Below are 129,662 nucleotides of genomic sequence, written 5' to 3' on the forward strand. Positions count from 1 at the left end.
GGACTGAGTGAGGAATTATGTGGTTAGAGGCTTGAAGGCCTCCTGTTTTCTTCTTTTTTTACACCACCATGATTGGGTAGGGGGGCCTTTTTCTTCTCCCTGATCTAAGAAGAGCAGAGAGCCGCCTCCTATTGCCTTTCCTTCCTTTCCTCTTCCTTCTCTCCCTCCCTTCCCTCCTACTCAGCCTCTCCTGTTTCTTTTTTCCTCTTGCTCCTTTTCTTACCCCCCTTCACTTCTATCTATCTCCCACTCTCTCACCCTCTTCCATTTTCTCTCTCCCCCTTCAGCCTCTTCCCCGCCTTTCCTCACCCTCCCCTCTGAGCCTGTCTGTCCAACCTTCCTGCCTCCCCATCCCTTCCCCCTCTCCACTTCCGTCGCTCACTCTGTCCTCTCTGCTTTCCTATCATCTCTCTCCTCACACTCCTTCTACCCTCACTCACTCCCCCACCCTGCCTCTCACTCTCCCTCCTCCTTCTCCCTGCTCCCTCACCCACCACCACCTCATCCTCTCACACTCGCCCTCCCCCTTCCCTGATTTCTCTCGCTCCTTCTGTCCCTCCCCTTCCTCCCTTCCTACCCCCACCCCCCCACTCCCCTTCTCCCACTGCAGACATATTGTAGAGGCTGCTGCTGACTCAATAGGAGGCGCCATTCTGTGATGGTATTGCGAGGCAGGGAGGAGAAAAAAGGGGGCAGGCAGAATATAGGGAGGCTTACATAATGGAATTCCTCTCTAGCGCCATCTACAAGTAATGGGCGGAAACAGGATAGAGACACATAGAGGGGAAGTGGGCAGGGGTGTGTGAGGCTTGCACTCCCTTTTGCTCAGTTTCCACTGTAAGACCAATGTGAGGCAAGTAGAACTGTGGGGCTGCTGGGCGGATTGACAGAAAGGTCTCCTCACTGGACCAACAGATGGTAGAATCCACAGCCCCAATCAACTTGAGTTTTCTAGAAGGGGAAATAAGCGGAGGTGTTCACAGGAATTGTTTGGGAATGTGCTGTTTATTGTCGCTGAGCTGCCTTCATGCCGTTGTACATCAGTGACCTTTGACCTCAGTAGTTTGGAGCTTTGATTTGAGTAGATGCATCAGACTGTTTGGTAAATACATTAACAACACTTGTGTCCTTTGGCTGACTCACTTTATTGATAAGTGATATTGATAATAACAGCTGGGAGGATCTGTGTGCTTCTGTCTTTGCATTAGCAATGACACTTCTAACTCGTTGAGCTCTGGCTCGCCTGGTGGAAGTTGTATCCTGGCATCCATGTGCATTCTTGTGCAAATGAATGAGATAAAGCAGGAACCCTGTTATGAAAAATCCCACAACTCGATGTCATAAGCTCTGCAGGGTAACATTTACATTTTGTTATTCTGGGGTCTGAAAAGGTTTTCTGGAAACATGTTTGCATCACCCTATTAACCTCTGTGAGAGAATAAAAGCTTTGCTGCTAGCTATTTCTGACAGAACTTGGTGGCATGTGTCAACGTAGAGAAAGCCCAAGTGTGAGTTATGGAAAAAAAAAAAAAAAATCATTACAGCCGAATTCCATTTACCTGCTCCAGTTGTGTGGTTCTTGTATTGTTTGCCCTGACCTACTGGGGCATTTTAATAAAGCAGAGCTATTGCTCAGAGTGTTGCTAACACCTCATGTGTTTTCTGCCCTGTCAAGATGAGTGTCCTCTGTGGAAACTGCCTTTGTAATTAAGACAGGGGTTAGTCTTAACTGAGTGACGAACATGCAGAACTTCCACAGTAAAAGTGAATCTTTTTAAGGACGCAGTTTTAGTTGGGTCGTTGAATTGTAGTGTCTTGCAGATGAGTCCATACAGTCACAATAAATCATATGAACATCTGCACAAAACTTTGCAGTCACAACTCGTTTCCATGTCTCAGTAAAGTGATAATAAAGTCAAAATACAAAAAAAAGACATCACTTTAATAGTTGAAAGCTGTGTTCTTCGTGTCTGAAAAGAAGTTTTGAACCCACAATCTTTTTTAGGATTTATGAAAGGCAGGTAACATCATGTAAACTGTGCATTTCAGTAAACTGTGCATTTCAGCTAACTGTTTATTCCCTGACCTTTTGGCTTCAGTTACGAGACACCTGTCCAAAATCTGCCCTGCACCTGTTGATAGCATGGATGTGTTTGTGTTTTCTGTTCAGGCAGGCAGAATGTTCCAGCTCCCCGTCAATAACCTGGGCAGTCTGCGGAAAGCAAGGAAAAATGTCAAAAAGGTCCTCGGAGACATTGGCCTGGAGTTCTGTAGAGATCACCTAGAGGTGAGTGTGCAGGCTTTGGTGTTTTTTACAGTTACGCATGCAGCATCTATGTAGATAATTTCTTAAAGTATTAACTGGATTCTTAAAATAGTATTTGAAATATTATGATGGTAAGATTAGTTTTTTTTTTTTTTTTTGACATGTCATTTCATTTAGGAGAAAGATGATCCTCGTCATTAAAAAAAAAAAACAGTGCAGTGGTCAGAAAAACATCTCAAACTCCACATGCCTCAATCAGTATGTTAAAGTTCATAACACTACAACTAGGAAAAGATTGAGAAAGCCATGAGACAGTCTCTTCTCTCTAAAGCAAATGCCTCACAACAGCTGTCTAGCACGGTGGTGGAGGGTTGATGATTTTGGCTTTTTTGCAACAATAGGATGTGGGCATCTTTCAGTCCCTTAGTCAGCCTTCAACTCCTCAATATACACCAACGTATTCTAGAGTCAAATCTGAGGCCTTCTGTCCAACTGTTAAAGCTAGGCAAAAACTGTGTCATGATTCCTAGCAGAGCAGGAAATCTACAGCAGAATGACTTAAAAATAATAGAATCAAGGTTCTGCAATGGCCCACTCAAAGTCTCGAACTTAACTCAGTTTGAAATGCAGCAGTGTGACTTTTAAGAGAGCTGTGCATAAATGAATACCCACTAACTTCAGTGAATTGAAGCAACAGTGTAAAGAAGGGTGGGCCAAAATTCTTCTACAAATATGTAAAGGACTGAAAAAGTCACAATGAAAACAATAAATAAAAGTGTGTGCAAACGATATCAAAAGCATCACCAACTGAGTTCTTTAGACACAGTTTGCAGTTACGTCACTAACTGCTGCATACAGCTTGTAAGTTTAGGTGTAGGAAGCATAAAAAACCTGCAAACTGTTGACCCTTGATTTTTTTTTTTTTTTGTTTACTTTGTTTGTTAGTTCCCCCTCTAGCTACTGATGCAATGCTGAGCAAGCTTTTTTCAGTCTGTACTGGACTAACATTGGGTCCAAATATCTGATTGGTAGATGATGATGAGAGACCTTAAAGTAAGTGTTTTTCAGATCACTGTAAAAGGGTGCAGTCACAGGTGTGAGTTACTTAAAATAAAATGGAAAACTCAAATCCTTCATCTAGTTAGTGTCTGATTGACATGCAAGAAGGCAAGAAGGCTTCTTCATATATACGTATGTTTCATTCTTTGTCTTGTGACAGATTCAAGTATTGTTCTGCTGAGTGATTGAATCTTTTCACTTATTTATGTTAAATTCTTTGTTTGCTAGGACTATAAAGACTTCACTCCTCCTGAGGTGTATATAAAGCACACTAGCTGGGAGGATGTCTGTATGTGGGAACCATCGCATACCAAAGCCCAGGTGTGTGACATGTAATCGCAACTTCTTTTGCACATATTGTAATACATTACTGCGATTTTTTTTTTTTCTCATTTTAAACACGTGTATAATATATAATTATAATGATTTGTTTAAATCACAAAAACAACCTTTTTTTTTTTTTTGTTGTTGTTGTTGTTTTTGTCTCCTACCATCTCTCTCTCCAGGACTACCGCTCAAAACCTTTCTGCTGTTCTGGCTGCCTCTTCTCATCCAAGTACTTCTCTGCGTACAAAAGCCATTTCCGCAATGTACACAGCGAGGACTTTGAAAACAATATTCTGCTCAACTGCCCCTACTGCACTTACAATGGCAACAAAAAGACTCTGGAAACACACATTAAACTTTTCCACATGCCCAATAACACTGTGCGGCAGGGCCCCGGTGGTATGGCGGGAGCTGGTGGGATCATGATGAAGGACGGGCTGCTGAAGAGAAGCGGGGACAGTGTGGAACAGGCGGTGTACTACTGCAAAAAGTGCACCTACAGGGACCCTTTGTACAATGTAGTGCGAAAGCACATCTATCGGGAACACTTTCAGCAGGTGGCCCAGCCCTACATTGTGAAACCAGGAGACAAGGCTAATGCTCACAACGGTGGCACAGACGGTACTAACACGAACAACGTGAGCAGCAACCAGATTCACTGCAAGAAGTGTCTGTTTGTTCCACGGACCTATGAGGCACTAGTCCAACATGTCATTGAGGACCACGAGAGGATTGGTTACCAGGTCACTGCAATGATTGGACACACCAGCGTGATCGTCCCCCGTCCCAAACCCATCATCATGATGCCCCCAAAAACCCAAGGAGACAAAACCATCATTGGGATGGGCCCTAAAGGTGCAGTAATGGCTTCTACCAGGTCTCCTAGCTCACAGCAGCTGGGTCGACTTGTCATGGCATCAAAGACTGGTTTCAACTCTCAGAGTCTTCTGTCGGGATTGAAACACGATGCTATAGGATTAAAGGCTGGTACCACGCAGCCGTTCTCTATTGGCAGCCAGCAAGTTCGAGTTACTTTGCCCGGTAACGCCCAAGTTTCTGTGCCACAGCAGTCACACGCAGCAAAGCAGCTTATTTCTGGTGGCAGCCTACGGAGCCCAGTTATGCTCGGTGCTTCTTCCTCACTCAAATCAAACCCTCTTGGTTCACGTGTTCAAGCAGCAGCTACTACTGTAGCCTCTGTTACGGCTAAGAAAGGTGGCTCATCTGTCCTTGGCACATCCTATACCCAGAAGTGGAAAATCTGCACCATCTGCAATGAGCTCTTCCCGGAGAATGTGTACAGTTCTCATTTTGAGAAGGAACACAAAGCAGAGAAGGTGCCTGCTGTGGCCAACTACATCATGAAAATTCACAATTTCACCAGCAAGTGTCTCTACTGTAACCGCTATCTCCCCAGTGACACATTGTTAAACCACATGTTGATCCACGGTCTGTCTTGTCCACACTGCCGTGCAACCTTCAATGACGTTGAGAAGATGGTGGCCCACATGCGGCTGTCACACCCAGATGAGAGAGTTGGCCCACGCACAGACTCTCCTCTGACTTTTGACCTCACTTTGCAGCAGGGTAATCCCAAAAACGTTCAGTTGATTGTTACTACATACAACATGAGAGATGCCCCTGAGGAGTCAGTGGCATTTCATGCTCAAAATAGCTCCTCTGTATCATCAGCCTTGTCTGCCTCGCTAATATCAGGTAAGAGGTTAATGCCTCAGCACCCACCCAAAACACCTTCAGGGGCTGCTGACAGTGTACCAGCAAAGATTGCCCCACAGGCATCTGTACCATACAAGAGGGATGTGGGCAAGACTTTATGTCCTCTTTGCTTCTCTATCCTTAAAGGCCCAATCTCAGACTCACTGGCCCACCATCTGAGAGAGAGGCATCAGGTCATACAAACAGTTCACCCAGTAGAAAAGAAACTGACTTACAAGTGTATTCACTGCTTGGGAGTTTATACAAGTAACATGACTGCCTCCACTATCACACTACATTTGGTGCACTGTCGAGGTGTAGGGAAGTCCCAGAATGGGCAAGATAGCCGGGCAGCCCATTCTTCTCGGGTCAGTCCGGCTCAGAGCAGTGCCCTCAAACGGGCCAGCTTTGATAGCTCTGAGGCTAGTGCACCAAAACGAAGGAGGCCAGGACCGCCTGGGGAAAGGGCCCACCCCAGGGATATCAATGGTCCGTCCGGATTTGTAGAAAACCCGGATGAACCTGTTGTCCTGGCACTTGACCCCAAAGGACACGAAAACCTGTCATACGAATCCAAGAAGGCATTTCTAACGCAGTATTTCAGTCGAGCACCATATCCTACACAAAGGGAGGTGGAGAAGCTGGCAGCCAGCCTGTGGCTGTGGAAGTCTGACATCGCTAGCCACTTTGTCAACACAAGGAGGAAGTGCGTACAGGAATGTGAAACCCAGGGCGCCAGCGTGTTGCTTGGGTTCAGTATGCATGAGCTCAGCAAAGTTAGCCACGAGCTGGCGTTCGGTCAGGATGGCGTGTGCGAGGGCAGACGTGGCAAACGGCGGACATCTAGGATGCATATGGGACTATCGGAGCAGGCTCTGCAGAGACACAGGGAGCTTATAGCTGCTAATGGTGGCATAGCTCCACTACCAAAAAGAAAGCCAGCTGCGAATGTGGAAGATACTAAAGCAAAGCCATCTGCCCCAAATCCCAACAGTGCCAGCAAAGACCAACCCAAGACAATCAACAGCACCTTACCACAGAAAATGCCTCTAGACCTCTCCGAACCTATAGCTATCGACTCTGACAGTGATGAGGAAGAGCAGCAGGAGGATAACAAGGAAGCAGAGGGAGAGGTACATCTCCATGGTAACCAGCAGCTTACTGGAGCTAAGGAAAGAATGGAGCCAAGGACAAGGGCCAAGATTGTTTCAGATCTAGATGATCTCTCAGACGACGACGATGATGACGACGATGAGGATGACGACGATGAAGATGAAGGGGTGCACGTCGAGAATGGTTTTGGACCCACAGAGGGCTCAGGAAGACAGAGTGCTAAAGCAAGAGACACTCTACCCATCATCATTCCCAAGTTTGTCCCATCATCAGCAAGAAGCAGGAGAGACGCAGCCCAGCTGGGCAAGCAGCAGGTGTGACTGATAAAAAATCAAAAGACTCGCACACTCAAGAGAGGCACTTAAGATTTGATCGCCTCGCCTGAACTGAAGGACACTGCACAGCAACACTAGGCATCTGTGAAGGAGGGAGCGACGAGGGAACTCGAACACAAGCCATCCAATGACTTCTAAGGGCAGCAGCTAGGACTCATGTAAAGATTTGTGAACAAAGTTTAAATGTTGTTTTTTTTGTTTTGTTTTTCCCCCCAGAGCAGGGGAGGGAAGGTGTAAAGATACTGATGTTACACCAAACAAAGTTTTTTGCCTTCTATATACTTTAGTACATTGGGGTGGAGTCCTAACGGTGATGTAGCCATTGAGCTTGGCTTAAAATACTGAGATGTTTTGAGGTCAGGCTTTGAAGCTGACTAACTAATCCATCATTTTTCATGTAGTTCTCCTCAGATAGGTAGTGTAAATTTGTACAGTCTTTTAGACATGTTTGGACACATGATGCTGTACATGTACTCTTAAATATTTGCTATTACCTGTGTGTAAGGTAGCCTCATATGTTCTACATTGGTATGCTTAACATACAATAGGTGTTGCTTTGGTGGCTGGTATTTTCTGGTATGTTTATTTTTTAACCAAAACTAGTTTCTTTGCAAAATAATATATCTATAAATAAACGAACAGTTTTTTTTTGTTTGGATTTTAGATATTATTTTAATTTTTAATGAATTCTTTTGTGGAATGATAGTGGAAAGCAGCATTTCAGCCACTTTTTGCAGCCTCTTGCTCCTTATCCCTGACTGTACTGTACTTGCCTTCTATTTTCACAATTTTCACTCGATGTTTTGCTCCCCCTTCAAGACTGGACAGTAATCAGCAAACTGACATCCACAATAGTGAAAGCATTTTTTTTTCCAAAAAAGATATTGTGTTTTATATGTGTTCTTTGAATTGTGTGTATTTGTTTTCATTTTCCACTTTAGCATTTATGAACAATAAAGTGCTGTAATTGTGCTTCTCAGACAGTCAAAGCGACACTGGTTTCTTTTTTTCACATACTCGAGACTTTGAAGCTTTGAATGCATTTCTTCTTAAAAGGGATTTATTAAGCTTTATTTTCTGCCATATAATCTGACTGATGTAGAATTTTTAAGACCGATACCAGTATTTGTTACCAGTGGATATATCATTTTTCTTTAAGACAAATAATGTATCAAGTCTTACTGCATTGCATTTGTGTTATTTAGGAGTCCTTACCAAGGTACAAAATAATCTTGTGACAAGAAGGATTGTTGTGTTCCAAATATGTGTTACCAATGGAGAATTTGCAGAATGCCCTCTGCTGGACAAATTATGCAGTCACTAATAACATGGGTGAAGGGTGTTTCTCCCATCTTTATTTTTTTTCTCTTTTAATTCTTATTTATTGGTCGATTTAAATGACACACTGGCACATGGCTAATATCAGCACGGCTGATGTATCAGTCAGGCTCTAAAATATACTGTTACAGTGGTGGAGCCTCATATTTAACATATTATTTAACAAATAATTGAGTCAGTGAGGCACAAGTGATCCCTGTGTTTCAGTATTTTTTTTTCTGCTCTTGGCTTAGTATGATGTCAGAGAGGATCTACCTGCTGTTCAAAGCTTTTGTTTTACAGGGGGCTTAAAGGGAGGAGATCCTAAGAGGTTGCATCAGTGCCTGCTATAACATAAGTAAGGCTTGTTTGAAACGGAAACTACTCCATGAATGAAAGTATGACGCTTCAATTCCTGTCTGATTTCTTAAAACTGACACAGGTGCTTCTTCCCGTGTGCTGTACTCTGCAATGTTTAGTGAGTTAGGGGGAAGAACTGGAGACATCTTATTTTACACAAGTGTCTGAACTTCCTTTGACAAATAGTTGGTATTTAACTCTTGTAGCGGTCAAATCTTTGATTAAAAAAGGTGCTGTAGATGGACCATTCTCAATACTAGCTAAAGGTCTGATGGTTAATGATGGATAAAATACTCTTAATGGTGCATTGATGGCTGTTTAGAAAAGCTGCTATGGTTTTCCAGGTGGGAGCAGAACCCAACAGGTTTAGCTGAGATCAATCTGAATGGCCACCGGATCATTAGAGATATAGAAAATTGTTCATTTTGTTTTCTTTTACCACTTCAGCCTGTCCATAAATGCAGTCTGGAAAAAAAATAGCTGCCAGTTCCCGCAGTAAAACTGTAAGCTGGCATAAGTATCACTCTATTCACTTGTACAGGCCACAAGCCACATATTACTCACTACTGAAATATATTGACCACACTGTACCAGGATTTAGGTCTCATTAAGAAATGTGAACTTGTGGTACATTTATAACACACCAACATTTATGTACATTGCTCTATTGCTCTTTGGGTCGCTGTAACTTAATCAGATTTTCAATTGATTTGATTATGTTGTTATAATTCAGTGTTCTTCAAGGAAACTCCGGGTCATGACCACCTACTTAAACGTGGTTGCAGACAAAGCATACCTACTCAGCAGGGCACTCTGCCCCAAAATCGTTCGGAGCCAGAGGCTCTGTGTCTATGCCTCAGTGGGCCAGAGCAGCTTTGGTGTGAACATGCTCAATAAATATACCAGTTTCCAGATGATTTTGGAGAAGCACACGTACATATCACCTATGGTTGTGAGTTTCCTGATAAAGTAAGGTAACAGCAGACAATATATTCAGGCAGCTAAAGAAAAAATTTCTTATTACACTAGCACAAAATATGACTGCCATGTTTTTATCCATTTCAAAATGTGTGGGTTACTGTCATGTGCTGACATCCTCTACATTAAGTTATCTAAAATAAATAAAGTGTGCAAGCTCCAGTGATGACAGTGAGACATCTGTCCACATAAACTGGATCTTATTTCAAAACATTTATCCAGTAAATATTTCTTCAGTCAGATCTTAAATATCTTGGTATATCCATTATCTTAATGAGGTTTGCATTCTGCTGTAATTTGAGAAAACAGTGGGGGAATGTCATCCTAAAATAAAATCTTGTGGAAGAAACAGATTTATCCTCTGCTTAGCATAAAGGGTGAGCACCTTGAAGTTAAGACAGGCTTTTTTTCTGGTGTGTTGCCAGAAATAGTTCCAGGAATATCCAGCATTGCTTGGTAACCATAAAATAATAATACAAGAAAAAAAATCACCAATTTCGCCTGACAGAACCAGAGCTTTTTCTCTGGTGTCGTAGGTGCAGTCAAACAATGATGTCATCAGTATATTGTTGATTATAAAAACAAAACTGGAGCAGTTAGTGGTGTCATATCAAAGGATTTAACTGTGTTTTGATGGTAGGGTGACCCGGGGTGACGCCTCGTCACACAACTTAAGGGTTTTGAATGTTCACCACTGGAAGAAAAAGATGAAACACAGCTCTCCATGTGAGGTGTTTGACAGCTACAATATACCTGTGTGCTCAGGCCGTACCAAGTACATCCAGTCTGCATGTTACCATTAACTTGTTGTGGAAAAGCACTGGGAGCATTGCATTATTAACCCTCTGCACATTGGATGAGAGTTCTTCTGCCAAAGTAGGAATCAATCAGATGGGACTTAGTTAAATGTAGTGGGTCACAGTGCTCTACCAGTGCAGGCAAACTGAGGGAGATCAGATACATATATTCCCCCTCCCAAGTATTTCATTAAAATCCTATCCTTGCTGCCCTGGGATGAGGAATCTAAAATGGAGGGAAATTACCCCAGTGCAAGAGGGAGAGAGAGACAAGACTCTCCTTGGCTGGCTAGTCAGTGTTGCTATGCTGTTGTAAGGAGTGAGGGAGAGGGAGGGAAGGAGAGGTGGTGGTGGGTTGGGGGGGTCTGAAGGAGAGAGTAGAGAGAGAGGCCTGGCAGACTGTGGGGGAGGCGGAGGCCTCATCTGCAGTGCTGTGTGCAGAAGGAGCGTTTAACAGCCTTTCAGAGGGGGGAAGGGGAGGGGAAGGGAGGCGAGAGGGAGAAGAAGGGAATGGAAGGGGTGGGTGAAGGAGCTGGGGGGAGGGGATGTGAAGAAGAAAAAGAGAGTCACAGAGGGAGGAGAGGAAGGGCGAGGGTGGTGGAGAAGTGGGAAGTAGAAACAGGGTAGGAAGTACTGGGGGGGTGGGGGGGGGGGGTGGTAGCAAGACAAGGTTTTGCTGGTGGTGGTGGCGGTGTAGTGACTGGCGCCCCCTACAGCTGGAAGAGAAAGAGAGGGAGACCCTGTCTCTCTCCTCCAGCTGTCAGACACAAAGAGGTACTGGCTTCTGAGACAAAAAGAGCCCATCTACTTAACAGGAGGAAGGCTAATTGGCTGAACTGGCCACAGGTCAGTGGAACATTTTGCTCCTACCTGACCTGCTGCCCACATCCACCTGAGCCGTGAGAGCATGAGAGACAGGAGAGAGAAGGAGGGAAAGGTGGGACAGGTTAGAGGTGGTGAGGTGAGGAGCAGAGGAGAAGGAACACGTGGGCAGGTTGGACTATAATAATAACTGCGATGAAGTTGTTAATGGCGCACTCTGTGGGAAACCTGCAGGAGCCAGCATGAGATTCCTGACAATGAAAACAACATAGAAAAAGAAAAAGAGGTGGGCTGCTAAATAATAGCAAAATATGTGAATATGCCAGTGGAAGTGATGCTCGTGATGTCGTGGGTGCAAGGTTTCATCTCGTTCATCCTCTGAATATTGCATGTCGCTAGAGGTCATCTGGAGCAAGGTGCCACACAAACTGGGACAATAACACCAGCAGATACAGAAAGAGAAAGAGAGAGAGGAGGCGGTGGAGTTGTGTGGATGGGAGGGGGGGCAGGCTCAAGAAAGGCCTTGCAGACTGCGGGGGAGACAAGAGGCCTCTTCTGCAGTGCTGGGTGATGGAGGCAGGGATGCGGGTGGGGGCTGGGGGGAGGACTGTGGGGTGTGAGAGACACAGAGAGATGCTTGCAGACTTGGCCCACGACTAGCGCCTCCTGCAGTCAGAACAGTTGTGCTACACCCACACACACACACACACACACACACACACACACACACACACACACACACACACGTGTACTGTAAGAGATTCAGGGAAAGAATACAGTGAAGTTATTGAGTAAGCAATAAGAAAACAAATCAGACGAAAGCTTCCTGTTAATGAGGGAGAGAGGTCATCTACGCTGAGGCTGAGATCCGGAGTGATACGGATACAGGTGGCAAAAGAACAGCGAGTCAGCTTATATCTCATCTTGTCTTCCACATTTTCTCTCTTCTACGGTGGCCCTGAAAGGTCAAAGGTACTCTAACTAGCTGTGGTAAACAGCTAATAGCGTGCATCTACAGGAAAATATCAATGGTGCAATTAAAACAGATTATTTTGCGTCATCTTCTCCCTCCCAACACTTCTTCTGTAATCCTTCACGTGTTTCACCTCCATAGCTTTTCCATCATGTTAAAATCACTTCCGTTGTGTTTTGCATACTTTTGTGGTGTTTTTCTGTTTGCCAGTGTGTTTCATCCCTGTCACAGCTACAGTACTTTCCCCTGTTGCGTCCCCTTGTGTCTTGTCCCTTTAAATCAGATATGTCAAAAGCACTTCACATACAGCCCACTTTGATCTTAAATGGACTGAACCAGAGACACTTCCCTTTCTGTTAGTGGAAATACTTTTAACTACGCATTTAACACCAATTAATAAAGTAAAAATCCAACAGTACTTCTCAGTTTTTTCTACACAATAAAGAAATGTTGCTGTAGTAAATGAAAGAAATATTTTAGCAAAAATAAACGTTTAAAATCACGTTTCTCATTGCTCAAACTCCTGGAATATCAAAAGAGAACATTTTTGTTAATTCACAGTCTCTTTGTTTTTCTACTGTGGACACATTGTAAAAAACTGAAATTTATATAGTCCATCACGGTGTCGTATGAATGGCTGTGGGGAGGTCCTTACTGAAATCTATGCAGTCTTTCACATATGCCAAATCTATCAAGTGGGACATAATGGGGTCCTTCCCAGGCCGATTCTGGCCCATGGGCCTCATGTTTGACACCCCTGCTTCAAACAAACCTTTTGATAATAAAAGTTCACCATCATTTTTTCCCCCCATGGAGTTACTCTGTCTCCTTTTGGGTTCTCTTTTAATCTTATGAATAGTACTTTACAAAGCCTGCACCACCGAAGGCCCAAGGATATTTAATCATTAGTTATGTATTACTTTAAGGATTTATAGAAGGCTGAAGAGGTGAAAAATCTATATCACAAAAAATGAGAAAACAGAAATCTTTTTTTCCTCACACCTTTAATCACCTGTAACAAACTGAAGTTGATGCTCTATGACATCACAGTTGTTTGTATAAAGAGAGTGAAGAAAAATGTGCAAAACAGTGATTGTTTTTTTCTTCATGATTTCACCTCTGCCCAATGATAATGGTTATCAACAGTCCACAGTGGGCATATCAGGATTTTACATGACTCGTAGACACAAAGCAATCATAAATTCCATTCCCACTCAGAGTAAATGAATCCAAACTGTTCCTATATTAAGGAAGAAGGAATTTTCCTGGAGTGTTGGGCAGATTATTGCAGTGTATTGCAAACAGCCTCCAATTTGCCTGTCAAAACATGAATGAAACTTTGCAGGATGTTGCATGAATGCGGCTGCAGAAACTCAGCGGATGACATCATCATCTCCCCTGAGAGAGGGAGAGAGAATCAGAGAAACCCAGCAGGCTGAGGGTCTACTGCTCTGCGGTGGCGTGTGCACTGAAGAGACTGAGAATGCCCTTGCTCGTCTGTGGGCCTCCTGCACAGTAAGACTTAAGTGGAGGAGCGGTGAGGAGCTTTTCTGCTCAGCGACAATGAGGCAGCTGCTGGCGCTGCTCGGCGGTGTAAAAAGGATGTCGGCTGCATCGCATGGCACATGTAGGTGCACGGGAGGGAGATGGTCTTTTGGGAGGTCTGACACAAAGATCTGTACACAGCTGGCAGGGGAGGAGAGGGGTGATAAATAGGGCAACAGTCTACTGCTGAGTGTCTAGGGATTGAATTTTCTTAGCAAATGGGCAAGAAAATGCCTCCTTTTTTTAATTGTAAAGATGACATTGATTTCTTTGTTTGGTAACCAACAGTAAAAAGGTCAGAGGTCACAGCTTCCGGTCCTTATAGCAAGCAGCAGCAGAGTACAAAAAAGGGACAGGGTTGGAAATCAGTAGGTCAGCTCAGGTTTGGAGAAAAAGTTAAGATAGGAACGTGAGCAGAGGATAGAAAGTGGTTATATGAAACAATAAAAGCTGAACATGGAGCTGCCAGGCATGAGGAGAAGAGGAAGAGCTCAGAGTAAAGGAGGATATGGAGAGAGTTGGTGTGACAGAGGATGACGCTAGGGGTCAGGGTGAGATGGAAACAAATAATCTGCTGTGGAAAACCCTAAAGGGATCGTCTGATCGAAGAAGAAAAAGAAGCCTGTCAACGTTACTATTAGCTGTATGAATGTTTTTTAACATCTTTTTTCTACAACTACTCAGTAGTAGGCCAATCGCTTGGTAATTTGCCTTTGTATTTATGAACCTGTGGAACTCAAAACTAAAAAAAAAAAAAAGATTAATCATTAAATTACATTAAGAAAGGCCATTTAAAAATTAGGTTTAAATGAAAATTAAATTAAATGGAAAAGTTTGTCAAGAGTTTGGGCTAGACCGCAGAGATATACCACAGTTAACATACTGCCACAGCAGGCGAAGAGCTTGTTCCTAGTAGCAGGTTGTAATCCATTGTTTGCATCCTTAAGAGTGATCCTGTGGTGCCTTTGAAGAGTCAGATCTTTTTTTGTTGATGGCATTATGTACTGTAGATGATAACATATTAAAAGTCTTCACAATTTTACATTGAGGAGCATTATTCTGAAACTGTTTCACAGTTTGTACAATTTTTGTTTGTTTGTTTGATGAACCTGTGCCCAGCTTCAATTTGAGTTGTTCTTTTCATTGATGTTAATGATAATGTTAATGATAAGCTGATAATGGAACATCTTGTTAGCTCAAGATTATATGTTTTCTGTTCTATTATGAATTAAATCTGAAATTATTACTGTAAATCAATGTGTTCTGTTTTATTTACATTTTTAACTATTAATTTTAACTAAACATTAACTAAATAAATAGCTCAATAAGGTAAAATGAATCCAAACCAAAACAAATACAATAAAATAAAAATAAGCCCAGTACTGTGCAAAAGTTCTGAGCCACCCCTCATTTCTCCACTTGTTTAGAAAGCCAGAAATAGCAGTATTGACTCTACTGAAGCGTCAAAACCTCACAAACAACTGTATGTGTCAAATATGATACTCTAGGCATCAAAGGCATTACAAGATGAAATAACAGATTCTCTGTTATGGGTTGCAATGTAGAGAGTTATTGCACAAGGTATAGAAACTTTCCTGTGTCTGTCCTTGTTGCAGTCAGTCAGTTAGAGAAAGTGCAGCACTAACTGTCCAGTAATAGGTGCAGAGGTTGGCCAGGATTGTCCATTATGGACAGTTTGTTCGCTGACTGCCTCTGCACCATACCTGTCCAGTTTGCAGAAATAAACAGTGGCTGAAATACACGTTGATTTTTTTTTTTTTTTTTTTTTATTCTTTACAGTTAACAGTAAATTCTGAATTGCTTTTCTCTTTGTTTAGCAGTAATTTAACTGATCTCTTTTTGGTTTGACCCTTTTAGCAGGTCAGAGCTAAAACCATAACAGGGAGTGATTCCCTGGTTGCTCATTCCTCCTGATCTCCAACAATAAAGTCAATCAGCAGGTGTATGATGGATCAGGCGGTGAAACTCCTGCTGTCCTCCTCTCTGTCCCAACACGTACACGGGTTGTCCTGTCCTCTCCTAGCCTGCAGATGTCGCTGTTGAGACTACTTTCCAAAAAACAGAGAAATATTATTTATAATAAATTAAATATTTAGTATTCCTCTTGTCTCTTCAAAGATAGCAGAATAGTAACTTCCTGCACCTTGTTACACCTTGTGTTACATCATTTACTGTTTATTGGCTAAAAAACAAGATATTTTGACCTAATAGCTATGCTAATATCAGCTAATATGATATGACAATATAACAGGTAAGAATGCTTTCTACTTCTTGTCAGTAATCTTGTTCTTACCAATAGCAACAACAACAAAAAAAGAAGGAAAGAAAAAAAGTACCTGACATCATATTTGTCTGTGGGTAGTTGTATTTATGCAGGATTTTGATTGTCTTTAAAAATATATTTTCACCTATAAGAGAAAATGTTTTGTGTGACTTGCAAAACAGTCAGGAGTGTAGCACAACCCTGGGCTCTGGTCTTCATAGGCCCTTTATTTTAATTCATATTCAGTCATGCATCTCTCTCTTTCTCTTTTTTAAACAAATAATTGAGCATGTACAACAATCTGTAATGGTCCTTAACATAGCCAGAAGTGAACTTTTTACTGGCATGAACTGCAGGACTGACAACCCACATACAGACATATAGAGGCAGACTGTAATAATTAAAGTAAGCCTTTGTTATGGCTGATAAAATTCCACTGGGAAAATAAACTAACACAAAACACAGATGGGAGGTGAACAGACACACAAGGGCTGAGGAGAAGACAGCGGTGTTTATGTGCGAAACTTATGAAAGGGTAATCAGGGAATTGGAGCTGCAGGGTAGCAGGACACAGGTGAAAATAATCATAGACAATAAGATAGGGGGCAGGAAGTCAAATTAAACACAAAACACTAAAGTTAAGCAACTATAAAAAAAACAAAAAAACAAAACAGGGTTATACAGATACATGACAAAACTTAGAGGGAACTGACAGGAGGGTGAGACAGGGAACAATGAGGGGAAAATGCAAACTGGAACTAACACTTAAAAGCTCTGCATAAATAAAAATCGAGGAATAACCTTTTTTTTTTTTTTTAAATGAATCAGTTATTTTTAGATGTTCATTCTTTGATTCTCAAAGTCCAAGAAAGTCAGGGACCGTGACATCTACAATATGCTCAGAAGTGAGAAGACTTCTCTCCACATTTGTCATCAGATTGAAGTCTACAATAACTTTACTCTCCTCATTCTCTTCATCACCCTCAGGGTAACCTCCATTATGTTCTCTCTCTCTTTTCACTTCCATCATCCTCTATCACATCTTCTTGTTACACAGACAGACCCTCTACAAGAAGGAAGCACACAGGACTGTTATTAGTCTCGTAACCTGCTTATAGCTTCATCCTGTTTTCAATCTTTTTGGTGCTAAAACATCAGAGGTCAAACCAGGCCATCAGAACACATGGAGCCACACAGTACTTCAGTAATACAGTGTGACTCAGTGGCTAGGAATACATTTAAATAACCTAAATGGTCTCTTTGAGACCCAAGACACAGCACAGCACTATTTCAAGGTGGTAGGAAGGAGATAGGAACTTAAATATAACCACTTGTTACAACCAAAGTTTGCAGAAGAGCATCTATGAATGCACAACACATTGGACCTTTCTGGACTATTGCAGCAGAAGACAACAAACTCATGTCAGCTAAGAACAGGTAATGGAGGCTACAGTTTGCATGTTTTCATTGTTAAAAAACAAACATTATCTGGTCTAATGAACCATGATTTCTGGTGAAAGGTTCAGATGATAGGATCACAAATGTGGTGTAAATGACATGAAAGCATGGATCCATCGTGCTGTGGATCAGTGGTTCAGTCTGCTAACTGTAGTGGTGTAATAGTGTGTGGGCTTTTTTCTTGGTGCACTTTAGGCCCCTTAGCTCCAACTGATCATTGTTTAAATACCACAGCCTCCCTGAGGGTTGTTGATGACCATCCCTTTACGACCACAGTGTACCAATCTTCTGATGACTGGTTCCAGAAGGATAGTGGTCCACATCACAAAGTTTAAGTCATGTCAAACTCGCTTGTTGAACCTGGCAGGGAGTTCACTGTACTCAAATGGCCTTGGCAGTCACCAGTTCCCAGTCCAATAGACTACATTAAACTGGGATGTGCTGAGTTTAATGTGGACCAATATCTCTGAGGAATGTTTCTGGACCTTTTTGAACCAAAGACACAAAGAATTAAGGCAAAATGAGGCTGCAGCACTACTAACAAGATATACAGACAGTGTGGAAGTAAAACTTAGGTAGCTGCTCTCTGTTGTGTGGGAATATGTATATGGTTAAACCTATGATGGGTCCAATGAGGTTACAAGTGTGCAAAAGAAGAAAACCCATGTTTCAATCATTTTGATTTACAATTTTTTGTTGTTTTTAGTGGAACACCATCTGTACTGAAAAGCACATGACTGTATCAACATAAGCTACCCTGTATTTGCCTTCTGTTTTCCAGTCATGTGAAGAATCCTTTACCTGCATGAAGCAGGATATTATACAGAAGGAGGAACTCCAACTATTTCTTACACACATAAGCCTTGAAAAAAAATGTTGTGTTTTGTGTCTTTCAGAGGAAGATAAATCATTGCTGCTTTTTCCACTTAGTCAAATATGTGTATATTTCAGCTTCAAATCGAGACATTTGTAATTTTTAAAACAAGGACATGCATCTCCCTTCGCAGTCTCTGTCTCCCTCTAGTGTCTACATGTAATATAGGAGCAAATGTCGAGATGCAAGTTTGTTATATGCTTAGTACAACTGTGCAAGTTATCATTTGTTTAATTTTCTGAACTAAAGTGAGTGCTTTTAGCTGAAAGCAGAGGAGCAGAGGGAGGCATTTTTTCTTGTTATTTGGTCAAGTACATATGACTTCTAAGGTTGTTGTTGCTTTTTTGTTTGTTTGTTTTTTTGAAAGAGAGAAGGATTTTAGGATTTTATTCATAGTGAAAATGTTACTCTGTAAAGTAACTTTAAAGGAATATTTTAGTCGTTTTCACTCACTGATAATAATCCTGCTAAGATTCCTTTTGCTGTATTCAGCTAAAATAGTTCTTTATCTGTTTATACAATAAATTCCAAAAGTTACAGAATGCCAGTTTCACTTTCAATTAAATAATTATTTCTAATACGTTTTTATGTCTTATGTAAAAAAGGGAGATGGCATTGCGTGATAATAGATGTCCTTCTCCAAAGATGAATGTTGTAAAATGTAAAAACTATGCTTTGTCTTGGAAACAATAATAAAGCATCACTAAGCCATGTAATAACGTCAGATGGGCTGTTTATACATTGTAAATTAATATGTCTACAACAACAAAACCTTGTAGACATTTATTATGATGGAATTTTTGGTCTGGGTCAAAACGGACCCGTAACATACCCGGCATCGAGTTTGAAAGGGTTAAGTATCTGCATTTACCGGGCAGGTAGCCAGCAGCTGCAGCAGGTACATATTGCTTTTGGCCATAAGATGTCACTATAAAATTAAAACAATCACAAGATGTAGCCAGTGCAGGAACTACAGTTTATTTTTTGTACCCATACAAATTTTGCATACGCAGGTAACACTTCATTCAACTATCATAAAATCTCTGTTACACACTATCTATTAGTTTTTACCGGGTACAGTATAACTGTTTAAATGATTAATGCAAACGATTTTAATTTAGGGTTTTTAGAGATATGGTCATCATTACGTTAATAGAGTGAGAAAGTGCAACATCAGTGCTTCAGTTAACATGATGGCCAAAAAAACACTTAAAATGGGTATTTTATTTATGAATGACATTAAAAACAAAAAAATGAGGCATTACTGTTCATTATTGTCTGAGCTATTTGGAGCATGGTTGGCACACCGTGCCAGGACAGAGTGGGCTATTCCTGGTGAGGTGGAAGGTGCTCTTATTTTGAAGCCACAGAGTATTATAGAAACCATGCCTTTTATTTTGAAGTTCCGTATCTCCGGCTCTCCGGGCACGGGCAGGGAGAGAGAGTCGCAGGCAGAGGTAAGCCAGAGACGGTACGGTGTGGGGCTGTAGCTACGGTGTCAGCGGCAAGTATGAGAGGAGACAAGTTTACGAGCTGAAGCTGGCTGATTGACAGCCTCTGTCGCATTTTGTGGAGGGACCACTCATACCGGCGGACGTCGAGAAGTCGCGGTGTAGCCTGTGCGACTAAAAAACCCCACAACTAAAACATTAAAAACAACTGGTGGACACACGGGGTTTGTGGATAGACGTTGGCAGCGGCGGCGGCAGGAGCAGGGAGAGAGTGTGAGTGCTTTGGCGGCGTTCCCGCTGCTAGAGAAACATGAACAAAAACCACCGAGTGCCGAGCAGCCGTTCTCTGAATGCAGTGGAGGTGAAGAGCAAGGTGGGTACGGACACTTATTTGTCAGGTATCCTTCCAGTGTTTGTACTCCAGACAACCTTCGTCCTCATTAAATCCACTCTTGCTAATTTAGCCTGCTAAAGAGGCTTGATAGCGGGTTATTATGAAGCAAGGCTTATAAACTTTAAGAGGAGCTAACAGTTTTGGTTTTTTTCCACTGTGACCACCCGAGAATTTTGTTACAATTCTTAAAACTTTATTGGTAACCGTGGTGTAGTTTTTGGTCGTTTTACGTCTAAAGGCTAGCTAGTTTGTGGCAAGGTGGAGGGTTTTTGTCAGCTGACTGCGCAGTGAGCCAGTGTCACCTGTCACAGCCTTCTCCGCCGTACTCTCCTGCTCGTTTACCGAGTACTGACTTCAAGTTTGACCCAACTCTTTAACTTAATCAAATCTGCGTGAAAAGTTTACTCAAATTACCAAAAGTTTATGTCAAATTACCTCGGTTAAAGGTGATAGTCGTTGCCTGTCGTGTTATTTTCCTGCGGTTACAGGTGTCACACGGCCTGCGTCAGGCTCGTGGCTCCATCCGCGCCCTGCTGAGGCTTGACCACACATAAGTGTAATGAATAATGACTATATTGTTCTAGAAGTTTTTACACGCGTCGACACAAGCTGTCAAATATTATCAGCTACAGCACTAATTTTGCCTCCCTACAGTAGTGCAATAGCTATTGTTATTATTTACTCAGCTATCCCGGGTTATTTAAATTCTTTTGACCCTTAAGAGTTAAGATTGTCTTCTTTATGTCCCCAACCACTTATTAAATTAACTCTGCTTTGCACTGATGCATAAAATAACCGATTAAGCTGGGAGATCATCTTTTGTCAGCGCTGAGCAACAGTAACCACAACAGCTGGTACCTCTCACTAACGCTACCAATGAGGCATTGTGCTCTGTCTCAGCTACAGAGCTGCCTAAAGATTAGGCGTCCAGAGCCATTGATCCAGTCAGTCCACAGGCTTAAACGGGTAAACCAGCAACATGTTTGTGGGGATTGTACATATGCTGAAAGCACACTGTCTTTGTAATAGCTGCATGATAAATATTCTGTGAGGTAGCTTGATAAAAGCTTTATCTGCAAACCTAGAGATACACAAAACACATGAATAATTTACCACACGTGGTGTGCTTTGGCTTACGCATCAGTACAAAGTAGGCTTATCAGGCACTGTTTCATACCCTGGTTTCGGCCATACGTCACACCTGTGTGTGTATTTGTGTGTTCATTTGCAATCACATGTGAACGCCTTTCTGCCCCATCCCAGTTTGGTGCAGAGTTTCGTCGGTTCTCTCTGGAACGGTCCAAGCCAGGCCGCTTCGATGAGTTCTACGGTCTCCTGCAGCACGTGCATCGCATCCCCAACGTGGAGCTGTTGGTGGGCTACGCTGACGTGCACGGTGACCTGCTGCCCATCAACAATGACGACAATTACCACAAGGCCATCTCCACAGCTAACCCTCTACTCAGGCTGTTCCTCCAGAGGAAAGGTATGCACAGAGGAAGTGTTTGGACAAAGTGTCCCAAGTTTTCATTTGTTTGCTTGGTTACATCTGCTTTGCATTGGAAATGCAAATACAGTCATTAGCATTGAAAAGCACAGCTTAGAAATATGTGATAGGCTATTGACTATAGCTGTGACAGAGTTATAAAAACTTAAGTGTCACTTTACATTTTTAGTTTTTTTCTTTTTCAGTTTTTAGGCTACTTGTTGTATGTTGCCATGTTCAGCTAAACACACTACTAAACCGCTGGCCTCTATTTTTTTCCTTATTGATTTATAGTTAACTAAGGTTAGGGGCCTTTTCAATTCAATTCAATTCAATTTTATTTATATAGCGCCAAATCACAACAAAAGTCGAGTGGAAGAATGCACTTGAAATGAGGAGCTGAGCAAAACAACAAGAGTAGACGAATGGAGTTCACTTTGAGTTTGTCCAGTAGACTGTTCTGTATTGCAGCTTGGTAGCTGCATGGCAATTGTTTTTTACGTGTCTGACTGTTTTGGAAATACGGGTTTCAAGTATTTCGAGCAGTGTTTCTGTAAACACTGCTGCTGCAGTTTCTAACTTCCTTTGCTGGCTCTGGTGTAATCATTGCCAATATTTCTGCCATAATTGCTCTGCTTTTGCAGTTCCCCTTGTAGATAAGTTTTTTATCTTTTAGCTAATAAGGGAAGAAGTTGTGGTTGCTCTATATTTATGCTCTCAAGTATGGCTTACCTTTATTTCATGTGTATGATTACTGCAGGTCTTACTATATCAACCTTGGTGTCTGATATTGGCATATTGTCAATTAACATGGCATTTATTGATGTCAGTGGTCAACATTAATATGTTCTGTCTCCAAGATTTCACACGAGCTAAGTGATTGTGTTACAAAAAGCTGAAAGGGTCAGGGTATTTTTTGTTATCATGGAGTAAATGAGGTATAAGCAAGAGCAAAAGTAAAGTAAATAGATTTGAAAACAAAATGCTGCTGTTGGCCCATAGATTCACAATCAGTGTATCCATAGTGATTACATAAACATGTTTCTGTCAGAGTATGCGTACAAAGGTTTAACCTCTCCTTTGATTTTGGAGTGTATTCCTAATCACTAAGTTGCTAAATGTGACCTGTTGAATGTGAGGAGGACCACAGGGTCTGCCTGTGCCTGTTGTGTTTAAGCCTGTGCCATATGACCCTATAGAAGCTAAGCCACTTTGTCAGAAGAAGATTAGTGGGGTCAGTGTGTATCGCTGCATGGGACTGTGTTTCAATTACATGCTCCAGACACTAGCCCCACACTGGGCTCACTGCTGCTCACATGAAAAACGCATGAAAACACCGCCTCGGCAGGCATCCCAGCCAGAACAAAAACAGAAGACAGACGCATTAATGCAGCCATAACCCCCTGCAGACCCCCTGACCTGAAACCCTGGTTTCCCTCCTGATTTGTCAGCAGGGAAACCCCCTTACTTTACCGTTAAGCACCAGTTGGTCTGAACATAAAAAGCTGTGCATTGTGTGGAAGCAGCAAATTCGCAGCTTATAGATAATTTATTAAATCATATATCTGCAGGCACTGGATCTCAACTCTGATGATGGCTCTATAACAGGTTAATGGCTTGTCCATGTTGGGGCCAATGCGGAAGCTTTTTAACACTCAGTGCTTCTTTATCTGGAAAGCTTCTTACATCTTTTAGAACCCCGATCTTTTTGAAATGAGATGTCTTGTGTTCCATTTTGGATAAATAGTATTACTGAACTTAAACTAATGATCTTGTTACCATATCTGCATGTGACCCAACAGCCAAATGAAAAATCTTCATATGAACAGGTAGTTATAAATAGCATAAGGATCATGAGGTCATGATCCCTACCACAGTGTTTAGTTGTGTTTGTGTTTAGTGTACCTCACTGCATTAGTTCAGAAGTTTAGCAGTCCAGTCATCAGTTCAGTTCGAATGCTATTAGACTTCTGTGTCCTTTAAGACTGCAACTGAGTAATTATGTAAATGTCTCAGTCAGATGTGATGTGATTGGTCATTATTGCATAAGAGCAAGGCTTCAGACAAAGTAGCAGTGGGGGCCAAATTATGTTCCAACTAGGCTGGTGTGGAATAGTGCAGTGAAATCCTGCTGAACTTGGACTGGGAAAGAAAACTTGGAGCTAAAAAAACAAAAAACTGCCCACAAACTCCATATTCAGTGATTTGGATGATTTGTGTGTTTATTTTAAAAGTGTGTCTAGTCTGTGCACTGTAGAGCTCATGCGTATAATGAGGGTTATTTTTGGCACTGAATTTTATTTGTCTCAGAGACTAAATCTAGGCTGTGTATACCCTAGGCTGGGCGCTTTAGGTTTCATCCACTCGTCGGCGTGCAGATGGTTCGATGGATACTAGGCTGCAACTGTATGTTGTTGTCTGGTTGTTAAATAATGCCTACATTGTTGTTTTTCTGCCTCTGTGCTATTCAGCCATTAATGTCTTATTGTTCACTGCTGAGAAATGGCTGAAATGTTTGTGCCTCTGTTTTTGACTACTGGTCATTTTTGAAATCGCTTCAACGCACAACAAATACAACCCAGCAGCACTGGGTATTCCCTGACACCCTCCACCCCCACCCATCCATCTGTGAACAATGTGTTGATGACTGTTGGGCTGGCAGTGAGTTGTCCACTGTTTACTGGTTGTCATGGCACCCCTAAAGAGGCCTGCTCATAGGTGGATTAATGCTGCAAAGCATGCTGGGAGCATGATTGCTAGCATTTGCAAAGACTGTCTTTGTTGAGGTTTTTTGACAACTTCACTTGTTATTAATATATCTCATGCAGTTGTAACTACTTAGAGGTGTGTCTCTCTCTCAGAGACTATGTATAAATGATAATGGGTAAAGTTGGGTTGAAGTGAGTGAGTTAGTGATTAATGCTATTAGTTGTTCTCATGTAAGCAATTTTTGTCTTGGTTGCTGACAAAGTGCAGCTTTTGGTTTCATTTAGGCTTTTTGTAGCATGTGCAGCCATGTAGGATGGTGCACTGTTCTGCTGGAGGAGACAGCTGCCATCAAGGAGTGTTGCTGCTATAAACAGGTGTGCCTGGTATGCACAATAATTAGATGAGTTGTATGTGCGAAATTAACAGTTTTATGAATGCCAGATTTCCCAGCAGAAACATTACACTCCAACCAGATAATCAACAAGATAATCAGCCTGTTTCACGTCACCTCTTAGTGGTTTTAATTCAGTGTGTAGCCTAGCCTGTACTACATTATTAACCTAATACCACCACTCTTATAAAGTAGTTAAACAAATTGTGCACTGATGTAGGTGTATTCGCAGTAAGACCGTTTTAGCCAGTACATCTGCCTGGATGCCTCATTATTGTAGCTCTGTTTTACATTTTCAGAAGCCCCAGGATGTTTCAGTCTTGAACTGCTCCAGTTTATAGTTGGGTTGCAACTTGCTCAACAAAATGATGTGCTATTTCAGTGGTTTTGTTGGCCTGTGTATATTGAGTTAGCATTAATATTAAATACTTCTTTTCAGGGAAACAGGAAAATGAGACACACGTTCAGCCTTGTGTTTAATTGTCTTTAAACATGGCTGACAGAAGAAGTTCTCCCTCAGTTTGACAACGTGTTTGTCTGTATCAGTCATCCAGAACGCCCTTTGTGCTTGTATGCACACAACTTTCAGAGTGTCCAGGTCGTCATCCATGTAGCAGTAGCAGCTTTCAGGCAATCCCAGGGTGTGTGTTTGTTCAGTGATGTTGCTCACTGCTCTCACAGTTTCAGCTCCTAACTCTTATCCATTAACGTAAAGGGGAAAGGTATAGGGAGGGACAGAAACGACTGTATTTGTGTTTCCCAGCAGGGATTGCCTTTTAATTAGTAACCAGTGAATGAGTCACCCAGCCAGAGATGGAATATGTTCAGTGTGAAAGTACACCTAGCCTGCAAATCATGCAAAGTCTCTGAATATGATAAGAACTTGAACCTGAATCTGCTCGGCACTGACAGGGAGTGATAATGAAAGTGCACTGAGACAGACATGGAGTGGGAATATGACATTCACAGAAGAAGAAGGGTGAGATAGACTAAGCATAGGATTTCAGATTAAGTAAGGACACCACAACTAAAGAGATGCACTTTTACTGTGTGTTTGAATAGAAAGGATATGCTGAAGAGAGATATGGTGGCAGGTGTGAAGGATGCCATTTCCCTGAGGAGCTCTTTCTGTAAAAATAACAGAAATTAGCCACCCTTTATCTGGATGTGAGGTTTTCTACAGTGCAGGATGTATTCCCCAGGATGCTGTTTGTGATGAGTGAGGGGATGATGAATTTGTAGATCTTAAGGAAGAATGTGTGGAGGAGGAGCAGAACTTGAGCTTAATAAGAGATTGGAGGATGAAAGAGAGAGGGACAGTAAACAGTACTAAAGAGGGAGTAATGTATAAGGCTTTGTTTGGGCAATGCATGTAATTAGAGGTGTGGGGAGACGAGAGGGAGTAGAGTTAGTGCGATCGGAATGCAACAAGAGGTAGCAAGAGAGGGAATAAGTGAGTGAGGGAAGAGGATAGCGGGAATAGTATTAGTGAGGGAGGAATGTAGAGTGAGGCCCACGCTGGGGAGGGTGGGCGAGAGAGAAAGAAATGGAGAGGAAGAAGAGAGGAAGATTGAACGGAGGGGGGTTTGGTGGAATGTGGCCAGCTTCTGATCACGTCTGCTTGCTAGATTAGACAGGACAGCAGGCAAGGCTGGACCCTCAGCTCCACAGCTCAGCTCAGTCAACAAGGTAGACAGAGGAAGAGCAGAGAAAGGATAAGGAGATCAAATAAAAGTAAGCAGGGACATGGAGGACAGAAATGAGAGAGGTGAGCCAGATCCCTGCTCGGTCTCTCTTTTGAAACCTGACTGAATGAGACTCTATGCAGGCTGCAAGCAGATGGATGAAGAGCAGTGGTGACAGTGGGAGGCCAGGCTCTGTTATATAGAGGCTGTCAGAATTCTCAGCTTAGGGTTGGTTAAGGAAGATGAATGAATAAATGAATGGGTAGAAGGAGGGAAGGAAATGTGTTGACTGCATGAGAAATATGAAGAAGGGAGAAGCCGCACATTCAATTAGGAGAAGGAGTTGGATGACGGGGAGGGTGAGGGTTGGGCAGTTGGGAAAAGTGGACTGTTTACTGTTACAAACCACGAAGAGTAAACTGATATGGAGAGGTTACAACTGAACTATACTAGTCGGAGAAAAGATCAGGGAAATACGCACACTGCGTTATGAGATATGATTAAACTTTGTCGGCTTGGCACATTTTAGAAGTACGTGATGATATGTTGTAGTTGTTCTCATGAGTTGAAACAGAGAAACTTCGGACACGCATGTTTGTTTCTGGTTTTCAAATAATTTACACAAAGAGAGAGCAGTTATTTTTGTTATAATGTGAATACCATGGATGTACTATGAAATGTTGTTTTCCACTCAGTGTCAAGATAATTTCCCGGATAATTTATGATCTTTAGACTTTAGAGTTTTCACTTGCAAGCAGAAAGATGTGCTTTCTCGATTTTTAATTAAGCCATGTGTCCCCCTGGGCTTGAAACTATAGAGATATTGATCTGAAGCGTGATAACCAATATGCTTATCTGTGATCATTATTATTATTATTTAAAATCTCACCACTGTAGCATATTTACCCTGGCTATGTTCTGACATGCAGCTCCCAAAAGCTGTTGCCTAACCACCTTCACCGTTTGTATTTTTTCTTTCTTTCTTTCTTTCTTTCTTGCTTTCTTGCTTTCTTGCTTTCTTGCTTTTTAACAGAGTTATATGGAAGTGTTGATATTATAGGATAGGTATGAGTCTATCCTAAAATAACACTTGAATGACTATAACATATATATAATGGAAGATTACATGTAATTTTTTCCCTGCACATGCTGACTGTAATCAGATCCCTTTGTAACATGATTCCAGCACAAACAGTATTTCCCACAGATTGTCTTTGAAAGGAGGTAGACTCACTTTTTTAAATGAGTTGTGAAATCATTCCATTTTTAAGTTTCTCTTTTAAGTAAATAGTCGCTAGATAACACTTTGTGAAACAACGAGCAGTGCAATCATCTGCTTCTCCAGTGAGTCTCTGACAAGCAAATTCCAAATCTCCACGTTTTGTCCTTGAAATGGTTTGTACTTTGTCACAGCATAGATTTTTGGCTTGTCATAGTAGAGAAAGTCAAATCATGACTAAAATTATTTGTGATTGGTCCCTTATTTTCATTTGAGCCAACATAAACAGTCCCCAGACTCACTTGTATTTTTCCTACAGTGAGATCTAAAACTGTCATCTGTAGAAAAAAGTCCCGTTTGAGGCCCTTATCTAATTTGATTCTAAGAATATATCCTGTTTATATGTTTATATATCCGGAACAGTCCGGACCTCCTCCACCCCCACACCGCCTCCACCGCCGGTGGGGGAGGCGGCAGTGTCGGCCAGGACCGTATCCCAGCTGCCAGCTTCTCGATATGACGCTCAGTCTGGTCCTGCTTTTCTTCCCGCCCGCGACGTGACACCACCGCCTGCTCCTGTTGTGTGGCCGCGAGTTCAGCCACCATTCGGGCCAGCGCCTTCCCTGGCTGACCCAGTCCTGGGTCTGCCCTTTCTATGTTTCGGCACCACTGTAACAATCACACGGCAGACATATCCATAGTTTCATGCTTTTCAGTGTCTTGCTTTTATTATCACTCACGGTTGCTTGTTTACACACTGGCTGTAGCTTTTTAGCTCACAACCACACACTCCAACAACAACAATAACCAGACCTTTTATGCTGGCGAGGCACGTTTGCAGATGCCGTGCAGGTATGTCCATCGCCCCTGCAGCAGCACCATGGCCCGCCACAGAGACAAAGAAGGACTCAAGCTGAGAGATGGGCCACAGTGACTAAGAGACATGTTGAGTAAGGGTAACAGGAATAACATCTGGAGGACAAGGTCAGGAGGTATTACAGGAAAGAGAGAGGCATCTGTGTCAGCACAAAATAAATTGATGGAATTGCTGAATGCTGCAGGGACAAGACCGAAGCATGCATACATGCATACTGAGAGTGTGTGAGCTGGCAAATAAAGTGTGTTAATTCTGCATTAAACCTATTAGCAAGCTGTAGTTGTTGTACAGGGTGGGCCATTTATATGGATACACCGTAATAACATGGGAATGGTTGGTGATATTAAAGTCCTGTTTGTGGCAGATTAGTATATGTGAGGGGGAAAACTCCTCAAGATGGGTGGTGACCATGGTGGCCATTTAGAAGTTGGCCATCTTGGATACAACTTTTGTTTTTTCAATAGGAAGAGGGCCATGTGACACATCAAACTTATTGGTAATGTCACAAGAAAAACAATGGTGTGCTTGGTTTCAATGTAACTTTATTCTTTCATGAGTTATTTACAAGTTTCTGACCACTTATAAAATGTGTTCAATGTGCTACCCATTGTGTTGGATTGTCAATGCAACCCTCTTCTCCCACTCTTCACACACTGATAGCAACACCGCAGGAGAAATGCCAGCACAGGCATCCAGTATCCGTAGTTTCAGGTGCTGCACATCTCGTATCTTCACACCATAGACAATTGCCTTCAGATGACCCCAAAGATAAAAGTCTAAGGGGGTCAGATCGGGAGACCTTGGGGGCCATTCAACTGGCTCACGATGACCAATCCACTTTCCAGGAAACTGTTCATCTAGGAATGCTCGGACCTGGCACCCATAACGTGGTGGTGCACCATCTTGCTGGAAAAATTCAGGGAACGTGCCAGCTTCAGTGCATAAAGAGGGAAACACATCATCATGTAGCAATTTCAAATATCCAGTGGCCTTGAGGTTTCCATTGATGAAGAATGGACCCACTATCGTTGTACCCCATCTACCACACCAAACCATCACTTTTGTTGTTCCAACAGTCTTGGAGGGATCCATCCAATGTGGGTCAGTGTCAGACCAATAGCGGTGGCTTTGTTTGTTAACGTCACCATTCACATAGAAGTTTGCCTCATCACTGAACAAAATCTTCTGCGTGAACTGAGGGTCCTGTTCCAATTTTTGTTTTGCCCATTCTGCAAATTCTGTGCACCGATCTTGGTCATCCTCGTTGACATGCTGCAGTAGCTGGAGTTTGTAAGGGTGCCATTTGTGAGTAGCTAATATCCGCCGAAGGGATGTTCGACTAATGCCACTCTCCAGTGACATGCGGTGAGTGCTACGCTGTGGGCTCTTGCTGAATGAAGCTAGGACAGCCACTGATGTTTCTTCATTAGTGACAGTTTTCTCGCGTCCACATTTTGGCAAATCCAACACTGAACCAGTTTCACGAAACTTAGCAAGCAGTTTGCTAGCTGTAGCATGGGAGATGGGTGGTCTCGTAGAGTGTCTTGCATTGAAATCTGCTGCAATGACCCGGTTACTGCGTTCACCAGATATCAACACAATTTCGATCCGCTCCTCACATGTTAACCTCTTCGACATGTCAATGGCTGTGAACAAAGAGAAACTTGTAAATAACTCATGAAAGAATAAAGTTACATTGAAACCAAGCACACAATTGTTTTTCTTGTGACATTACCAATAAGTTTGATGTGTCACATGGCCCTCTTCCTATTAAAAAAACAAAAGTTGTATCCAAGATGGCCGACTTCTAAATGGCCACCATGGTCACCACCCATCTTTAGGAGTTTGCCCCCTCACATATACTAATGTGCCACAAACAGGACTTTAATATCACCAACCATTCCCATGTTATTACGGTGTATCCATATAAATGGCCCACCCTGTACATTGCTTCATTACAGCTGATTCCCCCTCCAGTTTTGGTCTTTTTGATAAATGGCTGCTGTCAAGACAGGGTAATAAAGCAGGGCTGATGTGTGTAATGGAGAATTCATGACAGATCATATGAAAAGGCTTAGGAGCAGGCTAATGTTCATGACCGGAGTCTTTTAAATAATGGATCTAATAAGCAATTACTCAAATTGACAGCTCAATTCTACATGAAGACTTCCTTTGCTCAAGCTCGCCTCATACCTCTACAAGTCTGCACAGCCTCCCTCCTTCCATTTTTTTCTCCTTCCCTATCAGCAGAATTAAGGCACTTTTTATCTGAGCTGTGCCAGGAAGGTATGCTCACCACACCAGGAATAGCAACCCTCTGGGAATTTACTCCTTTGAAAGTATTTTTTTTATCACCTCCTGTCCTCTTTGTGTTTTTTCTTCTTTTTTTCTGCATTTTGTGTCTCTCCTTCCTGCTTCTTTTTTCTGTTTTTGGCACCATCCCTGTTTTTTCTCATCTGTCCAAGTTCACACTGACACACATATCACGTACTCCCCCTCTCCTCCCCCTCTCCTCCCCCTCTCTTGTATCGTTCTGTGTCGGGAACAACGCAGCACCAGCTGTGTGGTGAACATCCAGGCTTGTCATCAACAAACCTGACTGTTTCCAGAACACCACAACCTTCATCTGCTCGTCTTTTTCTTTGCGCTGTTCTTACTCCTATCCTTGAGACATGCCATACGTTTTATATGGAGGGCTGGCTTGATGGACAGCACTTGTTAAACAGTTTTACTCTCATCTGAACCACTGATGAGTGCACAACTATCCTTTTAAAAGAATATAAACATAGAGCCAAAAGTGTTGGCTACAGTAACTGGACTGATGATGGCAGCTCTCGTAGCTCCTTCCTGATCTTGTTCTTCCACCAGAACATGGTATCAGGTTTCCCTGACGCTGCACCTGGGACAACTAATACAAGGAAGTAATGGATTTAATGTCACTGTTGTAGCAGGGAAAGCCTCTTGTCCTCCAATAATGCTGGATAATCATAAGTATAGTCACTACTGACCAGGTCAGCATCATTAGAATAAATGCAGTAATGCTTTACTAAAGACATTAATGTCCATAGAAAAAGGTGCAGCTCAACAGATGCACAGATGCATAATTGTGTAATATAGCCTATTGTTTTTCATCTGTTAGAGTCTATAATAACAATAATAATAATGAAGCTGGAAATTCTGGTGTGAGCGGCTATGGCATGTTGTGATTGCCCACACATATCACTTCTTCTGTGCGAGTAATACGGTCAATTTGAGAGTACAAAGGTGGAGCATGATAGATCCAGGGCATTTAAAAGTAGAGTGCTGAAGGCAATGATGCATTTGACCTGTGCGTGCCATTTGAAATGAGTGACCTCCTCTCCTTAGGCAGAGATGTCATAGTTCTTTCAGTGTCAGGATGAAATGCATTCGTTGTTCACCCTGTGCGTGCTTGTGTGCGTTAGTTACATGCTACGGAGAGGGGTGACTGAGCATCACTGCATGTGTCCTCACTTGTGGCTATGTGCTGCTGGGTTGTCATTTTCTCCTCCACTGCTTCGCTTCCTTTGCTCCTCACTAACTCCATTCAGAGTGTGGGAAATCAAAGCAGCCACTGCATATTTGAAATACCTAACCTGTTCAGAGCCATGCCAAGTGTGGGGATAGTGATTATGCTTTCTATTCAGAATTTGTGAATCATATCTCAAATATGAGCGCTGATACCAGTTAAACTTCATGATTACTGAGCAAGGAATAAAGCTAGGATAGCACCGGTTTGAAATTCTGGACTGAAACTTGCCATACATTTCTAGTTTTGAGCCAGGGGAAGCAAAGAAGCTAGTAAAGAGCTGTTTTAAAATCTTGAACTTGTCTATTTATTGTTTTTTGTTTTTGTTTTTTTTAACCATGTGTGATGAACCCAACTGTTACCTTATGTTATGGAGAGAAGCAAAAAGGACTTGGGAGAACATTAAAAGAAACATTTTGATAGCTTAGCGTTAGGGACTCAGTGATGACTTAACTGGAAGTCGACAAGCCTTCACAAAGCTTTGATCTGATATTTTTCATAATGGAACCATAAGCAGCTATAACTGACATCTTCCAAACATTTTCCCAGTATGGTTAGTGTTGGAGTCTGTCTGTGTAGTTCTTTGGCTGAGAATAGGAGGTTGTGGGAAACCAACCAGTGCAGAGGCTACAGAAGCCCATTTACACACAACATCTTCCAAAATCTAATGGTGCAGCTCAGTGGCCATAATGTTAAGTGGAATGCTGATTGGTTTAAATGGCTGGCTTGAACAGAAGGTGGAGTTTACCACAAAAATGAAGAGTTCACTTCACTGACTTGTGTCCTCTCTGCCTACTGGACCACCAAATCACAAACATCAGAGTAGCTCACATTACTGGTTGTTCCATGTATTTGTCACACGGCCACAGATGACAGCACAAAGCTGCGTATGTTGATGTGGGTCTGTATGGCTTTGTGTTGCACTATAATGCAAGGACCTCAACTTGATGCAAAAAAGAGTGTAATGCCTAGAATATCCTCGTAGTTGAAAGATCATTCAGTAAAAAGCTAATATTTCTAGAGCATGACTAATATCGAAGATTTTTAAGCTCCATTATGATATCTGACGATTTAAAAATCACCAAAATCCAATATGTCAGCCAATGTTTTTTTTCCCCCCTTCTTCTTTCAAACATACCACAAAATTCCAAAACAAATTTCACTAACATTTTTTGTGTTTACGTTTTTAAGCCATATTAAGATAATATGAGGAGTTGCAATAGAGGGTGGCTCAAGAGGTGGGCAGGTCTACTTATCCGTGGCTCCTCCAACATCCATGCTGAAATGTCTTTGGGCAAAGTACTGAACCCTGAGTTGTCCCTGATGAATCCGTCAGAGCATTTGAACGTTAAGTTAAAGGTGCTTAGTGTTGTATGAATGCGTGTGAATAGATGAAATTTGAAATCTAAGGCTCAAATCAAGAACCCAAATATTCAAAGTTTTGACTGCCAAATCATCTTTTCTCATCATTTTAAAAATACATACCCGTGGTATGTGAAGACTGAAAACTTGATCAACTTGGCAATGAATATACTAGCATGTGTTTCTCATTCCTGGCTGCACTGATTTATTGCCAATGTGTCCATAAATTTTAGGAGTTTAAACAGCAGCCTTGTGATAAATATCTTCAGAAATCTGAACATTATAAAATATTTCTGTTTCCTGCCCTTATAGTCTACCTCCAATGGTTTAATCATTAGCCAAATCAGTCACATACCTCTACGCACTGGACCACTGTCAAGCTCAAAGTGTTTACCGAGGACTGAGGGAATAAAAGTGATGTATGCTCAACATATGCAAACACACTCAACAGCAAACACAGAACTACCCTTCTGAATTTCTTAAACAAAGGAAGGAGTGGAGAACTTTGGGATATGGGCGACAGACCCAAAATAGACCCAAACCCTTTGAAGCAGCTGTTCTAGATGTTGTCCTTCTTTAGGTATGCTCGGGTCCAGGTTGTCTGGCAATAAAGTCATTACTGGACTAAATATTTAACCATACACTATTCCCAAGCTCTGTGGTGAGTTGTTCTGGGCTAGCCAGTTGTAATTGTCGCTCATGCGAATTATTATTATTTAAATTATTTCAACGGACATAAATATGATAACGCATTAGATTTTGAGTTTTAATATACACCATATAACCCACATTATATGTATATACATAACATAATTTATTTTTTCAAAAAGTGTGGACATTTTGTAAAAAATGATTATTATGTTGACGTTATATCAGTATCTATGAGCTTATTTCCGAAGAATGCTCATTACCAGCTTTTTTTTCTTGAGCTCACAGTTCAAAACTATTCTTATATTTCTTATATGAGGGGAGTTATTATTTCATGTCAGTGGGAGCCTTAAAACATCAAACCCATCTGAGCCTAAACAGTAACACAGGAAATCACACACAGTATTTTTTTTAATACTATTTAATAGTATTTTTTAATACTAATATCTGTACTTCTACTTAAGTACAGAATCTCTGTACTTTTGCCACCTCCGGTGACCTGATAATTTTAAAACTTGCCCATGTTTATTATAAACATCCACCTAATTGCTCGATTGAACAGTCTAAAACATGTTTTACCAAATCCTGATTTCTTATTTTTTTCCATATTTGTCACAAGGTTCTGATCATGAAACTTTCATGAAACTTAATTTTTTTTTATATTAGATAGAGAACCTAAATAATACAAAATATGTTTTTTAAATGATGATTTAATTTTCATTTAAGTCCACAGGTTCTATTTAAGTGATTTCTTGATACAGCAGGTCTGGCAGTAATCAGGCCTGGATCTGGCTAGTGAAATTGGTGGATAAGCTTTCCAAAAATATAGTTAATGACAGGTAATTCATCATTTAATAAAAGGGCTGAAATTACTTCTTTCACACAGGGCCATGAAGGTTTGGATAAAAACAAAATAGGACCTCCTTTTACCCCCCATTACCTTATATATTATTGGTTTAGCAATACTCTATTGAAATTTGTTTTGATACCATCCATGTGGGATCAAGAAGTTTGTTCTTTTCAGTATTAAATTAGACTAATCTGGGAGTTTTACTCTAAAAATAAAAAGAACAATATAAGATCGTTTCTGTAAACTTGAAATGCTGTGTAGTATATTGTCTTGCCTGTGGTGCCTGCTTGTGTTTTTGCAGATTCTTGCATATGTTGCATACTGGTGATCTCAGAAAGTGGTATGAGTGTTCACCATTTGATACCAAAATAGCGTTTCTTAGTTGTTCTGAGGGCCTGTGAGTGGCCCCGAGGGACCGCCATATTCTTTTTACTCAAATATAACTCTATTGTCAGGTCTGGTCCTTTCATATGGTGCAGATGGAGAGATGGTTTAGATGAAAAGAAGTCTAGAAAGAGTGAAATGAGATGTGGAGCTGCGCATGACTGCACTGCAAGAACAACCTCTGTGTCGGCTGTGCAGGGACGTGCATGTATGCGCATGTGCAAGTGTTTCAAAACATCCATCTGTGCACTATTTGCATATTGCTCTTTGGAACAACAACCTAGCACGCATGATGAAATGTGTTTTAGCATTTACCTAGTTCTTAGAAGAAAGCTGTATTTCTTCTTCATGTGGAAATGAGCCATAAGATCAAGCCTGGCAAAGATATAGTAAAAGTGTATACACTAACTCTTGCCTCATGGGAACTGAAACATAAGACAGCCACTCTTTCTCGGGACAGTCGATCCTTTGTTTTGGCTTTCGGGATGGAGAGGGGAGTGGTGGGGTGTGTACCTGTCAGAACCTGAGAAGCTGAATCCTTATCAGACACCCGAGTGGATTTTTTCCCAGATTACTCAAATACATGCTCAGAGGGAGAAACAAACTGTGAGGGGAGAGGTATTCAGTGTAAGACTGACAGTTTTTTTCCCTTTTTTTTCTTTTCTTTTATTAATAGCGCTCTTTTATCTAAAAGCAGAGTTTACAAAGTGCTGTCAAAACAGAAAAAAATTATTAATTTGGAAAAGGTGGGCAAGTTAAAGACTCATTCAAAATAGAGGTGATAAAAATATCATCAGAAACAGACAAAAATAGGGACTGGAGGAGAGGCGAAAGAAGAGTATGAAAGATGTTAATGTTTAGCTTCTTGTATACTGGTTAACTATTAGAGAGCCAAGGGTCATATTTTTCCCTCCGTTACCTTGGCCAGCCTTGGGCCTTGTTGTAATGCCACCCATGTCGGGACTTTTACGAAAAGGCAAGCATAAATAGTGCCATTAATGTTATTGTTTGTATTGTTTTTATTTTAAAAAAATATAGCCTAAAATATTTTTTTGCCATCTTTTGCTCCCCCAAAATGGTACTGAATATTTTACTGGTTATCTAGTTTGAAATTATAGTATTGTTAAAAAAAACCCTACTCCACAGATGCCAAACTCATTTTACATAGAGGGTCACATACAACCCACTTTGATCTTAAGTGGGCCAGACCAAAGAAATTCTCCTTTTAGTCTGTCACAAAGTTTAACCATGCATTTAACTACCCATTGTAAAAAAACAAAAACAAAACAACTCACAACAACAAAAAAAACAACCCTGAAATTTCTATTTCTTAATTGTTTTCTGTTATATAATATATTATTTACTTTTTAATTACTTTGGTGATTCTGGCCCCTGGGTCTTGTATTTAGCATCCGTGCCCTACTCATTCCTGGTTGTGAAATTTAAAAGTGATAACTTACCAAATTGTATCAAAAGAGAAAACTATTTAATCTAGAGCTTGTCTAACATGCTAGTCTCCCATCAGTGTCCTTTCATAATTCCTAAATATGCAACCTAACAAAAATTTGCCTACTTGCACTTTTAAAGTTCGCTAATTAAGATGTAATATTTTTTACATTTATTTTTTGAACTTTGGTATGGATTGGATGGAGTCCAGGAAGTCACCACAGCAAGTAATCCATAGTGTAGCACCCCATACAAATGTGTACTACAACTTTAAGTCCCCAGCCTTTGTTCTAAACTCACTGTGCATCATTTAGGGCCTAGCCTACTGCAGTGCACTGACAGGGTCATGGCTGCTATGACTCCTAAAGCATCTTTATCATAGCAGGGGTGTGTGCATAATGAAATTAATGCATCCATTAATATTATAATTATGATTTAGAATTGCATATTCTCTTTGCAAATTAATACAATAATTATTACATTACTATGAAAATTAAATTTCTTCCCTCCAGTGGTGATAACAGCATAACTGAATGTGATGCTTTGTTGTATGCCTGTACTCTTCTTTGCCCATTTTAATAAGGGCACTCTATTTATTTATTTATTTATTTTCAATGAAGATGCATATCCAAGGCTGAGAAAACAGATGCATGTTGACGATCTGATACCAAGAATATGCCAATTAAAATCTTGTGTATAATATATTTTATCTACTCAGTTTATGAGATTGTATGCAGCATAAGTAAGCACATTTGTGGGTGGCTGTGTGTCAGAGAGAGCTGATGGGAGTTGACTTGAGGTAGCTGGTGTGCCATTTTGCATCAGTACAACCTGAGGGGAGCTATAGGGATCAGTGTCTTGTGTATGTTTAGTACAGACGCCCTGCAGGTATGCCTCAGGCTGAGAGCAAATCATTATTCATTCTTCTAAACTGCATGATGCAACACTGTGTCAGCTTGAATAACAATTTGATGTGTAATGAGCCTAGTGTGGTATTACTGAAAAAATTAACCAGCTTTTATTAACATCCTCTCTGTTTCTCTGTTCCTCTTCTATTTCTCTCCTTCCTGTCTTCTACTTAACAGAGGAAGCTGATCATGGAACATTTGGTACCGATTCCCTGACCAGGAAGAAGAACACTGTGCTTTCTGCGGTTCTTCTGCGGCCTGATCACAACAAGAAAAAACCTCCAGTGATCATCAGCCTCCCTAAAGACTTCCGGCCTGTATCGTCCATCATCGACGTCGACATCCTCCCGGAGACGCACCGACGTGTTCGTCTGTACAAGCACGGCCAGGAAAAACCACTGGGTTTCTACATCCGCGATGGTTCCAGTGTACGAGTCACCCCACAGGGCTTGGAGAAAGTCCCAGGAATATTCATCTCTCGCTTGGTGCCAGGCGGGCTTGCGGAGAGCACCGGCCTACTGGCGGTTAATGACGAAGTGCTGGAAGTGAATGGTATCGAGGTTGCTGGGAAGTCGCTGGATCAGGTGACAGACATGATGATCGCCAACAGCCACAATCTCATCATCACCGTAAAGCCTGCCAACCAGCGGAACAATATCATTCGTAGTGGAGTAGGCGGAGGAGGGGGTGCAGCATCTGGTAGTTCAGGACGCTCATCAGACAGCGGCGCCAGCTACTATGGCTACTCGTCACACAGTGCTGCAGCCTCCATACCACCACACATCATCCAGAACTTCCCCGTCGGGGAGTTGGAGAGCGATGAAGATGAAGAGGACTTGGTAATCGAGGCAGGAGGCGAGGCTGAGCCAATCAGACATGTGGCCTCCAACCACAGCATGAGCTCACTGCCTCGTTACGAACCACACCTCAACCTCCGCACCGCCACCACTTCCACCTTCTCCATTAACACCAATGGAACCCTGCCCACCAGCGGCAGCAGTAGTTCCCTAAGCAACATCAAGGCTACAACGCCGTCCCCAGACAGAGCTATGGAGAGGGGGAGTTTGGAGGAGGACGGTACTGTTATAACGCTGTAGACTGGACATTTTACACACTACACACTGGAGACCAGAGAAATAAACACTCTTGTACTTTAACACACATGGAGGGTTGATGGAAAAATCAAAGAAAACCCAGGAACGTACAGTTCCATCTAACAGTGACTAAACCTGAGAAGCACAAACATACGTCTGCGTATTACATCTCGACCTACTAAATTTGTCCTTTCACATCAAACACTACACCCCCATACTTTGCTCTTCTGAATGCCAATGACCACATATTTGTGCCATAGCAGTGACAGCCCCCATTTCTGGTTCTGCAGCCACAAAAACAACAACAGAAAACCCCCCTGAAAGTGTCCACTGTTTCTGTTTATTCTAAACGCACCTGTTTTTAATCCCATAACTGTTATTCCGCCGAACTTCCTTTAGCGGGCAGAGATAGGAAGCCCATCCTCACATATTTCCTCTTTTTAAGTCATGCTAACAAGCTAATATCACCCGTAAAGCAAAAACACTGTTTTTTCTTTTTGTCTTGTCACTCTGCAGCATGCTATGATCGCCTGCCTTCTCCCAGGTAACAACAGCATGAGTGCAGAATTTTCCCTCACAAGGCACAGCAAACAACTAGATGCTGAGCTCTGGAAAATAAATAAATAAATAAATAAATAAATAAATGAATAAATAAATAAATAAAAATATATATATATATATATATATATATATATATATATATATATATATATTTTTTTTTTTTTTTTTTTTTTTTTTTTTATTTTATTTTTTTTTTGGGAGGAGAATCCCATATAGAAGAAGTATTTTTTTTCTTTGTGCTGGCTCAGATGGCATTAAACACTGCTGTCTACTTGATGTGACAATGACTGATAATGAAAGATTGGCAGTTTTGATAAATATTTGCACATCTTGTCCTTGGGCTTTTCCTATCTTGTCTTTATTATTATTATTATTATTATTATTATTATTATTAATACCTGGATCCCACATGTGACAGTGCTGTTTTTTATTTGACCAGTTGGAAGTTGTTGGACTTGGAAATCCTCTAGTTAATTTCCCTGTTGTATTTCATTCATATTGAACTTTTCCTTATCACAACAAGGGCTATTTCCCCTGCTGCATGTATACAGAGGAAACAATGTGAATGGGATTTTTAATTTAGTTTGCAATAGTGTTCCCCTCTTCCTTCTTTTTGGACCATAACTCAGTACATCTAATCTCAGTGCCGTCTCATTGCAACATGTCTTGCTTTTCATTGTATTATTATTGAATTCAGTTAATCACTTCAGATAATGTAACTTAACAACTGTATTTACAGTGGCCACTAAATATCGACTTTTGGCCTAAATGGGACCAGAATATGTCGACTGTAACATGGTAAATGGTAAATGGCCTGTATTTTGTATAGCGCTTTTCTAGTCCTTAAGGACCCCAAAGCGCTTTACACAACCAGTCATCCACCCATTCACACACACATTCACACACTGGTGATGGCAAGCAACATTGTAGCCACAGCCACCCTGGGGCGCACTGACAGAGGCTGACATGAAGGAGTGGGTTAAAATGAATGGCTCACATAGTCAGAAGTGAAAAACTTCCTTGTTCCAAAGTACTCCCTGGTAGGACTGAGTCACGGTGAAACAAACACACACGCAAGGCAAAAGCTGATTCACTCTCTGTATTTGATAAAGGTGAGGCAGGGCTGGCTTGTGTACGGAATATCTTGGCCCTGACCTGCATTTTTGTGGTTTCAGTAGGATGATTTCTTGTCTGTAATGAACGTCCGTTTACTTTGATTTTTTTCTACCATTCAGTTTCAAGAAGTAACTCTCACAGTTCCTGTTCATAAAGCAGATCCACAACATTTATTGAAAGCACACTATAGATCCACCATTACCATTACAAGCTGCTGCCTCCCTGAAGTGAGAGCAGATGGTCTATTATTTCTTTCATTGATTTTTTTTTCCTGTTAAAAGTTTTAACCCTGACTTTAGCATGGATTTTATCTCACCCACAATATCATGGCTGGCACACACTGCACTTCCAGTGAAACACCACTGCACTAATGTTTATCATTTATAGCTCTGTTTATTGTTTATTACACAGTGAATCATTGACTAGAAACCTTCACACAGGTTGTGTATAACCACTCACTTGTTTATTGTAACTTATATGTGTAAGGTACTGTGTTTTGGGCCTTTTTATGGTACAGCACATGCTGGTGGGACTTGTCTTCTTTCATTCCCGATCTTAAAGCACAGCGATGAGTCGTACTTTGGATGGAAAGCTTTTAGAAGTCACTGTTAATTTATTTCCTCTACCTTTACCACAGGACACTGGGATTGTAACCACAGCAACATTTTTATTTATTCTCTAATCAGATGTCGGCATATTTTTCTTTCTTTGTACACATTTTATGACTTTATTTTTATAACTGATATATTGTTTATCTGTGATTGTTGTTTTTGGTCATAAATCTCACGGTACAGTAGATTTTTATTGTCCATTAGAGATGATTTCAGTTGGTGATTTTACGGTTCTGGCTGAAGCAACAGGAGAGTCTGTGCAAGACATGACACCATTATTGTTTTTTGGTTTTTTTTCATACTGTGAATTATGATTTCTGTGGAAGAAAAACATGTATTAAAGCAACCTTGAAACAGGCTAAATGTTTTACTCTGTCAGAAATTTTTTAAGTGATCGAGCAATGATTGTTGCTTGCCAGATAAATTCTATGTTTTAGACTTGTAATGAAGATTGTCTGTCAGTATTTTCATATTGATGCTTTTATTTATCTATATATATACCTGTAACTGCTGATTGGAAGAACTGGATAAAATATAAAATAAACTAATATGTAGCAATAGTCAGTGGTTGGATTTTGTTGCAGCCTAAATCATGGTTATGGAAGCTGGGGGTCTGTCTACAAATAAAAACTGTTACAACTGACTGAATTTTTAACCAATTTGCAAGCAGGACTTATTAAAAATTCAGTTGATGTTACATCCTGCTTGGTTCTTGTTCCCTCCTGTGCCGCTCCAATTAAAAAAAAAATCATGGAGATGCCACTGACCTGCTTTTCAGGTAGTATGTGCGGTAGATGAACTGAGTAGCATTCATATAAATACTTTGTAGAGTTTGGGCGCCATCTGCAGGATATTCCAGGACGTGAGCGAGCTTAATATTCAACATGAAAATGAGTATTTTAACTTAAGTTACAGAACTCGAAGTCTTTGAAAACGGAATGTTTATAATTTATTATGTCGGATTCGAACAATATATCGTTTTTTTCCATTGGTATAACTCTATTTAACTAGGTTTGAGCGATTACCTGATGTGCTGTTGTCAAAATCCACACAGCTGAGAATCACGTGATGTGACGTGACGTGTACCCAGCATGGCGGCGCTGAGTTGAGGTAGCACCTCTACTGAACGGACTGTGATAGCCTGGTTTTCGTTAGCTTTTCCTTGTCACCTGCTAATTCGCAGGACCAGGCCGAAGATGACGGCCTGAGAGAGGAGCGGCAACAAGATCGAGAGATGCAACAACACCGGCTACCGCAGCAGCAGCAGCAGTACTCGCAGTCGAAGGCAGAAAACAGCAAAACCAAGAGCATGTTTCTGTCCAGGGCGCTGGAGAAAATCCTCTCGGATAAGGAGGTGAAGAGGAGCCAGCACAGCCAGCTGCGTAAAGCCTGTCAGGTGGCGCTCGGTAAGCGGGTTTGTTATGAACATTGGCTCGCCGAGCCTTATGTTTCTGTCGCGTTTCATTGAAACATCTCGCTCTGAGGTCTGCCTTTATGGTAGAGATACCCAGTTAGCTAGCGTTAGCAACTGAATGGCCTTTATCGCTTGTTTGGTTCCCCGTTGATGTTTACAGACAGATAATTATGTGTTGACACCATTCTCACTCTCAGTTATAACCTTTGTTATGTTGATATCCGGCCACAGCCGCATTCTAAACGGACATCGGCAGGGTAACATGCTAACGCAGCTAACTGACGTTAGCTAGTTGTAGCTAGGTTAGCTAGTTAAACAGACCAATCCCTGTGTTGTACGTAGCACTGTCAACTAGCCAGACAGCCTGGTCCGGCTCTACACGCACACACGCTACCTAACTCCAGGATATTCTGACGTTCGTTCTTTTCCATTCAACCCAGTCACAGATAGTGTTGCACACGCCGAGCTGTTTACTTCATTACGGCATTGCTGTGTGCATTTCAGCTCAGACTGCTCTGCCTGTTTGTGTGACAGTCAGCGAGCAGTGTCTTATTGGACCTAAAGACATTAAAAGCTGCCCGGAGTGTGGTGTTGCTTTCTAAGGTGCTTGTCTCTGTCGTTTTTTTTTTTTTTTTGTTAGGTCATTGAGAAATTGGGGAAACAACTTGTGCCACAATATTAGGGTGCAGGCAGTTTAAGGACGTGTTTGAGTGGTGGTTGGCGAGGCGGGGCTGCTCCGTGTGCTCTCTGTCCGTGTTTGACTCTCATATGTGGCACTTGAACACAACACGTGTTCCCTCAACGCCTCACGGCAGTGTTTAGTGTGTACCCGATATTCAGTCAATGTGGCCTTAGGCAAGTCTCATGAATACCTCAGTTTTTTTCCCCTCACTGCCACAAATACCTTGTTCAGAAAGCTAAGCTGTCTTGCATTAGTTTATACAGTACTGTGCAAAAGTCTCGAGCCACCCCTCATTTCTTTATGTTTTGCATGGGATAAGGGTGCAGCAATTTATTTAAACTTACACAAACACAAATAAAAACTACAGGATACAAGGTGGAAACAGTTTGTGCAACTCTCATGAGCTTAAAAGTAACTATTTGCTGTGACCATCTTTATTTTTCCACGCTCTCTCAACTCTCTTAGACGAGCTTTCTTGGCATTTCTCTGAGCAGTCTTTGGGAATAGTTGTCCAGGTTTCGTGAAGCGTATTCCTAAGCTCTTCTTTGGCTGTTGGCTGCCTTTTGATTTCTTCTCTGTCAAGATCATCCCACATTCCGAAAATAATGTTGAGGTCGGGTTTTGTGGAGGCCAGTCTGTGACTGATAGTGTTCCATTGTTTGTTTTTCTGTCCCGATATGGGTAATTTGGCAGCCTTTTCGACTTAAACCAATTCTAATGAGGCTTCAGCAAACAGTAGGTGGATTAACTGAAGGGCTGGGGTCAGGTGTATCTCTCAGGTCTTGTGTCAGGCCTGTGCTGCAATTTCTCATTTTCTTAAGGACATTATTGTCAGATACTGTTTGTTTTTTAGCCCTCCCACTCCTTCTTTTGTCCTCTGCTTGTCAACTTTCCTCAAATCCTTTAAGGACACAATGCACAACATGGTGAAATATGCAAAGTTTTTGGGTTATAGTTCTGTGGGAATTCCATTGTTGGTGCAATAATTCTTTGTTATGTCTGTCAAACTGTGGTGTCATTGGCATTTTTCATAGATTCCTCTAAAGAAATGAAAACAAATTGTGTTTTTGGTCCAATTTAAAACCGCTTCTTTGCTAAGTTGTCATGTGTAGACAAAAAGCTTCATCCCTTGAGTTAGGTGCCTTCTTATGCTTGAATAAGTCACTGGTCAGTGTTAAGTGTCATAACAAACAAAGGGTTCAGTGGTGGCTCAAAACGTTTGCACGGTACTGTATTTAATGATGAACTAGGTATGCTGAAAGAGACGATCGTTGTCAGCAGCAGCCATGTGACTAAAAAAGCGTGTGAGTATTATTCATACCTTTTTATATATTTATGTGTAGTACTAATTTATATACTTTGGAGGAATGAACTGACCTCACATCACATTCTTACTGTGTGAAAAGGAAGGAGAATCATATGTTTTTGTCACCATTTAAAGTATATTAGTCTAGAATAGTGATTATGACATTTGTAGTGAGTTTTGCACATACTAATTTCCTGTGTGTAGCATATAATGCTGCTACTACAATTTATGCTCAACTTAGTAACCCCTGGATCAAGAGTCACACTTATGTGCTGTGGCACGCAGCAGTGTGGCCGGTGTGCTGCAGAGCGTCCAGACCTCAGTAACATTTAATCTCCTGTGCTTTCCTCTAACAGATGAAATCAAGGAAGAATTGGAGAAACAAAAGTGAGTATTCCTAAATACAAAGCTTTCTTTTTATCTGAAAGTTTTTTTTCCTTCTTCTTGGTATTTTCGGTAAGAACTTGAAGTAAGGATTGCTTCTGAATTTCATTGTGATTTGACTGCAATAGTAGGACTGCTTGTAAACAATGTATTTAAAATATCTATTCCTTATGGTAAAACGGCAACATATCAAATGTTAAAAGATGACATTTTATTGAAAGAAATATGGGAAGTGACCAGTTGTTTTCCAGTTTTTGCTTGGTGCAGACTTTCAGCTCCTCAGTTGTTCAGGATTAATCCAACTGCACTCCATAATTTTGAAAAATAACCTCCACATTTGATTGATCAGATCACAGGATGGTTTACTACTTTGTCCTGTTTGTCTCAAAGTAGCTCAGCCAACATTTTTGTTTTACTTTCTGGAAAAGCCTGCAGCCGTGTTCATTTTCAAAAAGAGTCCATGTTGTGATTTCCACTGCAGGATTTCTGACCTACAAGGTCACAGCAATTTAATATTGTTGCAAACAGACTTCTTTGGATTCTTTGAATCTGTTGTTAATATTTTGCACTATAGACGAGAAAATCCATTAAGACATGTTTACTTTAATTTAGCAGTAAATACGGTGAGCATTGGATCTCCCTCTGTATTTACTTTTAAATGAATCAGCCTTTGTGGGATCCTGTCTTTATACCTAATCAGTTTACTTATTGCAATTAACACAATTACTCCATCAGGGAAGTTTTTTTTTCTAAAGATCTGTGGAACTTGTCCAGTCTTTTAATGGCTCCGTCTCAGTTTATTGAAACATATTGCTGTTGTTGTCCCAAGGGTGTGTTGGGACAACAAATAAAATCCTTGTTGTGTGTTTGATATGATGTCTTTTTGCAGCTTTTTTTTTTTAATATAGAGTTTGAATGATTTAGAAATCATTGCATTCTGTTTTTATTTAGATTATGGGATAGTGTTTGCAATGCAATGTGCCTTCTGCCGTAGACGAGCCGCCTGTTCGACTGAATGTCGTTGTGCTGTGAGAGTTCTGGACTATGATAATAGGACTGCAGAATAAGAGATTTGACATAACATTTGAATTATTCACATAATCTGTGTCATTATCATGAAGTTGAGGATCTCCAGCTTGCACAGCTTACACGCTATACATTGCGTGTATAGAAATCTGCTCTTGATGCAGCTTTGCCAGTTTTCTCAGCTGTTTGCTTTCCTTTCCTTCCTCCAGGGATGGTACCGTGGTCCCGCCCAGAGCCAACTACATCGAGGCTGATAAATATGTGCTGCCTTTTGAGTTGGCGTGTCAGTCTAAGTCCCCCCGGATAGTTAGCACCTCTTTGGATTGTCTGCAGGTTAAAGTTCACTCTCTCTTGCACACTCACACACACAAACACCTGTCACTCTCACTCTTCTTGTGCTTATGCATGCAGTAAGTAAAACACAGCAAGTTTTTTTTAATGATTATATAACCCAACTGGATGTTGCAAGGTAAAATCTTGATACACCTGTCTGACATTTACGCAGAACAATGGCTCTGCATTCCACGCACACATGCCATCCTGTGCATGTGTGCGGAGATGGTATGGTAAATGCCTGTATTTGTATAGCGCTTTTACTAGTTCCTAAGGACCCCAAAGCGCTTTACACAACCAGTCATCCACTGGTGATGGCAAGCTATACTGGGGGGCACTGACAGAGGCGAGGCTGCCGGACACTGGTGCCACTGGTGCCACTGGCGCCACCAGGCCCTCTGACCACCACCAGTAGGCAACGGGTGAAGTGTCTCGCCCAAGGACACAACGACCGAGACTGTCCGAGCCGGGGATCGAACCGGCAACAAGGCGAACTCCCAACTCTTGAGCCACAATCGGAAATGGAGATTTTCATAGTAGCTACACTTGTATTGTTGTGCCAGCTGTAACGTGTGAAGTACATTTACTCTGCTTTTGTGGAACAAAGGTACTGACTTACAACAGCCTAAGCAAGCAAACACAGACTTCCTTTCTTTTTTTTTTTAAACTTGTTATGTGCTCTGAGTTATTGAGGTGCTAACATCATGTGAGTTATTTGGGCTCATGGCTGTGTCCAAAATATGACCCTTCACTTGTACACTGCTCGTACATACTCAGGTTTACTGCTTAGTGATCAGTAAAGAACAACTGTTTGTTTGTTACACAGATTCTTAATTGCAACATTCAAATTAAATTGTGGACAGTAACGTGTAGATATAGAACTGTTTAATGAACACAGACAGATTTTGAGAGAGAAAAGCATTTTGCTAGATAAACTGGTACTTTATTGATCCCAGGGGAAATTCCAGATTCTCCACAGCTCACATTTGACACAGGATCTCTGATCTATATTTATATATAGTTTAGAGCTCAGTGTGTGTAGATCTCTTTCAGTTGTAAACATTCATAGCTTCAGTCAATTTCAAATGTATTTGGAGCGTTACTGAGGAAAGGATAAACAGACCTGGGTTGATGTCTGTTCATCCGTCCATATACCAGTGGTTTGTATAAAGAGATGGCTACATAAAGGTCCATATAGGGATCGAACTGTTCAATTCATGATAAATTAATGGTTAAATGAGAGATGGATAGATGGATATGTCTGCATTACAGAGCCACACGCTATATCTACCTATTGGCAACCTAATTGATGGGGTAACGTAGTTTTGGTGTTTTTGGTATTTAGAAAAAAAAGACAGTGAGGAGGAAAAAAGTAGATTTTGAAAACAAATAATTATCATTTCTAGCACAACTGCACTTGCTGCTTGCATAATAAATGATTCAATCAGTTTGTGAATATTTTAATCATTTAGCAAAAGAAAAACTACATTCGTTTGTGCCCCGCTCTCAGGATAACTCAAGTCTGAATATTTTTAAATTCCACAATTTTTTTTTTTTTTAAATTGTCTTTTGTTCAGTTTTGGTCAAAAGTTCCAAATATAACTTTTCATTTATATTTGCATACTATTTCAATGAGTCCTTGCACCCATTTCCCAGTGAGGGGTGGCTCAAGACTTTTGGACAACACTGTATCCAAAAGGGGAATAACACTACCTCTAGCTCTACACCCTGCCACCCTGACCCACACACACTCTCTCTCGCCACTGCAGAAGCTGATTGCTTACGGCCACATCACAGGCAACGCTCCGGACAGCAGAACTCCTGGGAAGAGGCTGATCGACCGACTGGTGGAAACCATCTGCAACTGCTTCCAGGGACCACAAACCGATGAGGGAGTCCAGCTACAGATCATCAAGGTATACCCAGTGCTTCACCTCACATCTGGCAGCCTTCAGATCATCCAGCTGTCGTTGATGTTGTTTACTAACATGTCAGAGCCCAGACCGCCAAGCTCAAAGGCTTACTTCTCTATGCTGTGTCTCTAATGTGAGTTAGGAGTAAGAGAGGATTGGTTATTGAGGTAAAACTGCAGACACATTTGTGTCTTCATCATTTCAGGATCAAAGAAAAGGCAAAGATGAGTAGAATACCTGCTGTTCCAAGTTTCCCCTAGATTATTTAAACACTGTCAGATGTCTATCATTATATTTTTTAAACTTGTGTATTAGGACCGTTGTTATAGGAAAGATGATGTCAGCTCACCCGTGATATGTCACACATCATTTTATATTTTCTCATCTTTCTTAATATTTGCGTTTTAGATGGTAGGTTATCATTGCTGCTGCTTGTTGAGGTTCCGCCCACCTCCTGAAATAAACATCCTGGTTGGTCATAAAGGACAAAGTCTACTGTAAGAAGGAATCTGTTTTCACTGTTGACAAAAGGTTTATAGGACAGATTATCAGCATCTGTTTGATTGCATAAACTGTAGAAGGAGCCTTGACCGTCATTACAGCCCATTTACACTGACCAAGTGAAACTGCCTTTAAAGATTTTAATTCTGCACCAAATATGGAGGAGAAGAGTAGAGAAGCTGTAGTAGGGAAGTCCAGCGATGATTCAGCAGCATGGTCTGAATAAGACATCCTGTGTGATAAGTCTCAACTTCCTCTTCTGTCTGTGCAGGCCCTGCTGACAACGGTCACCTCCCCGCACATCGAGATCCACGAGGGCACAGTCCTCCTCACCGTCAGGACCTGCTACAACATCTACCTGGCCAGCCGCAACCTCATCAACCAGACCACGGCCAAGGCCACCCTCACCCAGATGCTCAACGTTATCTTCACCCGCATGGAAAACCAGGCTGTCAGTCTAACACTGTTACAAAGCGCTGCTGCTCATCTGCTCATAAAACAGTTGCAGCCCGAAGTTCTAATCTTGTTGTTCAAAAAGTAAAGTCTCTGTTAAACAGTGTAGGGCTCTGTGTGCTCGCTTAAAGGATCACTGTACTGATTAGTGTTGGATTCACTGAAAATAATAAGTCATCATCACAGTTTTAATTATAGAAGCCTCAGCCTTACCTGCAGCAGTAACCAGAGTCCGTACAGTTAAGCCATGTGTACCTAATGAGCTGTAAACAGCTGTAACCTTGGCCTGTCTCAGGCAGGAACAGTAATTAGTCTGTAATAATTAGCTTCCCATTAGCTGCTCAATGGACAGGAAATTATATAGCACTTTTCTGGCCTTATTGACCACTCAAAGCACTTCAGACTACAAGCCACAGTGTAGAGTATTTTATTTATCCACTTTAACTACCTCAGATCCATTAAACTGCAGTCACAGGGAGAACATGAAAACTGAGCGCAGCCAGGAGATTTGAACATGGTAGCTGTGAGGTGATGGCGCAAACCGCTACACCACTGTACTGGCCAGAAAAACACGACCAAGACTTATACCATTACCCAAGCATTCATTTGTCCTACTTGTGGCAGACAGACAAAATAAACAATAAATATGAATATTAAATATATATATAAATAAATATGTCACATCTACTTTGATAACACTACATTCAATGCATTTAGACTCGACCACCTGAGACTGTTGCAACAGTTACTCTGTCATTGTTCATTATGTAGAAGTGTTAAAGTTTAATTATAGAAATGTACTAAAGAACTGGCTCTCTGTATTATTTTTGGACTCTACAAGAGGAGCTTTGATTTATTAAATGTTACATAATCCTTACTTATCATAATCAGAGCTGAAGCCCCTCACTTCATCGTCTGTCTGAAATGAGCTTGTTTTAGTTCCTTTAAAGCCACTCTTGTTCTGATTGGCTGTCGCTTGTAAACAGAAGATTTGAACAGTAGGTAGGCGGGACATCAGTGCTCATATTCATACATACGCACTAATGCATATTCAGTGTGTGATATTTGGGATATACCACCTTTTTTGACTTCATACACATCCAATAAAGGAGAAAACGTAAGCAGTGGGTTTCAGATCTTAAGGTGGATCTCTTGGAGAGTCGGAGCTAGTCGCCTTTATGTCTGCTGTATGTCTGTGAAGGTTCTCAGTCATCCAGGTCATCGTGTCTGCTGTTTACTCTTCCATAACCTCATCATGGGTCCCTTTCACATCTACTACCATTTCATGGTGGGGGGGTGTCAAAATGTCTAAATGTCTTAGCTTATCCAACCAGAGGATTGATAAGCTTGTGTCACTATAGGGAGTCCCTTCATCTTCTCCCTCCTCCACAGGCTTTGGAGGCTCAGGAGCAGGAGAAGGAGCGCCTACGTTTGCCCCAGCAAAATCCATCCCCTGTCCCAAGCAGCCGGAGGTCTGGCTCCCCCCGGTCTGACCATACGTCAACTCCTGAGCCACAGAACTCCCCATCCCCGGCAGCGAGTACTCCAGATCTCACCACCAATACCAGCAGCTCCACACACCCATCTCCAGCCCCTGATCTGGACCAGGACCAAGAGCCAGACACACCGTCAGTCAATGGGGAAGTCGAGAGTGAAAATACTCCACCTAATGGAGAAGCAGAGCAGGTCACACCATCAACAGGTTTGTGTAATAAGTCAAATCTAAGAAGCACTTCAAGAAAATCCTCAATGATTCAAACAGATTAGCTTCTTGAACCTTTGAATCTATAAATTCAGTTATCTAAATATGTCAGATTCAGTGTTTGAGGAGGAGGGTGCTGAGACTTCTCCCACAGCAGCTCAGCAAGGTGACGAAGGGGACAAACCAGAGAGCAACTCAAACCCAGCAGAGAAGGGAGAGCAACAGCCAACACAGACCCACGTTGGAGCAGGTGGGATACTCCTCTAATATTCCTATTCTCTTTTTAGTGTATCCTGCATCTTCCGTTCTTCGCAGTCTGCTCAGTTGTCATTGCAATGACCTGAAAACGTCTGTTCTGGCTTCTTCTCCAGGAGGCGAGCATCCACCGCACCCTGCCACCGAGCAGACAGAGGTGGCTCCCCCCAGAGTCAGAACAGAAGGTCAGCAGATGAATGGTATCATCGAGGACCGGTCTTCACTGTCCTCCACAGACATGCTGGTGAGCTGTGTCAGTGTCATCAGATGTTCGTTAGTAGTGAAAAAAAGTTAAGCAGTGTGACTGAAACAAACTAAATCTGAACCTCCATGTGTGCATTTACATCTTCTTAAAGCCTCCTGGGCCCTTTTCTCGACTTTATTCTCGGATTGTATTATGTTTCAGTTCGATTCTGCTTTTGGAGCTTTGTTTTAAAGTTGTTCCCTAAATGAAGCTATCATTTAAAATATTAATGTAGCATCTTGTGCTCTGCTTTGAGCCTCTGTTAGTATTTAAAGGCTTGAGGCTAGACCAATTAGAGATTTTGTTGCCTTTAAGGTATGGTATAGAGTGTGATTAACTCTCTTCATCTGTCTCAGGATGCTGAGGCCCTGCAGGGACCCCACAACGCTGCTCGCTTCTCTCACATCCTGCAAAAAGATGCATTTCTGGTGTTCCGCTCTCTGTGTAAGCTTTCCATGAAGCCTCTTGCTGATGGCCCTCCAGACCCAAAGTGAGTCATTTTTATGACTTGACAGACATTGTCACATAATATTTTAACTTAACCCAGATGCTTGATTATGAATTTTAAGTTTATGTAATCCCCATGAATCCCCTGCCCTGACACTTTATTTAGCATCTACTTGCCACACTGTAGTTTGCCCAGAAAAATATCACCGCCTCTGGCTTCTGCAGAGTGAACTTACCCTTTTCCATCCTGCTGTGACCCTGTCTTCTCTAATTACTGTAACATTAGTTGCTGGGCCAGTCAGTGTGAATAGGGCAGAGTAAAATGAGCCCAGGTAGATTAAAGAGAAGGCGTCCTAGCCTTTATCAAATACCAGGTTGAAATGAACCCCTAAACTATACATCGTTTACGTGTATGAACTTGTGTTTTACCCTTCCTCTAACCTGCAGGTCTCATGAGTTGCGGTCTAAGATTGTCTCCTTGCAGCTGCTGCTCTCCGTGCTGCAGGGCGCCGGGCCGGTGTTTCGCACCCACGAGATGTTTGTGAATGCCATCAAGCAGTATCTGTGTGTGGCACTGTCCAAAAATGGCGTCTCCTCTGTACCTGAGGTCTTTGAACTCTCATTGGCCATCTTCCTCACCCTGCTTTCCCACTTCAAAGTCCACTTGAAGATGCAGATTGAGGTAAAACACTTGGATAGTAATATGCACTGTCTCCTGGATTGAGTCGATTGGCACAAAAAAATCTTCATTTAAAAGTTAATTTAATCACCTTGAAGGACATTTGTCTACAGCAGGTGCTATATCTTTAAAGCTTGAGTATCTCATTCTCCTCGATTCAGGTGTTTTTCCGAGAGATCTTTTTGACCATCCTGGAGACGTCGACCAGCTCCTTTGAGCACAAATGGATGGTTATCCAGACGCTAACACGCATCTGTGCAGGTACAGGTCCACTGATACAAGTTCATTATAATAAGATGTAGTTGAAAGTCGCTTATTAACAAGAGCACAGGCTTGACATTTCTGTAACTGCAGAGAGCAATAGGAAGTGGTAGCAGAAATGCAAGTCTCAAAATAGCCTTGATAAATGATGATTTGCCATTCTCTGGGTTTTTGTTACCTTTTCATCAAATGCAGAAATTTAGCTGCTATTTCAGTTGGCACTAGTGAATTTAGCACAGCATTAGTTTAAGCATTTTATTGTAGCGAGGGGTTGCTCAAGGCAGTCCAGACTTTTTCAAGACATATGACATAAAAACCTTTTTGAAATGTTTTTCTTAATTCGTTTTGCCTTTCTCCCAGATGCTCAGTGTGTTGTTGACATATATGTAAACTACGACTGTGACCTGAATGCCGCCAACATTTTTGAGCGTCTTGTCAATGATCTGTCCAAGATCGCTCAGGGCAGGAGTGGTCAGGAGCTCGGGATGACACCCCTGCAGGTATGTGTGCACTGTGATGCATTTCATTAGGATAATCTGTGCCAAAGTAGGGTCTCTCTGCTTAGCAACAACTGAGTGTTTCAGAGTTATGTTTAACAGCCTAGTTATTAAAAATAGTAAGCACCTAGTTGTAAGGAGGCAGAGCCATAGTTTTATTAGAGAAGTAGGATGTAACCCATAGATGGCACCCATGGCGATGTAATGGATCAAGTGAAAAGTAGGGTCATTTTCTCAAAGACTGTATTCACAGCTTGATTTGTCCCCTGCTGGCCATTCCACAGGAGCTGAGTCTACGTAAAAAGGGTTTGGAGTGTCTGGTGTCCATCCTCAAATGTATGGTGGAGTGGAGCAAAGACATGTATGTCAATCCAAACCTTCAAGCTAACTTGGGTAAGTGTTTTTTCCAAAGTGAATGTAGTAATAATGAAAATCAGAGTAGGTAGTTTAGATGCATTTATTCTTGTGCGTTGGGTTTGCAGGTCAGGAGCATCCGTCTGATAGCGAGGGGGCCGAGCTGAAGCTCCCAGAGCAGCTGGCGGGACGTCGGGACAGCATCAGCTCGCTGGATTCTGCCATCTCTTCCAGTGTTGCTGTATCCCAGGCAGACCACCCAGAGCAGTACGAGGTCATAAAACAGCAGAAGGACATCATTGAGCACGGCATTGAACTGTGAGCTCTTTTTCTCAGCCTGCTTGTGGTTTAACATGCGAATGGACCTGCGTGCAATGTTTGCACTTCCCCTTTGTCTTGTCCACTCAAAAGTTTTGTTGATTTTTATTTTATTTTCCTGCAGCTTCAACAAGAAGCCAAAGCGTGGTATCCAGTACCTGCAGGATCAGGGCATGCTGGGTCCTAAAGCTGAGGATATCGCCCAGTTCCTCCACCAGGAAGACAGACTGGACACAGTGAGGGTTACACAGATTTACAGACTTGCACACTTATTGCTGCATTCTTAATTCAAGTTAGTAAGTCCCCATCGTCTGTGCATCCACAGACGCAGGTAGGCGAGTTCCTGGGAGAGAACATCAAGTTCAACAAAGAAGTGATGTACTGCTACGTGGACCAGCTGGATTTCTGTGGCCGGGACTTTGTCTCTGCACTTAGGATGTTCTTGGAAGGCTTCAGGCTGCCAGGGGAGGCCCAGAAGATCGACAGACTGATGGAGAAGTTTGCTGCTCGGTACCTGGAGTGTAACCAGGGGTAAGAGCCACTGTTTCCTACTATGTCACGGGTTGCTGTCAATATATTTGTGCTTGAAAGATTTACTTCTGTTTATTTCTGGAGTTTGCGTTTAAATAGAACAGAGCAACCACTAAATGTTGGTATGTGTCCTCCTTTGCAGACAAACTTTGTTTGCCAGCGCCGACACTGCGTACGTGCTGGCATACTCAATCATTATGCTCACCACAGACCTGCATAGTCCTCAGGTGAGAACTGTTGATTCTTTTTGTGTCCTTGCACTCATATTGTCACTAGTCATTGTCACACAGTCAGTTTAACTGCTTGTGGTAAATGTTCATTAAGGACTTGGATCCCTTCTGTAGGCACTGAAGAGTCAGAGACAGTTTTGTGTTGTTGTTTATTGAAGGACAGCAAGGTTATCTGTGGAGAAAATGGAAGAAAAGAAGCATTACTCAACATTTTTAACATGTTATCAGGATTCAAAGCACAGAGGATCATGACCAGATTTTAAAACTCAAGCAAGCTGTCACTGTGAGCTGTCCCATCAAGCAGAGCCCAATCCTTTAGCTCGCAGAGCTCCGTTGTGTCATTGTAGTAGCATCATTCAAATGAATGTGGGTGCTGCGCCAGGCAGTGTCTGGCTTAATGCTGCCTTCATTAAATAGCTACTGCCCCAAATTATTACTGCTGACAGACCGCTGTAACAGAGGAAACTAGGTTTGAAATTTAAACTCTGAGAGAAGCAGGCGAGAAATACGGTGTGCAGTGATGCATGCAGACTGAAGACTGAGAGCCAGAGACTGTAATACAGCATCAGACAAAGAAAACAAAGATGTATTGTGTTTCCTGCAGAATCTGCTATAACTTACTTTTTTTTTTAAATACCCTAATTGCAGACGAAAAAGTTATTTTTTTTAACTTCAGCCATAAACAGTCCGCCACGGTGTAATCACTAAAACGTAATATTGTTTAAAATATACAATAAGGTTCTATTATTTCAAGTTTCAAGTTTTTCAGTCACTCTGTTGATCTGACATTGTGACTATTTAATGTTTTCTTATAGATATTCTCTAACTGGATGATCATTCTTAAAAGTATCTTTTGCACTAATGTTCAAACTGAATCTTTAGAAACCACTTCCTCTAAGGTCACTGCTTTCAGATATGTATATGATGAAACTTGTTCATTTACATGAAAATTATTTTTGATGTTACATTTTAGTAACCGCTGACAGGCTTTGCAAATGTTCCCTGAAAAGTAGAAATAGTCTGTTCTTGTTAAGTTCTGTGTATATGCAATTAGATGTTCCTTTTAATGAACCCCTTCCTACTGTCTGCCCTGATCTTCTTTGTTTACATAGGTGAAGAACAAAATGACAAAAGAGCAGTACATTAAGATGAACCGAGGTATTAATGACAGTAAGGACCTGCCAGAGGAGTATCTGTCCTCCATATATGATGAAATTGCAGGCAAGAAGATAGCCATGAAGGAGAGCAAAGAGTTTTCAATCACTCCAAAGTCCACCAAGCAGAGTAAGTACTCCAGGATTACTTACCAAAATAGCAGAAACAGTAGAGACGCTTTATTGTTGCCTATTTTTAATCAGTCAGAAACATTAAAGTCGTCCTTCCATCAGGTGTGGCCAGTGAGAAGCAGCGTCGTTTGCTCTACAACATGGAGATGGAACAGATGGCGAAGACCGCTAAAGCTCTAATGGAGGCGGTCAGCCATGCTCAGGCGCCCTTCTTCAGTGCTACACACCTGGAGCACGTCAGGCCCATGTTTAAGGTATTTCTAATTGATTCCTCATTTGCATAACCAAGGAAAAGTTGTCGTATTGTTCTTGCTCAAAGGGAATATTCATTCAAACATTCACATGGTGAATGCTGAGTTAGGAAATGAAATGTGGAACAGTTTACTTATAACATCAGCCAAAGCCAATCTAATCAATAAAGAATGAAGTTCCATGATTGCACTGAAAGTGTGCACACAGCGAAGGTAGCACCGGTGGTACAATGCAAAATGCTCAGTGAGGTGAAAGGCCTAATTAACAAAAATGAAGCTTTAATGAAAACATCAGTCATCTGGACTGAGAATGTTCAATAAAGACAAAAAAATTGTTTGTTGAAGCGCATTGTCATTACTGTGACCTAACAGAAAACCAGATTTTAACCATTTTTCCGTGCTGATTCTTGCCAGATTTATATTTAACACCTTAAATTATATCAGACGATGCCCTGGAGCATTGGCACTAATATTGCAACTAGGATGAGGACTGTGAAATTAATAACAAGTAAGAAACTGATATAACTTGTAAAATGAGATGATACTTTGTGTGTGTTCCAGCTGGCATGGACCCCACTGCTGGCTGCATTCAGCGTGGGCCTGCAGGACTGCGACGACCCTGAGGTAGCATCACTGTGTCTGGAGGGCATTCGGTGTGCCATCAGGATCGCATGCATCTTCAGTATGCAGGTCGGCTCATGTTTACACACAGTTTGTAGAAAACTGTTCCAACTGGTTATATTTCACGTATGATCATATCTCTAATATTTCCTTTGGAAGCAATTCAGTGCGGGCAGCGTGAAAACACGAGTATGTGTTCACTCCCTTTCTGTCTGCAGTTGGAGCGAGATGCGTACGTTCAGGCTTTGGCCAGATTCACCCTCCTGACAGCCAGTTCCAGCATCACAGAGATGAAGCAGAAGAACATTGACACTATTAAGACTCTGATCACTGTGGCCCACACTGATGGAAACTACCTGGGCAACTCCTGGCATGAGGTGCGAATTAAAATTTCTTAACAAGCGACAGATGTAATTTAATGTCTGCATGTAGGCTGTTTCTTCGTAAATGTCTCTATAATGGTGTATTTTTATTGTTTTAATGCCTGTTTTGTAGATCTTGAGGTGTATTAGTCAGCTGGAGCTCGCCCAGTTGATTGGGACAGGGGTGAAGACGCGCTACATCTCAGGGGTGGTCCGGGACAGGGAAGGTGGCATCAAAGGCTTACCCTCCGGCACAGAGGAGTTCATGCCCCTGGGCCTGGGTAGGATACAATGGATTACGTAGAACATATGCTGCATTAAAACTGGGTCTTTAAAACATATTTTGGTGTGTCTCTGGGCTGCCTGTGCGTGTGTGTGTGTATATATAAGTATGTGTTAAATGTCTTTGTTGTTGCAGGTAACCTGGTGGGAAGTCAAGATAAGAGACAGATGGCTCATATTCAGGAGTCAGTAGGAGAGACCAGCTCTCAGAGTGTGGTGGTAGCTGTAGACAGGTGAGTCAGAGTCCTCAGACACGGCACACACACATCACTTGTCCATTATAACAATTGAATGTTAAAACTACTTTGATGTTTGCAGGATCTTTACTGGTTCCACCAGATTAGATGGAAATGCCATCGGTGAGTGTGTCTTACTTTGCTGTGTAAATGATCCCCGTTTGGTTTTTCATGTTTGATGTAAAGAAAATAATTCAAAGCACCTTCCCATTTAATTGTTTGCAGTGGACTTTGTGCGGTGGCTGTGTGCGGTGTCCATGGACGAGCTGGCCTCGGCACACCAGCCAAGGATGTTCAGCCTGCAGAAGATTGTGGAAATCTCCTACTACAACATGAACCGCATCAGGCTGCAGTGGTCCAGAATTTGGCAGGTCATAGGCGACCACTTCAACAAGGTCAGTGTCGCAAAGCATCCACAGAGCTTGAATTTCAAAATGTTTATCAAGTACAGAGCCTTAAGGCTTGTCTTGAAGTGTCCTTTGGGTGGTGCTGCCATCATTCTGTGCACCACCTTTTGTCCTGTATTGAACCCTTGATGAAACAAATTTATTACCGCCACAGTTCTTGTTGTTTGCCTGCAAATTTTGTGTATCTACAGAATGTACCGACAATGACGTTGTCCTTCGGTAGGACGGTTTTCAAGACTGACATTTGTCATTAATGACACTATGCACTGATATTACCCCCTAATCTCAGTCATTATATTAAGATCTGTTGCTTCAGAGTTGCACTCACAGCCACTTTATTAGGTACACCTGTTCATTTGCTCGTTAATGCAAATATCTAGGCAATCTCATGATAGCAACTCAGTGGATTTAGATGACCCACCGACATTCACAGCATCAGAATGGGAAGAAAGGTGATTTTAAGTGGCTTTCAGCAGGGCATTGTTGATGATGCCAGACAGCGTGGTCTCTAGGGTTTACGCTGAAAAAGAGGAAAATGTCCAGTGAGCGGTAGTTCTCTGTTTAAAAATGCCTTGATGATGATGTCAATGGTCAGAAAATGACCAGAGTAACTCAAACGTAACCACTTGCTACAACTGAGGTTTGCAGCAGAGCATCTATAAATGCTCAACACATGAGACCTTGAAGTAGGTGGGTTCAGCAGCAGGTGCCAGTCCTGTCGTGTTTGCCACCATCAGTATTTTTGTAAAACTGAACTGAACTGATAGCTGTCTATGGTGTGTCCTTGTAGGTGGGCTGTAACCCTAATGAGGATGTTGCCATCTTTGCTGTGGACTCACTAAGACAGCTGTCCATGAAGTTCTTGGAGAAGGGAGAGCTGGCTAACTTCCGTTTCCAGAAAGATTTCCTGAGGCCTTTTGAGCACATCATGAAGAAAAACAGGTAGCGAATGCTTCTATGGGGTCATCTGAAACTGTACTTTCTCGTTTTGATAAAAGGTTATTGAAGTAAGAAGGGTTCAGAGTGGTTTACATGAACCTCTAATATTCATCAGATATTATGGATAAAAGAGGAGTAGCAGTTTGCTTACTTGCTGTGAGGCTAACAGCTCTAACCCCCCCTCAGGTCCCCTACTATCAGAGACATGGTGATCAGGTGTGTGGCTCAGATGGTAAACTCCCAGGCGGCAAACATCCGTTCAGGCTGGAAGAACATCTTCTCAGTGTTTCATCAGGCAGCGTCGGACCATGATGAGACTATAGTGGAGTTGGCCTTCCAGACCACTGGCCACATTGTCTGTGAGTATGTTTACTCAATAATAATAACAAGGTAGCAGGATGTTAACCATCCAAGTGCTCATCTGACAGAGACATGAGCTGTAAGTGATGCTTTGACTTTAGTTTGAGAAGAGGGATTTCAGATCAGGACCTTATCATTCTTACTTTGCATGCTTTTGTGTCTTTTATCAGTGAACACCTTCCGGGAGCACTTTGCAGCTGCTATCGACTCCTTCCAGGATGCAGTGAAGTGCCTCTCAGAGTTTGTGTGCAATGCGGCTTTTCCTGACACCAGCATGGAGGCCATCAGACTCATCCGACACTGTGCTAAATACGTCTCTGACAGACCACAGGTGCTCACCGCCTGAGCTGGGAAAACACCAGTTTTGGTTCTTGAATCTTTTTTTTTTGTTGTTGTTGTTGTTGTTTTATTTTTCCTTTTCCCCCCTCATTTCTTGACTTCCTGCTGTGTCCATGTGCAGGCCCTGAGGGAATACACGAGTGACGACATGAATGTTGCCCCTGGTGACCGGGTTTGGGTTCGCGGCTGGTTTCCTATCCTGTTTGAACTTTCTTGCATCATCAACCGCTGCAAGCTGGATGTCCGCACCAGGTCATAGAGTTTGACCCAACTATAAAACGCACCCATAAATCTGTGCAGAGATCATGAAGATAAAATGCTCACTTTAACTCGACACCGAGCCCAGTCATACAAAAATGAAAAAGAAAAAATTAATATAGCTGGCTGTTTTTCAGTGGTTACAATGCAATACTCTGTGTGCTAGTTGCTAAGGAAACAAGGCTTTTCACAGTCATACATTTTCCAAATGGTAAACAAATATAGACTAAAAATACAGTGCTCAGGGTGTAACGCACAGCTAACAGATCCACCCCAAACCTCCAGGAGTCAGAGCTGATTACTCGCTCTTTGGGCTTACAAAAACACACAAGACACTGCCAGGATTGTCACATGAATACAGACAAATTTTGAAGTCTATCAAGTACTTTCTTTCTTTTTTAAATAACCAAATAAACAAAGAGCCTCATTCCACCAGTGACTTTTATTCTTTTGATAACTTGAGCCTACCAGTGAACAATACCCACACAGTTTTCAAGTAATGTGATCAAACATGAAGGAACACATGTGACTGTCAGACTGTCCATCAGATGGAGGTCATATATTTGCAAAGTACTTTAGATGTATAAATAAATGCTAAATGGAACAAACCAAGCCACGTATTATTCTTTCTGTCACACTGCAGACCTTTACATAAAGACTCACAATGTTGGATCAGCTGTTTTAATGCATCTTTTGCACTTTATAGACAGTAACAGTTCTGTTCTGGTTGCTCCGTGATGCAGTAAAACTGACGTTTACCGTTTCTCCCGACAGAGGTCTCACAGTCATGTTTGAGATTATGAAGAGTTACGGTCACACCTTCGAGAAGCACTGGTGGCACGACCTCTTCCGAATTGTCTTTCGCATCTTCGACAACATGAAGCTCCCCGAACAGCAGACAGAGGTCAGTGCTGTGTGTGATTTCAGCTGTTCAACTATTTATGTACAGAGGAATTAAAGTAATAAAAAAAGTAAAAAAACAAAAAGAAAAACCCCTGCTCCTCTTTTGTTTGCTTGCAGAAAACTGAGTGGATGACGACAACGTGTAACCATGCCCTGTATGCCATCTGTGACGTGTTCACACAGTTTTATGAGCCTCTCAGTGAAATCCTACTGGCTGACATTTTCACCCAACTCCAGTGGTGTGTCAGGCAAGGTAGGTGTTCATCATAGTCATCGCTCATTACACGCCTCTGTCCTGACAAACAACCTTTAAAGCTCACGAGGCAGAGCGCTAACACCTGTTCTATTTTAGGTGTACAGGCTGGTGTCCTGATGATATATCTCATATGTAGGAAGAATACTAAGCGGTCAGAACATCTCTGCCCCCTGAAACAACATTATTTATTTTCTTTGGATTATTTTATTGATGAGGAAAAAAACTCCTAAAGCATCCAAATACCAATTCATCTTCCAAGTTTTATCAACCATTTAAGAGTCACAAGGGGGCTGCAGCTTATCCCAGCTGTCATAGAGCGGCAGGGGGAACATTAATGAGTTGAACCTGTTTGGTTTGTCAGTCTTTTTCCCACCCTAAACTCCAACTAACTGAGAGTTCTGGGACTACACCCATAAAAATATAAAATCTTCAAGCTCTTCTACTCAGACGTTTCCAATAAGCTACCATCTCTGTCCACTTGATAGTTAGTAAACATCATCTGTTTCTGACCTGACCTTCGGGTCAACAGTGGTTACTTGTGATCATAGCCGGGTCCAGCTGCAACCAGTAATGAGTTCTACTGTTAAAGTTCTGAGTTCTCCTGAACAGTAGAAAAGGCACAAGGTGTATTTTGGCCACACCAACACAATCTCCATTCACTATGTGCCACTTGTTCATCAGATTAGGTTCCCTGTCTCTGTTCTCTTCCCTATGATTAAAATTTAGCTTGAAGGGATTGCTGCTTTTTGGGAAATAGTGTTGGGATAGTGGTTAGCACTGTGGACACATAACAAAGTCAGTGGTTCAAGTCAGGGCAGTGGAGTTTGCATGTTCTCCCTGTGTCTCCGTGGGGGGTTCAGTGACATGTAGTTAGCGGGGACTGTCAAGGGTGTAGCCTACGTCTCACCCTACAGCAGCTGGGATGGACTCTCCAGCACTCCTGAGACCCAGAATTGGATAAGTGGAGGAGGATGGCTAGCAGTTTCAACTTAACAGGGATACAGTAGACTTTACAAAGGCATAAAGTGTAAAGGGTCAGAGCGGGACTTGCAGAAAGATGTCTGAAAACTAGCAGAGCTGCTGAAAGGCATCCATAGGTGCCAAAGAGAGTCTGCAAATCACATGGTTTTGAATTAATATAGTTTTGCGTTTTTTCTCTAATAGACAGAGACTCAGAATTTTATGTTCACAGCCCAGAGTTAGAGCAGGTGATATTTCAGATATGTGTATGAACATGAATAAATGCAATGAAATTAAAGTGAGTCTTCTTTTTTGTATTTTGGGATTTTTATTTTTATTTTTTAAAGAAAACTCATAAAAATGGTGGCACATAAAGAGGTGAGATGCAAACAAAGCTCCCCAGCCAGGCTCAAACTACAGTTGTCAACCTCTTAGGCCGCACAAGTTCACCTTGGAGTGGGCAGAATTTTCTCCTCAGTTTTTACTTCATGCGCAGCTTTAAGGTTTTGACAGGCAGCGCACCCGTGTGTGTGAGGCACATGTGTTCTGAAGTTGTTCTGTCTTTTCTGCAGACAACGAGCAGCTGGCTCGGTCCGGGACAAACTGCCTGGAGAACCTGGTGATCCTGAATGGGGAGAAGTTCAGCCCCGAGGTGTGGGACATCACATGCTCCTGTATGCTGGAGATCTTCCAAAACACCAGCCCTCAAGCGTGAGTGCTGGTCCTCTATACTCAAGTTCAGTTGAAGTGTCAAAGATGGCATCACTGAGTTAATGGGGATTCAAAACTTGGTGTATGTAAAAGTTACTCTTGTGTTTATGCTGTCACATGATTGTGGGTTTTTTTTGCTTTCCAAACCAGTTTGTTGACTTGGCGACCGGCTGGACAGGATGAGGAAGCAGCTGACGCGAAACACTTTGTAAGAGGAAACAAAAAACCTCACCAAGTTCACCCTGTGACTAAACGATGACTATGCACAGCAGCAGCTCTGCACATGCTTCATACACTTTACTTTTAACCAATGAAAAGAACTCTCCTTTACACACAGTTTCCACTATATCAGACACTAACCTGTGTCTGTGTTCATGGTGTATTTTGTCGCTCCTGTACATTTCCAGGATGCTGATTTCGACACTCAGTCACAGAGCAGCTACGACCGAGCGCTCTCCGAGAGAGGACACAGCCAGATGTCCAGTGACGACACCTGGAAAGGCAGAAGCAATGCCAGTGAGCACACGAGCGCATGCTTAATTATTCAATCTGTAAAATGAATAATCTCAGCATGAATTCTAGTGCTCATATCTCCACACCTTTATACTTTTCTCCGCTGCAGGAGTTTCAGACCAGAGGCTGTTTGCAGGCCTGCTGATCAAATGCGTTGTGCAGCTTGAATTAATACAGACCGTCGACAACATTGTCTTCTACCCAGCCACCAGCAAGAAGGAGGATGCTGATAATATGGCTGCTGCGCAGGTAAAGCTTGGCACCTCACCCACTCTGTCAGTGTGTCACTTTTATGCATAATCACAAAATCATAACCCCGAATGAGCTGAAGAAAGAAAAGAGAGTGAAAATGTATTCCTGCTCTTCACCTTTACAATTTTAATATAAGGTGGAGCAGATAAAATGTGGGAGCAGCCACAGACAAATGTTTCAGGAAAAAAATTGTTCTGTTAAAAATTTGTAGTTGGCTCGAGTTCATCCAATTAAGTGTCTACGTAGTCCCAGATGGTTTCTGTAGGCCACCAGTGGCCTAGGGACAAGAAATGACCAGTGTCCCCTTGTGCAGCCTTATTTTTAAAACTATTATAAAATCATATATGCTAAAGTCTTTTCCTCCTGCCAGCGGGATGCTCTGGAGGAGTCGGAGGCTGAGGGACGTGAGTTGGGTCCAGATCAGGGCATGTACAGACACATGACGTCCGCACACCTCTTCAAGCTGCTGGACTGCCTACTGGAGTCACACACCTTTGCCAAGGACTTCAACTCCAATAACGAACAGAGGACGGCACTCTGGAGGGCAGGTAAAAACCAAGGGAAAGCCCCCAGGATTCTCTGTCCTGTGCACGTTAGAGTTCAGAAGGTTCTTTGTTTATAGCTTTACATTAAATAGAGGAGAACTATCAGTAAATTGTGGGAAGAGTAATTTTTTATCCAGCCCAGTGTTATTTTCACTTCCTTTGTTTTTTTTGATACACAATAGATATACAGAAAGGAAAGGCAGTGTGGAGAACGTGATATGCAGCAAAATGGGTCTTAACTACAAGCCTCTGTTACTGCTTTAACAGCTGTCATCTCTCTGGTGACCTTTCAGGGTTTAAAGGGAAATCTAAGCCCAACTTACTGAAGCAGGAGACCAGCAGTCTAGCCTGCAGCCTCAGGATCTTGTTCAGGATGTACTCGGACCCTCAGCTGCAGGACTCGTGGCCCGACATCCAGACACGCCTGCTGCTGTGAGTGAAGCACTCTCCTGCACTTTCTCACAGTGTTTCCTGTGTGTCATCACCGGTTAAATGTTAAACCTTGGATAAATAAGCACCGAGTGTGTCACTGGCAGAAAGGGCAGCGCTGCTGTTTGTTCCTGTGTTTTGACACACAGCTCATACCTCATTATAAATTTATGAATGTACTCTGCGTGCGCATTTCGTGTAATATATTGGCACGCTAAAGCCGGGCACATATCACCTCGTCGTGTTTGTCGCTGTAAGCGATGACTCATGTATTGCATCAAGAACACACATGTGAGACGTTTATCATCATGATATCGCTGCTTCTATGATAAAGATGATGCAGATTGATAATCAGTTTTGTGTAGCAACGCTGATACTGACAGCTTTGTGTTTGTCATAATCGTGTATGTGCGTCTGTGTTGTGTCATCTCTCTCAGGGTGTGTAATGAAGCTCTGGGCTACTTCATCAGTCTGACCTCAGAGAGCCACAGAGAGGCTTGGAACAGCCTGCTGATGCTGCTGCTCACCAGGACTCTGCGGCTGCCCGATGACAAGGCAGGAACGCACACACAGAGTACACCTCCAAATACACAATAGTAACAACTTGGGGAAAGAGTATTAGTAGTAGTGTAGTGTTAGATAAAGTATTTGTTCAGTAAAGCTTTACCTGTGCTACACTCTCCAACTCACGCTGCGTCTTCCCCACTGAATTGAATAACAATAAAAGTACAAAAAAAAGATCAGTTCTTCCCAAGCAAAAATATGTTATTAGTTCAATCCTTTTGAATTCATGTCATTTTTGTGAGTACATATGAATTATGTATTTAGAGAATGTGCACAATGATTCATGGCAGCGCATGACTTGAGGTGCCTTTCCAGGTCATTTTAGACTGAAACCAGAACTGTGCAGCCACAAGTAGTAGGAAATGTTGGCGCCGTGCAGCCAGCCAACAAACCACTGCATCAACAAAAACTAGACCAGTATTGTTACAGTGGATTGGCCGGCACCGCTTTCTTATGCAATCCCTACTTTGCGTTTTGGGAAAGTTTCATAATTCCGTGACATTGTTGTTAAAGGCAGGAAAAAACCAGCAACAAACATGCATCACTGTCGACATATTAATTAAACACCCTGCTGTGAACGTAGTGGTCAGCAACCACCCCTCCTTTTGTATATTTTTCCAAATACACTTTTTTTTGGTTGTTTTTTTTAATGTCTGAGTCTTTAGTTAAATGTTCTCCTGTTTGTTCCAGTTCAAGCCTCACGCTTCCTGCTACTACCCCCACCTGTGTGAGATGATGCAGTTTGACCTGATCCCTGAGCTGCGGGCCGTCCTCAGGCGCTTCTTCCTGCGCATCGGCTCAGTCTTCCACATCGCTGCTGCTCATCCAGAGGGCGCGCCCGCCCGGACTCCCGCATCCTAAGAAGGCAGATGAACAGGGAAACTGCGAGTGCTGGTGAGAAGGTGGACACAATTTCCGAGAGACTCTATACCTCTGATTGGATCGGATCACAGATGGCTGATAAAGACAAGCTTTCCTGCTGGGACTCTGCATTGAGTTTTCGGCTGTGCTCGGCAGCCAGAAATGCCTTCGCCCGGACCCCTGGCCGTCCTCTTTATCTCGGAGATGAACAGCACTGTGACCGGCACTCTCTGCTGACTGTAGTCATTTATCATCCCCCTGACTCTCATCTCGAAAAAACTGTAAACAAATAATTTATTGATATTATTGCAAACCCTTTCACAGATTTTGAGTGTTTTCTTTTCCCGCTTAATTTTTTAAATACTTTAAAACAAAAAGAAAAATGTCTATATGCTGAAAGGAAATGAAAAATCTCATTGAATTTGATTTCCTTGCATTTGTTCTAGTAAAACATGAAATCTGGCCACCTGTGCCTGTTTGGGGAAAAAAAAAGAAAAAAAGGTGATCCAATCAAAATAAGTTCCTTGTGTTAATGTCAATCCTGAAGCATTATTGAACTCTCATATCTGTGTTAATATCAAGGAGGTTGTTGAAAAGGCTGAACCTCACAGCTGCAGGAGAAACTAATCCGCGCCTCTTACAACACTATCGGCGATCTTTAATTGGGAGATCTGTGTGACACGGCCATCCCGTCACGTTTGTCACCTCTTGCCTATCAATGAGATTTTACGTATTTATTTGGCTCACTTTCTTTAGTTACTGTTTGGATAATTGCTGGTTTACAGTGTACGGATGGTTGATATACTGGCTGCTTTCCCTCTGCTGTGCATTCCCGCGTGTGTTGACCCAGTCAGCCTTACACTGGGGTCGACTTCTCCTGGCTTTACAGTGGACTCATAAAACCTCCACACATCCATCAGTTAGACTAGAATACTACAGTTGTCCATATCTTTATTTTTTACAGTGTGTTCAGGTATTAACATGACACAGTGTAACGACTTGCACTGGATGCCTAGAACTCCCTTTAGTGTTGACCCTCTTCCACATTAGTTTGACAGAGCAAAACCAAAACTTGCATCCACAGAGGCTCCAGCATCTCTGCATCCTGGATCATTTCGAGTTTGTTCCATGCCTTGTTTTTTAAAAGAAGGATGTATGTAATTATTTAAAGTGCATTTAAATATTTTTTGAAAAGCATTCCTTCCCTCGCAACTATGGATGTCTACTTCCCTAAATCTAGGGAATATATAAATATATATAAATATATACAGTAAATGAAAAAAATACAGACTGTAAAGTTTTCAATGTAAGATACATAGAAATGAAAGTGATCTACGGTTCTATACATAATATTGTGATGTAATCTTCTAAGCATTTGGTGACGTAATCAATAAACCTGAGTTCTGATCTACTCCAGTGTCTGTTGCTGCAGTTTTAAAGCTGTTTAGAGGGTGACCAGCACAGGTGGCACCACCTAACATTAAGCGCTGAGTTTGGTGACCTCCAGTTCTAATGGTAAGGGAGGCTGGTAATGCGGTGTGGAATGGAGCCGTCATTAAATTTGCTGTTATTGCACGTGCATTTTATGACATGACCAAATAAAGTCCATTTAAACACTAAATGTTTTAAAACGTAGAAGTGTGTGGGTATATCAAGATGTCCACAGGGTGGCACTGCAATCAAACTGGTAGTCACCTTGAAGCCCGCTAGGCTTTGGGGTAACAAAGGTTACTATGGAGACCTTTCACGTCTTTTGTTATCTAAAGTGTAAAGATGCCAAACAGCTGCTACATGGGCCCTTTTATGAAAAACAAAGTAAAAAGAAATAAACCTTAAAGTTAATATGTAAACAATGAAATGTGTGATAGTTGCCATAAACGGTCGACTCAAATAATTTATGTCTGTGTGTCAGATGTGAAGCTTCAGCAATACAACTAGCGCAGTTTTAGCAAGTTAGCGCTAATATTAGCCGGCTAGCGTTAGCTGAGGCTTCCTACAAGCTAGCCTTGGCTAGCTCGTAGTTCACGCTGGGAAGCAACTCGAAAATCTCAGCGACACTGGCACAGCTCTGTTAATGCATTTGTGGCGGAGTGTTGACGTTAGAAAAAAGCAACGATCCCGCTAGCTGTAGTGAGGCTTGACTGGCACCGGTTACGTAGAAAGCGTAGCTGTGGGCGGATCTGCGGTAACCAGTAGCTGAGCTGGACCTCCTCCGCAAGACGGGCCAGCAATGACGGATAGGGTTGATCCAGCCGGGGTTTGGATTCTGAGCCACCAGACATGATTTTATGAAGACCACCCTACAAGTAAGAGTTCCTGCTCGATGTACAAGTGTAATTCTGATCCCTCTGCTGATGGCGTCGGTGAAATAACGTGAGGAGGAATGGCAGAGGGTGGATTTTCCTATCTGAATCCTGCGAGAGGAAAGAGGTCGACAGATTAGGGAAAAAACGCGCAGCGATACTTTCGTTCCCTCCACAAAGCTTTCGGGGTCAAATGTAATTCTGCTTTGTGCAAACTATACGTGTTCATTGTAGTAAAAGGGTTTGCCTCGGAAAATATATGTTTTTCAATCTTGCAGTCTGCGAATGTGCGACTACATGTATATGACAGTGACAGCCATGTTCACAAGCTGGCTACAGCCGCGTTAGTACAGGCGGAGCAGTCTCTGTCATAATGGCTTACTTAGGAATTTTAGTGTTGCAATGCTAATTGCGGGGGTGGTGTCGCCTATATAAAGCAGGGTGTTGTCGCAAAGTGGCATTTTTCTAACGAGACGCGATTAAAGGTCTTGGAATGGAATTGTGTTGCGTTCACGGGATCCCCTACAGTTTTCATTAGAAATATCAAAATGTATGCGGAATACAGAGACAGAGTGGAGTTTATTTAAACTACGGTCAAAACCGGTACTTCAGGTTTGTTATTTATATGTAATTTATTGTGTTAAATGCGTTAAGGCAGATATATTATGAACAACTAGTGACAGTGCAAAGAAACGTCCCTTTCAATTGTATCGAATTGAAAAATGTAATAAATTGCATCGATCATTCTAACGTGTTGTTAGCTGTTAGAATTTAAAATATCTAACGCCTGAATTATCTCTAAGAGGTTACTCTAGCGAGTAATAGCATATGTATACTGTTTTTAAGTCGTGCACGTACGAGAATTTTCGACACGATCGTGAACAGGCATCCATAAAAGCGTCGGTGTTACGCAATCGGGGGAGGGCTGTCCATGCAAAGAGAGGAGGGGGACGTAGGAGGATACGTGCAAATACAGTCCTGAGCACAAAGTACCTATCTTGTGTTCTGACAGCTTTTGTACACGTAAAGCGACAGACGGGGTTGTCTGACAGATTCGGGACGTTTTCACCGAGAGGATCCGTGTACGGAGAAGAGCACTCCCCCCGGGTTTGATATCAAGAGTTGCTGGTAAGACGCTCGGGAATGATCTTTAATTCTTATATTTACATCTTTGTCAAAACGCCACTTAATAATAAAAATGTAAATAATAATCAATATCCTGACGGTGGGGGAACTGACACAAGCTTTAAGTGCGCCACCAGAGGGAGTAGCATGTTTCAACACTGCTCTGACTGGTTAATGTGTAAAAGGACAGTTTAAATTCCACCGTAAAAACATCAACAGAGACTCCAGTTTAACTGAACCAAGTTAATGTTTGAGTTAATGTCGCGTTCAGGCGCTACATTTGGTCACGACTCGCTGGTATTCCTTGAGGAGCTGTGTGGTGTTTACATCAGTGCTGGCCCATTAAAACCCGAGCCACGTGTAGGTAGCTGGGGACCATGTGGCCATTGTAAACACTGCTGCCTTGTGGGTCTTTATGTGCTGTAACGGGCTCTTTCTGTTACTTTTACCACCCAAATGCGGACTAAGTAGTCAGCTGGGTGTATTTCAGTGAGTTTTTTGTGTATATGTGTGTGTGTGTGTGTGTGTGTGGGGGGGGGGGGCAGTTTCTGCCATAGCTCGGAGCCAGCTGACACTGTATCGTGCTTCTATTGTGCTGTTAGGAGTATATTGTATTATGTAATGACACCAGCGCTATTTGCATGGAACTCCTTCCCAGCGGTCGGCCACCCTGATTATTAGGTTCCGCCACGTATCAACGTAAATGTCAGTATTGCTACAGGAAAGGTCAGGCTCCCTCACGATAAGCAGACAGTTTGGGATCACCGGCGGGTCACGTCCCTCCCACGTCTTTTTGTGTGTACCAGTGAGTATGGTACGGTGACAGCAGAATACAGAAGGGGCTGGCCAGTCAACAGCTCTCAGAGTCTTTGTTTCAGGGACCTAAACTCAATTTAGAGGCTTCAGGACGGGAACGGAAATAATTAATAAAGCAGTTTGTATTACTGAACATCGCTAATGTTATTAGGCTGCTGTCAGGGATGTGAAAGTAATAACTGAGGCTGCAGGAGCTTTTCTCCACAGACTTACTTGTTCACATATGAATTGTGATTTATTTATTTATTTCTGTTAATGTAACCTGACAAAAAAGCTGATATATATCCTTGCCAGGCTGTATTTTCCACAACCCAAATTACATGTTTTTATTTGGAACAACTCCAGATATATTCAAATTTCTGTTATACATGTGAATAATAAAACATTTCATTCCTCACATTATTGTTGCTGGAAACATAAAAAAAAATCGGTTTTGCCTAAAATGTTAACTGGAAAAGATTTGATTTCATAGAAACGGATGTTCATTTCATCCTAACTTGGATATATTTCTAATCATACTAAGCTGCTTGTTCTTTTTTTTTTTTGGAGGGGGGGGGGGGGGGGGGGGGCTGTCACTCTTTATTATGGCTGATACTAATGTTTGAAATAAAATTTTGGCTGATAGCTAATACAAATATTTTGTTGTTGTTATTGTAATTTTTTGTTTGCATTTTGTTCCAGAAACACAAATTAATTTATCTTAATTTTTAAACTTAATGTTAACATAAAAAAACAACAACAACAAAACGCATGTTTTAAGGTTTGTCAGCTAAAGATAAGTATCGATATTGATATCTGTGAACTGATATGAGTCAACAAGGCCAATTCAAATATGAAGCTGATCTGTGGGTGCGTACCTGTTCGGTATGCTGACCTTTCTCCTCGGTGGTAGTTCACATGTTTTGAAAATTCCTTCGCTGACAAAGTAACCAAACATGTGTTTGATCTGTGCATGACCTATCTGAGCAGAATGTTTTAAGTAAGAGCAGTCTGATACATCACTGCTTAAAAGAACCAAATTACTGAGGTTATTGCTGCATGTGTTTGCTAATAGATTCTCAGAATTTACGTTCAGAGGAAGTTTATGACATTTTGTATATTTAACAACACTCAGGCTGTTTTTAATCAGCCGCTGAAACATAAATGTAAGTTAACTTGATGAGAACAAACCTGCCGGCGGAGAGTGGCAGCACGGCATCTCCCATACAGTTTTTATTACCACATTTTATTTTGCAGTTCAACACTGTCACCACACATTCATGCTAAAGCTGTCAGAAGGGCCCATAATGCAAGCTCATATATATGCGTCGTTAATGCTTTCTGCAACCTCCAATGCCAGTAACAAGGAGGAGGCTGGAAATATGACAGAGTCAGTTTTGTGTGAAGATTTAAGGGCATGTGCGTGAGCGAGAGGATAACGGAGTACTTGGAGATGGGATAAACAAGATGTGTGAAAGCTTCCCTCAGAGGTCAGAGGTCACTGATTAGGATGTCTATGTGGAGCTTCAAGCCAGACTGTCGTTCTGATCTCACTTCACCTTCCTCACACCTCCTTTAACTTTGTCTCTCTCTTTCTCTCTCTGACACACACACACACACACACGTGTGTACACACACATTCTCTCTGCTGTCGTCTCATTAATATCATCGCCATCTGCTTCATATGTAACAGCCCAATTAGAGAGACGCACTTTGACCCTACCTGTCCAAATTTAATTTGAAGGTTCACAGTCGTCCCTACGCTCTCCACTCTCCTTATACAGTCTCACACACACACACACACGCGCACGCACACGTAATCCTGTATATAAGCAATCCAGACTTTGACCTTTCATCGTTGTGTCTCTGCAGGGCCTGAGCTGTGCAGCCTTGTATAGGTTTGGTTTTCACCCCCCAAGTGTCCCGTGGATATCAGCTGACCATGGTGGTCTGAGCAGAGAAAACGGGAGGAAAAAAAAAAGCCTGGCGCAGTGTGTGTACACTCTAACACAGCGAGGCTTGACCACAAGCGGAGCAGAGAGAAGAGCCGGAGCAAAGAGGAGGGGAAAACAAAAAAAGCACATTTAAATACAAAATGTCTCAAAACAGAGAACTTGTGCTTTTCTACATAAGGTATAAACTCTCCCAGAGAAACTATCCTCTCAACCACATAGTACTCAACGAGCCTTCGAACAGGACTGATGGGGGGGCAGCGGGGTTGGATGAGGAACAGCGAATAGACACACACGCCAATGGGACTTTTAATGGCACGAGTCCCGGGACCCCACCGGCATCCCCGCAGCGGCGGCAGCAGCAGCCGCCATCAACGACGGACCTCGACGCAGTGAAGGAGGCGCTCCGGGACACGGCCAATGAGTTCGAGCTGCGATACGCTCGTGCCTTCAGCGACCTTCACAGCCAGCTGCACATCACGCCGGCCACGGCCTACCAAAGCTTCGAGAACGTGATGGACGAGGTGTTCCGGGATGGCGTTAACTGGGGCCGCATCGTAGGGCTTTTCGCGTTCGGCGGGGCACTGTGTGTCGAGTGCGTCGAGAAGGAGATGAGCCCCTTGGTGGGCAGGATCGTAGAGTGGATGACGGTCTACCTAGACAACCACATTCAGCCCTGGATCCAGAGCCAAGGAGGATGGGTGAGTCACACACACAGAAGCGCACATGCCATTTGCTTGTATAGCCTCTTTCATAAAAGGGCTCTTTAACATTGCGGCCTTTAATTACACAGGCAAGGTAAGCTCAGGTCGCCAGCATGGAAAATTTCCTTGCTGCCACTTTTACTATGCAGTCAGGTGGAAAATAAGGTTAAAACCTGCCCTTACTTTTCCCATCTACTTCTGGAAGTGCGCCTGCTTTTGTTGCTATAGTGATAGCGGTGTTTTTGATCATATGTGCCGTTTCCCTGTCAAGAGCAGATTTGCTCCATTGTGTTAGTTGTGAGGCTTTCCTGCCTGCGTGGCTTGACCTCTAGAGGATCATTTTTTTGTGTCTTGGTAATCTAACAAGTCGACATGAGACAGTGGCTGGCTCCATAACCTGCCAAGAAGAGACTTGAGATTGGATCTGATGAAGATGGAAATTGGAACACACGTGGCTTCAAGAAACATCTGTCTTTAAACGCAGTAAAAACAAGAGTGCCTGTGTGGTCAGCAGCTAGTGCAGCTGTTTTCTAATTGATCAGCATCACGCTGCTCAATGAGCTGAATCGAAGTGGGAGCTTAACAGCCTAAATCAGGGTTCTGGGAGTCTCCTGCTGCCTGCCTGGGGATCGAAGTTCTGACATCACAGGGCAGGATAAAGTCCAAGGCTTTTACAGATAGCCCTTTGTTTTTCTCTGGTCAGTTGATCGGCTCTGTGCTTTGTTTTTTTTTGTTTTCTTTTTCGTTCTTCCACTCTCTGATCATTTTATCTGTGCAATTTTTTTTTCTTCAGTTGTCTTTCACCAAGGCAGCTGCATACAGATGAAAGCTCAGGTTTTTCCCCCCCTCCTCCTCGGGTTAGTTTTAAAGTCAGCCACACTGGTACGGACAGTACCAGTGTGTGTTTGTGTGTGCTCGTGCACACTTTGAGGACAGATAAGGTCAGCTCTTTCCCTTTGTCTCAGCTATTTGATGGTATGTAATAGAGCGGGAGAAGAGGGGCTGGTTATATTTATACCAGTGCTCTATAACACCAGGTCAAAGGTCGACTCTATAAAAACCAACATCGCTGTGGCTGAAAAGCTTCCAAAAAAACAACATGAAAGATCATTGCTCTGCTGTTTATACTGTAGACGTTAAAATGTGCATTTCTTTCACCACCTTACCAAGTGGTGTCAGGTTATGGAAACGACTGACAAGAATCTGATTTGTAAGAGCTTTGCTGCTTTTAAATGCTAATAATGCAATTATTTGACTATCTGCTGAGAGATCCAATGACAAAGCACCTGTAGGTCCGAGCTCAAAATGACACCTTTTTTTGTTTTGTTTTGTTTTTTGTTTGTAGCCACGTGGTGTGGCACAATATCTCATTAGCGTCTTTATTGACTGCTATGAAGTTTTCCGCACTCACTTCTTGCTCCCTGTCAAACTGCAATAATGTCGCAATATCTGATTTTATTTGACAGTTATAGCCAAACTCAGTCATGGAAACATTATTGTTTTTGTATCTATAGCTGAATGACACAGTGACCACTTGGATATTAGTTAATGATTACTGTCTCCTAAACGTATACAACCTCTAAGTGCAATCACTATTAATAACTGTTTTTCTCCAAATATGTAATCAAGTGTTAGTGGCTACTTGGTACGTGTTAGACGTTTATGGTGACGATAGATGAGCCGAGAGCTTACAGGTTAATCTGATGCTTCATCTGATTTTCACATCCTGACCGCAAATGGATGTTTTCAGTGTTGTCATCACAGTCTTATCAACACATATGTCATGATCTCCATGATCTCATAGTCGAAATGATCCAGGCACCCCACGCTCACACTCTCAAACACAAAGGCATTTTGCTTAGCAACAAGTTAGACTAATTAGTTAAGATGCTGAAGATAGAAGCTTGCGGTTAGTGGCCTGCGTGTCAGTGTAACCTAGACTCGGAGATATGAATGACTTCATCTGAAATGTTCAATGGATGTCGTCTGCCAGCACGGTTTCACTTCTGCCTGATGTTGAGCACATGATGCCACTTCCTTCTGTCTGTTCCCCCTTCTCTTCCATTTCTATAAGTCACTTTCATAATGGTGCTCCACTGGCTCGTTTAAGGGGGAAAAGAGCTGCTTTTGACATGTGTCCTGTGTAAGTTGCTTGTGAGCTGACACACTTTGAGTCGAGGTATTCATACTAAAACAAACTTCAGGAGGTGGTTTACCACTGCAGTTCTATCTTTTGTGCCTCCCCCCTCCCTTTGTCACAGTGTCATTGCCTTCTTTTGTGGGTTTGTCTGTTCAAAGACAGCCTACACTTTCCCTGAAACGCACCAGAGTCTCTGAGTAAAACCCACACGAGACTTTGTTGTTGTTCTTTTTTTTTTTTTTTTTTTTTTTGGTCTTTCATTTCCCTCTTTTCTTCCTTTCCTCCCCTGATGCCTCCTCACAGGGATGAAGCACAAAACCGTTGGCAGATGTGGGTATAGCTGTGAGGCAGGTGTGCCCTTAGTGTTAGCTGATGAAATATTAGTCCGCCCTAAGCAGCAGCAAGGTCACTGTTTCTGTTTCACTCAGCAATCACTCTTTCTCATCATCTTATTATCGCACGTTTTTACTGTTTGGGAAGAACCAAACGGCTCAGGGTAGTTTCCCAAAAGTTGGGAATTTACAGCAGGTTTTAAAGCTTCAGAAACCGTCTCGCATTTATAAGACTAAACACTTATTATCAAAGCAGCTTGTTTTCCAGTAGTACTGTGCAGAAATGCAGCACAGTTTTATGGATGGTCTATGATTTACACAGATTGTTTCAGTTTTTTTCCAAGAAAAATACTCAGTGGCTTAAATATCAGTAGGGCTACTACAAAGAAAGTTCAGTATAGCCTGTCTCTTATCAGTGATAAGGTTTTTTTTTTTTTATCACCCAGGATTTCTTTATCAGGCGACGTGTGCACTCCCATGAAAGGGGATTTCTGATCAGTAGTTTGACTCTTCTGTATAAAATACATTAAAAGCCAGCTAATTCAGACAGGTGACAGAGAGCTGTTAAGCAGGGTTTTTACTGCATATAAAAATTTAGTGACAACAAACCCAGGAGTGTTTGTTGTCAACACAATTCAAGTATTGTGAATTTCAAGTTGGATTTTAGTCACTCAAGCTTTAATGCATTTTTTAAAAATCCATCTATGTAATGTCCAGTTTTGTGCTACGTTAGGTAACAGAAGTTATGTGCAGACTAATCCTGGCTATGACCACAGTCACCGTGTCGAGCCCATTTTGAGCCGGACAAACCAAGTTGGTGTGCAAACCAGGATTGCTCTCAGAAAATTGTAAAACCACAAGTTAATATATAAACCTGACACATTTTGAAATAAACGAGATGTCACACGTGTCACACTGAGTGAAAATGATACGCTCCACCATCATTAGAGAGAAATCATAGCAATAATTGTTCTTTTTGCTTAAAAAAGTGAATAAATAAAATAATATCTTCAGCTTTGGTTATGTGAAATAAGACTTAGTAATTTTATAGACTGAAGTGTGAGAGTTGGAATCTGAATCGCTGCTTTTTAAAACATTGATGCGAAGAAAACGTGTGACATTGTTTTGACCTGGTGGAATCAGCCGAGGTGCCAGTTTAAATATTGTAAAGTGAACGGTGTTTTGATCAAGTGTCGCTGTCATAAAAGCTGATAAAGCCTCAGCCTAAATGATCCCGCCGGAGCTTATTTTGGAGCCTCCTCTGTCCAGGACGCCGCGATATTTAATGGTAGCTCGGTGTGCGAGATAAATCCGTTCAGCCACAGCTTGTGGTTTTTAAAGAACAACAGGAGCAGAGCCATATATTGTCTGATAATAAACCTCCTTGGCAGACAGCAGCAGTAGAGACAGTGCTATCGACCTAATAATGCTGTTTCCAGCAGAGCAGGCAGTGGCAGTGATTACTCAGTGGAGATTGAGCCGCCTCAGGGTGGGGGTACAGGGTTATTACCAATTATAGATGAATAATATCTCAACCTGCTACTGGGGGAAACAATGTTTTTTTTTTTTTTTTCTTTCTTTCTTTTTTTTTCCCTCCCTGACAGACTAATAAAGCCTAAACTCATTTAGAAGAACCATGTTGCCACAGTCTGGGGATGCTTGGCTGGAGCTGGATGGGTCGAGTGGGGGTGTATGCAGAGAAACTAAGGAAACAGAAAAAAAAGAGCCCATTAGTCCAGTTGTTGTGCTTTGTACTTTAGACGTTTTCGCTAAGGTGAAGGAAAAGTTAACTACAAGAAAAATGAGCAGTGAAGTTCTTACTTCAGCTTTGCTTTTTCTTTTTTTAATCAGCCACTTATGGCTGTGCACACTATATGCCACGTTTTTCACTCGCACTTAAATGAAAGTCTGGCTTTTCTTATTGTGAACAAACCTCATCAGATCCTACTAACAAGAACCTAGTTTGTATCTACAGCCTGATGTAACCTCAGTGTTGTAAAGCTCTGTAATTGGACAAAAACAGTTATACACTGTTACAATTCTTACAGCTACTGTAGAAGTTCTTTGCCACAAATGTGTAGTATTACACTCAGTATATTACTCCCTCCACAATGAGCTTATGGTAAGTGACTTTTGTTAGAAACGTCAGCACCCATTTGTTTTAGAAATTTTTCTGGCAGCTATATATTTACTTATTTTAAGCAGCACAGAGACAGCAAAAAAAGCAGAACATAAAATGTAATAAATGTCGACCTTTGGAAGCAAAGGACAGATAATAAACTGCATGTTTTATGACAAAAAACTATTCTGAACTATCTCTTTTCTCAATTTTCTGTCAGAGCTGCCCGAAATATTCAGAATAGGTCCTCAAGTAATTTCAGTCGGCTTTTCTTTGTCCTGAAGTGTTTATGTAATTATTTCAAGTTGTAGGGTTGGAATTCTTTTTCTTTTAATTAAAAAAAAATGCTATTAGATTTTTGGCACTAAAACAAACAAACTGACTTTCTTACAGTTTGTTTCTTTGTTATTATAAAAGTGGCCTTCTGAATACAAAAGCAGAAATAGCAGGGAGTTACAAGAAGGATATTCCTGTGCAGAAGTTCCTCTGTACGTGGTGGGATTGTCCCGAAACCTACAGACAGTCAAGACGTCGTTGTGTTTTTCTTTATTTTTCAGCCTCTTGATGAGAGATTGTTAATCACACACACACACACAGCGTTGATGTATGTGATTATGAATGTAGGCTGTTGTAGAGTGGTTAGACACTGAGGCTGTAATTAAGGGTCCACAGAAGGTAAGCGCATTGACTTGTTTTGACTAGGGAAACACCTGAGTTGCCTTTGTGCTGCTCTCTCCTTTGCAGACTTATTTAACCCTCGGTCTCTCTCTCTGTAATTAACATGCACATAGGATACGCAGTTAGATCCACAGAGTCGTCTGTCAGACTGTCCTAATGTAGTGGAGCAGGAAATCGCACCCTTGGGACCTAAGCTGGCTGCTTCAAAAACCCCCAACCCCTCATTCACCCCCACCGCCACCCCCCCTTCCAACCTTGAGTATCTATACCCTCCCTCTGTTTCCCTCCTGTGTCCTTCGTTCTCCTTTAAATGCACAGCTCCTTACGACAATTGAAAATTTTTTTGTCCCATATTTTTCCATCTGTGCCCTTCCTCCCCTTTTTGTCCTCCTTTTCACTCCTTTCCCTCCTCCTCGGCACCCAGCTACGTCCAGTCCACAGACCACAGCAACTAAACGTGTTCCAGCTCGCACATTGCCGCAAACCTCGTCAATCTCGCCATTAACCCTGTGCACCCGTGTTCCCGTGCTCGTCCTCCACATCACCCATAACATCATCATCAACACTATCGATTCCCTCCCACTTGATCCCGACTCACTCCTACCCCCTCCCACGCAGCTGCCACCGTCCCTTCATCTTCCTTCTTCTTTAACATCTCCCTCCACATCATCCTCCTCCTCCTCTCCGCTTTATCACTAATAGCTCACATGCGGCCAATTAAGAGACACGTTTTTATATTTTCGTGGCGCTTTCTTTGTTTTTTTGCATTAAGGATGGCGTTCTGCTCACGAAGCAAAGTTTCCAGGGACTGATGGGGTGTTTGTTTGTAAGCACGTGTGTAGCGTGGGTGGTTGTTGTCTCATATATCGTATCGTTTTTATTGTATGGTGGCGCACTGCAGAGGGGAGGGGACGGCGCCAAGTCAGACTGGTCATGTGACTACCTCAGACAAAGAACCTGTGGCCACATAGACACAAACACAGAGGAAAATGGGCTTTACTGGCTTTTTAGTTGCGCCCACAGGTACGGCGTTGCATCGCAGACAAAGCCTTCGCTGATATGAAAGCAACTTTGTCATTGTCACATTCTTTGACTTGTGACACACACAGACACCCCCCCCCCCCTTTTTTTTTGGGATCAATGGCGGGCACTTTTGTTGGACCGGCATCAATAACTGGCTTTTTGCAGTGGGCGGCTTTATGCAGATTGATCTCTGAATGTAGCTGCTCACCCGTGGACATGTCTCTATTGTTTCTGTGTGCATACGTTAAAGCTCGCGCATTAGTTTTTCATGATCTGTGACACTGGACGTGTGTGTTAGCGCGCGTGCTCGTAGTCAATGGTGGGTGTCAGAATCACAGCTTGAGGATGGCAGCAAACAGATTGTATGATTCAGGCGCCACCAGCTCCATGACAGGAACATCAGACAGGGACCAGTTGTGTTTTTTTTTTAAAGTTGTCTGGCGCTTATGTTCGTGTGTGTGTGTGAAGTGGGGGGTTCTACTTGAAGAAAAAGGACATGGAGGAGCTATTCTTGTGTTGTTGTGGTAGCCATGTCTGGGGGGGGGGACTAAAAGCAGAATTATTTTGGTCAGTAATTGGGATCTGGATGATTTTATATCTAATCTTACATCTTAGAGCACAATGGGGGAGCCGAAGCCAACAATCAGCCAACCCCTCAGTGAGGCAGTAAAAAACACTCCCCGGGTTCAACTATGGAAAGACTTTTACTTCTTCTAGAAGGTTCTTGTTGACCAAAAGCTCTTTTTTTTCATCAGCTTAAAATGTGAGATTCACAAAAAGAACTTCATACGAGCAATAAATAATTCAAACAGTCATCTTTTATGGACGTTTTCTTGCTTTGTTATTGTTGAAATCCAAACCTGGGCTGTACCGTTGCTAATGCTTTTTGTGTTAGTATTGATGGATATTTACCTCAGTTTGTGGAAGAGCGATAATTTCAGGCTTTCTACTTTCTCATTGTCTAACTAACTATCGTCTTTGATTATTTTTATATAAACACAATGTGGCTATTTCATTAGCTACTCCTTGCTAGTACTAAGCTTTCAGAACTGCTTTAATCCTTCATGCAGAGATTCAACAAGGTACTGAAAACATTGCTCAGGTATTTTGCTCAATGTTGACGTGATAGTGCCACAGAGTTGCTGCAGATAGGTCAGCTGCACATCTTCGATTCCACCACATCCGAGAGGTGCTCAGTAAAGCCTAGAGACGGTTGAGTGGAAAAATCCTGGTAGATCGGGAGTTTCTAAAAAGCTCAGAGCAGCCTGCTTTGAGCTTCAGTAGATTCTCTTTACTCTACATCACAGCCCTCAAATTTCCAGAGTCACATTAACAATCTGCTACCACTGCAGTGGTTGTTTATTTATTTATTCATTTATTTTGCTGGGGAAAAAAATCAAAATAGAACAGAAAACCTAGTCAACGGCCACCAATCAAGGATTCTGGTTTAGATTCTTAAAAGCTATGTGATTGGTGGTTTAAGTATTTGCTTTAACAAGCAGTTGAACAGATATACCTAATGAAATGGCTTTATAATAGCTGAAAGAGCTAGTCTTTAAGTGTGTGTGTGTGTGTGCGCGTGTGTGTGTGTGTAACATCGGTTGGTCATGTGAGAGACGAGACCTGTGGCCCCGAAGCGTCACAAACACACACACAGGAAAACACAGCAGTGAGATATCAATACAGGCTCCTAATGAATACACGTGCTGCATCTAGACTGCATCTGATTCTCTTTATCAGCGTCTTCTCTCTCTGATTTCCAAACCCAGACTGGTGTCACAGCAGCGAGGCATCTGTGCGTTCCATATCCAGACGCTGTTTATGTACACAGGACAGATATCCAGCTGTGTAATAGACGTGTGTGTGCGTGCGTCTATACTGCCAGCACTCTGTGGCACGCCGGGCTGTTAGAGCGGTTTTGCCAGACTGGTAGACATCGGACTGCCACTGTAGTGTGTCTCCAACTACCCACGCACCCCCCACCCACCCAAAACGCTGGCAGAATGAAGTAGCATGGACTTCTAGAGAGGCAAATGCAGACAGAGAGAGGAACATGAGGCTTGTGACTCAGCAAGACAAGGATGCGCATGAGATGCATGTAGGTCAGTAAGTTAAACGGGCTATGTGGTGCAGTCTGTGTGCACCGTGATGTTTCTACACATGCACTTTGAGTGCATACGAGCAGAACAGCTGGATGTTTGCAGCGCTCGGTGGAGATGCTACATTCAGTTGCGCTACGTGCTGCTCCACTTCTGAGTGGCTTAGTGGGGAAATCAGGTCACAAGCAAACCCCCCCTTCTCCCTACATCTTTCTCTCCAGTCTCCCCTCTCCTGCTGTCTGCTTGCCCCCTCAATTTGTAGGCCACTCTTCGTCTTATGTCAAACATATGTATATGAGAGAGAGGGACAGAGAGAGATGCATGGATGTATCTTATGTCTTTACATAGATCTAGTATCTGCCTGCCTCTCTTCTCTGATTGCATTTCATCCCTCAACACCCTCCTCTCTTACTGCCTTTTTCCCCATTTCTCCCTCTCTCCGCTCATATCTGTGATGAGATTATGAGGCATATCATGGGATTAGCGAGACTCGTGGCATGTATTAAAGTGGGAGAGCTGAGGGACAGATAGCGAGGGTTGATGACTATTTCATGGTAATGTGGCACCCAATCTCATATAAGGCTAAATGATGATAAAGAGCATCAAGGCCATCGTCATTGTATTCATCACAGGTTTGTTTGAATGGCTTCAGGGGCTTAAAGCAATAGAGACGAAACCGTATCTGCATCAGCTCCGAAATATTAAAGAAAAAGGAGGAAAAAAAATAAGAGGGAACAAAAACTTGGAGGCTTGGAGATATTCATCTCCAGGTTTCTTTCATGTAGGCAAACTTTCTGAAAGTGAACAGTAAGTGATAGGAAGTGTGGTTTAAAGGAAAGCTGCCCCTGCCGCCACTTTCTCCTCTCTCCACATTCTTTTCTCATCATGGGTTTCCCATTTTTCTGTTTCCAGTCATTTTCATCAGCCTTTTTTTTCCCCTGCAGCCTGCTTCACCCTTGTTCGTGTGTTCTACTTTCCTTTTCTCTTATTTAGTTCTCTCCCACCCCCTGACTCCCTTTTTTGTCTTTTTGTTCCGTCTCAGTCTGTTACCTCCCTCGATTTCTGTCTCTTCCAGCTCTTCCGGACAGATGGCAGGTCTCAGGGTTACGGTGTGTTGTCTGGGTGGGGTGACGGCCTACAGGGCAGTGGGTTATATCAGCGAAGATATCCTGCCACGCCGTCTTTGCTTCCCTTACATCCTCCATCTCTGCCTTTACACTCTGCCAACCTTGCGTTCTCTCTGTCAGACGTACACACAAACGTTCTCGAGTCCTTGGCCTTCCTGTCGGGTCTCAGCGGTGTATACGTACAGTACGTGTATGCGTCTGCTGACAGAATGAGGTTTTGTGGAGAGAGACGCCCCCCAGAGTGGGGCAGGGAACAGATTGGAGTCTGAGCCTGCATGTCCTGACTCATTAATCTCTTCTTTAATTCATGGTCTCACCGCCGGCTCAACATGTGCGCACACATTTACAGACACGCGCACACACAGTGTCAGCTCCAAGGACCAAAAGGAGAAGGAAAAGTACAAACAAGCACACTGGAGCTGGCACAACACCAGCGAGTGTCACGGCTAAAGGGTGCTTTAATGATTTAATTTCCTCATTTTTCTTGCTTGCTTCCTTTTTTGCTTGGAAATAATCCAGTACATCATCCCCCCCCCCCCCCCCAATTTAAACACTGCCACTGATGTCACATTGCAGCCAAGAACTTGAAGTTCAGTGGCTGAATCACTTCAGGAAGCTAAACATCCGTGCAGGTTACTCTCACTCTGGGACTGCTTTGTGTAAGCTGAGCATCAGTTTTCCGTAAGGCAGTGAAGAAAGAGTTTCTCTGTTAAACCTGACTTGCTTCAGAGCCTCGACAGTCAGTTCCTGTCAGGCCATTGTTAAAAATGTTTCATTGCCTCAGAAAACAGAGTAGAGGGGAAACCACATCCAGAGCTGCTTAAGAAATCAAGAACAGCTCCAGCCATATGAAACATCACGATTCGAATGAATGCGCCATTCCTCAGGAATCAGCAAGTGCAGCATATATTTTTCATATTTTCCTCTCACAGTGGCTCCATTTTCACGGTCTTGACTGTTAGCTCGAGAGGTCTGTCTTTTTGGATTAAAATTGATTCCCTATTTCCTTGAATTATTCCTGTACTTTTTAGTATTATCCAGCTTCCTTGCTTGTCGAAACTGTGAGCTTCTGGCACCAGGCGTGAACTAAATTCCTAAGATCTAAATGCGTTTGGCTCTACAATAAAGCTTCCTGGTCATGTGGAATTTTTGGCAGCTGACCTGACTTTCTTATTCCTTGAAATGCCTTAGCAACTGTGATAAGGATGAAAACGGGAACGGAAGGCCTTGAGGAGGAGCAGGAACTCATCGTGAGATGATGAAGACATTGATAAGGAGAAAGGAACAAGCAGTCACATTGTTGACTTTTTTTCCCTTAACTGGACACTCATTGCTGAGTATAAAGGTTCAAACTGACGGGATAAAAGTAGTATTCGCAATAATAAATGAACAGTCTAATCATATGATGATGATGACGACAGATTAGGATCAAAGTTGGGATGTTATACTGAGTTTTAACTGCGAGATAATTTTTTATTTTGATAATACTGATAATTAATCAAATTGTAGATTTGTTGGAAGTGACGTAAGCACTGTGTGAAAAAGGACAGCACCCTCACTCTTTTCAATGGGCCACTGTGCTGATAGGGAGGGGTCATAAAGGCAGCAGCCTACGAGAAAGAGGGAGATTTTCTGTTTGAGCACTACGCTTCCTTTCGCAGTACAAAATTGTAGCCAACAGGCCGTGAAAATCGGTGCTTTCAGTCATTCATGGTGAAATCACTTGCAAAACACTGTGTTATGGGTCCGCTTCCTGATAGGCTCAAAATGTCAGCACACAAAGTGCACACGCCTTGAACGTCAGAGATTTGCCAATACAGAGTACTGATCCATTACAAGGGTTATTCTGTATTTGTAACTCAGAGGAATAAAAAGTCAACTCTGTTCAGTTTTGTTCATATGACTCCAAATCACAACAATATTTAGCTCAAGGTGCTTTTTATTGTAAGGCAAAGACCCTACAATAATAGGGAGGAAAAAAAACCAATAATCAGATGACCCCCTATGAGCAGGCACTTGGCGACAGTGGGAAGGAAAACCTCCCTTTTAACAGGAAGAAAACTCCAGCAGAACCAGGCTCAGGGAGGGGCAGCCATCTGCCATGACTAATTACGGGGTGAGGGGAGGGAGATGGAACAAAAGACACACTGTGAAAGAGAGCTAGAGATGATCAATAACTACTGATTTATTGCTTAGAGTGTATACACACAGAGAGTGAACAGAGGTAAGTGAGGAAGCATAACTAAGAGGAGGTTCAGGTCACCTGATCCAGTTCTGAGTAGATGCTTTATCAAAAAGGAAAGTTTGAAACCTAATCTTAAAAATAGAGAGATTGTCTTTCTACTGAATCCAAACTGGGAGGTGGTTCCACAGAAGAGTGTCCTGAAATCTGAAGACTCTGCCTCCCATTCTACTTTTAGAAACTCTAGGAACAGCAAGTAAGATACCATTCTGAGAGCCAAGGGCTCTATTGGGGTGATACAGTACTACAAGGTCTTTAGGATAAGATGGGGCCTGGTTAGCAGGATTTTAAGTTTCATTCTGAGTTTAACAGGGAGCCAATGAAAAGAGGCCAATATGGGCAAAATCCATTCTCGCTTTCTGCAGTGGAGCTTTTCAGTCATGTCACACTTGGCATCATTATGCTTACCTTTTGCAAACATACAAAGAAAAGTTGTTAGCATCACAGCTGTGGAATCCCTCCAAACAGCTGACCCTTTCCTGTTAGCCTTTTGCATGTAAGCTGTGGTTGTAACAGTCCGTGGACTAGTGCGACACCCGGCAAAGCGAGCACAGCACAGAGCTGAGAACTGAATTGTTAAGCTAGTTGTCCCTGTAGTATAGTTAGCTAAATCCATTTACTGGATTGGTGCATCCCTTTTTTAAACATCATTTGAAATGAGGACCTGGCAGAGATCCTGATACTATATCTTTAACCTTTGGTCTGGTCACTGCTGCACAAACTGTGGTGAGCAGCTTCGAACACTTCATTTCTGAGAATTTGTATTGTTCATCTTTTCAGTGGTTAAAAGAGCCAGCGTGTCACACTGTAGTCCAGCACTTTTTGACTTAATAATTCGAACACAAAAATGTTCCATCTTAAGTTAGCTCAGTTCCAAAATGTTTTTTAGGCTTTCCTTAATAGAGCCATTCAGAGCAAAGTCACTCCAGTATTATCTTACCTGTATGCTTAAGCATGCATTTTTCGCATGTGCTACGTAGATGATGAGCAGTTGGTGTAAATTTCTCTTACCCTACACCTTTTAATCAAGAATATTGGGAATGGGCACTGCTTGTGTCATGTTCTTCCAACTCTGCAGAGGACTGTTTAAAATCTTTTTGCACATAGGTTTTTCTAGGAGAATGTCCTGGCAAAGGCCCCTTCCTAGCTGCTCTCTGAGCCTTTGCCCTGTGATGAAACGGACGTTTCAAAGGCTTTAGTTGCCAGAATAATTGACTGTGCTCTGGCAAACATTCACAGCTTAGAAGTACATTGAATTCAAGTACATTTAGATGGAGAGGCCTACAGAGAAATGGGGATAGATGTTTTTTGGGTTTTTTTTCTAAAAAGCATTTACCACAAGTGGACTCCAAATAACTCAATCTGGATGTTTGTTGGATATATGCATATCAAGGGTTTTAAATACTCTCCCACATCAATATATTCTGTAGAATGTTTCTAATTTAAGATTGGAATTATCAGCATAACATTTTCAGTTTTCACATTGTGGAGCTCAGGAGGTTTATCTGGCTCTTAGTTAATCTAGTGCTCTTTTTGATCTTGCCCTGTCTATGGTGATTCTCTGATCCGCTCTGGGATGGTTTGTTACTAAGGCAGAGGTCCACATTCACTTCCTGTACGTCAATCTGATGTAAACAATGTTAATGACATCATTCTGTTTCATCAGTAGGAACAGCATGTCACATTTTAGTTGCCCTGTAAACAGCATTTCATCAGTCAGATCCGTCCAACAGTGACTTTACTCAATAAACAAAAACACATGAAACAATGTGTTGCTGTACTCTGAGCCCAGAGAAATTGCGCTCAAGGCCACACATTCGCGTGTCCACATTCCAACTTTTGCAACTTACAGGATGTGTTGCTCAGCTACAGCCAAGACCAGATGACTTCTTAAAGAGCATTAAGAGGCAGCTCTGCCTGTCTGTGACTCAGAGAGATCACCAGTCTGTTGCTCTTGTAAACTCTAAACAGTAATCCGGCTTTTGTTTTTCCCTTTTCAATGTATTCCGTCACCACTCACTTGTCACTTTTACATTTCTCAGCTTTTCTGTTTTATGAATCACGTGATTCACTCATTAATGTTTCACGTGGAAACACGCCTCTTAAAGATGTGTCAGCCTTTGATTTAATGCAGCCTTTAAAAAAAAGAACTGGTCTCTGTTTCCTTAACTTTCAATCTGCCTATTCATGTAAAGACTTTTGTTGATGTGCCCAGGAAGTAGGGCTGTGCGATATGACCAAAATCTCATATCCCGATATAAGAATTCTATCGTCCTGATAACGATATAAATCACAAAAATGTAACATTTTCTGTAAATTCTGTTCAAATTCACGTGATTCAGTTTATTTTGAAAAGTCTCAACAGGATCTTGAGCTTTATTGTGAAAGGTTTATGTGGAACATAAACAAGCGGACACGCGATGCTGTTACCGTCGTTGTTGCTAACCACAACGCATAAAAACAGCCGCTTGTCCGTCCATAGTGTGGTTATATAAAATATAAGAGAAAGAGAGAACTTTAAGAAATTAATATAGCCACTACAGCGACCATCAAAACGATGAAAAAATATTGCCGTAAGCAGTTTATTTTGCGACACCACGAAACAACGATAGCGTAAAATGAAACGATAAACGTTTTTACATCGTCATCAGATATATATCGTTATATCGAACAGCCCTACCAGGAAGCACTCCTCACTTTTATTCTCACACTGACAAGCCTTTCATAACACATGCTTGAAGAATTCTAAACATGCTCAGAGCAGTGCATAGTTATGTCTGTATGTATATCAGATATGTTTCTCAGGGTTTTGTTTTGAAGATGAGACTTGAATCCCAAATATTTTACTTGAGGATTCTTAACAAACAAAACCAAAAAAAAATTAAATTAAAAATCTACCCACATGCTCAGTCTCAAAAATATTGCTGCGACAGGTTTTTCACTGTCTCTTTTGCTACGATGCCCGGTTCCCCACAGAGTATGACCTTCTACAGATGCTGTAACTTTCCACTTTGGCTTATGTGCTTGTTTGTTCCCTCTCTCTGACTAAGCTGGCTAATCTGAACTGTTTTTGTCCACTCATTGCTTTCACAAACACTGCAACAGCACCTATTTGTGTTTATGTCTTTGTCAGCTTTCTGTCATAATACAGAATTTTCCAGCTTGGCAAAGTGCACTCCGTGGATTCCTCTATGCACGTGAATTGCACCTTCAGTCTTTTCTAGCGTCAGCACACTTTCGTCACAGTGGCGCTCTGTGTGTGCGTCAACTAGTTGTGGTTAGTGTGGCGTGGATATCATGTGCTCTGTAGGTTACTAGAAAGTGCACCTTGCCAGATGAGTGAGCTGTCTAGATCAGAGGTTTAATCCACACTCACAGATGACCTGCTTGTTGTATTGAGACTTGAACACATGGAGTTACAGGGTTATATTTATAAAACCAATAGTAGTATATAGTAATTAGGATAGTGAAGTGTCAAAGAAGGTTCAGAATAGCATCACAGCAGTAATTTCCATGACATAGCAACATTGCACAATGGGTTCTCTGCATTTCCACTTCCAAACCATTAAAGCTTCATATATCCCAACACTTTCTACTGGGATTCATCTTCTTTTACTTCCTGAATCTGATAAAGTAACCGCACTCAGAAATAATTAATCTTTTTGGCTGTATCGCTATTCATTAACAGCCCTATTCTTTAAAAGCAGATTGCAGTTAACCGAATTCTGTTTTCTTACTCCTCCTGATTCAAGTGCGTAATCCTAGCTACCATGGCCACTGTAAGACAAACAACTTTGGGTGCCATTGATCTGTAGTGAGTGTAGGCTGTCAGTCCATTCTTTACCCCAGCTGTCAATATGTGTCCACATCTATTTAGTCTGAAGGAGGCTGTAAAACTTTGCGATAGGAGTCCGATATGAGTCAATGAGTCTGTGAAGCGCACTTCTATTTGATGATAGTGACACTGAGGAGAGAGAGTGGTGGAGGAGAGGAGGTAAAATGAGAATGAGATGATAAAAATATACATGTGATAATGTTAGATGATCATATATGGCTTGAAAGAGCTATTTTATGATCTTTAGGTTAAAAGTAACTTATAAGACATACTATGCACGTGGTCGGTTTCTAGCCACAAATATAAAACGCTGATGGGCAAAACAGCAATGTCCATCTTGGCCACTGTATCAAGATGCTGGGGCAACATGGGGGCTTCCACAAACCAGCGCCCACTCTGTGTATTTTGAATGCATTAATCCTAAATTCATGCCAATTAGTTTGTTAAAAGACATAATTACATACCAATCAATGTATATAGTTATTAATACATAATCTTTTTTGCTATTAAATAATCTAAAAAAAATACTTACTGTACCTATAAATTAGGATCTCTTATTATATTTTGAATAGCACAAGATTTTCTTTTGGTGACTGGACTGCACTTTGTATTGGGAAATATCAGAAAAAGTTTGAGAACCACTGCTTTCAGGCAGCTTTCTTATGATTGGTCACCCCTTGCGAACAGAAGTCAACAAGTCAGTGGGGCTGCAGTTCTTCCCTGTGCTTGAGTTAACATGTAAGAGAATCTGCTTCTTATGACCTCATTAAGATATCTTTTCCTGTAGTTTAAGCATTTATAAATACCATCTATTACTGTAAATAGTTGAGGTTTTAACACTTTCTGATAATATAACATGGATATGGATATGAATGTATCACACAGTGATGCTATCGGCATTCAGTGTGACAGAATGATTAAACACAGGTCTGCTGATATTAAAACTGGATTTTTTTTTCCAGTCCCGCCCAAGTTATTGTATTTCCATCCGTCTTCCGCCCTATTTTGTATAAAAAGGAAGTGAGGTGTTAATGTGCATCTGGTGTGTGTATGTTTATGCATGTGTGTCATGGTCAGGGGGTTTCGCCATCAGGGGATTTGAGCGTTGCAACTTGTTATGGTGCAACATCAGAGCAACCGACAAGTCAGAGCTGATGAATGGGAAGCTACTGCTAATGATCGGTAAAATGCTCCTTTCTCCACATGTAGTATTGGACCATTTATCAACCACAGAAGTGGACCTGCAGGTCCAGACACACTCACATATCACACACACTAATCAGCTGCTTCCCAGTAGCCTTGGTAACAAACTGCAGAATCTCTCTCTCCCTGTGATTCTTCACTTTGCCCTCCTTTTCTCTCTCTTATATCCAACCTTTTTTTTTTTTTGCTTTCATGAGCTAATCCCCCCCCATCCTTTCTTCCCAGCTAACGAAGAAAGGCAAAGTTAAAGGCACAGGAAAAAGAAAGGGGGGGGGAACAGACGAGGCCTGAAAGTACTCTGCAGGCTGCTGCCTAGCACCTGATTTCCTCCGGGAGCCACACAGAGATAAAGAAATAAAGGCGTGACCGTGTGAAAGGGAAAAAGGGGAGAGCAGATAAAGACAGGGTTTACCTGCCAGGTGGGACTTTAGGAGATTGAGCGTATCAAACCAGCAGTCCTGTCTTGACATGTGCATAGTAAATTGCATGATAATATCTGGTATAGAAATAAATCTGGACCCCCTCAGGCATTCAGTTGATGGCGTTTTAAAAGTAAAACGAGGATCTGCTCTTAGATGGAGCTAACGGAAAAGTCATGCTTTGAATTATGTGTTTGAATGCAAAAGTGTAGAGCAGCAGCTATAGCTGCAGGTGATTTATATTTGAATTGTGTGACCGCAGCATCCAGGTCCCTCTGATACCACTGCCACCTGTAGTAAGGCTGTGTTGTTGCTTGTGATTTATAGCATCACAGTCACTGTCTACAGTGGTTAGCCCGTACCCAGTGGTCCAGTGTCAGAGCACTAGTAGCTTGTTTTTTGTGTCAGTGTCAATGTATAAAAAAGGCATGTTTGGACCCGCTTTTAAGAGTTTTTACAGGTACAGCAAGGATCACAAATCCTGAATTTACACTGCTACAGTAGAAAAATAAGAAGGTTCGGTGTTTGTGTCTTTTTCAGTTTTTGCATGTCTGTCCGTGTCCTTGTTTATCACTTCTGAATCACTGATGACCAACCTGTCACCATCACTTAGAGAACACGTAAAGGTTTTTTTCTGGAAATGCAAATTACAGCTAAAGATCATCTGTACCACTTGATCTGACTCTTTTCCCAAGCCTGTAAGCACATCTCCCTGCATGCTGAACATGGTAGATTCAATTAGAGCCACCCCCGCGCTTGTTTTCCTCCACTATTGTGCTACGTCTGGTTATGATCTACATTTCTTTTATTGTCAGCAACTTCCATAAAAAGCGAACAACTGGCAATGAAATGATCTTGCTCCTCTGTCCCACAGGGGCCCATTGTTGTCCAAAAACTATAAAAATCATATCAGTCAATGACACACGGTTGTACTGGCTGACATGTTCCTTCATTACTATGAACACACACATTGTGTTTTATTTTGGGTGAGTTTCACATGTGCAGCACATAACTTCTCAACTGAAAATAGTCCCCAACAATTGTGCTATTTTATTTTAAAAATAGCCAGTTGCTTTTAGTACTGTTGCTGTATGTTTGCAGCAACAGTACCCATGCATTTTGGATTTTTAAATTCATGCCATTGCATTGTGTAGTCTTTAAACCAAGAGTTTTGTATGACATCCAGATATTGGCAACTTATGTTAGTGAAGACAAAGAGACAAAGGGAGGAGTTTAAATTTCTAGAGATGTGAAGATGGGTTTCGTTTCAGCATAGAAAAGAAAATGTACTTCATGATTGGGACGAATATTTCCAAGTGATATGAGATGTATTATTAAAAAGTGGTCCAAAGACTGAGGTGTGGCACATATGATTGGAGTTGGCCATGCGGTTGTCTGTCATGGGGTGGCTGTGGTTCAGGAGATCCAGGGTGTCATCTGGTACTGAAAGGTTGTTGGTTTGATCCCTGGCTGGCTGTATAAAAAAGTACTTGCATGTAGAAAAAAGTGTTTGTATGATTGTTTCAATGAGACATGTTTAAGTGCTAAAGTAGAGTAGAAAAGCACTATACAACCTATCCATTTACCATCTTCCACTTTGATGTTTTCATAGTCTTTGTCAATGAAGAAAAGTCCAATTTAGCCCATCTGCAACTTGTTCTACCCATTATTGATCAGTGAAACAGTTTTTTTTTTAAATATTGAACATCAATGTCAGACTGGAGTGAAACAGCTGCAGTAGAACAATCAACCATAACTGAAGAAAAAACTGTAAATGTACTAATGCTGAGTGTAAGGCTGAATGTAACTAATGCTGAGTAATACTGAGAGAAACTACACAATCAGTCCAGGTTATTTCATCAGGCACTCCCTGCACCGTGACTTGCATGTCTTGATGTCAGCTGTCATCAAAAGGTGCAGCATTGTTCTCTACACCCACATTCTTTTCATTGTTCTGAGAGGCTTGACAGGAAGGGATGTGAAATAGCCAGACTGACCCATTCTTAAGAACGAATGAAAAGGCTCCAATAAAACTCTTGCACATATTACATGATGTATCCCACTGTAATTACACGACGTCATTATTGACTCAAGTAGCATATATCACTCCCTCGTGGCCACTTTGCTTTACTTTTAAAGTAGCTCAGAGTGCTGAAGATCAACTTTGCTCCAGTGCACATTTTAGCCCAGCCCCTTGTATCTGTCCATGCTGTTATCTGTGGTTTGCGTTCTTGCTAACAGAAGGTCAGTTTTTTGTTTTTAATCTTTTCTAAAAATGGCCTATCAAGGCCTGTAGGAAGTCCTGGGTGAGGTCAGAAACAAGTATTTCATTCTTCTTGGCATGTTTTTCCGTCCCTAAAGAAGGTAGAGAGGGTGATACTGTTGGTATGCAGAGCTGTTTCAGTTGGTAACACATGACGAATGAGGCAGGTAGGATTCCAGTGAGCCTTTTAAACCTGCTTCTATTACAAATAGTTACACTTTATTTTTCAAATTCCACACATCATAGATCATTGTAACTGTGGTTCTATGCTGTGTGTTTATTTAGAGCAAAAGTATCAATGAAAATAGCTAACGTGAGCTGGGAATCGCACTCTCAGAGACCACAAACCACAGTGGTCCCATGTAAATAAATAGAGTTAGCACTGGTTACTTTCTGTACTTTTCAGATTTGTAACCAAAACAAAAAGTTAGTTTAGAATGTTTAAATTTGTGGAATAATTTTGTTGTTTATCTGGTCAGTTTAAGCAGTTAGCCTGCACAGCGTCATACTCCACCATATTGTACTCTGACTAATTCGGGAGTTTAATCTAGTCCGACTTGCTCTCTGAAAAGCTTTTTTTTTTTATGGTATCTGGCCTGCTTTACTTCACATTTTGTTATTGTTAACAAATCCTATCTAAAAGAGCAAAACAAACAATGTGTTAGTAGGTAATGCTTTGAGTCTTTGTCATGCTTTCTGGCTTCTCCTTCAAGCCTGTTTAATGAATAGACTTTAAGTACTTCACACCCAGATATACAATGATGAGTAATTTATCGTGAAAACTGCCCTGCAGGGTTTTTTTTCTTCTTTTTTTTAGCAAATATTGAGAAACATATCTTTTTTACTGGACTCGCTTTTTAAATTGTTATTTGTAGCACACTTGTTTACATGTGCTTTTGATGTTATATACAACCTGTAGAAATCTACCAGTTATGCACACTTTTCCTAAGGGATCAGTTTCAGGTCCACTAGTTTATTATACATCTCCTTTCCCTTGGACATATTGTCCATCTTTTTTGAGAATACACTTTGATTGCTAATGATGATGATGCCAAACATTTACATTTTTAGACAGATTTGATTTCATCCACTTGTACTCCAACAATATCTGGACAAAGGCTTTCCAAAGATCTTGTAAATACCAAACATTTCAAATAAAGGATTCACTTTGTAGCATCCAGCCTCAGGATACTCAGCTATGGTCAACTGCCACTTCAACACAGTTGATCACTGTTTATAGAATTTATATCACTGGCTGATTGAAAGTGATGCTGTCCCTTTCAATGAATGTGTTATGGTAGAGTAGTTAAAATGAAGTGTCTCAATTATGAAGTTTACATAAGGTTTGGAGCCAAAATGGAGAAAGCACTTAATACATGTCAATAGTAAAACATATAAATATTATCTATTGTCACACTGCATACTGTTGGAAATGGTTTCCTCCTGGAAACCTAACCTTCTGTTACATTTGTAGCAGACAGGACAAAGTCCCCGCTCCAGTGAATGACTTCATCGTAGAAACATTTGGGCTATTTCAATAATGTGATTTCCTTGTTAATGTTACTTAAAACTTTTGGACCTCTGAGTTCCTTTTTTTGTTTGTTTGTAATGGTTCATCAGTGATGCATCATACATCAGGCAGCAGTCCACGGGGCTCGCGATCAAACAGAATAGAAACTCAATGAATGACTCAGGATCTCTTCCTTCCCCTCCACTGCTCTCCATCCCTCTCTACATTAGCCCATCCCGTCCTGGTTTCACTCTGATCCATATGATCTCTGATCCAGAAAGTGAAAGGGCTTCAGGGCATCAGCCTTAAAGGATTAAGGAGCTTTCAGACATGCATCTTCATTACCTTTATTGATCCAGTTGATATCAGATTTAATGAATTAACTTTGGTAGAGAGAGCTCTAAATCCCAGCTGATATCAACTCACTGCCCGAGAATAGTCTTTACTACTATCTGTTCAGTGAATCGCCTCTTCAAATAATGATCTGTTCGTTCACATTCAAACGTCACGAATTGAGATTAAAATACAACTTTTGCCATCTAACATAACATATAACCTTCTTCTGTTCTTGTTTAGATTTGTTGTTTCTATTTGGGGTTTTTTTGTGTGGTTTAGCAGTGCTACACCAGGACATGCCATTTTACTGAAAGGTTTACTGAAGATGAATAATAAATGGCTCAATGCTCAGCTTTATACACATAACCGCACTGTTAATCATTGTGTAGTGATCTCATATAGTGTAATCAGTGCACTGATATAATGGTCCTGTCATAGATGCATTATAGTGGAGATTAAATGAAAATACCTTTGCTTTGAGCACGCCCAGTGTGGCTATGTTGCCTCTTAAAAACAGAAGGCACAAACAAAAGCTGTAGTAAATGTAAAGCAGGTGGTTTTAATATTGGCTTGAGCATTAAGCAGTTCTTTTTACAGCATTAGTCTTAGTCTAAATTACAGACAAAATGTCACTAAGTAGCAAAGAAACAATTGTCCAACAAGCAGCCTGACTCTATGAATATCCAGTTTACTGTTAACTACTTTGATTGCTGCTTTTCTTTTATAATTATCTGCAATCAGATATGATCATTAAATGCTGTCCAGCTAAAAGTTATTCTATAAACAGAGTGAATCAAATCTGGTGAATGATGCAGGTTTTTTTTTTTTTTTTAATCTTAAAGTCACAAAGGGGAACTTTTGTGTTGGCACTTTTTTGTTGTATCAGTTCCACCAAATATCTTTAGGGTGACATGTACAATACTGATAATAAATAAATAAATGAATGAATAAATAAAAATATACATATATAATCAAAGATACAATTTTGTTTTTGTAGGTTTTAAATTACTTTGATGCATTTCTCCATGCATATGTGCAGTTTATGCACATAAATTAGGCCATGTATAAGTCAAGGACTTTTATTATGAAAGGAAGTAACAGGAAGAAGTCCTTTCCAAGTATGTGTGGAACAAATCAGGTTTCCGGTACAGCTCAGGCAACGATGGGCATCTCATCGATCAGCCTGGAAAATGTTTGGCTTTAGAGCAGTCTGGCTCTGCAAGCTTCACTTTTTATCCTTCTTGGATTTGTTTGTACTGGTATGTAAATACCTTATAGGTGCAGTACTGCCACCTCCTGGAAGTAGTGGTGGGTTACATCAAGTCAGGCACTGATAAATAAGAGAGAAACTATATATTTTATAGCCTCTTAAATCCTGCATTCTTAGGTGTAAACTCATCTTGTCACTCCCTCTGAGGATTCCGTTTGTTTGAAAGATTTGTAAATTTGTAAAGATTTGTTTGCCACCATGTGCCTGGCGTGTTCAGAAATTCAGAGAGTTGCTCTTTCAGTATGGTACAAAAACACCCTCCGTTTCCAGCGACAACACAAACTCTCTTATTTCACCTTAACAGTCTTTCTGTGTCACTGACTACATACAGAGTTTCCAGTAACAGCACCCCACACGCCACCCACCCAACCAACCACTCGCTGAATAGAGACCCCGTGTGCTGCCTTTCGTATTTACCTCTGACTAAGAATCAGACATCTGAATGAGTCATTTTCACTTTTTCTCATTGAGTGCTCGCAATTTGGTCTTTGGCCTCTCATATCGTGCTTATTGAGGTGAAACACTGATACTTCTGAACTGTGAACAACATGTAGCATCATCACCAATGAGTCAGCTGAGAGGGATGAGGAATACTGATGGCTGTTATGGTTTGGATTAGAGCCTGACTGGCGCCTCCCTGTGGCAAGAAACCAGAAATTGTATGCTCCAGAGCAGCTCAATTCCAGGAAATGATTTCAGTGGGCGGCAATGTAGGCATGGCAGTCTGAGGACAACGGTGGGAAAGAATGTCAGTAACAACAACAGTGGTTCTGAGGGGATGCCAGAAAAGAGTGGACGACTTTGGGGGAGGGGGGTGGTGGTTTATTTCCCTTTTTTTTTTTTTTTTTTTTTTTTTTTTTTTAATGTGGCATTACAGGTGTCTTTTAGGGTTTTTTTTCTGTTGACCTACCTGTATGGAAATTTCCACATATGAGCGTGTGGGTGGTGATAGTCATAGCCAGCATTGGATGTCTCTGCAGCTTTTTGCTTTTTTGAGGTTGAGGGACCTTTATCAAAGGGAATTCACCTGATAGTGTAGGGTTTTTTTTTTTTAAATGGGGCATTTTTAGGAAGTGTGCATACTTGTCGGTTTTTCCACATTTGAATGCATGTCACAGAGTGCATCAGATGCCCTGCCATTAACACTCCGTCTTTGTCTCTCTTTCCAGGAGCACTTCGCTGAAATCTTTGGGCAGGATGCGGCGGCTGAAAGCCGGAGGTCTCAGGAGAGTTTCAAGAAGTGGCTGCTGGTGGGGATGACGGTGGTGACAGGCGTCGTGGCGGGTGCGCTTATCGCGCAAAAACGCCTGTGAGCCCTCTCGCTCTCCAGTCGTCTCCTTCACAACCCTCAACATTTAGATGAAGGTCCAGTTCGTCTGATCATAGCTGCTGACGATGTTTACTCCCCTAACCCCTACCATCCTGCATCCCTCCCCCCCATCCGCTCCCACAGTGGACTAAGAATCCTCAAATGTTGAGAAGAAGAAAGAAGACAGATATTGAAAGACGTTTCGTTTTCCATTCTCCGAAACCAGTTGTTCCTTTCATTCCATTCTTCACTCGTTCCTACACCTTGTTTATATGTAATAGTTTTAACAAATTTGTTTCTCCATTTTCATCAACAGAACAAGCTGAAACCGATTCTAGTCTTACAGTTTAACCCAGACTTATCTAATGGCTCCAGATGTGTTGCTGTTGAAGCTTGTTTTTCCTACAGACACCACAATCACAGCTCTGTATGTGCCATATGGAGAGCAAAGTCAGGGGAAAGTTTACTGTAAGTCTTTCGTAGTTTCCTGCAAGCCATCCTGATCACCGTCACATACAGCAACATAACCCATCACTTCACACATTTGGTTTTTTGGGGGGGTTTTCCCCCTTACCCTATCTTTCATGCCGGTTGGCTTGTGTATGAGCGCTAGATTAAACTGACTCATGCAGATTAGCGTCCACTAGTTTGTTGATGCGTGGTTTTTTGTTTTTGTGTGTTTGTTTGTTTTGTTTTTTCTTTATTTCTCAACTATTAAAATCCCACCCCGACTGGTCTGTGCTTTATGGTCATAGTTGGCCTCAGTTCGACCATCGCGTGTGGCAGGTTGTCAGAATCAGTTCAACCACAGTTCATAGGAGCAGGGTGCCGTGGCTCAGACGCTCGATGTTCACCATACAGTAGCTGAAGTATGCAGCCTTTACTGTAGCAATTCATGCAATAGCTAGAGCTTCATTGTTTCCAGGCATGCTTTGGCTACACTGAAAGAAGTGTCTTTAATCTTAAAGGGGACCTATCATGCATATGTCCTGTGGTGGTGCTCATATTAAATGGGGCTTCAAATTTAAGTGTGCAGAGTTTCAGAACATTTCGTCATCAGCTGACGTGATCAACATCTGTGCTCCTCCCACCATGAAAAATCAAAACACCAACATCTTTGCTATGATAGTGAAGTGCCCGACACCGCACAGTGAAAATGTTTCGAAACTCTTTCTCTCTGACGCATGTAAACACATGATTGGCTAATAATTCTCCAATTTCAGCTGCTGATTGGCTTTTTGGCGAGAGAGCCAGGGAAACAACATTAGCGTCTCAGAATTCTCCCACAGATTTTTATCTGGGAATCTTTGAGTGCCATATCTCCTCCTCCATATAATGTTGCTGCTATTAGCACAGCAGCCACTCACATTCGCTGTTTAAGCTTTGTGTTTACAAGAGGCAGCCAATCATAAAACTTCCCTGAAAGGAAGTGTAAGGGGGCTAAAATGGCATCAAAGCCCAGTATACGATCTAAGGACTGTGAGTCATGCCCTTAATAGGTCCACTTCAAGATTGTCATTGGGTGATATGTTTGGTACTACTTTGTTTGAACACCCCCTCCTCTATAAACAGTATAAAAAAACGTCATATATTCTAACACTGCTGCAGTGTAATTCCTATGAGGCATCAGTAACAGGTGTATGAATCAGTAACTGACAATGTAACAGCTCACATGAACAAATCATGTATGAATGAGTGCGACTGGCCTCATTCATACATGATCAAGATCCACTTACAAGGTTTCAACTACACTTTATGGCCTTCATCACATAGAGCAAAGATGGATTCGGCAGTTCAAAAATAATCATGTGGTAAGAGCTTAAATAACAAAAGTGTTGATATAAATGACCAAATGCTCTGTATTTGACTTTATGACCCCTGCACAACACTGGAGGTCTACCAGAATTGTTGACGCAGTTATCAGCGTGGCTCTAATAGCAGTCGTCTATTGCCTGTTCATACTCCAGGTGCAGATGCTTCAAAGGATTTACAGCTACTTTATATTACTATAAAGCTGCAATTATGAATCAATTAAGGTGCAACTGGTTTGATGATTGTTACTGATCTAAAAGTCATTGGGTCCAACTTCTATAATGCTGCTTTTAATTAACTGACAATGAAAACAGCCCCTAGATGCAGCCATAACTGCTTAAATAGACCATTCGTTTAAGATTTCTTTTTTGGGGGGTGTAGATGAAAGTGTTTGAGTCATTTTCACAGATTATTTTGCAATAAAATCCTAATCATGAGCTGCACTGTTCAAACACACAGCTGTTTATGTTTTTTTTCCTCCCTATAGTTTATTTTCCCCACTGTGTCCTAATCAATTTTTATTTTTGAGCCTTTAGTCACATCTGACACTGATCAGTGACACACTTCATGCTTCGTGTTATCGTCACCGGAGCAAGCAGATTTATGTAGCAAACTGATGAAGCGGCTGTCCTTCAGGAGACGATGCGGTTCTGCTTCGCGTCGTCTGCGAGCTAAAGAAATGTGTCACCTCGTGTCTGTGTACCATCTTGAGCAAATCAGCAGCTGTCAGTGGCTGTAGGAGCATGAAACTCAAACTCTAAACATTCATATCTCATCTCGCTCAATTCCAGTTATCCACAAACCCCTCCCACCTCCTTTGTCCTCCCCAGACGCTTCAGAGCTGTCAAACCGCCATCCGTCTCTTCTCCTCTTCCCCTCGCCATCCAGCTCCACCTCTTCCTCCCGTGGTCCCCCAGCTGTCACTGCACTTAGTCACGTGTGTCAGTCACAGCTGGCCCACCTGCTGCTTCGCAGACACATGCACGCACGTGCCAATCAGAGCCGGTCCACGGGAGATGGCGGAAGGGAAGGAGACACCTATCCATCTTTAATTTAAAGCTGAAGTCAAAGAGTGTTTGTCGCCTGGCGTGTTGTGCACTAACAACTGCTCGATTAATTTACTGGGAAGGATGGGGTTGGGGTGGTGGTGGTGGAGAAGGGAGTACACTCATTCCCGTTCCCAGAATCTTCCCACTGCTTCCAAATTTGATCGTATTCCAAACAGCGTCTCTCCCTCTCTCTGCTGAACAGTATGTCCTACAGCACAATAAAGCACTGTGGAGCTTTACAGGCGAGTGCTGTTTTCTCATCGAGGCACTACACTCAGCCACACCTAGTAAACATTAAAGGAACAGAGTGTAATGCAAACAAGAGAGAGAAAAAGGATTTGTGGTTGAGACATCCATCATGGTGTCCAGCTACCAGCTTTGACTCCATGTTCAAAACAAGGACTCATCACTCACGTCAGATATTGGCTCCTTTATGTTACCGTCCACATATTTTTCCTGTTAATGCCCTGATTATTGACCTGGTTATGAAAATTTCACCAAAATCAAACAAAATGCATAGCCTGAATAATCAGTATCGTTTGGTTTGCTCGTGTTCTCCTCACCGCTTTGTTAGCCAGGGTATGTTCTCAAACATTCCAGTACAGTATATATCTATTTTTTTAGCCCCATCCAAAGCTCCTCACAGGCTTGTCCCTGCTGTCCGGGCCCCTGACTCTAACGAGCTCTTTTCTTACCCATTTATAGATGTGTGCGTGTGTGTGCGTGTGTGCGGGAGCATGTGTGTGAATTTCTTTCTGGCAGAAGGGAGGCACAAATGAAGGAAGTGTGACAGCATTGGCACGACCCCCCCACATATATATGCTAGTTATTTAAGCTGATTAGAATAGTATTAGCTTAGTGAAATATTTAAAACAGACCTGATGGCTTTCAACTTTATTTATATTTGGTGTCAAAAAATAGAAAAAGGAAAAAAAAAGCATAACTGTGCTCCTTCAAATGGCCTTAAATTCCATCGTTGCATCCATGTGCACTGTCAGTCGTGGGTTTTTTTTCTTTTCTTTAGGACTGTTGGACTGCTAGTAGATGAAAATAAATGCAAACAAATCAAGAAAACGTTTTCAAAAAAAGTTATCCGGTGTGTTCCTGTTGGGTCTAAATTAAAGTTTGCTGTCATGTCCAATGGTCACTTTGTATGTCTTTAGAATGCCAATGTAAAATTTGAAATGACACTGAACCTAATAAAGCCTGTTGTTGGAAGAAATGCAGAGTCTCTTTTTCTGATGTCTTGGATAGTGGAGGGGAGTGTTGGAGCAGAGATGCATGAAGAGTTAGCCCGTGAACATATGCTGTTAAATATTCAGGGTATTTGCCAGAAGCTGAAATCAGCCAGAAGAAAGTTAATTTTATGCCACAGAAGACTGCTTAGTGGATGGGAGGAAATGGGAGTTGCGAAAATAAAGGTCAACCATGATGTAATGAGGCAATGGAGATTTCAGTCAGCTTTTAGATCAACAGTGCTAAACTTCTAATATTAACTTTATGGATTAGCTAAATAGAAAGCTAGGGTTTCAAATGAGTCATTGCAGTAGAAGAGTATAATAATATATATGTGTAGTCATCAGAGGGGCTGATGGCGCGATATGGCAGCCTCGCTTCTGTCAGTCTGCCCCAGGGGAGCTGTGGCTACAACTGTAGCTGCCTCCACCAGTGTGTGAATGTGACAGTGAATTGTAAAGTGTTTTGAGGGTCTCGAAAAGCGCTATATAAATGTAATCCATTATTATTATTATCAGTTGAGTTAAATAGTAAAACTTGGTATTTTGCCTGTGGACACTGACATGAGTCACATTGTTCTCTCAGAGCCTGCAGGTGGATGCTGGGGTGGTGAAGGGGCTGACACAGCAGGCAGTGATAATATCTCAGATAAGAGATGCAAAATTCTGCTGCATAAATAGACAGCCGAGTCAGGGGAGTGCGTTGGTTATCTAATAAAACGAATATTACTGTGTGTTAACTCAGATACGGTTAACCCCAAAGTTGTGAAACTCCTGTGTTACAGGTGCCAAAACATTAACCCTGTAATGCCAATGTAATGTAGGATTTTGTTACAAGGGTTAATAAACATTTCAGTTCCAAAAAAAAAATAAAAAAATAGAATTTTCTTGCTATGTTTTGATGGGTTGGGTCTTAGAGAGGTAAAGACAATCTGTAATAGAGTATAGCTCAATAAAATACATTACAAAATAGTTCAACAAAATCACATAAACTACAAATGTTAAAAGGGAAAAATATAAAAGAGTTTAGTGAGCCTGCTTGAACAAGGACAAACACGAACAGACAGAGCGTGATTAACACAGGTGAGAACAATCAGGGAATCAGAGGAAAACAGACAGACAGGAAGTAAAACTAATACTGGACGTGAAAAAAAAGTAACCTTTCATAACAGGCACCATCACAAAGAGCAGACAGAGGGAGGAAGAAACAGAACAAACTGAAGGAACTAAAAGTACTAAAAATCCAAAGACAGATTTGCAAAACTGAACTCATCAGTAGAATAACCGTACAGCAAAATCAGGCATCATGACTCATTCATGAACTAAAACTCACCACAGGGAAATGATCTGAAAGTCAAACACGAGAAACCAAATTTCAAACAGCAGAACAGCAATGAGCACACACACACACACACACACACACACACAGTCAACTATCCAATAATTCAAACATGAACCACACAAAACCAGAGGACTCTGACAAGTTTGCTGCTGTCAGGCAAAGCACATTTTATTTCCTTAAACTGTAGCATCATGCCCTATATCCATGTATGCTTCAACTATTGTTTTTGTTATGCAGAATCTCCATAGAAGAACTTACTAAAAGTACTTTTACCATATTTTAAACTGATGTGCAGTCTACATGTGTGAACGCAGCCTTCTAGAGCATTTTCTTAGCCAGCCTGACTGCCTGCATCTTTACAAGTTAGACAAAAGGCCCTCAAATACTGAGAATTTAGGCTTTTTCTTTTCATATTTGTCAAAATAAGTGAGTCTGCCAGTAGCCTTACCTTAGAACAATAAAAACAATCCTTTAGAACAATTACTGGACCCAGATTAACTTAAAGTCATTTCCTTTTAAAATGATTTCCACTGCTGGCAAAAACTGAAATCAGTCCATACCTTTAAGAATCTATTCATATCCCATAACCTCCTTGGTGGAGGTAAATATTCTCAAAGCTCTGATAAATGTTAATGGCACAGTTACACAGGACTCCATAATATACACACCTGACACATGACAGACAAAAGCCAAACTTTATTTTGTTACATCAGGACGGACAGAGTTATCCCTGTGACTGAAGGCTAAAGTGGCGTTAGAGGAAGATACTGTTTGGAAAGCTAGAGGTAACAGAGTACAATTCCCTAGAGAGGCTCCATCTTTCTAGTGGTTTTGACAGTCGTAACAGCATTCAAAAACAATAGCAGCTTCCTATAGTCGAACTGAGCCACACTCTCAGGTAAAAGGTCCAGACTGTGCTACCTCAGCCCCCTGCCTAGCCCCTCTTTATTTCCACTGGCCTTTTTCATAGTCCCACTTGGCAGAGATGCCCTGGATGGGGTTGATCTTCATGTCCAACATCCTCTTCAGCTGCTGGGACTTCCATTCGTCATCAAAGGTCCTGGGACGTGGAGGGTAGACTACAAGGACAAAAGAATGCAACTCACATGATGCTCACACTCCAGTACCACCTGTAATTAACTTGCCAAACACTAATAAACAGTTGCATTATTAAAGCCTGATGTTCATCTAGCTGTGCCAGGCTCTGTTCAGGTCCTTTCTGGCCCAGCTGGTTTGACTCACTGGGAGATTAGAAAAGAGCCAGAGCCATCTTTAATGCTATTAGTTATTTCCTTAATGAAAGTCTGCTGAGAAAAAAAAATGGCACTGAAGTGTGTGATGTTGACAAGAAAGGTTTGGTGTTCTCAGCCACAGGCATTGCTTGTGTTAAGTTGTGAGAGAGACTGGTTTAACTTTTTTTCAGGCCGCAAAAGTCAGATTTTACCGTAGACACTCTGCCACCAGATCACTATGCCTGTGAAACCCAGGAAGAAGAAAATGCCCCCAATGACCGTCTTCCACTCTGCTGTCTGCTGCTTCATCTCTGGGTAGGTCTTGCAGAACGTCAGCCGATACACTGCAGGAGGGGAGGAGGGGGGTAAGATGAGTGCATCAATAACACAGCACCCCCCCCCCCCCCCCTTCTACTGAGCATAATGAGCTAAACTAAAGAACCTACAGGCAATCTTTTCTTCTTTAGTCAGCTGACCCCAGGGTCCTTTCTCTTTCTGCTTCAGGCTCTTGTCAGCATCAGTCAGGACATCTTTGTAGGGTTTGTCAGGCAGTGGGATGTCCACACGGTCCCAGTACATTGGCTGAGACATGTCCACTGACTCGGACACCTCTGGAGGCACAGATACAAAGATATTCAGCAGTGTACATTTGTCCCCCCTCACAACCCACTCTATCATTGATAAGCCCAGGTACCATCTTGTCTATATGAGTGTGTAGTTATGAAAGCACATAAGCGCCATCTGCTGTTTAACTCAGTATACTGCATGATGGGAAACCCCTCCACTAACAAATCACATTACTTGACTTAAATCCATAATTCCTTTTGATCACGTCTTTTCTATGGTGACGATCTTCGTCAGTTTCTGGCATTACTAATATTAACAATATAAACTGCAGCCATTTTAGCATGAAATTGTTGGTAAACACTTCAGTTTTTATCAATAACTTTAAGCCTTAATTTACACCTGTGTTTGTCTACTTTTCAAATTCCACATCGCTGCTGTGATAGAAACTTCATATCTCCATGTTAGCTTAACATATGTCTGAAAAGTTTATGCTCTGAAAATTTAAGGTCTTGTCAGTATTTACCCTTTTTTGTGAGACAGAAAAAAACTTTAGAGATGCCATTTTACTTATACTATTAAATAAAAGTAAGATTAAAATATTTATAGTGGACCTATAAATCCCATGTCGGCCATGAGCTAAATCCCCTTTGTGAGCTTTTTCAGAGGTTTTCAATCTTCACCTTTGCTCGCCATCCTCGTGCTGCTGGTAGTCACGGCAGCTATCGCGCGCCTGGCCAGGAGGCTTCCCACGCGCCCAGTAGTCAAACGCAGCATCTAGAAACAGGTAAATGTACATTATCATCATTATGACTTTACTGGCATATAGTCATAGACACCTTAGAGACAAACCTCGGCGGTATAACTTGAGCTACAGGTCAGTGACGGTTAAACACTGGAGTCTTTAGAGAGAAGAAAACAGTCAGCAGGAGCCATACAAACGCTGCTGGCAGGGTGAACACGGGTGTAATTGATAAATACAATTAGGCGCTGCACTGTGTAGTGTCACCGTCACTGCAGTGAGCCAGGATGCACAGCACTAATACAATAAGGCCATAATTAGTGTTCTTAATTATGTTTACTCTGCAATGTCGCATTCACATCACTGCTATAAAACCTGGAAAAGAAAGAGTTTCATCTCTCTTTCCGACACAATATTTTTAACATTCGAGGGTACTAGTTAGCCTTACCCCCCAGCACCTGTCTAAACTAACCTACCTACCTACATAAAAACGTTTTTCTTAGAAGACATAATAACAATAAATATTTTTAAAGTGCTTTTGTGGATATTTTGTTGAGTCCATTTACATATAGGGGATTTTCACATACTTCACTGAGTTGACTCACTTGCCCCCACCACCCCTCCCCCCAATGTAAAAATTTCTAGATCTGATACTAGAGTAATAGTAAGAAGCAGTATTAATTGTCATATAAGATAAGATAGCCTTTATTAGTCCCAGAGATGGGAAATTCACATTGTTACAGCAGCAGTAGTGGACGTGGCAGGAATAAATAAATAGATGCAGTATACCTAAGAACAACAATACTATGCAAACATAGAAGAAACTATACATTATACAAGGCAGAAAAAATATAATTTAGATATAAATAAATGTATTTATATGTATATATGATACAATAGTACAGTATGCTAATAGCAGCAGAACAGAATGTTTCACAGTGCGGTGGTTGGATGTCAGTGGCAGCAGGTATTGAATATTGCACACTAAAATCCAGGTAACTTCAAGGTTAACTCAAGGTTTTCACTACTACCAGGGTGGCTCTCTTCTTACCTGGGAACATCACTGTGGTAACTGGGTTTTCAGTACTACCAAAGTGGTTCACTTGGGAACATCACTATAGTAACGTAGGGTGCAAACCCAACTTACTCCAGAGCATGTTAGGTTCTAGATCAGAGATTGGCAGATAAGAAATCACTGTCTACTGACGAATCACTTCTCTTGCCATGGATGATCCCTCTGACCTATGTGCATTGATGATAGGAGAGTTTAAGCTTTTCAAGAGCATGTAAAATCTTTGTGCATGCCTGATGAACAATGGTATTGTAGATTATTAGATGCAGCTTTATTCCTTTATCTTGTCTGCATCAAACAATTTTACATCAGTTTTATTGTTCTGTCAGTATTTATGCATGATTCTGCATGACCGTTATTTAATAAAGACAGTGAAAAAACACCCTGACAGTCGATACACCTGGACATATGAACAGCAATATCTAAATTGAATACAGACTGCTGCTGCCCATTGATAGGTAACATTATTTTCACTTGCTGTTACCTGGCACTAGAGCTGTACCATAAACAAATAATGAAGCCCAATTTTCCAGAACAGGGACAGAACTTTTAACTAACTAAAATAATAAAGTACATCCAACTTAGCTAATAATCTGTAGTGATCTAGCCTACATTAGCTAATGTTTCTGACACTGTTTAGAAAGCAAAAATACACAGACACAGCAATGTCCCCACATTATCAGAACACTTTGAAATGTTTGGTGTATTTCATGTAAAGTGTGTTTTAAATCTGCACCAGTGATTTGGGTCATGAAATTACCTCTTCATCTTTTTGCCACTGCAACAAAAGTCTTATTTATTAATGACAAGCCACACTGTTGAAGTAACAACGCCTGTGTGACTGTACTGTAACATCATGACAACAAGAACACGGAAGGGTTCAATCTGTTTTCATTCTATCCTGTACCATCTCTAGGAATGCAAAATGTCATAAAATATCAAAATAACACTATTGTTAGTACTTTTACTATATCCCAAAAGGTTGATTTTTTCATCTGGATCTAGCAACATTTCGTCATTCGTTCACCTGCAGGTTGGGGAAGCCTGCAGTCAGCTGAGACTGAAGAAGTCACTTGGATGAGTGGCGAAACGTTTCTCCCACTGAAAACGCTACGTCCAGATGAACAGAATCAGCCTTTTGGGATTTACTTAACTGGATGTTTAAGCATGCATCAAAGTGCTTTTTATTATGGTTTATTATCTGGCTACTCTAAAGCAAAAGATAATGAGGTGGCCAGACTACCAAAAAGAGGATTTGGCACTCTTCCAAGCCACCTTTATAAAGCACTTAATGAGATTCACCTGATTCGTCTGATTCCCTGTTGCACATAACAAAGCAGAGACGGTATTTCTAGCTAGCTTTTAAATAACAATCTGTACATCAAACATTATTTAGCAGTAGCCTGATCAATAGATATTTGAGATTCCTTAAATGTAATGAAAGTGTCTGCTTAAAATAGGTTAAAATTGGGCTAATAGAGTTTTTATATTGCCCAGATGAACAGGTTGTAATCCTTAATTACTTGTCAATAGATCTGCTATAACAGATTATCTGAAAGAAGTTAACTGGATGCATTCATGAAATTCTGGGTTGTTTATTAAACTAAGATGTTATAAGGTCAAGTCCTGTGAAACACTGGCAACATGTCCAGGGTGCACCCCACCTCTCTGCCCCCATTACCCTGAATTGGATAAGCAGGAAAAAAAAATGAATGGATGGATATAAGGTCAACAAGTACAAATAGGTGTCTTATTTTAGGTACCTGATGATTATGTGGACTTGCTCTACTGCATGTGGTTAAGAGAATGAAGTCATGTTTATGTTTGTCCATTTATCTGCTTTTCATCTGGTAAACCCAAACAGGGATTCTTAGGGAAGTGATTCTCAAAGTTATTAGCTGGAAGCTCGGCATGGTGTGCAGCATGTCCTTTAAAAGATTTGAGGAAACTGGACAAGTTGAGGACAGAAGTAGAATTAGCAGCCCTAAACCCAGTTAAACAATATCTGATGAACAGTATCTGAAGTATTCTACTTAAGAAATGGAAATGATAAAAAGGATAAAAAAAAAAAAAGAAAGATGGAAAAGATAAAAAACCTGAAAAAAACAGACGAGGACCTGAAATATAGCTTTTACCCTTAAGCTGAACCACTAACTTTTTACTGAAGCCTCGCCAGAAATGGTCACAGTGGAAGGGTATTTGACAAGAAGCCATCGTTAAGGATGGGAAATGGGGAGAAAAGGCTGAGGTATGGAGTGATAAACCTAAATTTGATATTTTTGACTCAAATCATGTGAGTAAAGTCAGGACAGACGTGCAGCAGTAAGTGTCTACATCCATCTGAGAAACATGGTGGAGGCTCTGTTATAGTCTGGGCCTGCATTTCAGCCGTTGGTGTTGGGGATTCTGTCAAAATGATGAAATTATGAACACAGGAATATAACATCAGATTTATATCCACGCTCAGTGTAATTTGGGAAGTTTCTGATTGGTAATGGCTTCATTTTTCCAGCACAAATTAAATCATCCCAAAAACACTTCTAATGCAGTTTTTAAAAATATTATTTACTGTGTTTCCATGTGTTTTTGGATGTTTCAAAAATCGTTACATCTACTTCCTGTTTTGCTAACAATATAGTGAGATATATATAGAAATGAGTTGTGGCTCAAGACTTCTGCACAGTGCTTTAACAGAAAGGCACTAAGACAGAAATTAAGTCTGATCCTTGATAGTTAAAGTTTACCTAAACAAACCTGGTATTATTTGCAGGGTCCATACCAGTGGTCTAGTTCATTTCAGATAATAACTACCTTTTAGAAGTACCTGTCCAATGAATTACATGTTTCTAAAATCCCTGTTAGGTGGCAAAGTCCCTACAAAGTATGTACCAAGTATGTCTGCACAGCATTTATCTTTTTGAGGATTTTCACAGAGGAAATTCATTCCATAGCCCCTTATCATAACCATCACAATTACATCCCTACCCCTTACCCCAGCCTTTTCTCATTTCTAAACTGAACTCTATACCAAATTGTAACACTCAAATAATGCATTGAAAGTCTGTGCCAAAGTGAGGTCGTGCCTCACTTTCCTAAAAACGCCCTCACTCTAATGGTATATAATTTAAACTGGTCCTCACTCATATTGGCAAACCACTACTCAACACCCACCCCCATACACAGCAAGTGAAAATGGTGGAAATTGGCCATGAGTCAGTTGAAGTGTCTGAGCTGACCTTCTGAAAGGGCAGAGGTAAATGGAAACATTTAAACTGTGTTACAAACACATATTTGAAAAGAAATAAGAGACTCGGTTTGTGCCTTTACAACACCTTTTCTTTCTGCAGAATAAAACTGACTCAAAGACCCACTGGCAAACAAAAAATTATACAGAGTTGCATCAACAAATCTTGAAGTTCAGTTTTTATTCTGCAAAAATAACCAGTAGCTATGATTTACTTTAATTTGCATTAAAAGTGTGGGTTTTTTAGGCTGCTCATTTTGACACACTTCTAGAAATCTCTCAGCTCAATCTATGTTGCTTCTCTGCACGTCCGCCTCCTCTCCCTTGCTGTTTGGGGTTGTGTGAGCAAGGAGACTGGTCTATTATTTCATCTATTTCCTAAAGTGTTCCTTGCCAAACAACACTACAGCCTGTTTATTGGATCGGGCAAAGAAAGATACTCACAGTAGCGGAATTAAAGCTGCAGCAGCAAAAAGCCAAATCTTGAGAGAAAAGGTCTCTTTAGAGCTTTCTTTCCCGTTTCGTCTCTGCCCTTATCGCCACATAACACTAAGCAGGAATCAACTGGTGGGTGGGTGAGAGAGGCTGGATGGAAAGAAGAGTGTAGAGAGAAAGAGAGGGAGGGAGCTTAGACTGAGAGTGACCAAACTAGTGCAAGTAAACAAGCGAGCAAAGCATGTGATAGGACTAGCAAAGAAGGGAGCGAGGCAGAGTTTAGACTGCAGAACAAAGGCAATACAAGGGCACATTACTTCTCTTACTGACCCATCTCCATGTGCTTTCTTCACTGCTTACATTCAGACAGAGTGGAGACTTTGGGCTCACATTTGTTGTGGTTACATTAGGACACACAGTGGACTATCTTTTACAGTACAAAATGAGAGATGAGTGCTTGTATATGAACAGTCAGACAGAGATTTCGGGAAATAAAGGGTAAAGTTTCCATGATTTACCCCTAATGCATGTACAAGTGCACGCTGGCACCAGGTCCTCATTAATCTCATAGCTGTGACCAACTGCTACTGGGTTATATGTGGTGCACAAGCTGGTCAACAGTCTCCTATGTGCAGGCAGGAGGATAGGGGTCAAATAAGGACAGACTTTTTCATAGTAACCTCACACTGCTCAGTTGTGTGAGTCTGCCAAAATACCTAGAACCCAAAATGCAGTTAAGGTGGCATTAACCTTTTAAACATTTCTTCATGAGGGGGTGGGGACATAAAAAGCACTTTTCAGTTAAACTCGACTTAAAAAAGGAAAATAAAGTAGACATGTTGTTATTAAAAAGCAAGGGAGCTAGTCGGGAATGTTTCTTTCACTCATGTTGTTTTATATAACCCTAAGATTATACGCTTTGGTTCACTGACACTATCTGAGTTTATAGTCTGGGAAATGCAGGAAAAGCTGGCTGATAATGTAAGCCAGCCAGCACGGGTCAAAGTACAGCTAGAGTTATTTGTTGAGAAAGGAAATCTTGTCATAAATTATTATCCCATCTTTGTTTAGTGTTCCATCTAAGTAGATAAAGAATTTTAAATGCACTTTCCAGAGCAAAATCAAAAAGACAAACAAAGAAAAAAAGTGCCATTTTTCTCCTAAGTTTTGGAATTCAGCCAGGTGGTAGTGTGAGGCAGGAACGCAGAGTTGGGGGAACTTCCTGCCCATGCTGCTTCCTTCCCTACCATCTGTAGTCATAATCAAAGTACACTCTCTGTCAGTTCTAGAGTTTTGCATATCTGGACACAATAAAAAAAGATCTAGTCGTTATCAAGTCTTAAAATTAGATAAATACAACATGAGATGAACAACAGCACATGACACATTACACTGTGTCATTACTTAACAATAACTGAGCCAAAATGACAAAGCAGTGTGTGGAAAACCCGAGCACACTTAGTACAATAACTTTTAGAACAATAATTTGATGTAATTGTCTTTTGTATGACACTATCAGTCACTCAATTGAGTTAACTGAGCTATGCTCCGCTTTCTTTAAGCCTCGCCACAATCAATGGCGGTCTGGACTTTCACTTGGCCACTGCAAGAATATATATATATATATAAATAAAACACCCAGCACGCCCCTGGGTTTAACCGCCACGCGGTTTATCCTTCAAGCTCGGGTCCTCTACCAGAGGCCTGGGAGCTTGAGGGTCCTGCGCAGTATCTAGCTGTTCCCAGGACTGCGCTCTTCTGGACAGAGATCTCCGATGTTATCTGCTGGAGCCACTCGCCTAGCTTGGGAGTCACCGCACCTAGTGCTCCGATTACCACGGGGACCACCGTTACCTTCACCCTCCACATCCTCTCGAGCTCTTCTCTGAGCCCTTGGTATTTCTCCAGCTTCTCGTGTTCCTTCTTCCTGATATTGCTGTCATTCGGAACCGCTACATCGATCACTACGGCCGTCTTCTCATGTGAAGACATAGTGGTGTCTACCACCACTATGTCCGGTTGGTTAGCCACCACCATTTTGTCCGTCTGTATCTGGAAGTCCCACAGGATCTTAGCTCGGTCATTCTCCACCACCCTTGGGGGCATTTCCCATTTTGACCTCGGGACTTCCAGGTTATACTCGTCACAGATGTTCCTGTATACTATGCCGGCCACTTGGTTATGGCGTTCCATGTATGCCTTGCCTGCTAGCATCTTGCACCCTGCTGTTATGTGCTGGATTGTCTCTGGGGCATCTTTACACAGACATATATATATATATGTCTGTGTAATATATATATATATATATATATATATATATATATATATATATATATATTTACACCTACTGTCAACTGTACTACTGCTACCTTTTCAGTAGCAGTAGTTGCCTTCACAAGCCAATTTCAACACACAGTGTGGTTCCTAACATTTATCAACAAAACAGTTTAAAACATAAATAGAAAAGTCATATATTATTAAAGTGGGTGGCATTGTGGTTAGCACTGTTCTTTACAGAAAGAAGATCCTGAGTTAAATTCCACCATCAGGCCAGGCTCTTTCTGTGTGGAGTTTGCATGTTCTCCCCGTGTTTGTGTGGGTTCTGTCGGGGTACTCCGGCTTCCTCCCACAGTTCAAAGATATGCAGTTAGTTTAACTGGAAATCTAAATTGTCCTTAGGTGGGAATATGAGTGTGAGTGGTTGTCTGTGTCTATGTCTTAGCCCTGTGACAGACTGGCAACCTGTCCAGGATGTAGTCTAAGGAGCTTGGAAAGAAAAGCCTCTGGACTTCTTTAAGTTGCTTGAAGACGTTTTACCTCTCATCCGAGAAGTTTCTTCAGTTCTGGGGTCAAATGGTGGAGAGTCCCAGATTTAAGCCCTGTGGGAGTGTCCCCCCAGAGGGACAGTGGACCCCTTAAGACTTAGACTCCTTAGACTACGGTGACCTGGATGACTGAGAACCTTCACAGACATACTGTCCAGGGTGTACCCTGCCTTTCACCCCAAGACAGTTGGGATAGGCTCCCACCCGCGACCCTGAAAAAGGATAAGCGGCAGAGAATGGATAGATGGATATTATTAAAGTAATGAGTATAGAACCCTAAAAACAAGAAGAGACTTTAAGGGGTTTTATTCTTAAAAAATATATATATATATATATATATATATATAATAATGGTAAATAAAAAACTGTAGTTGCAAATGATGGACTAACCTTTTACCCTTTTTGCTTTTAGGGGTAATACCAGATACACCCACTAGACAGCAGCACCACACAAACATCCTTGGACTAGCAAACTGATCTCTTTATTTGTAACCATAGGTGAGTTTGAGCACCCATAAAAAGAGTCTAAACACCCCATATGTTTCTTCATAGCACCACTAAAAACACAATAATCATAATAATGCACTGTAGTATTTTTATGCCATTGTTTTTAATGGATTCATTATCGAATAAGACTTTTGTTGCTGTTGTTGTTTTCTATGTTTCATCAACTGAAACATAGCAAAAGTGCAAACTGTTCTGACAATGTGGAGGTATTGTTGTGACTTATAAAGTGTCTACTTATTTATATTTGACTTTAGCTAGATCACTAGACATTTGTAGCATATTCTGTTTCATTGTTACATTAAACGTTTGGGTGGCAACACAAAGACTGAGAGGAGGATAGAGAGGGAGCAAAAAGAAACGAATGCACATGTCACATTCAAGAAATTATGTTTGTCCACATTCATGTGACAGACTACAATCTATTCTCCACTCTTGACATTTTGAATACACAATGCTCTGTGTTGAGTCTGGACAATACAGGTTTGTATGAATTACAAAACATTTGTGTAAAACCGACTCTGTTACCAGTTTGCTCCTTGTCCAGCTGTGTGGAGAGGCAGGGTGATTTCCCACTGTCTTTACTGAATAATGGTGCTGTAAGTGCTTAATGATTTGGTGGTCTGCCTCTGCTGTATGTGGTTAAGAGACTGAAACAATGCTGTGTATGTTTGTCCTCTTTTCTGCTTTGCCACAACTTGTTCTTTAACTTACTTTGGAAAATTCTAAAGGGCCCATCCTAAATCTAGTGAATAATATTGATTACTTACTATGAATTATTCTAAGACACTACAGTAGACCATCCAGCTAATTGGGTTGCTTCTAAATTTCGTATTTTGGGGCTTCGCCTTAAAATATAAAGTGCAACTGTTGTTGTAATATCAATCTATATAAATAAAATTGAATGGAGTTGAAGCCAACAATGTAATCTGTATGCAACTGAATCGAGATCTAAAGAGATTTGCAAACATAGTCTGTTAATATTAAGTTCAAAGCACTGTATGTGCAACATTATGGTTGATCCTAGAATCGCCCCTGCTTGCATCATAATTAGAAAATGAAAGCATTAACAAAAAAGGCACATTAGTCAGTTAGAGTTGAAACAAAGCCAAGTATTTATCTTGCTGGAACTCATCCAGGCCGTATTTCACTGGTGTATAAGTTCCTTTTCAACCATTTAAAGCATTCAGCATTTGAGAATTCAGTCACAGCGTTTCGAGTTTCTGATTTAGCTGAATAAAAACAGGAATACTATTTTTAGACCTGGATGTGACAGAGATGAAGATGTTGACTGAAACATTTATGTCTGTAGCATAACTACAAGAAGAACCATCTGCACAGTCGTTCAGAACACCACATATGTAACCAGTTAAGCTCTCTTAAAGTGACTTTTGAATGCGTGGCAAAACCTTTATTTAATGGTTTCATAATTCATGAACTCCAACGCAGCTTAAAAATACTGCTTATTTCCCTGAAGCTCATTGCCTGTCCTGTTTTTCTACATCAATGTAATAGCTAACGCAGATGCGCCTGTGAGCGTTCAAGCTTCTCGTGTTGTCTGTCAGTGTCATTAAGCAGCCACATGCTGCCCGACCAGTAGGTTTCAGCTTTCAGTTCTCGAGAAGTATTTGAATCAAAGAAACGCATAAGTTTCAGATTTTCCATTTTTCAGCCAAAGCAACCTCACGGATGATAAAACTCTCGAAAATCAAGCTTGTGAGATGCATTTATCTCAGCAGACACAAAGCAGCTCTCTCAGTGACATTTAGCGAGGGTGCTGCGTCTGTCAAACGAAAGCAGCAGCTGCCAGTACAACACAAACACAGTAGGGCACGCGTCCCTGATTTAGTTATGGAAATGAGATGAGGACCGTGACGGGGCAGATATCCCCAAGCCTACCCCTTCGTTCCTACTCAAACACTTGCGCTTTATTTCCTGTGGGGTTTCAACCTGTTTTGACCCCCCAACCCCACCCAGCCACCCTCTGCTGTCCCATTAGAATTGGAGATGTTGCTCCATCTCTCGTGAGAAGCATTTGCCATCAGTCATTTCTTCTCTCCCCTTTGTCCACCACTAAGCCATCATGCCTTTTTAGAACAATAAAGCAGCAGAAATGAGGGCTGAAGGGAGGGAATCAGCTTGGAGTCAATCTGGCACATTAACACACACAGACATCAACACGCCTCCTTAAAAACAGGCCTAACGGCAGATCTCTCAGCTGCCTACTCAAACATGTTTCCCATCTGATGTCCTGACAAAAGCCACACTCAGCACACTGATCTCAGACGGTAGCACTGATGCTCTTTGGAATTGATGGCAAGTGCTTTGTCATCAGTTATCATCTCCGTTTGTCAAGATGAGGGCTTCATCACAGCTTTTTAATCAACTGAGTTTGCCCTGCAGGAAAGTGATTCTGAGAGTCACTCGCACCCTGTGATTCCTGCACTCTGTAAAATATTTTGTTATTTTGACTTTTTTCTTTCATTTCCTCATGTGCTATTGATCATATGTTATTGTGGTAGAGCTTACTCAGCTGTAGGGGAGCCGCAGGGCAGAGACCCACAAGGATCGAGGACTGAGCGTCTGCTCATCAGTCACGAGCCACAAATGCGTCTACAACAAACTCTTAATTCCTTTAACACGGTGTATGTAGGTCACAGAAAGCAAGAACTCATTCTGATTCCGTGTGGCCTCAGATCTTTCTGCTGCTGCCTGCCCTCGTGCTCTGTGTGTGTGTGAAAGCCTCAGACTCGTGCCTGGCTCCGTCTGTCACAGCTTACCCTCAGCGTGTCTCAACGTGTTTTATTTGGCCTTGTTCTTCCTGTATAACTTGTCTGGACCTTGGCAGAATATGACAGCGTGCGTTTGCACGTGAGTCTGCACGACTGTCCCCTCCACTTCTGCCCTTGCAACATTGTACATAACTGGGGCATACTCCCAATTGCCCCCACACTAGCAATATTGCTCGTGCTCGCTTCCACTTCCCAGTCCCTTCTGTAATATTGAGCCTCGCTGCTTTGGGTTGTATCGGTGAGCAGTGTGCCATCGCCCCCTCGTTGGCATCCCCTCAAAGAGAACACCAAAGCATGACTAAGGATGAAAGGGACTGGGATCAAGTGCTCGTTCTGCATGCATAATCCACATTAGTAGCCAAACATACGACCTACATTTGATTTTTGGATCATTTACTGCAGTGTGTGCTGAGCTTAATTCTATATATTGCATCTGTTCATTTGCTACTCTTTAATTGGGTTGGAGTAAGCAAAATGGCCCTTTAGTCCTTCTCTCTCACCGGATGTCTCAGCTCAGCCCTGAGGGAATGCAGATGTTTCCAGACTAAACGGGGTATATAATCCCTCCACATTCTGGGTGTTGGACATGCTTAGAATATATCTATACATTAGGCATCCAGCCGGCATGCCCGAACCACCTCAACTGACCCCTTTCAACACAAAGAAATAGACCCATTCTGAGTTACCTTATGACATGAGCTCCTCACACTCACATCTCTCCTGGTAAATAGGATGCAGCATCATGGAAATCTGTTATTATGACCTATATTTATATTTTGGAGTTAAATCAGCTGTAGCAGCAGTATGAATAATTGCAGGCAAAATTCTGTGAAATACATTTGACTGCTTGATTGATTATCTGTCCCCATCAGTCACTTGTCAGCTATATATGCATTAATTAGCTAGCAATGGATACAGACTTTGGCTATAGGAAAAGGTCATATATTTAACTTAGTCTAAGAAGCTTGACATATTTAGTTTAGCCTCACTGAGTTCAGAACTCAAGAAGAATTCTAGTCTTTCAGTTTCTACACTTCTCTCTGTGCTTTTATAAAGCAGATTCACATAAAACCTGCCTTTTCACTGACCTTGTACACAATTGTGCCTCCTCTAAAGTTTGGTCTTTTGTTGCCTGAAACTTTGTAAATCCTCTCAGGGAAACTAGACTCATTCTGTGTGTATTGTATCCTCTCGGCCTTGTCATAACGTTAGATGAACATGTACACTGACAAATATCTTTGCTTCAGGGTCAGATTCCTCCTCAGGGCCATAGATTCGGAGGCCCCTGACCTCAGCTCTTCTGCTTCCCAATGAACTGCAAAGCTTCACATTGGAAACAGCAGCAACATCTGAAAATAAAATGATCCTGAGGTCACTTTGCTCTTCACGTATACATTTTATACTTTGGTTGTATTCTTCAGTCCATGAAGAACAGACTTGACTTCCAGCTCAATGTCACCACATTCCCTGCTTACACTTTATCTCCTAAAATACATTGGCGACATGATCATGAGTCGTCTTACAGCCCGTACAGCACGATGACCCAGGACAGATTCTACATTTGACCCTAAGAGTTTCTTGTCCCTCTAAGTCCTAGGGAGGAGTTTCATTTTAACATCCAGCATGTTTTAGTTTGAAATGAAAAAGATAATTTGATTCGTTTTAACTTAGAAATCAAACTCATCAGTAGATAGTTCAGTAATGTGCTCCTCTCAGTTCGCTCCCAAATTTCTAAAGTTAGTTCTGGTGTAGTGTGATAACATATTACTGCCTCATGATAATTAATTTAATTAAACATGCTCATTGTGATTAGTTCAAATGCAACCAAAGCAACAGGGTTAATGAAATGCTAATATTCAGTACAATGCTTTAAACTCATAAGCATAGATTCATTCTTCTTTATAGGAAGTTTCTTAGAAGACTTTTATAAGAAGTACAGGTATGGAAAAATGGCAAATCTTCCCATAAGTATTTATACTTGTAGTGAGGCATACTCAACGTGCTGCAGTCCTCTGGTAGTCCCAGCTCAGAAAAAAATTACATTTGGAACATGAATACAAACCAAAACAGGAAACAAAGCAATTGCTGAGGTTTTTCACATTTTTTTGCAAAACCAACCGAGGCAGCAGTCTCCCTCGCTCAGCAGTCATGACCTCATGTTAGCATGTATGTGCAAGGACGATCGTATGAACTGGTGTTTAAGTCTGGCCAAACAAGCAACCTTGCTCTCTTGACTTTCTTTGTGTGTGATACATGAAGGGTTGTCTGCACCCAAGACACTCATTCATCATGCATCTCTGATGGTTGGTTGTTAGCAGACATTTTGGTATGAAGTTGCCTACAATGTAATATTTATCACCTTGCCAAAAGGCTGATTCTGTTCATCTGGGTGTAGCGTTTTCAGTGGAAAAACTCTTCAGTCTCAGCCGACTGCACAGTGACTGAAACTAGCAGCACTGGCCTTTGATGGGTAGTTTTGATCGGAGAATTTGCATATTAATGATCAAGGAACTGACCTCACAGCCCATTGTTCAGTCAGTGGTGCTAGTTTACTTACCTGGATGACTGAGCATGCATCAAGACATTTATGACCATGGTATAAGTCAGTGACCGTTATCCTTTGGTCTCAAATTAGTAGTTGCTTCAATCTCTTTCCTCAGAGTTGATTAAGTTTAACTCAGGACCTGACCACTTTGTCGCCACTTGTTCTTTCTCCTGTCGCTGCTTGAAGTCGCGGAATTGCTTTCCTTACTCGATTAGGTAATCCAAATTGGCATTATTTTAATTTATGTTACTATATTACTATCTGATAGTTTAGCATGACTGATAGATCATACCACTAGAACATTTGATTAATTAGCTAAGAGTCACGCTGTGTTGAGCAGTTTTTAAAAATACTGGCGGTGGCCAGGAGCACCCCTCAGCCTCCTAGTAGATGCACCTGCGGTATAAATGTCAAAATCCTACATGGCTTTGTTCTCAAGTTATCGCATTCACAAACTCGGATGTTCAAGTAAGCCGATACCTCATCAGCCTTTTACGATTGAGAGGTAAAAACCCATGATGTGAACTTTCCTTAACTCTTTACCCCAACAAAGCCAGTGAATCAACTGACCTACACATGTAACACATGTACGTCAACGAGAAGCGAAAACGTTGGACCTGCCAGGCCTGGGAGCTGCTGCTGGTCCTCAGTGAAACTTTCCCCAAACTGCAGCCTCCGGCCTAGCTCACAGCTTTGCTATAAATAAGTTTGCCATTTACTTTTTTGTCTTTGCTGATGAAATGACTGGAAAATTTGACCTAATTCCCATCATGATATCAGGAATTGTAATCAAATAGAAATGTATCAATAGTGTTTCTCTTAGAAATCTGAATCCTGTCGCAATTAATACATCTAAACAGCATCACTGTTATTTACTGCTGACTAATGTGCTATGAAGAAGAAGTAAAAGGAGAAGTAAAACTTGTGCATAGCCTTTTGATGTAAGTGGGTCACACAAACAAAATAATGACTAGTGGAGTCTGGTTCGATGTTGTTAAGACTCTGAACTAGTTGGTTTTCATGGCTTTACTCTGTTAATATGCTTGTGGGGTTGTTGTGTGGCTTGGTTACCGTGGCAGTGGTGGCCCGGTTTTTGTCTATGTCCTGAAAGCTGAAAGCCTCTATGTCAAGAAACCTTTGGTTCCCATGATTGATCACCTGTGGACACAATACCAGGGTCCTGACCCAATGGGGTTCCTATCTACGCAGTAATTAACTTAATACCAATTAATCTACAGACTCTGCTGTCTTCTGTCAACTCTGGCTATTTTGTGAAGGGGCTTTTGTGAAGGATTTTCTTTTACAGACGGACAAGAAAAAAAGCTTGGGACTGAACCTATGCAACCCATTCACCTGTTAGTTTCTCTGATGCAGAGCTACTAGATGAGGTTAAAGTATCAAAGAATATGAGATGATATTTAACGTTAAATCATGATCATCTGTTTATTTAAAAGATAATTATTCATGTGTCCTGCTGCTGTTTTTGTGATGAAATATTGCTCAAATAAAAGGGAGGGTGGCATTTACGGTAACATGTGCCGGGCTTACTGTCGCCAAGTAACAAAATGAGAACCAGACTAAATGAACTGGCTTCATAATATGTCATTTGTCTTCAACCTCAGATGTTAAATCACAGTTTCAGCAGTGAAACAAGTCCACTGTTGACACTTTATTAGGGTTCTGCTGATGGATGATGATCTTGGGGATAGCGTGATCATCACTTATTAAAATTGAAGATTCCTCGTTTATGGTTTCACTTGCACTTAGAATAGCGGCATGTGGGCGTGCACACTCATGCACATACACACTGCCACTGCTCACAACTGTGCACTCTTTAACTTTTGACTCCTTAGCTTCACTGCTCCATCATCATCACAAAAAAACGTAGTTTATCCCCTCAGCCCCTGGTTTCCTCGTGTGCGTGTGTTTGTCAGTAAAACATGTGTGTGTGTGTGTGTCGTGTGGTGTGAGCTGGGAGAGGAGGAATGGCAGGCCATTAGCCATAAGAGTTGGTACAACCGTAAAGAATTTCACAAAAAAAAAAAAAATCACACTCACTAGTTCGGCGTTAATTACTTTTAAATACTCTGTTCCTAGAGTATTTAAAAGCAGAATGGGAGGCAGAGCCTTCAGTTTTCAGGCCCCTCTTCTGTGGAACCAGCTTCCAGTTGGAAGACACTATCTCTACTTTTAAGATTAGGCTTAAAGCTTTCCTTTTTGCTAAAGCATATAGTTAGGGCTGGATCATGTGACCCTGAATCCTCCCTTAGTTATGCTGCAATAGGTGTAGACTGCCGGGGGATTCCCATGATGCATTGAGTTTTTCCTTTCCAGTCACCTTTTTCACTCACTATGTGTTAATAGACCTCTCTGCATTGAATCATATCTGTTATTAATCTCTGTCTCTCTTCCACAGCATGTCTTTTATCCTGACTTCCTTCTTTCACCCCAACCAGTCGCAGTAGATGGCCCCGCCCTTCCCTGAGCCTGGTTCTGCCGGAGGTTTCTTCCTGTTAAAAGGGAGTTTTTCCTTCCCACTGTCGCCAAAGTGCTTGCTCATAGGGGGTCATATGATTATTGGGTTTTTCTCTGTATGTATTATTGTAGGGTCTACCTTACAATAAAAAGTGCCTTGAGGCGACTGTTGTTGTGATTTGGAGCTGTATAAATAAAATTGAAATGAATTGAAAGAGTTGTCTCATGTGTAAGAAATTCTGCTGTTTCTCTGTTGGACGTGGGGCACTAACTCCATTTTTTAAGGGTGGTGTTCACATCACTCAGAGTTTCTTGTAGAGGACAGTGCTCCATTAATTAGGTGCAACTGTAAACTGCCAGACCCACACTGGCTTCCATCCCACAGTGTTCAATAGCTTCATAGTGTGATGAATGGCAAGTTAAGAACCCCCTACTCTGAACTGTTTCGCTAATATTTTGTGAGGTTTCACATTTTCTCCATGGGGTGTTAAACACAGTTTCTGCTTTATCAGCCAGCAAGAATGACTGGAATTGGAAAGCTATTTAGTGACTCTTAAACAACTTTTCTTTTACATGAATTGTGTTACATAACTTTGCAGTTTTTGAATTTTCCATTGGGGAGGGGATATTTTTACCTGAATTTAATTTATGTAAAAGCGAAAGTGAATTTCAGGTGCAGTGATCATATCAACCAACAAGCTACAGCCTGAACAATACGGTTGACTTATTCCTAGGACTTGTATGGTAACCGTATAAGAACACCTTGACATGCTTCCAGGGACATGATTGTGGAACAAATAACGTTAAAGAATTTGTTTGTTAACACAGTTTGATATATTATAATATTCCATGATGAATACACTTTCAAATAACTAGCACAATCACAGCAGCGTGGCATGCAATCACTTCATCTTTTGTGTTTTTGCATGTTTACAAGTCACTGTCAAATCATTTGAATATGCCACGAACACTCCATAAGATAAAGTTCCTGTTCAAGTGTTTTTTGGTTTTTTTAGCACAGGCAGTCATGTGTAGCACTCCACATTTACCCCCATGAATAAACAGTTTCTTAAAACCAACTGGATTTCCACTCTCCATTGTACCTGCTCTCACTTCCTAGTTCTTACATTTAAAGTCCCTGCTCTTACCTCCTAACACTCCCCCCCTCTTTCCTCTGCCTTTGTCTTCAGCCAGCAGTAGCACAGTTTCCACTGGCACCCTGTTGGTCAACAGTACTGGAAGTGGTTTTATTAGCATCTGTCCATCCAATCCAGTATGAAAATCTCATTCTCGATGAGCTGAATGTTTGATTTGGCAGATTTTTTATGCTGAATGCCCTTCCTGAAACAACACTCCCCATTATTTGGGCTTGGGACCGGCACTAGTAGTACACTGGCTTGCAGCCTCCGTGGCTGGTTAGTCTCTAAAAAGAAATGCTTTTGTATCCAGGTTGCCAAGCAGGTGACCTGGAGAGATGCTAATGTGAACTGGGCCTGAGGTTGTTTGAGCTAGTGTGTTGCAGGGTTTTTGACTCATATACGTACATATATATCATACATTATGGATACATACAGATAGTGTGCCAGATATCGTGTAGCTCTAAAGTGTGTTGTACCACTGTGTGTAATAAAATTTCTTTTACGACTAAAGGAAATGAGAATAGGTATAACAGAGAATGTAACTGGACTTTTGATTATAAAAATAGTTTGTTGTCTTCCTGTTAACCAAAATAGTTTTTCTGTACAGGTTTTCCCATGTTTTCACTTTCAGTGACCTGGTGCTTTATTTAAATTCATTCCTGCTTCTGTCATTTTTTCCCTCATTCTTTTTACCTTTTTTTGCACTTGCCCGGTTATTTTCAATGGGCGCTTGTTTGCTCTGCAGTCACTGTAGCAATGTAAAATACACATCCAAAATACAGAAAACTGGAGGAGTTTTCACTTCGTTTTAGCAGCATTTAATTTTTTTAATGGTTTTTTCCCCCCCTTCTAACTAGTGGCTTAATCTCTGTGAATCTGACTATTATAAATGAAAAATAATATGTTGCCATATAAACCACAAACATTGGGACATTGCAAGCTTTTTATTTGTAGTTGCCCAACTTCTCCCACCAGCTACACATATCATTTTCTTTTCATTATTCATTTTCATATGATCCATAATTCATGTCTTGTTGAAGTGACTCTATATGCACGCAGCTGAGAGTCTGCGGGGGGGGGGGGGGTCCATGCTTCTGCTGCAGTGTAGCACGTGCCACACACTCCACATCGTATGTCCTAGATTAACAGGGAGGCAGAGTGGAGGGTCTACAATTGAAGAAAATGCACTATGGTAGGGTAATGGCTGTGGAATGGATGATGATATGGGGGAAGGTAGAGACTAGCAGAAGACAGCCTAAAGAAACAAGCCCAGAGTAGCTCAATGGGAACACAATATTAATATTGTGTCAGGATTTATCAAACAAGGCTACATTTGTCCAGTTTTGGTGAATCTGCAAGTCAGTGCCTCTGTTTTCTGTTCTTGGTTAGCAAGGAAGGAAAGCACGTGGTTTTCTGCTGTTTAAGCCTATTTCTACTCGATCCTGACATACTTTTCTGCTTTTAAGAGTTGTGAAGACGTATCCAGTAGATCAGAAGGTCCAGAAATAAGCCAAACTGTCTGCCAACCGACAAACATGGCAAAATCCCAGAGGCCTTGTTAACGACTAGCATTACATGCCTCTCGAGGAATCCGATCATAAGTGAGCAATTCATAGTAGATCAGTTCACATCTGTCATTAGCTCTCACAGCCCGTGTCTATATCTGTCAGCCAAAGTATTTGTTTAAGTCTTCATTGTGCCCCCCAAAATAGAGGTCTTCTTAGGTGTCCTATGGTTTATTGACTCCAGAACATTGGCTGCAGATACCTTTGAGTCTTTGGGATGCAGGTGTGGGCCTCTGACACAATGAATACAATGAATGCTCATTTGGTTTTGAACAAACAAACAAAACAAACCAACTCACATTATCTGTGTTTCCAAATTTGTGTTTTCCAAATGTGTTAGAATTAGAGTGTGCTTCTGTTCGGCTTCAATGTGGCCAAACACACATCTGCATACACACTGCTAACAGACATCTGATCACTCAGGCCAGAAAATCTTTGACACAACTTGGACTCATTCACACTTATGGTGAGATCACCCAGAAGCATCTTAATGTCGAGTCTAAACAGGATTTTGTTTGGTTTCCGATACTTAATGGGAACGTCGATGCTGCTGACCTGTAGCCACAGTATTTCTTCTTCTGTGCTGCTGCAGCATGATTGGATAAGTTCATGAATGTGCAGGTGTACATGTTTTCCTGATGAATTTTTAGCACCAGAGATTACAATGAGTCCCTGCACTTCCATGCTCAGTGCTGCTTACACATGTTTTTTTTTTTTGTACTCAAGCCTGTTTCAAAAGGTCTGACTGTTGAGAAATACGTTGCTTGCTTCATATCTAGCAAACAAACATGATGAGGTATTATCTTGGATGGGAATGATGGAGTAACAGATGGAGCATGACTGGCACATTGGTGATGGCTGAGGTTTCCTGTTCTCATTTGCCTGCAATGTGTCCATCATCAGACATTTGTCATCCAGTCAAAGTTCCCTTGAGAATAAAAACTTGGCCTCTTTTAAAGGCAATTACACACCTCAAAGAGCGTTCACACTTCTACCCTAAGCCCTCTTTTTGTCCCACCAAACAGCAATCTTGCTCCATTACCCTTCTCCCAGAAGTACACGTTTATTGCAGTGTTATGGAAATTTTTAGAAAGTGTGTCAAGCATTTTGCATTTTTAGTGTTTGCTAATGGCAGCCGCCTGGCTGCCGAGTAGAAACCAAGTGAAGTTGTGTGACCTGATTTTCTTTAATTAAGAAAAAGGTGTTTGAGGCAGCACTTTTCTTCAAAACTTTTAAAGAGGTGACGGCAAAGGCAGAGAATGAGTATTATTCCAGGTGGAAGGTGACTGGAGAAAGAGGGAGCTGAAATATTGGAGTGATTATGACTTATCTCTTTGGGGTGTGTGTATTTGTCTTAAAGGTGGTGGATGGGGTTAGGAAATCTCCCTCGACTCCCCTGGGCTCTGACCCTCAATCTGCTGTTAAGCTAAACCCCGTATCCTGCATCCAGGGTTAAAAATCCCCAAGTGTGCAAGTGGGGAGGTCTGTTGAATGTGGATCCCCATAAAGCCTTTAGAAGCCTGTGTGTGTGTGTGTGTGTGTGTGTGTGTGTGTGTGTGTGTGTGTGTGTGTGTGTGTGTCAGACCTCCAAAGATGTGTGGGGGTCTTCAGGACATGTGTCAGCACACAAGCACATGCAGGCCTGACCTATAACCCAGAGCGTCTAGTCTCACCCATCCATTCCCTCCCTCTATCCTGGTCATCCTTCCACCCTCTCCTCTTTTCCTCTCTGGGGATGATTCCTCGCTCTGGTGGAGGAGTCGAGCAGCAGCTGTTTGTCTGCAAAGAAGAGTTAAGTGGAGCTGGTCAAGGGATAGATATATGGGAGAGGGAGGGGAGCAAAGAATAATAGAAAAATTGATCTTATTTATGAGTTTTCAGTAACCTTTGGCACAGATTTGCATTGTTGTCAGATATCCTTGACTTCAGTAGCCCCTATAGCAAATTAGTTATAGATTTACTACCATTTGCTTCAAATGTGAAATGCTGTTTTTAATAATTGAAAACAGGGATAATCTTTAGGAATCATCAAAGTTCTCTTACATACAGGAATTTTTTAACTAGCTAAGGAGCAGCCCTGGTTAAATTATCTTTAACCAAAGAGTGGAAATGGAGAAATGGATAACCAAGCACAGGAAAAGAAAAATCATCAAACCAGCGGTTTGAAAGATGACTTCTTGTTTGTGTGATCTGTTCTGAAGCTGAGGCATAAAAAAACAGCAAGTTGTGGTTGTGTTCCCACCTGTTCTTCATAACTCCAGGAAGGAAAGGCTTTTAAATAAAACATTTCCATTACCTTATAACTCCCTATTACACCAAATGTTCATTTTACAGTGACATGTAAGGGAATCATTAGTAAGTTTTAGGTCACATTCAAACCTGCATTAGCTTGTATTGTTGTTCTGTGTGACTCGTTTTAGAACAACAAACAAGCTTTATTGTTTGTCACATACAGTATTATCATACAGGGTACAATGTGCAGTGAAATGTTCTTGTGTCCGTGCTGTAGACATGCTGCAGACATAGCCGCACCATCCCAGGGATTTTTTTTTTTTTTGTGGTTAGCATGAGGGATCTAGCCAGGACCCTTACTGGATACTGGGTGGGAATCGAACTTGCGACTCCTGTTCCAAGACATGTAGTCTTACCACTACACTATCCAGCTGCCAGAAGATAGTTTGGTGTGGACTCGAGCAGTCACCTTGAGACCCTTTAGGTAGAGACGACTCAGGCTGATCCCAGTGAGCTGGAGTGTAGTCAGATACACTGCATATAAAGTAATACTATGTTAGAAAACACATTCTCAGGGACACATTAAACCTTCAGGTTTTTGAACCAGGTCTACTTCCACGTTATACTCTATGCTGTTTACAATAATGTATAAATAACTTGCTTGTGTTAACCGTCACCAATCTAACTATAACTCATTCATACAGCCATTCAGCATTCTGTCTTTACGCATATGGGACCCCCCCAGGCATCTGTGATGTACCAGAAGGAATCTCCCACCCTAACCCTAGGAAATCACCATCTGTCTTGGATCACCTGACCTGAAATGGTCAACCTTGACCTTTACCCCTCCACTCCTTTGCACGTGCCTGCTGAACCTGCACACACACAAGAACTACCTAACTGTGTCATTTAACTCAGTGAACTTGAAAGTGCAGCACAAAGGATGTGGATGCAAACACCAGATTATATCAGATCCTCTCACTTCGATTAGAAGATTTTAAATCGGAATGAAAAAGATGTGCACTTGTAACCCAATGAATGTAAAAAACAGTCTTATAATCACAGTCAATGTCTGTTTTGCTACAGTCACACTAGAGGAAACAGTTCGAAATCAAAATGTGCAAGGAATTAGTATTTTATTGCTTTTTAAATGGTTGCTTCCATGGGGACAAGATCTGCAAACACTTGTAGTAAGTTGCCATAATGAAAGTGACTTTGTTGCAAAAAAATGACGATAAAATGCAGATAAAACAGAATCAGTCTGCTATCAGGTTGCGATTGAATGGGGTCAAGTTAGCAACGTCATGCGTTCTTTTGTGATAATATGCAATAAACTATGATAAAATCTGCAAAAATCTCTTATGGCATACAGAGAATCTTACATTAAATTGAAATTTACATTAACTACTTACTTGCTTAAGTAGTTAACTTAAGCAAGTGAATTGCTTAATCTGAATTAACTCAGATTCAGAACTCATCAGAATTTATTTATTGCAATGTGTTAGCAGTCTGCCTGTGTTTATAAATTAGACAGCAAGTATTTGCAAACGTCAGAGGTGATTGCAAGGTGATTCCTGTGCAATCACCTTGCAATTGATTGCAAAGTGGTTGCACAGAGATTTGAGTGTGCAACACACCCTCAGCTGCTGAGATCGCTGTAAATACTTGCAACTAGTTTCCAAATGTGAAAAAAAAAATAAATCTGTGTAATCACCTGGCAACCACAATTTGTTTTTGTTTTTGTTTTAATTTTTTTTTATGAGGAGGTTTCCATCATATTTTTAGTGACTGGGAACACAATAGAGAAAAGGTCCCAGGACAACAAAATGAAATAATTTCCTGAAATTATTTAAATGGAGGAGGAAATGAGCAGTATTTTGTTATTACGAGTCTAACTAATCTATCTGTATAGTGTAGATAAATCCAAGTTTATGCAACAATATTATTCTGACTCTGCTTAGTTTCCTTCATTTTCTTTTCTACACCTTATATTATAATCTGACCCTCTGAGACACAAACATGGAACTTAAAAAGGATGACCCATTCCCAACAAACTAAACGCAGAGAGACGACACTAAAAGACAAACTGAAACTACAGAGTTGCCTTTTTGCTTTTGAATCTTCACCAATTCTTACAAGTGTAAAAGGAAGTTACAATTGGCTGTATGCAATAGTCTCCTTACAGTCGTTTTACGGTTATTTATTGCCATACAATAAAGGTTGTGTCTGTATCACAAACTGCTGTGATCCAGGTTTGTATTTACAGAAAACATTCGGAATATGTTGATGGTCATTTATGTAACAACCCAGTGTTGCGTGTCTGTCTTTCAGACCTCATACAGTTCCAGCCAAGAAGACAGGGCAGCTTGTAATATTGGCTCAGGGGCATAAAGTCTCCAAAACAAAGTGCTGTGTTGAAGCTTATTGCCTAGAGTACAAAGCAATAATTGAGATGATTGTATCAACATGTTTATCTTCTCTCATCTGGACTTTAAGTAAGACGACACAAAGAGATTGCAGTGTTCCTGCATCCCCAGTGGAAATTATACCCTTCAGAAAAAGCACATTTTGTTTTTGTCATTTTTCACTGTCTTCTAGTGGTATCTCAGAAACAGGGCCAATAAAACCCAAAACTATCTGCACAGCGAGATACCACAAAAAGTAAGAGAGACAGAGGCGTTTTGCAGTCACAGTCTGGATGAAACGCACTGAAAGAAAGTTTGCTTTAAGCGACTTTGACTTGTAACGACGTCTTCATCCTGTGTGCTGTTTACAGTGAACAAATAACGGCAACCGTGTGAGCACGTGTTAGCGGCTGCTGCCACATCTGTGTAGAAATTTGTTGACTTTACCATGAGCTCACAGAGGGGCTGAATGTAGTTTAGCAACTGGTGTTTTATATGCATGTGTCAGTTTTTCCGTTTTTCTCACATTCCTGTTGGTGGGGGTAACACAGCTGTACACTGCCATTATAAAACCAGGAGGAACGCTGTGGTTGGCCCTGCTGGAAGTCTCGTCTGCTGCCGGGGCAATTGCTCTGTCCGCAACTCACGTTTTAACCAGAGCGCCAAGGGAAATCCGACTCCAGCTTGCTGCTGCTCGAAACTTCACCCCACCGAGCTTCTCGGTTTCCCCGCTTTTGCTGTCTTTTTAGTGATATTTTCTCCACCTTTTGGGCTCACTGTCGTACTTGGCTTGAAGTTAAGCAGCCAAAGGAGTAGAAATCCATGTCAGATAATTACCCTAGTCTGTGCATGATTGATGGTGTGTCGGAGAAACAACAACAGGCCAGTGCCAAAAATGAAAATAAAATAATGATTAGAGTTCTGATAAGCAAACAGAAGAATTTTATTTTTAAACACCTACTTCCTTTGCAGCTCCATAAATAGCTTTGTGATGGAAACTGTGAAGTGTCGATGAGGAGTGACATAACTGGTTGGATGAATCGAGCGGAAAACTTTAAAGAGAGAAGCTGTCAGCAGTGATGGACTACCTGTATATGAGCCAAGCCTTTCTTCAGCAGTAGCTTCTCTGCCTCTGAATAGCAGGAAACTGGCCATATAAACAGCTACAGTTGATGGAGGGAGCTGAAGCAACACAAATCAACATAAATGCTCAAAGTGAGAGGGAAAACAATCTGAACATATCCAGGTACAATGGAAAAAAAACCCCAACATGACGTGAATAATCTTCTTTTTTTTTTCTTTTGATCCTGATGTTTACATAAACACAGATTGATTTTACTTGTACTGCAGAAAAAAACGTGCATCTGGGCCAACTTCTTTGGAAAAAGATGCTTATCAGGCTCCAGCCCACTCAGTAAAACCGTGTCATTCCTGACTCGAAGGAATTTACAGGTGGGAGTAAAGGTTTTCCAAGGAACTTCCAGAGCAGGTAGTATGTTGAAGTGAAGACCACGACATCATTGTTCCTGACAAACAACAAAACTATTGGGTGGGGGAGTGGCACGTTGACTATATGAACTTCCTTTTGTTGGCACACACTAATGTCAGTGGCTCTATTTGGTTAGGAATTCTAGAGGAGGCTGATTTTTAAGTGTATTGCCCCTTTAAAGGATAAAACCCTTTATCTTAGGTTATACATATTAACCATTAAGTTAACCATTAACTATATTTATTTTTAGCTTATATCAGTAGGATGTTGGATACATATTAGCTATTATAAAGCACTTATTAACATCTTATTGTCTATATTTACCAGCTTTCCCGCCACAATAATAGCTTGT

At 41.6% G+C, this 129,662-nt stretch overlaps 5 protein-coding genes across 7 annotated transcripts in view; 4 read left to right on the plus strand and 1 right to left on the minus strand.

The window, feature by feature from the left end:
* The window catches only part of adnpb (activity dependent neuroprotector homeobox b), a 9,269-nt gene extending 1,464 nt beyond the window's left edge, over positions 1-7,805 (plus strand). The window contains exons 2-4 of the mRNA XM_006804052.3: positions 2,171-2,287; positions 3,554-3,646; positions 3,832-7,805. Coding sequence (XP_006804115.2) covers positions 2,180-2,287; positions 3,554-3,646; positions 3,832-6,801 — 3,171 coding nt within the window. The 5' untranslated portion in view covers positions 2,171-2,179 and the 3' untranslated portion in view covers positions 6,802-7,805. The remainder of the gene's footprint in view (positions 1-2,170; positions 2,288-3,553; positions 3,647-3,831) is intronic.
* Positions 7,806-19,691: 11,886 nt separating this feature from the next.
* On the plus strand, positions 19,692-39,262 carry pard6b (par-6 partitioning defective 6 homolog beta (C. elegans)). The gene is made up of 3 exons (XM_006804051.3): positions 19,692-20,048; positions 21,333-21,555; positions 37,759-39,262. The coding sequence occupies exons 1-3, from the start codon at positions 19,986-19,988 to the stop codon at positions 38,676-38,678; spliced, it is 1,206 nt and encodes a 401-aa protein (XP_006804114.1). The 5' UTR covers positions 19,692-19,985; the 3' UTR covers positions 38,679-39,262.
* A 2,769-nt stretch (positions 39,263-42,031) lies between these two features.
* arfgef2 (ARF guanine nucleotide exchange factor 2) lies at positions 42,032-67,239 on the plus strand. The gene is made up of 39 exons (XM_006804050.3): positions 42,032-42,369; positions 44,722-44,752; positions 45,985-46,108; positions 47,878-48,024; positions 48,794-48,973; positions 50,368-50,677; positions 50,790-50,927; positions 51,049-51,176; positions 51,533-51,666; positions 52,071-52,305; positions 52,464-52,563; positions 52,924-53,063; positions 53,345-53,453; positions 53,543-53,732; positions 53,857-53,968; positions 54,058-54,263; positions 54,406-54,490; positions 55,606-55,777; positions 55,882-56,033; positions 56,592-56,720; positions 56,870-57,028; positions 57,147-57,294; positions 57,432-57,528; positions 57,614-57,654; positions 57,757-57,926; positions 58,729-58,880; positions 59,064-59,236; positions 59,408-59,568; positions 59,698-59,828; positions 60,609-60,738; positions 60,855-60,990; positions 62,526-62,664; positions 62,815-62,872; positions 63,072-63,180; positions 63,287-63,426; positions 63,800-63,977; positions 64,268-64,406; positions 64,841-64,958; positions 65,658-67,239. The coding sequence occupies exons 1-39, from the start codon at positions 42,198-42,200 to the stop codon at positions 65,826-65,828; spliced, it is 5,544 nt and encodes a 1,847-aa protein (XP_006804113.2). The 5' UTR covers positions 42,032-42,197; the 3' UTR covers positions 65,829-67,239.
* Positions 67,240-67,821: 582 nt separating this feature from the next.
* On the plus strand, positions 67,822-97,036 carry bcl2l1 (BCL2 like 1). 3 transcript variants are annotated; one of them, XM_006804048.3, is made up of 3 exons: positions 67,822-68,134; positions 71,924-72,704; positions 96,473-97,036. In XM_006804048.3, exons 2-3 carry the CDS (start codon positions 72,147-72,149, stop codon positions 96,614-96,616), a joined length of 702 nt encoding a protein of 233 aa, XP_006804111.1. In that variant the 5' UTR covers positions 67,822-68,134; positions 71,924-72,146; the 3' UTR covers positions 96,617-97,036. The 3 variants fall into 3 exon arrangements, with proteins under 3 accessions (XP_006804111.1, XP_087690467.1, XP_006804112.1); XM_087834341.1 differs by lacking the exon at positions 67,822-68,134 and adding an exon at positions 68,141-68,743; XM_006804049.3 differs by lacking the exon at positions 67,822-68,134 and adding an exon at positions 68,781-69,259.
* A 5,690-nt stretch (positions 97,037-102,726) lies between these two features.
* cox4i2 (cytochrome c oxidase subunit 4I2) lies at positions 102,727-109,512 on the minus strand. Its single transcript, XM_006804047.3, has 5 exons — positions 109,349-109,512; positions 104,530-104,623; positions 103,729-103,893; positions 103,495-103,626; positions 102,727-103,129 (listed from the first exon to the last, which is right to left on the minus strand). Exons 2-5 carry the CDS (start codon positions 104,621-104,623, stop codon positions 102,996-102,998), a joined length of 525 nt encoding a protein of 174 aa, XP_006804110.1. The 5' UTR covers positions 109,349-109,512; the 3' UTR covers positions 102,727-102,995.
* Positions 109,513-129,662: the final 20,150 nt, after the last annotated feature.

This window comes from Neolamprologus brichardi, chromosome 20 (assembly GCF_056152115.1).
Source record: "Neolamprologus brichardi isolate AB-2024 chromosome 20, ASM5615211v1, whole genome shotgun sequence".
Classification (NCBI taxonomy): Eukaryota; Metazoa; Chordata; class Actinopteri; order Cichliformes; family Cichlidae; genus Neolamprologus; species Neolamprologus brichardi.

Coding starts and splice junctions, on each gene's coding strand:
- pard6b (XM_006804051.3), top strand. CDS start 19,986: ATGAACAAAAACCACCGAGTGCCGAGCAGCCGTTCTCTGAATGCAGTG. Junction 20,049..21,332: donor CAGTGGAGGTGAAGAGCAAG/GTGGGTACGGAC, acceptor GCCCCATCCCAG/TTTGGTGCAGAGTTTCGTCG. Junction 21,556..37,758: donor GCTGTTCCTCCAGAGGAAAG/GTATGCACAGAG, acceptor TCTACTTAACAG/AGGAAGCTGATCATGGAACA.
- arfgef2 (XM_006804050.3), top strand. CDS start 42,198: ATGCAACAACACCGGCTACCGCAGCAGCAGCAGCAGTACTCGCAGTCG. Junction 50,928..51,048: donor ACAGACCCACGTTGGAGCAG/GTGGGATACTCC, acceptor CTTCTTCTCCAG/GAGGCGAGCATCCACCGCAC. Junction 63,181..63,286: donor GAAAGGCAGAAGCAATGCCA/GTGAGCACACGA, acceptor TCTCCGCTGCAG/GAGTTTCAGACCAGAGGCTG.
- bcl2l1 (XM_006804048.3), top strand. CDS start 72,147: ATGTCTCAAAACAGAGAACTTGTGCTTTTCTACATAAGGTATAAACTC. Junction 72,705..96,472: donor TCCAGAGCCAAGGAGGATGG/GTGAGTCACACA, acceptor CTCTCTTTCCAG/GAGCACTTCGCTGAAATCTT.
- cox4i2 (XM_006804047.3), bottom strand. CDS start 104,623: ATGCTGCGTTTGACTACTGGGCGCGTGGGAAGCCTCCTGGCCAGGCGC. Junction 103,894..104,529: donor CACGAGGATGGCGAGCAAAG/GTGAAGATTGAA, acceptor CTGTGCCTCCAG/AGGTGTCCGAGTCAGTGGAC. Junction 103,130..103,494: donor CTGGTGGCAGAGTGTCTACG/GTAAAATCTGAC, acceptor TTGTCCTTGTAG/TCTACCCTCCACGTCCCAGG.